The sequence below is a fragment of the Xiphias gladius genome, chromosome 8, assembly GCF_016859285.1.
Source record: "Xiphias gladius isolate SHS-SW01 ecotype Sanya breed wild chromosome 8, ASM1685928v1, whole genome shotgun sequence".
NCBI lineage: Eukaryota > Metazoa > Chordata > Actinopteri > Istiophoriformes > Xiphiidae > Xiphias > Xiphias gladius.
Genome location: NC_053407.1, coordinates 19996945 through 20136268, shown reverse-complemented (window position 1 = coordinate 20136268; position 139324 = coordinate 19996945). Strand labels below are relative to the sequence as shown.

At 39.8% G+C, this 139324-nt stretch overlaps 13 protein-coding genes across 22 annotated transcripts; 4 read left to right on the top strand and 9 right to left on the bottom strand.

Annotated features, from left to right (window-relative positions):
• Nucleotides 1-19706: 19706 nt before the first annotated feature.
• lmo2 (LIM domain only 2 (rhombotin-like 1)) lies at nt 19707-25548 on the bottom strand. Of its 3 annotated transcripts, none has more exons than XM_040132758.1 (3): nt 25418-25548; nt 21995-22210; nt 19707-21004 (listed from the first exon to the last, which is right to left on the bottom strand). In XM_040132758.1, the coding sequence occupies exons 1-3, from the start codon at nt 25453-25455 to the stop codon at nt 20752-20754; spliced, it is 507 nt and encodes a 168-aa protein (XP_039988692.1). In that variant the 5' UTR covers nt 25456-25548; the 3' UTR covers nt 19707-20751. The 3 variants fall into 3 exon arrangements, with proteins under 3 accessions (XP_039988692.1, XP_039988690.1, XP_039988693.1); XM_040132756.1 differs by lacking the exon at nt 25418-25548 and adding an exon at nt 23292-23897; XM_040132759.1 differs by lacking the exon at nt 25418-25548 and adding an exon at nt 23292-23897 and having other exon boundaries at nt 19707-20974.
• Nucleotides 25549-30766: 5218 nt separating this feature from the next.
• caprin1b (cell cycle associated protein 1b) lies at nt 30767-42415 on the top strand. Of its 4 annotated transcripts, none has more exons than XM_040132753.1 (18): nt 30767-30929; nt 32470-32634; nt 32785-32847; nt 32989-33075; nt 33176-33420; nt 33521-33603; nt 35486-35680; nt 35796-35848; nt 35953-36036; nt 38611-38844; nt 38918-39026; nt 39130-39191; nt 39292-39384; nt 39659-39805; nt 40180-40333; nt 40533-40709; nt 41622-41728; nt 41863-42415. In XM_040132753.1, the coding sequence occupies exons 2-18, from the start codon at nt 32470-32472 to the stop codon at nt 41947-41949; spliced, it is 2145 nt and encodes a 714-aa protein (XP_039988687.1). In that variant the 5' UTR covers nt 30767-30929; the 3' UTR covers nt 41950-42415. The 4 variants fall into 4 exon arrangements, with proteins under 4 accessions (XP_039988687.1, XP_039988689.1, XP_039988686.1 ...); XM_040132755.1 differs by having other exon boundaries at nt 30768-30929; nt 33176-33414; XM_040132752.1 differs by having other exon boundaries at nt 30768-30929; nt 40530-40709.
• A 2265-nt stretch (nt 42416-44680) lies between these two features.
• Nucleotides 44681-53937, top strand: nat10 (N-acetyltransferase 10). Of its 2 annotated transcripts, none has more exons than XM_040132087.1 (29): nt 44681-44799; nt 45141-45267; nt 45394-45485; nt 45578-45749; nt 46096-46218; nt 46308-46369; nt 46470-46584; nt 47486-47593; nt 47794-47927; nt 48026-48119; nt 48209-48307; nt 48403-48539; nt 48794-48918; nt 49012-49162; nt 50222-50318; nt 50439-50555; nt 50856-50957; nt 51045-51119; nt 51225-51341; nt 51473-51606; nt 51698-51746; nt 51850-51946; nt 52031-52138; nt 52220-52392; nt 52493-52612; nt 52735-52833; nt 53230-53303; nt 53408-53488; nt 53578-53722. In XM_040132087.1, the coding sequence occupies exons 2-29, from the start codon at nt 45154-45156 to the stop codon at nt 53720-53722; spliced, it is 3114 nt and encodes a 1037-aa protein (XP_039988021.1). In that variant the 5' UTR covers nt 44681-44799; nt 45141-45153. The 2 variants fall into 2 exon arrangements, with proteins under 2 accessions (XP_039988021.1, XP_039988020.1); XM_040132086.1 differs by having other exon boundaries at nt 44699-44900; nt 53578-53937.
• Nucleotides 53938-54151: 214 nt separating this feature from the next.
• Nucleotides 54152-57562, bottom strand: adal (adenosine deaminase-like). The gene is made up of 10 exons (XM_040132091.1): nt 57393-57562; nt 57128-57258; nt 56775-56835; nt 56580-56667; nt 56044-56125; nt 55705-55831; nt 55154-55234; nt 54931-55069; nt 54743-54843; nt 54152-54362 (listed from the first exon to the last, which is right to left on the bottom strand). The coding sequence occupies exons 1-10, from the start codon at nt 57435-57437 to the stop codon at nt 54171-54173; spliced, it is 1047 nt and encodes a 348-aa protein (XP_039988025.1). The 5' UTR covers nt 57438-57562; the 3' UTR covers nt 54152-54170.
• A 2971-nt stretch (nt 57563-60533) lies between these two features.
• LOC120792765 (tyrosine-protein kinase CSK-like) lies at nt 60534-74228 on the bottom strand. 2 transcript variants are annotated; one of them, XM_040132089.1, is made up of 13 exons: nt 73738-74228; nt 67981-68076; nt 67763-67876; nt 67448-67560; nt 64695-64914; nt 63535-63628; nt 63340-63405; nt 62852-62951; nt 62667-62757; nt 62508-62581; nt 61472-61667; nt 61278-61364; nt 60534-60834 (listed from the first exon to the last, which is right to left on the bottom strand). In XM_040132089.1, exons 2-13 carry the CDS (start codon nt 67993-67995, stop codon nt 60649-60651), a joined length of 1356 nt encoding a protein of 451 aa, XP_039988023.1. In that variant the 5' UTR covers nt 67996-68076; nt 73738-74228; the 3' UTR covers nt 60534-60648. The 2 variants fall into 2 exon arrangements, with proteins under 2 accessions (XP_039988023.1, XP_039988024.1); XM_040132090.1 differs by lacking the exon at nt 73738-74228 and adding an exon at nt 72916-73670.
• Nucleotides 74229-74509: 281 nt separating this feature from the next.
• edc3 (enhancer of mRNA decapping 3 homolog (S. cerevisiae)) lies at nt 74510-80551 on the bottom strand. Of its 2 annotated transcripts, none has more exons than XM_040133989.1 (7): nt 80425-80551; nt 79441-79606; nt 79096-79322; nt 78660-78998; nt 78421-78574; nt 77692-77909; nt 74510-77555 (listed from the first exon to the last, which is right to left on the bottom strand). In XM_040133989.1, the coding sequence occupies exons 1-7, from the start codon at nt 80447-80449 to the stop codon at nt 77221-77223; spliced, it is 1464 nt and encodes a 487-aa protein (XP_039989923.1). In that variant the 5' UTR covers nt 80450-80551; the 3' UTR covers nt 74510-77220. The 2 variants fall into 2 exon arrangements, with proteins under 2 accessions (XP_039989923.1, XP_039989924.1); XM_040133990.1 differs by lacking the exon at nt 80425-80551 and adding an exon at nt 79848-80009.
• A 203-nt stretch (nt 80552-80754) lies between these two features.
• On the top strand, nt 80755-89123 carry LOC120792884 (protein Hook homolog 3-like). The gene is made up of 21 exons (XM_040132269.1): nt 80755-81233; nt 81317-81381; nt 81466-81745; nt 81925-82022; nt 82108-82243; nt 82336-82461; nt 82620-82745; nt 82845-82949; nt 83073-83246; nt 83336-83553; nt 83645-83909; nt 84620-84725; nt 84887-84929; nt 85037-85106; nt 85208-85281; nt 85384-85468; nt 85616-85703; nt 85796-85878; nt 85963-86061; nt 88385-88445; nt 88825-89123. The coding sequence occupies exons 1-21, from the start codon at nt 81072-81074 to the stop codon at nt 89040-89042; spliced, it is 2682 nt and encodes an 893-aa protein (XP_039988203.1). The 5' UTR covers nt 80755-81071; the 3' UTR covers nt 89043-89123.
• A 137-nt stretch (nt 89124-89260) lies between these two features.
• Nucleotides 89261-93741, bottom strand: syt18b (synaptotagmin XVIIIb). Its single transcript, XM_040132268.1, has 5 exons — nt 93597-93741; nt 91957-92975; nt 91209-91365; nt 90073-90233; nt 89261-89953 (listed from the first exon to the last, which is right to left on the bottom strand). The coding sequence occupies exons 1-5, from the start codon at nt 93739-93741 to the stop codon at nt 89807-89809; spliced, it is 1629 nt and encodes a 542-aa protein (XP_039988202.1). The 3' UTR covers nt 89261-89806.
• A 1827-nt stretch (nt 93742-95568) lies between these two features.
• LOC120792672 (AT-rich interactive domain-containing protein 3A-like) lies at nt 95569-108781 on the bottom strand. Its single transcript, XM_040131904.1, has 9 exons — nt 108494-108781; nt 107141-107737; nt 101016-101090; nt 100828-100900; nt 99759-99942; nt 98929-99179; nt 98153-98428; nt 97972-98061; nt 95569-96922 (listed from the first exon to the last, which is right to left on the bottom strand). Exons 1-9 carry the CDS (start codon nt 108518-108520, stop codon nt 96783-96785), a joined length of 1713 nt encoding a protein of 570 aa, XP_039987838.1. The 5' UTR covers nt 108521-108781; the 3' UTR covers nt 95569-96782.
• Nucleotides 108782-110998: 2217 nt separating this feature from the next.
• Nucleotides 110999-114995, bottom strand: LOC120793685 (cytochrome c oxidase subunit 5A, mitochondrial-like). The gene is made up of 5 exons (XM_040133966.1): nt 114831-114995; nt 113898-114014; nt 111485-111606; nt 111250-111367; nt 110999-111145 (listed from the first exon to the last, which is right to left on the bottom strand). Exons 1-4 carry the CDS (start codon nt 114901-114903, stop codon nt 111254-111256), a joined length of 426 nt encoding a protein of 141 aa, XP_039989900.1. The 5' UTR covers nt 114904-114995; the 3' UTR covers nt 110999-111145; nt 111250-111253.
• A 2256-nt stretch (nt 114996-117251) lies between these two features.
• LOC120792882 (ribonuclease P protein subunit p25-like protein) lies at nt 117252-117923 on the bottom strand. The gene has a single exon (XM_040132267.1). The coding sequence runs from the start codon at nt 117921-117923 to the stop codon at nt 117252-117254; it is 672 nt and encodes a 223-aa protein (XP_039988201.1).
• A 2112-nt stretch (nt 117924-120035) lies between these two features.
• On the bottom strand, nt 120036-129165 carry LOC120793684 (protein mono-ADP-ribosyltransferase PARP6-like). Its single transcript, XM_040133964.1, has 23 exons — nt 129093-129165; nt 126422-126483; nt 125689-125766; nt 125189-125283; nt 125028-125088; nt 123836-123926; nt 123688-123754; nt 123403-123552; nt 123150-123291; nt 122845-122976; nt 122589-122684; nt 122377-122469; nt 122163-122288; nt 121904-121969; nt 121713-121780; nt 121546-121594; nt 121243-121355; nt 121091-121163; nt 120863-120932; nt 120677-120756; nt 120506-120569; nt 120319-120403; nt 120036-120194 (listed from the first exon to the last, which is right to left on the bottom strand). The coding sequence occupies exons 2-23, from the start codon at nt 126449-126451 to the stop codon at nt 120098-120100; spliced, it is 1926 nt and encodes a 641-aa protein (XP_039989898.1). The 5' UTR covers nt 126452-126483; nt 129093-129165; the 3' UTR covers nt 120036-120097.
• A 2252-nt stretch (nt 129166-131417) lies between these two features.
• On the top strand, nt 131418-139067 carry LOC120793800 (pyruvate kinase PKM-like). 2 transcript variants are annotated; one of them, XM_040134204.1, is made up of 11 exons: nt 131418-131519; nt 132843-133021; nt 133181-133272; nt 134634-134765; nt 134896-135082; nt 135174-135444; nt 135534-135684; nt 135793-135945; nt 137123-137289; nt 137790-137971; nt 138093-139066. In XM_040134204.1, the coding sequence occupies exons 2-11, from the start codon at nt 132871-132873 to the stop codon at nt 138197-138199; spliced, it is 1593 nt and encodes a 530-aa protein (XP_039990138.1). In that variant the 5' UTR covers nt 131418-131519; nt 132843-132870; the 3' UTR covers nt 138200-139066. The 2 variants fall into 2 exon arrangements, with proteins under 2 accessions (XP_039990138.1, XP_039990139.1); XM_040134205.1 differs by having other exon boundaries at nt 131503-131515; nt 138093-139067.
• The last annotated feature ends 257 nt before the right edge of the window (nt 139068-139324 follow it).

Genomic DNA, 139324 nt, shown 5'->3' with positions numbered 1-139324 from the left:
TAAATCAATAATGAAAATGCATACACTACATTGTTATAACTGTAGTGGCAGGCGAATTTGGATTGTCTTTTATTAAAAAAAGAAAACAATTAATGCATTTTGGAAAGGGTTTAGGTTTTTGTGGTGGTAGTTTATCCTCCCGTATTATTCGCTTGCTGAAATTTGTAATGAACCATTTCTTCAGCTCTGCATTGCTAGGTGCCTTGGGATCAAGGTCAGGATTAATCATTACTGCTGCTTTTCATTCATAATGTAGGTCCTAAATGATTAGTTCATTAATTGATGCCGCTGCAACGTGATGATATGCTGTTGTTCCTTGTCATGTATGACAGTAAACTGAATATTTTTGGGTTTTACTGTCGGTCAGACAAAACAAGACATTTGAAGACGTCACTAAGGGCTGTGGGATTTATAATGGGCACTTTTGCCTGTTTTCTGACATTTTATTTGCAAGATGGTTACACATTCAATTCAGAAAATAATTGTCAGCTGCAGCCTTAAATCACAATTGCAACTTTAGATTTTGCATTTTTAAAAAGAAGCAATTAACTCATTTTGAAAAGAGCTTGTTTTGTGGCAGTGGTTTATCATTTTGAAGTGCTCTGTTGAAATTTAACTGTTGAACTTTACATTAACGGAAGGTTTAGCATCAAGGTTAGGATACTGATACTGAATTAATTGTTTCAGTTATTTTTCGAGATAAAATGCCAAACATTCACTGCTTCCAGCTGCTCAGAAGTGACGATTTGCTGCTTTTCTTTGTCATATACGATAATTAACTGAATGTTTTTGAGTTTTAAAATGTTGGTCGGACAAAAAAAGCAATTCGAAAAGATATCACCTTGTGCTCTCGGCAATTATATAGGTAATTTTCCTCTATTTTCTGACATTTTATAGACAAAACAATTCATCAGTTAATCAAGAACCAAAATCAACGTAAAGTTTTTCAAATTACAGTTCTGTAAGAAAATAATCTGCAGATTAATTGTAATGAAAATAATTAAATGCGGTTTTATCATTGTTACGGAAACAAAGACAGAGAATTGGATTAAGGTAGATCAAACCAGATTCACTGTCTCCCTGAGATGTAACGTTGATCTACGTGCAAGAGAAAAAGAGAAAACATTTCAGTACAAAGAAACAACAAGGCGATCAAATCTAGGCTTATATCACCTGAGTGGAACATATAATTAATGCATCTTACAAACAGATTGTGCTAACAATAGATCAAACATCGTAGATTTTGAAGCTTGAATGTGGAATATATTCATTATTCCACAGTGTTAATATATTCATGGAGGTGCCTCGCTCTAATAGTGTAAAAACTGAAGCAGCATTCATGATTGTTCAAACACAGGACATGTGGAAGAGTTCAGAGGACGAGGTTTAACAGTTGTGGACACATGCTGCAAATATCAACAGAGATCAGAGATCTCACACACACACACACACAAGCACCACACACACACACGCACACGCACACGCACACACACACATGTACACACAATAGTAATGTATTCCAAGGGAAGAAACATCTCTGTGCTGGTGTTAAATGTTTTTATATTGAGCACTAGTTGTTGACAGCTAGAGGGCATCTTTGGTGTGAGCTTGTAGAAGTTCAGTCGCTGCAAACAAACACGGGAAATAATGAAGATAATGAGTCTCTCTGTTAATGTTTTGCAAATTGACTGCAGACAGAAATTTTGCCATGTGCCAAGCATTCTGAAAAGATTACACTAATATCCTGTAATTTTGATGGTAGCTTTAATATTGCTGGAAAAAGCCAGATGTTCTTTGTTCCTAAATCATCATGAAAAGCAACAACGAAGGCACCATACACCACAATTTTATAATTCTACTACTGAAATGATTGTATTCTAATATCTTCCTCCTCTTGCTATTAGTCAAATGCAATTGCAAACTATTTCTAGACACATATTTCCCAGTGGTTTTTCGCTGCTGCAATGCACCTCCTGAGAAATTACATACAAGACTTAAATTCAAGGCCAGCCTAATTCAAATCAAATGCTCTCAGGTTGAAAATAGCACTTGTTGCATTTCCACGTACTTATGTTTATTGTTTACCCTACAACTAATTTAGAATAACTACTCTTGAACAAACAGACCATATTTTGTCTTTTTTCAACAAGTCCAAATTACCTGGAGTATTGATTAAACTTCAAACTCATGAACTTCAGATCATGATAAAATAAGCTGCCGACGATGGCAGGCCTTTCTGTGGGTATCTGTGTACTGAAGTCCAAATTATCATAATTGAGCCTAACAAGAGTATCTATTTGGTGCACATGTTGGTCCAGTATTTCTGCAGGGAAAATGGCTGAGTTCATTTAATTAGACATAACACGGCTTGCATTGTATCTAAACAGTGTAATTGCTCAGTTACATTTAACTTGGTTTTGTGGAGGCATACGGCTAAATAAATAAATAATTAAGCTTTGAATTACACTCCAACCTGAGCTTTAGTTTCTCCTACTCACAATATGCTCGTGGGCAGTATATGTTAGTCATCTGTGTTCAAAATATATCTTCATAGATGTTTTAAATATAGCATGTGAATCTACGTATATTAGCCACTGCGGTCATCTCAAGACCACGAAAGATAATAGCCAAAAATACTGCAACGTTATTGTTTTACCCAGGTCTCCTCTATCTGCCCGTTTGATACAGTTTTAGTATGTGTTTGGATTGTAACAGAACACCATGTGTGTGCTGACCCAGCCTGATCTTCCCACAGCAGTGTCTGGACCAGGCGATGCGATGTGCACAGAGACGCAGGACCAAAACAAAACAAACGGGTCTGAGGGAACATGTCTGTCGATCAAGGGTTCAGCGCAGCCACACAGGGCTCAAGGAGAACTCCTATCTAGATGGGGAAAGAGCCACATTCCCCTGAAATGAGCTTCTCTGGGATGAAAGCCTTGTGTGAGCTCCCCAGATGACCCACGACCCCGTCTGTATTTGTGCAGGGGGAGCCCTGATCCTGGGTTCTCTGCCTCCCTACCAGGATCCTGGGGAGTCGGGTTGGGGTGGCCAGACAAGCCCACCACTCTGCCCTCGGGTGTTTTGCTTTTGGGGTAAAGAGAGACCCTCAGATGAGCCGGCACTGTCACAGCAGTAACCTTTCACCCCAGGAGTTTCAGAGGTGGGCCATAGGAGGCTGTTCCTCGTGTACTATGCTATCCCGTGTCAGAGTTTGCAACACACTAATATTTCAGCAAACCTTCAGATCTGTTGTGAGTGTTTTACTTCAAAACACAGTTTGAGATTTTAATATTGGCCGAAAATAATATAGTATGTGAGTTCACACTGCAGTCATGTGATTTTAGCATATTGCACAGGCAGCATGATGTCCACATTTTACTTGCCAGTAGCTGAGAAGATCCTGGCAATCAGCGATCTGGAGTCCAGCTCCAGAAAATCGGATCTCTGTGAGGAGGCAAGGAGAGATGCTGTCATCAGAAACCTGTTTGCTCCTTTTATCTCAGCCAGCGATGGAGCCCTGACATGATCACACCAAACGGGCTCTGATAACTCGCTCAAGGGATGAGGAGAGAGAGATGCGGGTTCACAGGTCAGCAGAAATCAATTTATACGCAAACCTGATGGAGATATACAACAATAGTGGGGGGTGCTCAAAGTTCAACAGCAGCAGTGCGCAATGTGTAGATTTTAGGTGCGAGCCCCATCCATATGCAGCTACGATGACTAACCTCTGCCCTACCCCTTAGGCTTTGCAGGATGTCAGAGTCAGCCCCAAACACACCCAATTACAAACAAACACAGATCTCCCAAATTCCACTTTCACTTGAAACAGTTGGCTGACCCCCCTTTCCCCTCTGTTCAGGTTACCTCTACCCACTCTCACCCTCGGGCCAACGTTAATCCAATATGTTGAGGGTGAACAGGAAGACACTGTGATCGACTGGTTGACTAACCCAGCCTCCTTTTCATCCCCCCACCAGCCTGCGTATGCTCAAGGAGGGGCACGAGGACAGAGTGCATCTTGACCCGATCATTATCGTTACCCACTCCAGGTCCCCTACACTTCCTTCCAGATCTGCTACAAGATAGTTGGACGTGAAGTTTTCCCCTCATAATCACTTCTATATCTTTCCCTGTGACTGTTTTGTTCAGCAGTGTTTCTCCTACGTATTCATCAAAAAGTTGCAAAGTACAACCATAAAATGAGTCATGATAGAGAAAATTTGAAATTAAGATTTCAATTTCCATCTTTAACTATAACACCTCATATTATTCATAGTTTTTCCATGATGTAAAGTACCTTAAATACCCAAGTAACAATGAAACAAAAGCACACAGGGGAAGTGGTTTATGAAATAAAATGCAGACTGTTATTCATTATGACAATAAAACAAGTCTAAGAGTTTACAGTCATGATAGCAGCTCTGTGAGGCTGTACTTAGCAACAGTGGTGCTTTGAGTTAAATGACAATTTCAGCGTGCTTACATGCTCACAATGACAATGATGAAGAAAAAAAAAAACAACTCAACAACACTTGCTGAGTAACTGGAAGAATCTTCTTTATCTTAACAATGCGTTTTGGTGCAGGGCCTTCAACAGGGTGATTTGCAGAATGTGTAGAAAACACAGCCTATATATATATACTCTACAAGAAGGCTTAATCCTTATCAGTTATCCAATGAGAGCTAAACACATTGATGGACAGCCTCCAAAGGATGCTTAACCTCCAGCACAGAAACTTCAAATTTAAAAGTACTGAATAAAACATGAGCAGCAAAAAACATCTCACAGTCACAAAATGCCATCACAAAAATAAGATGTGGTTAAGGTGAATGTTTGAAACTGCTAATACAATTAAAAACAACTAAAACCTTTATAAAATCTTTGTAAAAGTGATTATAAAACTCTCTCTTCCTCTTGGATGTAAGTTCCTCCAGCTGTAGCCAATCCATAAAGACACTTGTCTTCCATAATGAAAATGTTAACATGCTGATAATTTTCAGGTGTAATGTTTACCATGTTCACCATCTTATCTTAGCATGTTAGTATGCTAACTTTTACTAATTAGTACTAAATACAGAGTACAGGTGAGGCTGATGGGAATGCCATTGGTTTTGCAGGTATTTGGCCATTAACTGAAGTATTGAACAAATGAAGAAGTTGACGATGGCACTAGATGAAAAAGTCAGGAGCTCACCAAAGTTCTTGCTATTCATCCTGAGGGGGACATGAAATTGTGTACCAAATTTCATGGCAATCCATTCAGTAGTTGTTCATATATTTCAGTCTGTATCAAAGTAATGGAGAGAAATACTGACATTGCCTTTCCTACAGCCATGTCACTTGCATGGCTAAACAGGAGATGTGGGACTTTTTTTCTAAAGAGAATTGGATGGCTTGCTGTGCTTCTGCCTGGCCGGTATGATGGACTGCCCTTGTGTACTTCTAGTAGGTAGAGATGAAGCCGAAAAGTCACCAGGTGATCATCATTGTTTCACATGGTCAGTTGCTTTTGCACACCTGAGGGTTGGACCCACAACATTTTGGGATGTTTATGTTTCAGACAGCAAACTTTCATTCAGCTGCTTCCCTTGTTTTTGCCTCTTTGCTCAAACTCTATTTCTCCTCTCCTTTTCCGTCTGTGAAGAAACAAACATTCCTCCACTCATGCCATTTTTATTATCTCTGTCTGTTTTCCTTTGTCGCTCCATCGCTCAAATTCTTTCTCCCGCATCTGGTGCCAGAGTTTGGCGTTTTTGAATGCTCAGCGTCCTAGCAGGCAAAATCCGGATTTGGTTTTTCTGGTTGCACCATAAAATATCCTGACGAAGTGACATTCCCATTAATGCTTTTGGTTGGCTGTGCAGCTGAGCACTAAGCTCCCAACTGCAGTCATATAAGAGGCTACATTTTCCCACTAAACATGTCCGTCATGAGGCAGCAAAAGATGAAAATCCAGAAAGTTTCTCTTTGTAAACCAATCTTATCTGTTTTACTTTTTTTGCTGCTTGTCATCTATAACTGAGCAATAACAATGGCATTAACTACAATTTCTGTAATTTTAACACTCTTATGATTTGTAATCCTTCTTAATAGAGAATGACTCTTCACCTGCTGTTTGTTAATGGTGGTACTGCATTCAGATAAATCACATGGTTCCTGAGCATCTCAGACTCCCAGGTTGTCACTGACCCAAAAGACAAAGTAGCATCCGAGAGACAAACAGAGCTGTACTCATCCTGCTAATTGTCAGGAATGTCCTTATTGAGACAAGAAAGAATCTCATTCACATGGCGCTTAATCAGAGTCATGCTCCCTGCACTTAATTTTGGAGGAAACTTGTTGAACAACTGCCTTGTCCTCTTTCGAAATGGCTGCAGGGACTCAGTGTCTGACACACCCCTGCAGAACAACCACAGGGCAGCCTCGCCCATCTCACCATCTCTATAATGCCACATCCATTCGCTGCCACTTCAACGTGTCACCTTTTACTCTTGTCTAGTGTTGCCTTGATTTTTCTGTTTTGTCATGATGTGAACTTCAGGAAAAACACTAAAAGAGAAGTTACAGATCTCACAGCATAAGTTAATCAGGGTCGTGTTAGGGTTGAAACCAAGGGCACATGTTGGCAAACAGATTCAAACGGCTCTAGTGACTATCTTTGAAGGCCAGAGCCACACAACTACAGCTCTATGCAGTTTGTAATATTTAAAAAAGCCATTAGCCATTAGTTATTACGATACATCCTCTGGGGACCATGAATGTCTGTAAAGAAATTTCTCGGCAGTCCATCTAAAGTTGTTGAGATCATTTCCATCTGGAGCAAAGTGGTGAACTGACCTAGGATCGCGCTTCTAGTTAGCATGGCTCAAAAATTGTAACTACCATAACGTTAAACCTGCATAAATCTTATCTCTTTATTTATTTGGCTATCTGGGGGCCGCACAGCAAACTGTAAACACAATATTAACATAATTTTATCACTGTGTAAAGTTGGTACGCTGAACATGTTAGCAAACATTTGCTAGTTACATATTTGGCATACATCGAGCCATAACAACATTGATTTGTAGTTGGGTTTCTTTGCACCTTGCTAATGTAAGTCCAATTTTCTTTTAGCTCTGTTTTTGGACTCCAACAACTCCTGAGGGAAAAATCTGGCTATCTGGCTGCTAAATGCTCCACTGTTTTCACCAGCTAGTCGCTAATTTGTTTGTCTGTTGTTTGTTGCTTTGCAAGTGGTGTACAGTGGGATAATCAGAGCTTTTTTTGCTGAAAACAGCTGCCCTTTGTTGTCAAAAATGATGCTATGAGAGCGGTGAAACTGAACCGGAACGGTACTGTTGTGAGTCGTAAAACCAACACAACGACTTGGAAGATGCTAACGTGCTCTGTGTAACTGAGGGAAACGATGGAGTCAAGTGATTCTCTGTGCTTATCACTACAAGAGACTTTCATATTACACAGTCATTTTATTTATTGTTAACATAAAAATTTTGATTAGTGCAGCTTTAAAAAGAAGGCCAATTTATGGTTGGTGGCAAAAAGTGTTAGCTTAATACAGTTTAATACAATTTGTATTAAATTCTTGTTATTTGAGATTTAGTGTATTTATTGTGATTTGGTGACTTTCATGTTTCTTTGCATATTTCCTGCGTACAGTAAATACTTTTATTGCTGAAATACTGCTGTTTTAATATGAATTTCAGATACAGAGACCCTTAAATTTACAAGCTCACTTAACAAAAAGATCTGATGCCAGGCACTGAGAATCATTTTGTGAATGTTAAACGCTTTGCAGTACGAATAATGTAGTTATTATTGGAATAAAGAAGTTCATTCTTTATTGAACAAGAGAATGGCTGTATTAGATATTACAACTGACTATGTCAGTCTTAAGTAGGATGTTGATATGTGAGCATCAATTTCAACCCATTTTGCTGATACAAACACATTGCATGTGATACTGTCTTAACTGTGATTTGTGGGTTCAGATGTGATCTGAGTCAGCTGCAGTAGTCATCACTGCATCCAGGAGTCTGTAACAATTATGGTAACAAAGCTTTACAACATATAACTTTAGAATAGGGCCTCTGGCTGCCCCGCAGGCCTCTGCTCTAACTATTGTGCACCAGGGTATTACTGTAAATCTATGGGCCTTTTTGGCACAAGCCAGGAGGGTGTAGTCTATCTCAATATGACAGTTGGCAAGTGGGCTGACCAAACATTAAAGACACATGTTGGATGATGCACTTGTCTACCAACACATTTGCCAAGATTGCTTCCACAAGTTAGCTCCTCAAATGGTTGCGAGAATTTTCTGACATTTCTACCATCCTGGATTTAACATGAATTTAAAATTTCTTTCATTTTTTTTTAACCAGCTTTGACTTTCTAATCCCACTGAGGGCTCGTGTCCCTTTGGTTTAGTAATGAGCCATATTTTACAGACTTTGATTTACTCTGAGAATTAGCAGACTTGAAGTAATTTATGGAACTATTTCACTGCATCATGGTAAAGCTATGGAGCAAACAATTTTCATTCTCTTTATTATAATGCCAGCCTTATCTTGCCAAATTTGCATGAGCTGCGGCCGATTGACAGTAAACAGCTGTGTGAATTGGGGGCTAATGGGTCCACATGCCGGGGTAATATTTCAGGCTGGGATATGTTGTGTCACAATTCAGAATAATTTCACAATCTTGTATCACTGATGTTTTTTTTAATTTGAAGCTTCTTTCAATTTTTGAAAACAGTCAAGTTGATGTGCTTGGCCTATCAGAGTTGGCTGAAGGCAAACATCCCTGAAACTTGATATATCACAACAAATGGATTTGTGGAAATTCTGCTCACAGACAATAATAATTGGGATGTTTTTGTGTGGTTGATCCCAGTCTAAAGATAGTGAGTCACATGGCAAACACAAGACATGCCAAGCCTGAGCACTAGACCTGTAAACTGCGTGGTTCCTGAAATTACTGGGCTATACAATTAGAGTGGAGGGGTCCACACAAGGGTGCTGGCAAGAGGCTGATCAGGCTTCGTGATTTAGCCTGAAAGGTAGCAGCGAAGATGGAAGGTCACAAACAAAGGCTCCACTCACCGCTGCTCTTTTGCTTTACACCTCAAAGTCACGCGCATTGCCCTTCGATTGCTTATTGAATTACATCTAGTTACCCAATTAGAGTCACATGGAGGAGCAGCATACGTTGTCTCAAGCAAGCCACTGGATGCTGGATAAGGGGCGCTGTGTTGTTGTTCGTGGGAAGTTTCAAAACAAGATGTCTGAAATGTTAGCACTATGACAGGCGTCTCATTCGCTGGCTGCAATCGGTTTTGTTTGACGACAGCTTAGGAAAGTGCCATCATGAGCTCAAACGTTGGCATTTTTCTGCAACTTCATACCAGTAATACAAAAACTTAGTTCATATAATATAAATTGACATGGTGAGATGATTACATATTTCTTTAATTTATAAAACATTTGCCAAAATGTCTTTCATTTAGACAATTATTCAAATTTATTTTTTAAAGTTGAAATAGATCTTCTGCCGATGTGCTATTTTCAGGTTTCCTAAGAAACAGTTTACAAAGAATGATGTGAAGGAAAGTATCCTGTGGATGAAAACATTGGCGATGAAAGTGGTCGAACTAGAACTACGAGACTCATTCAGCCTACACCTAACTCAGTACAAAAATGGTGTCCATTGTGTCTGGGCTAAAACTACAGAAAACCCTGTCTACTGTCTGCTAAGAACAAGAAGATGAGGTGACACTGAGCAAGTGCATAGCAACACTAAATCCTTGAAGAAAGTGAAAATAATGTGGTGTCTACTGGATCATGTTTCTGTCGTAAGATATAGATCACAAGTATCAGACGTAGGCATAAACAGCATGAATCTATGGATTCCTCCCAGTGTCAGCAGTATCGGTTGCAATAATAATTAAGCACAATGCTTCTCAGCATCTTGTTGAACCCATTTCACAGAGAGTTCTGTCCGTTTTGAAATTAACAGGTTCCCTGTTATGATCTACGGTATAAACTTACATGTACTGAGTAGTACATGTAAGAGAGTATGAGAAAGCATAGTTATGAGAAAGACATTCAAATAAATGTGTTTGTTTACATTAAGGCTCAATTTAAAGAGTATTTTCATTATTGTTTTCTGTTAATCAATTAATTATTTAGTCTATAGAATATCAAAAAATTGTGAAAAATACCCATTGCAGTTTACCATAGCACAAGTTGACATATTCATATTGCTTTCTTTGTCCAACCGAAGTTGCAAACCCAAAATATTCTTTTTGCTCTCGTAGAAAACAAGACAAAACAGGAAATCACGAAACAGGAATCAGTGAATTTCGGTCATGCTTGCTTGAACATTACTAAAAGACAAAATGATCAAAACTAGTCAAAAATGTTTTTGTTGGTCAACGAACTGATTAATCGACCAATTATTTAAACTGTAGTTTACATTATTAAATGCTATTTTGGGCATTTTTTGCATATATCCAAGAATCGTAAAACATTATGAAGCATGTAAAAGTACTTTTCCTGTTGAATTATGAGCAGGATCTGGTAGGACCATGTATCTGTATTTATTTTCAAATGTTAAATTTGCAACTATGTAAATTATTCAATGTTTGGGAGAAATGGCTAATTTATTGGCACAGTTCTCCATGAATGTCTAAGACCTTATGCAGGGTCACTTCTGAGCTTTTTAAAATCTACACAAGTTCCATGTGGAGATCTACTGTGGCTGCAGCCGGTTGTGTGTTGAGAGGCTGCAGTGAGTGAGGAGGAAATGGGGTCTGGCATGTTGACTCAGGAGTAAATCCCCCTGGACTTCTCAAAAGGCTGCTATTAGAGTTTAATCACCCTGCGATCCTGGACACACTCTGAAGCTGAGAGGGATGACTGATGAGCAAGCAGCATACAAACTGTAAGCATCAACTCATCCAGAAGGTGCAATCAACACTTTGGATGGATGAGTGCAATCCAATGATGAGGAAACAGAATAAGCTTTGAAAAAGTAATGTTAAACTCTTCTTTCCACTTTCACGCCTCTTATTTGATTAAAAACTGGCTCTCGCTTGCTTTTGAACAATTGGTTTGTGCCACCAAATTACACTTGTAAATGATACTTGAATGGCCAGTGCAAGTTATTTGTTATCCGAGTAATATTTTATTGCCTCGAATTTCTCAAGGCCTTTGCCACAGTGTTCTCAGTTTCTCATCAAGTGAGGCTCTTAGTTTTCATTATGCACAGCTTATTTTTAGACAAAGGACCCATTCTGTTGTCTGCAAAAGCAAAAGGCAGAGCACCAGTGAATTGTTTCAAGGAAATTTGCATAATGCTTAGTGACTTACTCTCTGTTTTAAGCCGAATTTTTTCCAGACGTGGCTGAGCTACCAGAGAAAAGAGAAAAGAACAAGTTGGGAGAGAAATGGACTATCAAAGGAAGGAACAGAGCTTTCATGTTAGGACACTTTGATTGTGTTACAGATTGGTTCCAGGTGAGGCAACTATGAAAGAGAGGAAATCCACGGGAAGAGAGAAATCCTTAACCAAGGATGGCATTGCTAGGATTTAAGCATTAAGAGAAGATTTAGACTAGCAGGTGTAGAGAATCGATGAGGCTCATCTTATTGTGGTGGGTGGCATCACCATGGTGTACTTAAGCAGTTTTGGATAGTGCCTTTGTTTGATCATAGACAATGGACAATGGATACAACTGGCAACATCTCGACCAGCTACAAGAAAATTGTACTACTTCCTCTACTTAAGCAAAATTTTGAATGCAGGACTGTTAATTTTAGTAGACCATTTTTATTTCCTCCACCGCGGGTGAAAGCAGTACAAAGCCTTTAAATGTGCATTTTAAACACCGTGCACAGTCAATTTTCTGTCCTGAAGATCTTCACAATCTGTCCAACTGTGGTCCACCATCCTGCCAGTGTGCCTGCCTGTGCTGGCTCTCTGCAATGATTGGAAGCAGGCATTGCGTGGGAAGTCCAATTAGAGACGGAAATTGCACTGAGCTTGGCGCTGTGCAGCCAAGGTTTGCCACATGGTCACTTACCTGCACATCTGCACTGATTTTTTTTAAAAGCAGTAGCCACCTTTTTCCAATACCTTAACTGGAGTTTCCATCGCTGATTGCTTGAAAGAGAAATACACTGCCACGGTCTGCTTCCTGGTAACGGTCTGGTTTTACACTGATGTCTGATGAGAAGGAGGTGGGAGTCAAGTTTAGATTTATACCAGGAGGTCCTTTTTATGCTCATCTAAACAGAGCAGTCTAAACGTCTGAGGTCCCCATGACGTGTGGAGCATGAGGTCATCCACTGTCACTGGAGTAATGTTTCTAGATAAAATATTACCTACATGATGGTGTTGTGTTTTATGAGCAAACGGAGGTAGTCTGGCTTAACAAAAAGAAACCAACGAAATCAATCACTGACTTGTTAATAACCGTGAAATTGCCTAAGTATTCACATGTAGAAGAGAATAAATCACAAACATTATGTAAGACTCTCAGTTATGAAAATCATTTTTCTGCTTTAATGGACAGAATAACTCTTAATAATGTGCAGCTCTTTCTCCTTGCAGCACAGGCAAAGGTTCACCTTTGACCTGTAACACCATATCCACTCACTCATGGTCACACTGAACCTTCAAGAATGTTTTCATAAGTCATGTTGGCTCATTTTCTGGACTATTCAGCTATGAAAGCGAAACAGGTCAATGGTTTTTGTTATAAAGCACATAATTCCCATGATTGTACTTTCTAATCCATATCCTGTGGTCTCAATATTTATTGTTCTACAATACTGCTGCTTGCATCTGTCAGTCTAAGAGGAAGAATGGTACACCTAGCACCCCAGCAATCCCACAAAGGCTGAACTTTCTCCCCAGCATGTTTTATGCAGGTCTTGGGACTGAGCCTCTGGTGCAATGTGTAGATGGTTCATCAGAAGCCAGCAGTACTGCTCAACATATGGGGATCATTTTAGTGGGAAAAATGACTTATGGCCAAGGAAACATATGTAAAAAACATAGTGTAGATGGGCTCCAAACAGATTTACAGCACATGCATCACATATCTCTGCACATATAAAGAATTTCCTCCATGATAAACTTCAAACTGACTCTGTAGGATCTCGAAGTCAAATCAATACAAAGATAGTACGTAGAATATTCAGGTTTGGAAAAGAAAAGTGGAAAAAGAAAAATGTGTAATGCAAATGAGCGCCAAAAATTCCCAGAATTTGATCTGGGATGTATCACAGAAAAAAATCCATCAGAAGTCAGGAACACTTACTAGAAAATGCCAAAGTGTGTCACTATATGCATGTGTTTAGACAAACTGCTTCAACAGTGGTGTAATGTACACAAGGTCATTTAGTCAAGTAGCATACTTAGATCGCTCGACATTTTGGGAAATTTGTTAGATGAGAAGATGGATACCACTGTCATGCCTGTGCCGTAAAAATGAAGCTACAGCCAGCAGCTGGTTAGCTTAATTTAGCTTAGCAAGAAGACTGGAAAAGGGAAAACAGCAAGCCAAAACTGTGGGCACATTTGGCTGCTCAGGGCAGCTTATTATTTACTGTACAGACACAAGTGCCTTGTGTCAAATCTTCTCATCTAACTCTTGGTTAGAAAGCAGATAAGTGCATTTACCATAATGTTGAACTATTCCTTTGTATAAATTTGAGGTACTTCTACTTAAATTGAGTATTTCCATTTTGTGCTACTTGCTACGCCAATGTAATTCAGAGGGAAGATATTGTGCTTTTTACTCCAGTACATTTATCTGATAGCTATAGTTACCTTTCAAATTAACATTTGACATACAAGACACATGATCATCTGGTTAAATGTGATAAATTTTCAAAGATAAAACTACCAAACAGTAGGGGAAAAAAGTTATAATTAGTTCCCTATTGATCAGCTACAAAAGTAAATTGCTACTTAAGCATTGATTCATCGGGAATAATAACTAACACTTAAAGGGATCATTTTTCTGCATATATATATGTGTGTGTGTGTGTGTGTGTGTGTGTGTGTGTGTGTGTGTGTGTGTGTGTGTGTGTGTGTGTGTGTGTGTGTGTGTGTAACATTTAAGTGCTGGACTTTTAGTTGTATTGGAGTTTGTTTGTTTTTTACATTATGATATTGCTACTTTTACTTAAGTAAAGGATCTGAATACTTCTTCCACCCCTGTGCTCCAATCCCTTGGAAAAATAGGTGAGCAAGATTGTGTGAGGTAGAAAGAGAGAAAATATAAGGTGGAGATGGAGACAGCTCAGTCCTGGAGTTTTTCTGGAGCCCCAGAGATCTTCTACCTAATAAATCCTAAGCACATATTTAATCCAGTCTGAGGGACATGCCAGGCGAGAGTTAAAGGATGCATGCTTATTACTCACCTATCCACCGCTGGATGTGCTGCCGTGCCCCAAACCCGCACCCCCCGAACTCTACTCCCACAGCCTTTCCTCCATCCAGACTGCAGGCGCTACGGGCTATCAGAGAATCGAAGCAGGAATGTGACTCCTGACAGACACATCTCTCAGGACCACAGACTGAATATGTTCCCAATTAGCTCCATCTGATAAAGTGTGAGTGCAAGTGAAACCCAAGGCAGCCATGATCAATAGCATTTGACTCATTTTGTCAGATGGGTTTGACATTGAGAGGCTGCACCATGATTAATTGCAGTGGTGCTGCAGATAATTGTCCAACCACATCTTCCTTTGGAGGTGTCGTTGAACTCTCATTGCCATGTCTGTACTGCTTTGAATATGGCTTGTCACTTTCAATTCAGGAATAATTCGTCTTTTCTGGAACTGGAATTTGTACAAAAAACAGCTTTTCCTTCATCTGCCTGTCAGTTATTTCACACATGCATACTTATAGACACTTATATACACACACACACACACATAGCCTTTTCTCTTATGTATTACCCCAAGATGCATCTACCTGGACCAGAACTGCCATCTGCTGTTCACACCGCACACTGCACCAGAGTGAGGTTGCTGCATGGTGGTTGTTTCAGTGGGGTGAGCTGTTTGATAAAAACAAGCTGCAGCCCATTGCGGTTTCATCCTCAGAAGGTCTCCTTGGTTTCCATGCACACAGCTGGATGTTTTTACCCATTCGAGACTGCTGTGACATGGGCACTGGAGATGAAACAGGCCTCCCTCAGCACACAAACACAGCACTACACTCCCGGCCTTGTGTAAAGCTGGTGGGGATGACACAAGAGGCACAGGGCTTTATTGAGTCCTGCTGAGGCTGCTGTGCAAGTCAGGGCAGTGCTCTGGCAAAGCTCAGCCTGCAGGGCAACAGAGGAGAGCCAGCCGATGGAATACAGGCCGCTTGGCCGATGCTGAGGGTCTCTGTAGGCCGGTGTGTTGTCCTCTCAGCTCCAGTCTCATTAAACTCAGTGAACTCTCTTTAGCAAGGGAGGTACAGATGAAGATAAAGAAACACCTTCCTCTAACCTTAAAGTTCTGGTGGTGTCCTCAAGAACCTGCACCATCTCTAATGGCTCTAAAAACATACTTAACATTGTTTTGTCAGCTTGATGCTTCATGACTTTAATTTAACATATGAGAATTACTAAACATGATGAACATGATTTTGATGACAAACAGGATTTTGGACTGAATACATGTTTCAGAAGTCTACTACAGAAAATGACACATTACCTCTGTTTGAGGTCTCAGATCGCACAACTGTAAAGAAGAGTCTACGGCAATGCTAGTGGCTCTGTGAGGCTGTAGATAGGCACAGTGGTGCTTTGAGCTAAATGCCAACACAACTCAGTTTAGCATGTTACCGTGCTAACATTTGTTAATTATCTGAAACAAGAACTACAGCTCAGGCTGATTTGAATGTAAGTAGTTGTACTGAAGGCATTAGGTCATGAACGAAAGTATAGGACAAATTAATTTAACCTCATGATGGGGCTGGATAAAAAGTTAAGGGATCACCAAAGTTATTACAATTCATCCCGAGGGGACATAAATGTCTGTACCAAATTTCATGGCAATCCATCCAACGTATCCAACCGATATGTCACTAAAAGTCAAAAAAACAGCTGTTGGTGTCAGGAGATCACCAAAGTCATTAGGATTCACCATGTGGGGTTTATGAATGCCTGTGCAAAATTTCATCTCAGTTTAGCCGAAAGTTGTTGAGATATTTCAGTGTGGACCAAAATGGTTGATCGACTAACCAACAGACACTGGCTTTCCTTTAGCTCCACCACTAGTATTGCTAAAAAGGCTTAAATACAAGTTTATTTGGATATCTGTCATTGTAGTTTTATAACAGGGAGTTTATAACATAAAGTTACTTTATGCTTCTTTGTCAGTAGATGACTTTTTGGCAAAGACAATGAACATATATTTGTTCATGTGTTGTATAACACACCATCTCCTTATTTGGAGACTATGCTTTCTACTTTTACACACACAGCTTTGAGGTTTGCGAGACTCCAAACAATGAAGAAGGAAAGCCAATGTCAACAAAACACAAGACAAGTGTCCTGTGTCACCACTGAGCTGCTGCCAAATTCTATTTATTTATGTTGTTAACATGTTATTCATCCAGCATATATAAGGCGTGGTGTTCAGTATGGAGCTGATTTGTTTTTGAGACCACCGCGTAGTATATTTTTTTTCTGTGCAGCCACTCCTCGAGCGTTGCTTATTGCCACAGTAATGATTCTTCAATCTACAGACGTCAAAATGAGCAAAGGCCCAGTATCCCTCTGTGTGCCTATACAGTATACCCCCATCACTATTGTGGCAAAACTCGTTAGTTTGCCTGTAAGTATCTCTTTCAGCAAGAGCGTCATCTCTGCCTGGGTGGGTTTTTAACTCTGTTCCTTCGTTCCTCCCTCATCTATGAATAAACTACTATCAGAGCCAGCTAAACACATCATCTTGGAGCTTCTGTGCTCTGCCTTCTCTCTTTACCCTCTCCTCCTTTTTTTCTTTCTCCTTTGTCGTCGTCGCAAATTGTTTCCCGATCACATTTTTTCAACCACTTTTTAACGTCACTTAAGGCTAAGGCTGCTTCTCTCAACCGCTAATATGCTGCAGTCAGACGCCTTTGTTCCTGACCTCACACGCAAGAGCAGTTCATGAACTCAACTATTGATGTAATGCCTGTAAAGATAACTGGGGATGGCAGGAGACGGAGGGGTGGCACTGGAGGAGCACACCTCGTGGCCAGTTCAGAGTGAGTTTACAGCTGGCAGACATGAAGAAGAGAGGAAAACCACTCTGAAGAGCCACAGGCTTTCAAGACAGACAGCATGGAGAAAATTTTAGAGACTGTGAATGCTACAGCCCAAAACATCATGACTTCGTTAAAATCAGTTTCTTTTGTGTCTCTCTCTAGGATTCAGTCTCTTATTTTGCCCTGCTAGAAGAATTTATTATAACCGAAAAAAACTGTGTCCCATAACAGAATTGCAATGATAAGTGTCTTATCCAGCCAGCTCTCCTTATGTTTCTTATGAGACCTGGCAGAAGACCTCACACCTGACTGAGCTGTCAGCCACTGGACTGTTGAAATTCATGAATCTTTTAGTGACCTCTTGTGGCTAAAAACTGGTGTAAAGAGCAAGGACCATATTTATCAAACTGCTAAAAATCCTCAAATTTACCCCCAAGTTTAAGAATAAAAGCTATCTATCAATTTCCTTATGACAAGGTCCCTTAAGTTGATTAAGAGTAGACCCTATGGGACAGTGAGCACATCGATTGGTCATGAGAGGGGATACGTTAGCTGAAGTAATATGTTAAATTCTGAAAAAAGGGAGTTTGACCCTTGTTTGAATTTGATTTGAACATCTGAATGGATGTTTGACACAGTTTTTTTTCTTTTGCATTTATCATGGGCTTAACAACACAATTACTGCTGATTTGTTTTGCACACTGACACATTTGAACAAACTTACTCTAGTCATTTTTCCAGTATGAATACACTACAGATATAAAATCACCAATCACTTAGCTAAACTTCCAGCTTGCCTTAAGGACATAAAGATGTAGACGACCAACAACGTTCTGCTGTCAAAGTAAGACAAAAATGAAGTTATTGTACTTGGCCCTCAACATCTCAGGAACACATTATCTAATGATATAGTTACTCTAGACCGCATTGCTCAGGCTTCCAGCACCAATGTTAGAAATCTTGGAGTTCTCTTTGATCAGGATATGTCTTTTAACTCTCACCTAAAACAAACTTCAAGGACTGCCTTTTTTCACCTAAGTAACATTACAAAAATCAGGCACATCCTCTCTCAAAAAGACGCTGAAAAACTAGTTCATGCCTTTGTTACCTCTAGGCTGGATTATTGTAATTCCATATTATCGGGCTATCCCAAATCTTTAAATACTCTGCAGTTGATCCAGAATCCTGCAGCGCGAGTACTAACAGGAACTAGGAAAAGAGATCCCATTTCTCCTGTGTTAGCTTCTCTGCATCCCTGTAAAATTCAGCCTTCAGTTACCAGGCTCCTCTACTGTGGAACCATCTTCCAGTTTTGGTCCAGGAGGCAGACACCCTCTCCAGATTTAAGAGTAGGCTTAAAACCTTCCTTTTTGATGAAGCTTATAGTTAAGGCTGGTTCAGGCTTGGCTTGTACCATCCCCTAGTTATGCTGCTATAGGCCTAGACACCCTAGACTGCCGGGTGACTTCCCATTATGCACCAAGCTCCTCTCTCATCCTCTTCCTCTCCATCTGCATACATTCATATGACATCAATGCTCGTTACTAACTTGACTTCTTCTCTCTCCCGTAGTTTTGCGCTTTCTTGTACCTCTCCTCTCTCTTCCTGTCGCTTTCTGGAGGTATTTCTGCCCCTGGTGCTGCAGAGTCTGGATCTGTGACTGCAAACCACCTACTGCCTCCATGATCCTGCTCAACACCCACTGCTTCAATTATTATGATTATCATTACTATTATTATATTTAGTACTATTATTAACCCTATTATTATAATTATTATTTTATTATTAGTCTCATTATTGTTACGCATCTTTATGTTATACGTCTACTGTGCTATGTCGCCCCCCCCCCCCTTTTTCTCCCTCTCTCTCTCTCTTTCTCTCTCAACCCAACTGCTTGCTCATGGAGGAATGTTGGGTCTCTGTAAATATAATTATAAAGTCTAGACCTGCTCTGTATGAAAAGTAGCCTGAGATAACCTCTGTTATGATTTGGCACTATATAAATAAAATTGAAATGAATAAAACCTACTTAGAATGAATGTTAAGTATGGAATTAGGATACAGCTTATGCTGACTTGTGACTAATCATGTGATCACTTGAGAATTGCTCTTAAAGGGTAGCTCTACACTTTGGTGTAAGTGAGAGTAAGTAAATGTGTTTTAATACTCACACTGAGCAAAGGACTTTTTTACCCCTAGGTTGGCTCTTTAGAGCTTTCTGTCTTAAAAGTCTGATAAGTAAGGGCCTAGAACACTACATATAAAGTACTTACTTACTAAAAATATGAATGACTTCAGCACTGTTAATCTGTTAATTACATGTAAATGTCCCTTTATGTAAATTCCTGTATGTAAATGTCCCTTTAATTTCTTTGAGACTCCCAGGAAGACAATCGTGCCAAAAATGATCAGTCTTTTTCTGAATTGTAATTCATTTAATAAATTGACAAGTAAATATCCAAAAAAGTCTAGGGTGCATGTCCAGAGAGTTGTTACAATTACAAAAAAGAGACACTGTAAACACATCCAAAGTCAATAAAATTAGTATTGCATGGGTTCCCTCGATGACTAGAGGGTGTCACCAGTTCAACCTGGCAATACAGTACAATCATTCTGATCAGGACTTTTCAAAATGAATATTTTTATTCCATTTCCTGTGTAAAAATCTGGAAACGTTTTATTTTACCAGTCTATAAGTTCCTAATAAAGTCTTTTCCTAATAAAGTAATTTTCTTGGCAAGTTTCCTGGAGAGAACTGTGTAGTTTTGTACAAATAATATATAAAATAGAGACGGTGCTCAATTGGTACACTTCCAATTCATTGTTTCCAAATAACTGCTAATGTAACACCGACAGTCTTTCAGTCAGTGCAGCAGGTCAGCTCAACATGCAAACAATTCAACATATATGGAGAACTATGTTTCCAATAATTAATTAATAATTTGGGTTTAAATGAAGCAGTTCCTTTACCAACAGTCTAATTTTGCCAATAATTAGTACTAAATTAATTCACTCTACGGAAATTGGCCAATCCATAAAATAAAATGTTACTGAAATTCTTATTGAATTTTTCGGGCCAGACTGATGTGATGTAACAGTGTTTGACTACAAGCGACTTCACAAAGATTTTTTTTTTTGTTCATTGCTAAAATTCTTAAATTCCAGTGTCTATGACAAACAATTATTATTGCATGTTTCAGTATTTTTACTATTTAAGTGTTTTTTTTTGTTTTGTTGTTTTTTTCTTTGCATTTAAGGATGAAGCCTAAGAAGACAAACTGTTATTGCTGGTGCAGTCTTCATAAATCTCCAGCAGGGAGCAATGCAGAAATGTAGCCTCTCCTTACTGTGTTAAAAAAAATTCCATATGAATGTCAGATGCATGATAAAGCCTGTACAGGCTATAGAAAGTTTATTTATCAATGGTTCATTCCCTTTAAAGCCAGTGGGAAAAGGCAAAGTATAGTTCTGAGCGAGAGATTCTCCTAAACCATGTTATTGTTGAGTTTGGTCCACTCAAAGATGTCCTGCTCGCACACAATGTCTGAGTTGATGAGCAAGTAGCGGTCACCGACACAGAAGTGTTTCTGGCAGGCAGCACACTTGAAGCACTCTAGATGGTAAACCTTGTCCCGCACACGCATGGTCATCTCAAATGCTCGGATCCTCTTCTCACAGGAAGCACAGAGACCGTCCTGACCAAAAAGCCTGGGTGAATGAGGAGATGTCACCATGTTACTGAGAGGAACATGAAAAACATCCAATCAACCCTGATAACATGAATCTGTACCAAGATTTCCCAGGTAAGATTAGTAGTAGTAGTAGTAGTAGTAGTAGTAGTCGTTTACATTAACTATTGTGGGTCTGAAATTCAGCAAAAGTGGGACCTTTGGGGTCTTGAGTTGGTAATCCAGCATTGCCCTGACTCAAACAAACTGTTCACCAAAAATCTATTCATAGCAAAATTCCTGTTCCTCCACTACTGATCTGCCTCTCCACTTTCCCACTTATTATGAACTAAAAATGTCCAGCAACAAGGAAAAAAAAATTTAGATGAAGGGCCAAACTCTCTTCCCCTTTGAGTATAAAAATGCACTCACTTGTTAACCAATTAATCAACATTCCCTTGTGTCATAAAGTGGCTAGTTAAAAAAAAAATATATATATATATAAATATATATGCATATATATATGAGAGATTATGATTCTTTCCAACACTTCTTGAAAGGATAATTGTTATGTTAATGTTATGTCAGAAAATCCCATGAAAAGACCAAAACACAGAATGTTTTAGTCCGACTATCAATACCGTCCAACTTCTCTACCCTGTCTGTGGTGTTCCGCCCATTGGTTCCTACAGGGGAAATGTCAGTTTTTTAAAAACAGGTCAGGAACATATAGTTTAATTTAAAAAGACAAACATAAAAAGGCTAAATAAGATTCATAATACAGCTGGGCACTGTAGCTATTAGCAGATGTTACTCAAACAGGAGGAAACAGTTCATTTGTTGGGGACTATTTTCAGCTGCGGACTAATAAACATGTGGTGCTGTAGTGTACGTTTATAGCAGCAGGACAGTGTATGTAGGTGTGACTCAGGATAAACTACGGTGCCCCATGTTCATCGTAAAAGTGACACTTTATTGTCAACCAGTGTCTTGGGATGAAACAAATCCACAAATTGCTTCGTTACGTCATGATGTTATAACATCACACCACCAGACCAACCTGAGGTAGTCTCTCCGACATAATTTTCTTCCCAGCTTGTAGTAGAGCCGTCGGCCCACCTCCCCCAGCCGACAGCCGCACAGGTCGCAGCTCAGGCAGTCCTCGTGCCAGTACTGCTCTATGGCCTTTAGGAAGAACCGGTCACCGATGCTCTGCTGACACCCGCCGCATGTCAGCAGAGAAGGTGGCATCTGGAGGACCTCATCCACCGGCTCCCTGGAGAAGAGAGACGACTGGTTAGAGAATCAAACCTTCTAGGGCAACAAGTGATTGTTTTCTCGATTACTCAATTAATCAGCTGGTCCCTAAAATGTCAGAAAATAGTGAAAAATGCATAGCAGAGTTTCCTGAAGCCCAGGGTGACGTCATCATATTGTGCGTTTTTTCCAACCAACACTTGAAAAAAAAAAAACTGACCTAAATGATTCATCTGTTACTATATTTGTGAATTAATTTTCTGTCGCTCGACTAATCAACTAACTGACTTATTGTTTCAGTGCTAAAATATTTTTGTTAGTACCCTGTTATGTATGATAGTTAATAAAAGAGTTCGGATTTTGAGATTGCATAAACAACAGAGCAAAAAGCCTAGATTTCCTAAATGATCCTACACTGACATTTGTTGATCTGAATGTCTAGCTGGTCCGCTACATTTTTAAAAATTCCTATTTCTTGCATCTGTCTATTTATAATTAGTTTGCCTATTCTGCGAAACACGTAGTATTGCTGCAAATTTTTATAGGAAATCTGCTAAATAAATAAAGTTTTTTTTTTTTTTTTTACTTATTCATTTGTATTTTTTTAGGATCTGTCCATCTTAAGTTACTTTGACACCTTGTACACATGCTGTCCACCTGAGGGAGCCATTGGATTCTGTTTAATACAGTAGAGAAGCCACAAAGCCGTAAGTAAGGCTACTTTAGTAAAGGAAAGAGTCTTCTGCATATGACACGTGAAGCCTACAACACTATAAACCGTAAAAATAAACCGTAAAAAGGATTTACGCTTGGACAGCGTACCTTCAGGTCACTTCCCTTCCTCTGGGCAACACTGAACTTTTTCTTGCCAAGAGCTATTTTCTACTCCTTTTTACCCCACACACGTAACAACCTGCTCTTGGACATGAAGTTTTTGTTTTTTTTTTTCTTGCCTAACAGCAGGAGACTCCTGATCTGATGCCCCCGGCCACCTGCCGTTACTGTACGTGGGTTAGTTTAGCGCACTGACGATGCCTCCTTGACTGTCTTCTCTTGATCCGAGACAACGTATTATTTCAATGTATACCTCGGCTACTTACTCATTGGCTTCTAGTGTCTTCCTCTCGATGGTGGATGTCATTCCTAAAATACGATGTCCAGCCCGATCCAGATTGAGGCTTCGGGGTCCGCGGCCAGCTCGGCGGCTACCTGCGAGGCTGCCTGCGGGCAGACCGAAGCCAAGACGCGCTGCACCTGCTCCCACAGCCGCAGTTACGCCGCACTTGGAGCTTTTTTTTTTTTTTTTTTTTCCCGTGTCCAATTAACAGGCAATCGCGTCCAGTCGTAATGGCCGCAAGACGCGACAATTTTTCGCTCCCGGCAGCTAAACGACGATGGAGGACACTGTCATCATTTCCTGAGGCAGTAACCCGAGGTGACACTTCGTGTCTCCCGAGAGTATCTCGTCGTCCCGCGGCGACTTCGAGCCCTGTCCGCGCCTCGTCAAAATCGAACCATTCTCGCTCCGATCAGAAGGTCGCTCGCGTGGATCCCCGCGTCCGTGCGTCTGTTTGGTTGGGCGCGGGCTGCGGACGCGCTCCCCCACACGACGCCGCCTTCACCGTTATTGGGCAGCAGCATCGTGCTTAAATACGTCGGGCCCCCACGGTCTTTGCTTTCGTTTCCCTCTTCCTGCTCACGACTGTTTGACAATGGGGGGAAATCGGTCTTAAAGCGACAGCTGAACACTCGCTCAGTCTGCTCCGTCGTGCGTGCAGCTGGGGTCGCGATCGTGACTGGGACTAACGAGTCCATTATACGCTCTGCTGTGCCGATAGGAGAAAAGATAAAGAGTGGCGTGAAGAATTATACGGGCCGTGTGTCTAATTCTCTGTCAACTGCAGCTCGCCTCATCACTTCCCTCAAGAAAAAAAGGGGATGTATGAAATACGGTGAAAAATCATTTACAGGGAGTTTTTTTTTAGTGTCTTTTTTTTTTTTTAGAAACGCTCTCTAACAAGACGAACTTTCTAAAGTGTTTTGCAAGTTGTGACTAGTGGCAGTCGATGGTTAATAAATCGTTCAGTGTATTATAGATCAGTTATAAGCCATTAATTGGAATTGGGTCGACAAGTTGTGAAATATCTCCCCTGGCCTGCGAGTCATTAACAGTGGTGGAAAATAACGAAGTACATTACTCATACGTACTGGACTGTACCTAGGTACAGTTTTGAGGAACTTGTACTTGAGCATTTCCAGTTTATGCGGCCTTATACTCCACTACATTTATTTGAAAGTTGTAATTGGTAGTTACTTTGATTTTACGAACAAAGCATATGATTAAGCCTACTAATCAGAATGATAAGGCTGTAACTTTTCTCACAGTAAAACTAACAGGAAAGCCCCTGAAATCCCAAAACGCTGTGTATGTTCTATGTTGTTGTATAAGATAATTACTCGTGTGCACGAGTTATCATCTTGTCCACAAAAGGTTAAAGAAATATCATCCTTTGGGACCTTGAGCACACCATAATTTAACATTCTGATGGGGCTATTGTTCATAATGAGTACCTTTACTTTTGATACTTTGAATACATTCTGGTGGTACTCAATTAGAATTTTGAATGCAGGACTTTTACTTGTAACAGAGTATTTTTAAATTGTGGTGGTGTTACTTTTACTTACGTAAAGATCTCAGCACATCTTCCAACACTGGTCACTGGAAGTCATTGAAAAGGGGCAAGTATTTAAAGTACAAATATTCATAATGCAGAAAGGTCTCATTATATTTATTTCATTTATGCATGTCATGTATATTAAAGTATTATTATTACTGATCCCTTAATGTGTTAGCAACATTTAAATGTTGCAGCTGGTTGGGCGGTGTTCCTTTTAACTACTGTGTTGTGGTAGTTTAAGGTATAGTCTAACATTGCATCATATTTCCTAAATCGGCAATGTTACAAGGCACTTCAGGTTTTAGATTAATGTAGAGTAAGTAAAAAGGAAATACTTTAAGTTGAGGTAGCTGTTACATGTATTTAGACGGTTCTTGAGAAAATTTACTTAGTTACTTTCCACCACTGTTGAAATAATATAAGGTAAAATACAAACATTGTGTCGACACACATACCTAATAAATTGCACAGTATTCAATATATAAATGATGAGATTGTGAGGTTGTATTCTATACAAAGATCTTGGATTAAATCATTTGCCTACTAACTTGTAAACTGGTAGAAGAGAGGAGATGACTAATGCCATGAAATATCCCAAAAATAAGGTCTTTTGAAGGTTGTCTCTGTGAGAACAGCAGTGAGTGGTATTTTTACATAGCTGGTGTCCTCACACACAGCTTTTCCTTTTCACACCAGAGCTGCTGAGGGCCCTTCCTCTTATCTACTGCCAGTGCCTCGGGGCTGCCTGCAGGAGGGAGGGACAAAGAAAGCAGTTGGACTGGGCAGGGAGATAAAGCACCTCAACTCCAGCAGCCAGAGTCAGCTCCTCGGCCAGATGCAACGGAGGAAGATCGCAGACAAACTGCAAATGTGGGCTGAAATCATCCCTGGGCTAGACAGTTGTTGGACTGTGTAGGCCCGCTGGATAGATACCAAGCTGAGAAGGCCCATGAGCGAGGGGAGCATGGTACTGTTGTGTGCCAGCCACACAGGAAGCAGGGCACCTTTACAGAGATAAAACTCAAAATACATATCCTTCAAATGAAAAACGTTTTCAGGACAAGATTTCCACCCAGTGCATTTCTACAACACACAGTGCAAGGGTTATGGTGGCTTTATTAGTCTTCATTAAATAAAAATGCCTCACATTTGACCAACGATATCCCCCTTTAACTTCCATTTGGTAGTTGATAAAAACCAGTCGCCTCAAGGTCTACTCAATAGCTGTTCTGGAGCTTTCATGAAATCCCATGCTCTTCCTCAGAAGAGATTGCCCAGTTTCCATGGAAGTGTAGATGTTCAAATTTTCATTTTTTATGAGCACTTGAAGGGCTTCTTCTTCTTCCAGCTGTTCTGGAGCTTTCGCTCACATCAAACAGTCTCCCTCAGTCTCCACTTTTAGGGCAACATGGACGAAAAGTACATGTGATCGGAAAAAAATGACAAATTTTGTCTGCTGAGGATGATTGTGTGATATGATCAAAATCTCCAGAAAAATGACCGAGTGGACCATGTGGTGATATTATTTTGGAAACTACCGAAGGGATAATTTAATGAGAATATTCAGATTTAAGAGTTTTTATTAGCTGCTGTTTCCAAGGTCAAAATTGAACTTTCAAATTTTTTTTCAAAGTGAATAAAACAACAACTAACTGATCACATCTCATATTGTGTACTCTGTATCTGCTTTTTCCAGCACTGCATTTAAACTATTTCAAACTATTACATTATCAGAATATTCAATGCCAAGATAATTTTTATGGTTTGCACATTACATCAAATGCCTTGTGTATAATCTTTTGTTGGAATTCAGTCTAACATATTTGCTACAATTCTTTCGCATCTTAACATTAAAACACAACAGAAAATATAAAGCTCTGAAGGATCTGGTGGGTTTGAAGAATTTGATCAATTCTACGCATTAGTACTGTGCAGTCTTAACCCTCCAAAATGTCACGTTGCACCCACATCGAGCTCAAGAGCCAGTGTATTATAGACGAGAAACAAGAGAAGAGAAAGTCGGTACTGATATGACACCCAAGTCATCCACTACTTCCTGTCGATTTGACTGAGAAAGCCCAAAGGATGTACAACTAGCACACAGAGATGAAGCTTTCCTGTGGGGTTGGTTCACACTGCGTTCACTTCCTACCCCTCCATACATGATGGCACCCCACTCATGGCTTCCCAGATAGACGGGTCGACTCCAGATGGTTCAGCATGATAGGAGAAACAAGTCCTACAGTGCACCGTAAACACTCTAGCCTCTGGTTGGCGCAAAACTCTTATCTGCGTCTTTAGGCTTCCTAAATGCCACCAGAAAGGAGGTGCACTTTACTGCAGACTTGACATTAATGTGTCACCCCTCCTCTACACCAGAAATGCTCAAGGGTGTAAGGGTTGTTGCAAGCGTCATTTCTCAATTTCAATTTTTAAAATTAGATTTGTACATATTTTATCATTTATATTATGGTATGGGCTACACGAGCAATCTTTTCCAGCTTTTATTCCTGCCTAGGATAGAACTTGGGGAGCAAACAGTTAAGAATGTCGACAACCTTTTGGGAAGTGGTGTCACTCATGTCCAGCTTCCTGTTTTGCCTGTTTGGTACTGAGAGCATTATGGAGTTGAAAGCTGTGTGGAATTTGAGGGCAGCTGGAAAATGAGCTTCAGCACTAAACCAAAAGTAAAATGATATTACAAAGCTAGTGCTCCTTCCTCTTATTATTCACCAAATAATGTGAATATTACAAGTTACATGTTCCTCTACTAAATAGCTAACTAGAGCAACTACAGTTGTAGGATATACGACTAATATGCCATTTAAACACCATCTAGTTAAATCATTAGAGACTTCCCATTAAATAGATCTCTTAATTAAATAGTGACACAAAGATGGTTATCTATACATCGTGGAGTATAGGCTCAAGCTTGCCGGCCTGTTTCCTGAAATAAGAGGACATTGTACTGACTCGTTGATAGCACAAACTCTAGAACAGCAATAGCACAACTGACCACTTCCTGTCCAATCTGAAGCGAAGTGATAAGTGGCCTCAGTTTCCAAGCCTTCCTCCTGAACTGTCACAGGTCTACAAAGGTAGGAATGTTTAATTGTTCACTGTTACCACATGGGGTTAAACTGACGAGCTGTCAGATTGACTGTTAGCTCGAAAATGTCAAAGTGCAAAGGTCAGAGGTCAGACGAGGAACCACCCTGGAATTCTTTCAGAAAATGGCTGGTGTTCAGTGTTGTTGTTTGATTGAAATACAGCAGGCTGCGGAAATGAGTCACTTGTTGAAAGGGAGCTTCACTTACCCTCGGGATACTCCCATAATCAGTATTATCCCTAAAAGAAAACACTTTCAGTGGAACAGTGCAATCAAAAAGCTGTGCAGCCATGTTAACTGCTTCCTGTATTTGGCAAAACAAAAGAAGGCTGACTTCACATTCTTTTAGACTAATGGTCAGTTTGGTCCACTTGAGATACTGATGCAAACTGGGGTCGAAGGTGAAGTAAAACCATTGAATATATTTAAGCAGTTCCAAAGATACCTGAAAAAGATTAATACTCAAATTGTCCAGATGTATTCAAACTGAGTTCTGCCTTTTAATTGGATAAGTTATGATATTTTTCTAATGGTAAATGTTTCAGTTAAATTATTAAAAATGGATGGTGGGTCTACATTGTTGAGAATTAGTGGACACTTCTAAACTGAACACTCTCTTCAACCCCAGTTTTACTTTATCAGTGTTTTGTTGTTGATCACACTGCAAAGCTTTACTGCCACCTGCTGATGTAAGTAAGGTCTCATGAAACAGTTTTGAGTTTGCAAATGTGAAACTCTCCATTTACTTAAGTGCCTGCAAGCATCACTTGTTATTTGATGTAATTATTTAATGAATTCTCAAATTGGGAAACACTGGAGTTGTGTGTTTAAATTTACATTTATTTCTAGTATAAAAAAGTGAAAGTGTATTGCAGAGTTTCTCAATTTTGGAGTCAGGACAGCAGAAATGCATGGGATACAGGTGGGTTTGTGGTTGTAAAAACATATTTGTTTGATATGTTCTAAATGTGAAGATTAGATTACGAAATACTGTGTATTATTATTTCTGTTAAATAGCGTGGGAGCTATCTATGTCATTTTGAAAATACACCCAAAAGAATTTCATACTCAAATTTACACGATAAGTGGGCAACTTGCAGCAAGCTGGACTCACAACTTTAGGGCCAGAAAAGGTTATGAAAACCCTGTATCACTGAGTATTTCAAGCACACGAGCCCTCCCTGCCTAAACTCGGTGTGTATGTGACTGTCTTACTGCAATGATTCCAGATGCTGTCAGTGTAGAGTACAGAGCCTTTATATGTATAATAATTTATTATTCAGACTAATGAAAAAATATGTGCACTTTCACATATGGTTTGACAGGTGGGCCTGCCATTTCTCTGTTATTTCAAACTGGCAACTTTCCAACAATCTCACATCCTTCTTTTTCTTTACTCAGACTACATGAATGCATTTCTCCAGAAGGGGCAAACCGTGTCAGCAACACAGTTCAACAAGGAGGGTTCAGTAATGCTCCTACTGACGAAGATAGTGGTTAACTTGTTATTTTTCTTGCAAACTGAATTTTTTCAAGAGTCAAAACAGATAGGTAAAGCAGACAGACAATTTCTGAACAGATTTAAACTAAATATGATTATTCCAAGGGACAGATGCATAAGAAATTGTGCATGTGCATGATGTTTTAACTTGCCCAAATACTCTGGAAATGTAGATAGTGGATGCCAGATTTTGCTCTAATTGTTTTCTAAAAAAAAAAAAAAATCTTCAAATGATATTTAAGACAAAAGAGTTAAATCTAGACATATACTAATATAGTAGTATTAGTACATTATTATAGTACAGTCATATGTTGTCATGAGTAGGATGTCTATTCTTCCAATTTCTTTGGATTAGAAAAATTATTTGTTTTTTTCATTGCATTTACAGAAAAATATTCTAGACGGACATTGAACAAAGAAGTGAACTGACCCTTTTGTCATGTATATATATATATATATATATATATGCTGCTTTATTTGCATCGACTGGCTATATAACTGGTACATTCAGTTTTCTTGTACATGTCCTTTTTGTGTATTCTTTTCCTAGCAAGTAAAATTAGTGATAAGTATGGAGTACTTATGAAGGAGAAAAACTACTTAAGGAGGTAAACACTTTTATTCATAGATGTAAATAATTAAAGGTTAAGCCACTTATGAACAGTTGGAAGAATTAACTAAAATCTCTTCAGTGTATGAAGGACAAAAACTTTTTTCTTTACTAGACTTGTTTATGCTGCTTGAATAGGACCCTCACATGTTAACTTGCTCTTTTTTGTTTGTTTTCTCTTCTTGTTTGTTTATTTGTTCATTTTTGCTGCCTCTAACACTGCTCACCATGAATGTAAGCTGAAAATGTACACTTGGACTATGCTTTAAAAGTTTGTATTTGAATTTTGTGCAATTTAAAACAAAAGTATTATGATGACTGATGGGTTGTGTAGTGAGACAGCTGTGTACCAACACAGTGCTTGAGGCAGAATGGACAGCTATTGCAGAAAGACACTGTATAAGGCACAGGGATGGAGAAAGCATAACCTAATCAAAGCTAATGATTGTGCAGATTTTCTGCCAAGAGGCTGTGGACTAATTTGCCTAACCACAAATAGAAACATTAGACTATTTAATTGTCGCAAGATTGATCGGGTATTAAATAGTTGAATTAATATTTCTGTGTTGTATATGGGAATATTGTTATTAATAAATCGATGCTTTACTAAGGTTGTTTTGTAGTTTATGTAGTCAGGCATATACCTGACAGCTAAAAACGGACCTCCGCCTTTATAAAGAGTTTCTCCGTCTTTCGAACCGTCTCAGTTGTCGGTGAGGCCGGCGGGGCGGATCCCACACTAGAGTGAAAGAGAAAATAAAGCAACACAACAATAATAACAACTTGGCCGTTTCGTACATTTCGCTAGCAAGCTCCCCTGTGGATATATAAAACATCAAGGTGGGTGAATGACGAGTCGCGCCGCCGAGGGAACGAGGCTCCCGGCCGGCTGCTGGGTAGCACGCCTTGCTGCCTGGAGCTAGCAGTGCGTGAGGATGCTAAGTCAGTGGTGTGTGCTAACGGACAGGGCCGTTTACCAAACAACGAGAGCTGACCGCACTGCACGGGCAACACTGGGCCACAGAGCCGTCAGCCGAGGACACAGCTTTGTAGCCCATGCTAGAGAGAGCATATAATGATAAGGAGATACTACAGAGTTAAACAAAAAAATGTCCTCCCTCTTGTTCACACAGTTTGGACTAAAGTTAGCCAGCTGCTATGATGAAATGCTTGGGGATATGGTCTTAGTGGTACATTTATTTTGTTACTAAGGTAAACCTCACGTTTATATATCCTTTACATCTAGATAATACTGATAATGTAGCACCTGTAGCACATTGTTGCACTGTTCTGCTTGAGCTATTACATCCCACCTTTCGTTATTCCCCATATTATATTTCCCTTTTGACAATACAGAGTTAACTTCTCTGTGACATTTGATTCCTGTGACATCTACGGTATCAGTTAAATCTATTTTTGAGCTGCAACAAACGATCATTTTCGTCATTGATTAATCTTCCGATCGCTTAATGGACGCTGTCTATTAAAAATCATAAAATGTCCATTTCAATATCCTAGAGCACAGGGTGATGTCATTAAAATACATTTTTTTTTGTAGCACCGACATACCAGAAACCCAAAAATACGTAATTAACTATGATTTAAGACCAAGAAAAGCAGCGAGTTGCCACATTTGAGACCCTGGGCCCATCAAATGTTTGGCATTTTTGCAATTAGTAATTATCATTATAGTTGCAGATTAATTTTTTTGATCAATTAATATCCACTGTATCATGCAATCAGATGATATCTCATGTAGAGCTGACACAACTTTAAATCATTAGTCTGACAGAAAATTAATCAGCAACAAATAGTAAACTGGTGTTTTGATTTTTGGGACTTTTGTCAGATATAAACAAGCAATTTGAATATGTCAATTTGAGCTCTAGGAAACTGATGGATATTTTTTACTGTTTTCTGAGGAGGCACTGATCCAGCCTTTTCTCTCCTGATATCGGCATTGTTACATTAACTTATGGTATCTTGTGTTACCGGTTACCGGTCAAATACCAGTGCTTTCTCTTACTCAGATTTAAAATCTGTATACTTTGCTGCATGAGATTCATTGGAATCATTTTTATGCGAGGTAACATTAGGCCAGGGATTGCTGTGGCACTAAAAGCTGAGTCAGGGGCCTGCTTTCAATGAATTCATTTAATGTCATGGTATGTATTATGGCACTGTTTTTAAAAAAAAAAAAAAAAAAAGGTATCTGCACTGATACCAATCTGGAGTATCTAATCAGTGCATCTTTACTATTTTCTGACAGTTAACAGACCAAATGATTTAATTTAACTGAGAAAGCAATTGGCAGAGTACAAAGAGGCAAAGTCCCCCTTTACTGCCATTGAAAGTTAACCTTGCATACTTCCATTTCTAGATGCCCTCAGCGATGAATGCAAACAGGACAGTGCAGTCTGCCAGCCCAGATGTGGGATCCGCTCCAGGGTCAATGGGCAGTTTTGCACTCGGTGGACAGTCTGAAGTATTGAAGCAAGTGCTTTGTGTCATCGACAAGAAGGTGCGCAACATGGAGAAGAAAAAGGTGAGGACTATGAAAAAGTCATTTGTTCCAGATCCTTCCTGATAATAACATGTAGCGACATCTCTCACTCAGAGTCAACAAGAATTTCTCCACTCAATGTGTGATTTAAATTTCTCAACTGTTTGCTGCATTTTGGATGGTCTTCCACAGAGCAAATTGGATGATTATCAAGTCAGGAAGAATAAAGGGGAGCGACTCAATCAGGACCAGCTGGTGGGTACACTGAGCCGTCATCATTCTGTACATAAACACAAATAATCCTGGTATTTTTACAAAGAATTTACAACTTAGCAATGTGTGAAATGTCTATTTCCCCTTGTTTTTTTGTTTTTGTTTGTTTGTTTGTTTTTTTAGGAGGCCCTCTCCAAATACCAGGAAGTCATGAACAACTTGGAATTCGCCCGAGAGTTGCAGAAGACGTTCATTGCATTGGGACAAGATGTAAGGCTGACTCTGGTTTTCTAATAATGTTCCCTCAGAATGGTGTCTGTCCTGAGTGGTAAAAACTGGGCTTTATGTGGCTAATGTTTGTTATCATCAGATCCAGAAGGTGGTGAAGAAGTCTGCGCGGCGCGAGCAGCTGCAGCGGGAGGAGGCAGAGCAGAGGAGGCTGAAGACAATTCTGGAGTTGCAGTTCCTCCTAGACCGGCTGGGAGAAGAGACTGTGCGGCAGGACCTGAAACAGGGAGTTGGTGGTTCACCACTGCTGACAGATGCGGATCTCACAGCTTTTGATGAGTTTTACAAATTAGTGGGGCCAGACCGTGACCGAAACGTCAGGTTGGTGTAAGGCATTTATATCTAGATTAATTTGATATGCAAAACACTTTTTTTTTCTTTTTTTTTTTAACAAGATGATCCATGCAACTTATCTCTACACCCACAGGTTGGCCGACCAGTATGAAGAAGCATCTGTGCACCTCTGGGACCTGCTGGAAGGGAAGGACAAGGCTGTGGTTGGAACAACATGTAAGTCAAATGTTAGTCAATGAATTGATTAGTCACTTGACAGTTACCCAATTACCCTATTTGATTATCACTTTATTGTATAGGTCAGTTTTATAAGAAAAGGGTTCCAGAAATTTCCTCGTTACCACTTGTCACACGTGAAAAAATTTGCTGCTTTTCTGATGATAGTAAACTTGGGGTTTTGGATTGTTGGCTGGACAAAATAAACAATCTGATCGTAGCTTGTTTGTTTGTTTGTTTGTTTGTTTATGATGGCCATTTTTCGCAATTTAACAACATTTCGTAGACCATGAATTAATCAATTCACAGAGAAAATAGCTGGCAGATTAATCAGCATTGAAAATATTTTTTAATTGTACCCTTTCTGTAATTTATTGCAAAATAAAATTTAAATAAAAGTAGTTTCATTATTCAAGAGAAACTGGCTTAATTTAGATGCTCAGCTGGTGGTGAAAATTGTTGGCAGGACAATTTATCAGATGGTTGGTGACAAAGCAGTCAGCCGGCTTTTGATAAAAAGCCGGCCATAAGTAATCTATCACATACTTTTGAGTAATCCAAAGGCAAGGTAGATGCAGATGGCAAAAGCTCTAAACAATATCTTCTTGTCATAAGGTACTGTAGCCTATAAACCAGTCTTAATATGTTAATGTAGCATGTGCATTGTGTTTTGTTAATGCAGCATGTATGCAGGGCTGTGATGTGAATAATCAGGGTTTGGGCATATTGGCGTACTGCATTCTCAGCGGTCTGGCCTAGGGACTCGCACTGCTGCATTCTGCTCTGGGGCTGAGTCCGCTATGGGCTTATCCTGACTCAGCAGCGGGGCATGGTGCCAGCGTCCCTGTCGCCTGTGGTTCCACTGGTCAGATCTGTGGAGCCACATTAGGATACTGGTGACCCAGTTCACTGTAGTGACACCAGCCAACCCTTTCACCTCAGTAAGGAGGTCTCACTTGGTGACTCAGGGTGATATTTATTCAGGCAGCAGCAGACTTGTTGGCCTCAGGCACTAGGCAGTAAAGGAAATGACACTGACCTGCTTTGCCTGAAGGGGCCAAAAGTGGAAATGCCTGAGCTAGCTTTGAGCTTTTCTAGTGTGTTCTAGTAAATAGCAAGTCATGATTGTTATAGTAGCATATTTCTGATCCAGTCAGTCACCAGTTTAAGAACCATTAGCCACTATCAGGGTAAATTAGGAATTAATCTTGATGTGCCATAGTTTTCAGTTTATCCTGTGACTGTTTCATCTTGATGAAAATTTTGTGTTAAATGTTTTTTACTGAGATTAGTTTCTTGTTGCTTATTTAATCATTTTGAATGTTACGGAGAAATACGAACATTTGAAACTATGTTTTTAGGGACTTAAAGTTGGATATTTAAATTTGGTGTGTGTCACGGGGCACAGTGTTGAGTTTGGGACCAAATAAAAGCACCATGTTTGGCTTTGATTGCTGTAGTGTGTGCAGTCTGGGTGGCTGAACATTTAAAATGATCACGTAACCTCATGTATTTCCCTTCTCCCCAGTACCATCATCCAGATCTGGTCGATAGAGTCATCTGAATTTTAACGTTTTCCCTTCACTTAGATTCATAATTGTCATCTTAGTGACTGGTTGAATGTTGCTAAGTAGTTTTAAGGTCTCTAGAAAGAGAGGATCGTCACTTGTGAAAGTACAGATCTATTTTGCAAGCAGAGTTGTGAAATCTGTGTTCAACAGCTTAGAACATTACCCCACCATGATTGATCCCACCCTGATTCTCACTGGAGCTCACAAAATATTAGTTTGATAATTGTGACATGGTGAATATGCTGATTGGATGTCTGCTTTCATGACTTGACTCTCCAATTAAATGCTGACTATTTTTTTTCCTCCGCTAGACAAGGCACTGAAAGAGACTTTGGACCAGGTTTTGCTGAGCGGGTATTTTGACCAGGTTCCATCTCACCAAAACGGAGTGTGTGAGGAGGAAGAGGAGGAAGAGGCGGCGGCGGGAGCGGCGGCGGCGGCGGCAGCAGAAGCAGCAGCAGCAGCAGCTGAATCGTCAGAAGCAGAAGAGCAGGCTGTTGATCCTGGTCAGGGCCACTCTGAAGTCATTCTGCAACAAACTTGACTATTTTTAAAACTTTAATGTAATCAAGTAATAAAGAGAGCAGCATTGTATTCTCTAAATTGTTTTTCTCTTTACAGAAACTGAAATAATTGAGGAGTTCACAGAGCCCATTGCAGTGGAAACGACAGAGGTGAGATTAATGTTCCTTTCACCAGTGAAGTCTTGGGGTTGATTTCATTATTTTTTTTTAGCATTGTGCTGACGTTTTCTTTCTTTTCTTTTTTCCACCTCCAGTTTGTAAATAGACAGTTCATTCCAGACGGCACATACAGTAGCAGTGAGAAGGAGCAGGGGGATGAGTGGACCACGGAAACAGAGGTATGCTGAAGGGATGTTGTTTTTAGGGAACTGAAGTTTTACTTTTTCCCTTTTTTGTGTTGGTGATCTTTTGCCTAGTTTTTTCTGATTTGAATTTTTATTGCATCCTAAAAACAATCTAACTTTGAATTACTTCCATTTAAAGAAGGAAGTTCCATTTTGATAAGTCTGGTTTTAGCTAACCCTATTCTTACAGGCATATCTCGAAAGCAATAAATGAAGTTAATATCACAACAAACTAGGCAGCAATTCAAGTGATGTCAAACTTGGCATGACCTGTAGGACTTGGTCACATAAACAATTTGTTTCATATGACGACATTTTATTTTAAGTTAAACTATTTGCAACTTGAACGCAGAATGTCAATCTTTAGCTAATATTGGGACTATGTGAAATATTTTTGCTACTGTAGATGCAGCCACAAAAATAGTAAAATGTTTCATTAAACAACAAGCTGTAAACACTTTGGTGGATGCACTTAGCATGAGTAAGCAATGTATTGCTGAGTTGCCACTAGTGTTGGTATGTGACACCTGCATTTTCCTCTCTCCATGTCATGTTCAACCTGGTTATGTGATATTCAGGTTAGATTTGTCAGTGAATCATATCAGTTTTTGATCATATCAGATCGTTTGTTGTGAAAGTTTTTTAAATTTTGTCTTTGATGGCGACAGTGCAAGTATTTGTCGTCCATGTTTGCAATCTCGCTGACAATTGGATCACAATCAATCCTGCAATTGATAGTTGTAATGGCAGCAGCCACATGGTCAGAAAGCTGATCATGCCATGGTGTCGGTAGAAAAAATGAACTGAACCCTGTACACACAATATGCAGCTAACTATAGATATAGTCGTGAACATTTGTTTGCAAAATTGACACACTGCATGATCAATGCTTAAGTTGATCTCATTTATCACCGAGTTACGCTTCTGTGTCGATGCTCATGGTGGAGCCAGTAACTCTATATCTTCAATTTTTTACAATTCTTTTTTACCTCAATGTTGTGATAAGTGTCAACATTATTTTTCTGTTGTGCATTGTTAAAGAATATGAATTAACCTTCTATCATTCATAGTTATTTAAAAATAAAACATTAAAAGTTCCTTCAGGGAGTGGTGAATGATTTTTACAGGCAGTATACACTCACTGAGCACTTTATTAGGAACACCATACTAATACTGGGTAGGGCCTCCCTTGCCTCTTAAAACAGCCTCAGTTTTTTGTGGCCTGGATTCCACAAGGTGTTGGAGAGACTCCTCTGAGATTCTGGTCTATGTCGACATGATTGCATCACATCATTTCTGCAACTTTGTCAGCTGCACATTCATGCTGCCAATCTGCCATTCTACCACATCCAGAAGGTATTCTGGATTGGATTCAGATCTGGAGAATGGGGAGATCAATAAAGTTCACTGAACTCATTTTCATGTTCATGAAACCAGTTTGAGACAACTTTTGATTTGTGACATGGTGCATTATCATGCTGGAAGTAGCCATTGGAAGGGGGGAAATTGTAGCCATAAAGGGATGCACATGGCCAGCAACAATACTCAAATAGGCTGAGGCCTTCAGACCATGATGGATTGGTATTAAGGGGCCTAAAGTTTGGCAAGAAAACATTCCCCACACCATTACACCTCCACCATCCTAGACTGTTGACACAAGGCAGGTTGGGTTCATGGATTCATGCTGTTCACACCAAATTCTGACTTTACTATCTGTGTGCCTCAGCAGAAATCCAGATTCATCAGATCAGGCCACATTTGTCCAGTCTTCAACTGTCCATTTTCTGCTGAACCTGTGCCCACTGCAGCCTCAGATTTCTGTTCCTGGCTGACAGGAGTGGAACCTGATGTGGTCCTCTGCTGTTGTAGCCCATCTGGCTCAAGGTTCAATGTGTTGTTGATTCTGAGATGCTTTTCTGTTCACCACAGTTGTAAAGAGTGGTGCCAGTAGAGTTTGGCACCAACAGTCATGCCACTGTCAAAGTCACTGAGATCACATTTGTTTTCCCAATCTGATGTTTGATGTGAACATTAACTGAAGCTCCTTACCTGTGTCTTCAGGATTTTATGCATTGCACTCCTGCCACACGATTACCTGGCTAGATAATTTAATGGATAAGCAGGTGTACAGGTGTTCCTAATAAAGTGCTTGGTGAGTGTATAGTATATACAGGCAGATCCCTTTCTCGAATGAAAGCTGTGGGGCGGGTTTCTGAGCGCCACCTAGTGATGGTATGATCCCCTGAAATAAGTCTGCAGCTTGTGATTGACTAGTTGAGGTTTTAATGTGCAGGATGTTGCCTCTCAGATTGGTCAGATTGTTACTCGTGTGTAAGTACAGTTTCATACTCTGACTTATGGGCACATACAGAATAAATTCAGTGAAAATATTTCTACACTGAGATACTCATATTACAGATTTAGTCATCGGCACTTGTGCTTCAACTGTTTATCTGAACTTAAACCCGCAGGTATTACCTAATGTGTACTGAGCCACTTTTCCTTTGTCCTCCTTTTTATTTTTTTTATGTTCATCTTTCACCTGTTCTGTCTGTCTTGCACTCTCAGGCAGTTAGTGCCATGCAGCAGCAGCAGCAGCAGCAGCAGCAGCAGCAGCAACAGCAGCAACAGCAGCAGCCTGTGCAGCCCGTGCAGCCTGTGCAGCCCGCGGCTCCCCCAGTTGCCCTGGAGACCCACCCCATGAACTTAGCGTCTCCTGTGCCACCTACTGACCCCATGGTCAGGAAGCAGGTGGTGCAGGACTTAATGGCACAGATGCAGGGAACGTACAACTTTATGCAGGTGAGGAGTTGGGGCTAGGAATGATTGTTTACTAGATGTTTTAGTATTATGCTGATTACTTCTCCGTTTTCAGGACTCCATGCTGGAGTTTGATGGACAGCCCATTGACCCAGCTATTGTATCAGCGCAGCCCATGAAACCCGCTCAGAACATGGACTTACCACAGATGGTGTGTCCTCCCGGTGGGTTTTACGAAGAAGAACTCAGTTATAATATCATGTGATGTGCAAATATTTCATGTGAAAGTTTCTCTTTGACTAAAATGCAATGCTCAAATGTTCTTAGTTCATCCAGAGTCCCGACTGTCGCAACCTAACACTGTTCCTGTCCAGCCTGAGCCCACACAAGTAAGTAACCAAACATGAGAAGACAATACTGGTCGGGTACACGCCAGGAAGAAATCTTAAAATGGAGAACATGTTTAATTTCTGCTCTTCCTATTTACAGGTCCCCATTGTCTCTCCAACACCGCCCCCCATGTATCAGACCTCACACACACCAGATCCTCGACCCTCATCAGAATCTATCGACCCCATCCAGGTACACCATGCTCTACTTTCCTTTTTTTTTCTTTTTTTTTTTCTTTTTCTTTTTTTTTTTTTTAAACAACTTTTTTTTAGTTTTAACACTGTGCTTTTTTGAATTAAACTTATATTTCTTCCACAATCAAGAGTCACAAACTGTGTTATACGTGGAATTTAGTTGTATTGGAAAAATCTAATATTTTACTGATGATGAAAGTTGAGAAAAGGGAGAAATACATGAAATCATCTTTCAATCCATCAACTTGTATTGTGTCTCCCCTCTTCAACAGACATCAATGTCCTTGTCGTCGGAGCAGCCTCCCCCTTCTACAGCTCTCCCCCCTGCCTCTCAAACGCAGGTTTTCCAGCCTGTTTCCAAAGCTCCTCACAGCGGTGGCATCAATGTCAATGCAGCACCATTCCAGTCAATGCAGACAGTAAGACTGTGATGGCACTATTCCCTATTTTATATTTAAACCTACGGAACAGTTACCCATATTACCCATATAACAGTATCTATATTAAAACCATTTAAAGATCAAGTTTCTGCAGAGACTGGAGTATCTGGCCTGTCGTAAAGCTAAAGCAGCTGTTTGCAGCACTTTGTGTCGAAATAGAAATGCTATAGTGACTTCCAGTAGGAATTGCTTTTGAAGTCCTTAAGTGCCCTCTCATCATTGCAGTTTTATGGCTTTGTAGTCATGCAGCTAGATCCAGGAAATAGTGAGTAATGGACTTTACTCCCAATGAGCCTGTGACCTTTCCTCTGGTTTTGGCTTCACCACAATGTGGCCCTTTTTTTTACCCTAAGGTGTTCAACCTCAATGCCCCAGTCCCGCCAGCTAATGAGACAGAGGCTTTGAACCAGGCCAGCCAGTACCAGAACAGCTACAACCAGGCCTTCAGCAGCCAGTCGCAGCATCCTGTGGAGCAGGCGGACATGCAGTCAGAACAGCTGCAGTCTGGTGGGCAGATTCCCCCCCCCTTTTTATTTACTCACTGGATTGATTGTGCCACACTTGTCTTCCTGAGATTACACTGAAGTTAAACTGCTCTTTATTTAAATACTGTATGTTCAACTAGGACTGGAGATTGACTCACATCTGTTTTTGCAGCAACCAACTCCCATGTTGTTGTTTTTTTTTGTTTTGTTTTTTTTAGTAGTTGGTGCCTTCCATTCCCAAGACCAGTCAGGAGGCCATCAGCAGCCTACCCAGCAGGGCCCAGGCTTCGGCAGGCAGGCTCAGTCCTTCTACAATAGCAGAGGCATGTCTCGTGGTGGACCCCGCAATGCCAGGGGCATGATCAATGGCTACAGGGGCTCATCAAATGGATTCCGAGGTAAGCTCAGGATCTACAGCCAAAAGTTAATCAGTTATCGGCAATTAAGCCCTTTTCAGACAAGGACTATGTGCCATCACTGTCTTAATCTGTCAGTTAAAGAAATTAATTTTTGGCAGTTTTTTTTCAGTTATGTCTCCGCTTTATTCAGACAGGACAGGACCTTTTAACAGAAAGAGCCATAAGGTTTGTGTAGAGCTGTGGCTGCACTGAGTCTGAAAGTATTTGATATAGAGGAAGAAAAGTGTTTGTTCTCTTACAGGGTGAATCTATGATGGATTTTGAAACGCATTTTCCCCTGAGGCCTTAATTGACAATTGTGAGCACAAGGAAGACCAGCCCTAAAAATTTCTCAGCAGTTTCATCACTTATTGGATAATCTAGTTTCTTATTTTATCATGTAGAACTGCACAAGCAAAAGCAAAGTTTGGAATCCTTTTTTAATTCATATTTGCTTGTGCGCTGGATATTCATAATTTCAGATGGCATGAATGAAAGTTTAAGAAAAAGGGGAAAAAATATATAAACATAAATAAATAAATATATAGATAAATAAAAAAACTCTTATTATTGTGGTTGTACTTTTTTTTTTTCCCCCCCAACCTCTCTATGAGGGGAAATACATTTTTTGTTATAGAGAATCTGCTCCACTAGTAATTTTATGAAAGATTTTTTTCTTTGCATTAGTGATGATACGTTTATTATAGTGATGTTAAGCAGGTGGAACGTTTAAATCTCTTTGAGTATTTCATCCTATGTTGCTGCAGCCTTTATGTTAATCTGACAGCATTTAATTCAGATTTCTGCCATATGAAATGTTACAGAAACGTTACCAAGCCCGACCTAAAGTCTGAGATTATTTTATTAATCTCAGTAGGAACATTGTAAATTAGAAGTCTTGTTGTTTTCCAGGTGGCTATGATGGTTATCGTCCTCCTTTCGCCAACACTCCAAACTCTGGTTATGGACAGACTCAGTTCAACACACCTCGGGATTACTCAAATGGGAATTATCAGAGGGTATGAAAGAAGCATTCAGAGTTCACACTGGCTTTGTTTATGTGATCTTTGCTGCCTGTTGGAGTAGTTTCTAAAATGTCATTTTTTAAATTTTTTTATTTATTTATTTATTTTTTTCTTCCCTGTTGCTCAAGGACGGTTACCAACAGAACTATAAGCGTGGAGCTGGTCAGGGACCCAGAGGAGTGTCAAGAGGCAGCACTCAGGCAATGCGATCCTGAAAAGGCCTTTCATAATGACTGTGACTGATTTAACTTGCACCACACTGAAAATTCAAATTTCAAGAATGCATTTGCCCCAGCTCATTCATGTTCTCTTTTGTTTGTTCTTCATCAGTGGTATTCTCCTGTCTCTTCAATCAAAGTAATGCCTGCTTTGATATTTGGAAATATTAAATCATATAAAGTCTAAAACACATGGTAAGCTGTAAATCCAATCATCGATTTACACGCGCCATGTGTTACAATATTCCTGTAAACTTGAAAGATTTCATAAGTTATTTTTTTGTATAAAAAAAATGCACCTGCCACTGCTGGTCCAATCCTTGGGAGTTGATCCCCTTTCTCAGTTTTTCTGTCATTTTGGTTCTAAAAAAAAAAGCGTTTTGTGTTCAATGAGCTCCCATTTCCTTGTTTGTAAGTTGATGTTGCTTCAAGAGTTTCAATAAAGTTGTGTTGCATACCCATGGTTCAGCCTTGAGTTTCTGCTCTCTATAGTTGTCATTTCTCACTCACAAAAGAGACAGTTTTTAATGCTGCAGTGGACATTTTTCTTTTCTATTATTTAAATTGCAGAATTCAGGGCTGTCATGGTATACGTTTTATCATTTTATTTACAGTTCTAGCATTGTATTTTTTAGTTAGACTGAAAAATAATCAGGCGCATGACTTTACAAATATTACCCTGGTTTGTCAGATGTTTTCAACCACGTCAGCAGCATTTGTTGTGTAAATGTGTGAACTAGACTTAAATCCATGTATTCAACGGTTTGATAAGTAGCACCCTTATTGGTCCAAATAAGGCATTTGCTCTTATCTGAAACAGAACCACAATCTAAATATCTCCTAACAGAACTTCAGCTTTGCCTCAACCATGATATCAACCACCACTCCATGGCTACCGGAGCAAGGCTACTAAAATGGAATTAATAAATACAGTATTCTGCTTAAACCTTTCACTAAAGACTTCCTGACATGGCGGTAAAAAACTCCCGGGGGGGCTCTGGGGCACGCATTTGTCGGACTTCTATTGACCCCCAGTAAACATAGCAATGTCAATATTCCTAAAACGCCCAGGAACCAACCAGTACTCTAGAGTACTCAATTAGCTGATTAACAAATAATTAATCGACAGCCATCTTTAACTGATTAATAGTTTGTCGATATTTTATTTTTTTTCACGATTTTTGACTGTTGCTAAGGCAGAAAGCCCTATTTAAATACATTAACTTGAGCTTCAGGGAATGATGAAGGGTGTTTTTCTCTATTTTCTGGCATTTTATACACCCAGACAATCAACCGATTGCTTTAGAAAATAAGAGGTCCCATTTATTGATAATGCCGATAATGTTGGTGGCAGATTTAAATTTCTCCTGTGATTGAACAGTACGACCCTGCCCGATGTTTTCTGTGATTTAAATAACGTCACAAACTGAAAGACTTCAAGCAGTTTGGTAAAACACTACTCTACGACAAATCAGCTAAATTTAAACCACAGCAGTTAAGGTTTTAAAATGAGATTTTGATACCTCTATAAAACCGAGGCAACATGGTCCTGGATGAATGGAGTATTTCAGTGGTGCATATTTCTAACAAATTTTAGATTAATCACATTTGTAGACCCAGATGATATGGAGTAAACATTAGGCTTTTTGGACCCCTGGGGGTCAGGGGCCCAAATGCACTGATTATGCTCGCTTTGCCTGGTTCATAATCCAGCCTTGCTTCCTGATATTCACGTGTCAATTTCAGTTTGAGTTTTGTTTTTCCTTTAGTGTGTTATTTGTCGTTTTTTCACTACGACTCCTTTGCAGTGTAACTTCAATGTTGCAAGAATGCCCTTTTTTAACAGTGTCAACAACAGCCTGGCGAACTGCTCTGAAAGATGTTAAATTACATGAAGTTTGTACTTTGAAATTCATCGTGAAAGTTGGTTTGTACTTTCCCACAGACAAGTGGGTGCTCGAGTGGTGCTGAGAAATTTTTTTTGCCCCTGACCTGATCTTCCCAGGCAGACTTTACCATTGGGATCATTTATTCTTAACCTAAAACATTGAAACTGGACCCTGACCTCAACCACTAACCGTAACCATCATCTCCATTAGTTTACCTGGACAGGTCTAACCAACTTACGGTAATTTTCTATATAACCGAATATGTTGATTATTTTCATGATTAATTATTGGTCTACAAAATGTTATAAAATAGTGAAAAATGCCAATCACAGTTTCCCAGAGCCCAAATTAGGGTCTTCATTGCTTTGTCCATCCTGCAATCTCAAACCAAATGATACTCAATTTACTATAATAGAGGATCAAGAAAATCAGCAAATATTCATATTTGAGTAGGGCTGAAATTAATGATTATTTTCATTATTGATTAATCTGCTGATGATTTTCTTGATTAATCGATTAGTTGTTTGGTCTGTAAAATGTCAGAATGGCAAAAACTGTCCATCACAGATGTCTTTATCAATAGTTCAAACACCCACAGTATTCAGTTTGCAATTACAGAAAACAGGAAATCCTTTTGGATTTGGGCATTTCCGCTTGAAATGACTCCAATAATGAATCAATTAACAAAATAGTTGCTGATTAATTTTGTCATCCGAAAAAATCGATCAATCGACTTGTCGTTTCAACTCTGCACAACAGAATTCATAACCAGTGAAATTTTAACCATCTTGCCTAAAAAAATGACTTTTACGATTAAACTGCAAGGGAAATAGTTGTCAATCGAATACTCCAATAATCAGCCCGACAGACCAAACTCAGTGAACAGACTGTTGACTGCAAGGAATGTCGCGCATGTTTGACGTCACACCGGGGGTCCTCCATGAACGGGTGTCTCCACGTGAGTGTATCAACAACGTGATGGCCGGCGTATAACTTCAGCTTTCCACTTATTGGGCTTTGGTGAAGATTAAACAACGACCAGTTTGTCTGCAGCAGAAGGTAAAATTGGAGACGCTGCGTGTTTAAAATGGCGCGTTGATTTCTCGGTCTTTCTTCCTCGCTTCGTGGCAGGTTTTAGATGAACTCGCGTTTGTTTTGGCTGGATCCTGCCCTCCACCTCAAGCTTAGCTGACAAGCACCTCATTGGCCCAACTTCACCGCTCATTTCGCAGTGTATATTACTCACACTCTGTTCATTGTCTTTACGTAATTGTGGTTGATTTCTCTGATTTCTCTCAGGAGCAGGAAGACGATGGCAACGGTCCGCAAGAAGGTAGACAACCGGATCCGGGTCCAGATAGAGAATGGAATCGCTCTGCACCATCGCACCATGTTTGTGGTGGTGGGAGATCGTGGCAGAGATCAGGTGAAATTCCACCCCTGTTCTCCTCTGCAAATGTATCCGTCTCAGATTCTTTTTTATCGATTTAAGTCAGTCACATGAGTCTGTTTGCATTCAGCATCGAACCAGTTACATCTGTCTCTGATCCAGGTCGTCATCCTGCACCACATGCTGTCTAAAGCCACCGTCAGAGCTCGACCCTCTGTGCTCTGGTGCTACAAGAAAGACCTAGGATTCAGCAGGTGAGCCTAAAGTCCTCACAGAGTTGGACATTTGACATTTGTTGCATGAAAAAGGAGAAGTGGGTTTGATTTGTCGGACATGTCCGAAACAGCAATCGCAAGAAGCGCATGAGACAGCTGCAGAAGAAGATCAAGACAGGCACGCTGAACCTGAATCAGGATGACCCGTTTGAGCTCTTCGTCGCCGCAACCAACATCCGCTACTGTTACTACAACGAGACCCACAAGATCCTGGGAAACACCTACGGCATGTGTGTCTTACAGGTGAGTCTCAATACTCTGGGGCCCTGGACGGGTGGTCTCACAACAGGGCGTTGTGCGATGATTGACAGGATGCAAAAGTGAAAAAGGTCAACTATTTTTTTTTTTTTTTTCAAACCTGTCTTTGATTTTCATTATTTCCTCTGAGAACTCAGCCTTTGGTTGACCGGCTCACAGCTCACATGCAGCCTGAGAAGACGGGTCGCAAGAAGCATTAGTTCATTTCATGGGGTCACAATTTTGGGGGAAAAAAGTTTGGGAACCACGGCTGGAGATTAAGATCAAGTCGATGTGCTCACTATATCAGGTGTGGTCATGCTTTATTTCTGTCGTTTTACTTGTCACACAGGACTTTGAAGCTCTTACTCCCAACCTCTTGGCGAGAACTATGGAGACGGTAGAAGGGGGTGGGATAGTGGTCATACTGCTGAGGACAATGAACTCTCTCAAGCAGCTGTACACGATGACCATGGTAAGTCTCCACCATGTTTTACCCCCACACATGTCAGACTCTCTCTTCTAGTCAGATAGCTGAGGATTGCTGCGGCTTGTTTTCCTCAGGATGTACACGCTCGATACAGGACTGAGGCTCATCAGGACGTGGTGGGGCGGTTCAATGAGAGGTAGTTGCTCCTCAGGATTTTATGGGATGTGGAAGATTTTTGGTCAGTGGGATGACAATCGAGCAATATTGTTCATTTTGCTCTGCGACTTTTTTTCCAGGTTCATTCTGTCTCTTGCATCCTGCAAGAACTGCGTTGTCATTGACGACCAACTCAACATCCTGCCAGTCTCCAGCAGCGTGGCAAACATCAAGCCAGTTCCTCCAAAGACTCAGGTACCTTTTTATTAGAGTAAAAACAATTAGTCGTTTCGAAAACAAGGAATTAATCTACAATAAGTTTGATAATTGATTATTTGTTTAACTCACTCGTGAAGCAAAAATCAAGAAGATTTACTGGTTACAGCGTCTCCAGTGTGATGATTTTCTGCTTTTCTCTCTTTTGTATCATTGTCAATGAAATCTCACTGGGTTTTGGGTTTTTGGTTAAACAAAACAAGCAAGTTGATGAGGTTGTCTCTGGGCTCTGGGAAATTGCAAAAGACGTTTTCACTTAAAAAAAAAAAAAAAAAGTCATAGATTATTGATAAGAAAAGTACTTAATACTTGCATCCCTAATCTATATGCACAGTAGAGATCTACACCCATTTAAGCAAAAAGCATCATTCACTGCTTGTTTGTACAAAGTGTAGATCACACTTTGCACCAGTTTTAGCTCCTTTCCTCTGGCTCTCTTTCTCTTTTAATATTAATATTAAAGCATTACTCTTGACATACATGACGACACTTTACATGTTCGAGCGTCTTTTTAAATGAGTTGTTACCACTTAAAGGAGGTTCAGGTCTTGGAAGCAGGGACCTCTGGCTGTTTCAAAGGTGATTCCTGTTGATGCTTATTGACTTTGGAACAGCCCTCTGAAGCTAAACCAGTTCATTTTTTTAAAAATGTCATAAAACTCTACTTTCAGTGGATTTTTACCTGATTTCATGACTTGATATTTTGTGGTTTGAACAATTTGAATCCTTGTTTTTATTTTGTCTTGTCTTTTTTTAATTCTCTGTCTGTTCTCTCTTCTATCAAGTAGACTGTGACCACTATTTTTGAAAAGTGCCAAATGAATAAAGTTTGTTTGATACGGGCTCCCTGTTTCATGACGAGTTGTCTCATCCCTCTCAGGAGGACGGTTTGTCTCCACGAGAACAGGAGCTGAAGGATCTGAAAGAGTCCCTTCAGGACACTCAGCCTGTGGGTGTGTTGGTGGATTGTTGCAGGACCATGGACCAGGTCAGGACCTCTCGTTTAAAAGCCACTTTACACATTTACCAAGTATAATATAATTGATGACTGCACCGCTAAGATTCATAGAACTTTGTGATTTCAAGTAACCGGCACTTTGGAGTGCAGTTATCGTGAAAGTGTTCCTGAAGAATGACATGCTAATGGGTGTCCCAGTTGTCATCTTCAAGGTCTGTCTTGCCCTCTAGGCCAAGGCAATGCTGAAGTTCATTGAGGCAATCTCAGAGAAGACCCTGAGGAGCACGGTGGCTCTGACTGCTGCCCGTGGTCGAGGCAAGTCTGCAGCTCTGGGGCTGGCTGTTGCTGGAGCTGTAGCTTTTGGGTACAGATTAATTATATAATATTCCCATACTGTATATATCAGTTTTGTCTATTATATTGTCTTCAGTCATAGTCAGTTATTGCCTGACTTTTTTACAGCTACTCCAATATCTTCGTAACCTCACCGAGCCCCGACAACCTCCACACCATGTTTGAGTTCATCTTCAAAGGATTTGATGCTCTTCAGTACCAGGTAGGCTGCCTGAGCTGCTTCTCTATATCGCTGACCGTATTTTGATGCTCTGAGCACAGACCACTCCGTATCCTTCTTTGCATTTGTAGGAGCATCTTGACTACGAAATTATCCAGTCTTTGAATCCAGAGTTCAACAAAGCAGTGGTGCGGGTGAACGTCTTCAAAGAGCATCGGCAGACGATTCAGGTGAACGAGACCCAGACCAGTCGTCTCAATTTCCTGTCATTTACAATAGTAGATAAAATACACTTATCTAATGTTCCTCTTCCTGTGACCAACAGTACATCCACCCAGGTGATGCAGTGAAACTGGGCCAGGCTGAGCTGCTTGTCATTGATGAGGCTGCAGCCATCCCGCTTCCTTTGGTTAAGAACCTGCTAGGGCCTTATCTGGTTTTCATGGCCTCCACCATCAACGGGTCAGTAATAGAGCTGGATTACATTTATAAAACCAAGTACAGAGTGACATGGATTTAAAGACAAACGAAATAAAGGCGATCAGTAACGGTTATATGTTGAACTGCGAGAATTGCTGATTTTCATTATCGATTGATCTGCAGAGTATTTTTTTCGATTAACAGTTCAGTGTATTAAATGTCAGAAAATTAATGAAAAAATGTGCATCACAATTTTCCTAAACCCAAGGTTACATATTAATTTCTGGTCTCTGCAGGTACGAAGGCACCGGACGTTCGCTCTCACTCAAACTGATTCAGCAGTTGAGGCAGCAGAGTGCAGACAGTCAGCAGAGCATGTCAGCAGAGAACAGGACCGTCAACACAGCGAGGCTAGCAGCAGGTAAATACTGTGTCTCAGTGTTTTTACTATGTGTGCGTGTCCAGTGTGTCTCTATCATCTGACTGACTGCTGTTTAATTCCTTCCCTGCACAGCTCGCTCTCTCCATGAGGTTTCTCTTCACGAGTCCATTCGGTACGCTCCAGGAGACGCTGTGGAGAAGTGGCTGAATGATCTGCTCTGTCTGGACTGTCTCAGCATTCCCAGGCTCATTTCTGGCTGCCCACTTCCACAGACCTGTGACCTGTATCCTTGATTATTGTAAAAGACTCAAAGTTGCCCCTGGTCTAGACCCACCTGTTTCACCCGATCCACAGAAGTAATACAACGAAAACATTTTTTGCACATAACTTGAAAAAACGAGCCTAATATTAACCCAGGCTACAGTGCTACATTTTTGATAGAGCTGGAGGTTGAGCCTGTATTTAGCTGGAGCAAACAACAGTGCTGGTTAAAATGAAAATGTTTATGTTGGCACATTTTATTAAACACAAGCATTTAGAGTAGGGCTGCAACTAATGATTATTTTCATTATGGATTAATCTGCCAAGTATTTTCTTAATTAATCATTTGATCTGTAAAATGTCAGAAAATACTGGAAAAAAAAGGTCTTTTTTACAAATTCCTAAGGTCCAAGTTGAGGTTTTCAGATTGATTGGTTGGGCCGACCAACGGTCCAAGACCTAAAAATATTCAATTCGCTATCAAATAAGACAAAGAAAAAGCAGCAGATCCTCACATTTGAGAAGCCGGAACTAGAGAATATCTGGTGTTTTTGCTTGAAAGTTGCCTTAAATAATTCGTTGATTATGATCATTGATGATGATTGATGCTGGTTAAGATCAACCAGTAGGTATTTGAACACTTATACAAGCCAGAGTTAGAGTTCCATCGGTTCAAGCATCAGCTCACAGCTGTCAAAAAACAAGTTTGGGCAGGTTTCAGATAATCAGTCTCCGTGTTCCCGTTAAGTCACATATCCACCTCACACATTTATAAAGATATTACTAACCTCGGGGAATGCCCAAAATGTTTCCCTGCTTTTTCTTAAATTTATTTTACGGCCGCCAGTCAGAACCGTTCAGACCAATTAATGCAGCATTAAAAATATCAAATTTGATCATAACTTAGCTGAATTGAATCGCAAATAAATCTAAAAACTTCAAATCAGGTTTGAATTGCAGCATATTGGATGGTTACAGATTTACCTGCAGAGTTTGACACACTCCTCCAGCCTGTACTTGAGTCTGGAACGGAAAAAATTTGTCGATTTTCCTGCTTTGGTCCTTATCCCACACCGTGCAGATATTATGTGAACAGAGACACGCTATTCTGTTACCACAAGGCATCTGAGGCGTTCCTGCAGAGGCTGATGGCTCTCTATGTGGCATCGCACTACAAGGTGAGATAGTTAACTTGTAATAAAATAATTCTGATTTATCCAGTGAGCATAGTGTCTTACACACAGCATTGTGTCATCCTTGTGTTTAATTTGCTGACTCATTGTTTCTTCCGGCTCCAGAATTCCCCCAACGACCTGCAGATGTTGTCCGACGCTCCGGCCCATCACCTCTTCTGCCTCCTGCCGCCTGTTCCTCCCACACAGAACTCACTACCTGAGGTCCTCGCCGTGGTGCAGGTAAGACACTCAGGACCCCTCGTGAAATTATGTGTTTTATAACGGCTGCCGTGCGTTTGAAAGCAAAAAGTTGGGAGTAGGAGACTTTCTTTTACTTTTTTTTTTTTTAATGAGATCAGACTCCAACAATCTGAGACCGACCTTTTTATGTATGGCATCTTACAGCCAAAATCACAAACACACATGAGCTCCAGCCTAATTTCTTAAGACTTTGCTTGTGTTTTTGTGACAAAACTGTTTTGTTTTGTTTTTTTAATTTATTTGAGTCACCCGTGCATTTGTTCGTCTGTGGTCCCTCAGGTGTGTCTGGAGGGAGAAATATCTCGGCAGTCCATCCTAAACAGCCTCTCCAGAGGGAAGAAGGCCTCTGGTGATCTCATTCCATGGACTGTGTCGGAACAAGTACATACCAGTCACTAAGTTTCAGAAAATCATCACAGCACATGTTCCCACAGTGCAAACATGAATCGTTCCCTCTTTTCTTTGTAGTTCCAAGACCCGGAGTTCGGCGGCCTCTCTGGAGGAAGAGTGGTGCGAATCGCTGTCAATCCAGACTACCAGGGGGTAAGAACTTTCAAAGGCCTCGGCTGTTTATCCAGTTTTTTTTGTGTTTTTTTTTTCTTTTAATTAACTTTCATGTGTGTAACGGGGTCTCCACCTGTCCAACAGATGGGTTATGGCTCCAGAGCTCTCCAACTGCTGCAGATGTACTATGAGGGCAAGTTTCCCACCATGGATGAGAGCACACACTCGAACCACAATGAGATCACCTCCGTCAGCAGTGAGGTAATACAATTAAAACCAGAAAACGTATTGAGCAACATTTGAGACAGATAAATTCCCTACATGAAGTGTAAAAAATACAATTTAGACGAGGCGGATTAAAAGGACACATCTGTGACACAAACTCTGTCCAGGCTGTCAGTCTTCTGGAGGAGGTTATCACACCACGGAGGGAGCTCCCCCCTCTGCTGCTGAAGCTGAGTGAGAGGAGAGCAGAGAGACTGGACTATTTGGGAGTTTCCTATGGCCTTACCACACAGCTGCTCAAGTGAGTGCCCTTAAATATGGAGAGGGGAGGTGGGTGGTAATATTTTTTGACGATTTTGGAAATGTTGAAAACCTTTTGTTCAACCTGACAGGTTCTGGAAGAAAGCAGGTTATACTCCAGTCTACTTAAGACAAACCCCTGTAAGTATTTATTTTTTTTAAATGTTGTCTTAGTGTTTTAATGTTTCTGTACATTGCGCTGTTGTCACATGCTGTAATTTTTGGTGCGTGTGGTTGTATCTAGAACGACCTGACAGGAGAGCACTCTTGTGTGATGCTGAAGGAGCTGAATACAGATGAAGCCCCAGAGCAGAGCCAGTGGCTGTCTGCCTTCTGGAAAGGTGAACCTTCCTGCACGATCTCAGGAGACCTGGGTTGTTGTAAAACTTACTATGGTCCTCCATAACAGTAATCGTTTTCCTTAGATTTCCGCCGGCGCTTCCTGTCCCTCCTCTCCTACCAATTCAGCAGCTTCCACCCAAGCCTGGCACTCAGCATCCTGCAGAATAAGAAGTCCAAGGAGGAGACGAGCAGTAAGACCCTTCTACCTGTACACTGATCAGATTTCCTCAGCGTCTCACATTCCTGATCTGCCACGTCTCTGGTCTCCGCAGCACTCAGTAGCACCGAGCTGGCAGCCCAATTCAGCCCTTACGACCTCAAACGTCTGGAGTTGTATTCCAGGAGCATGGTGGACTACCACCTCATCATGGACCTGATCCCAGCTGTGGCACGCATGTTCTTCCTCAAGCAGCTCGGTGACCTCTCCCTCTCAGTAGCACAATGTGTAAGCATCCCCGCTGGTTTGGAAACCCCAGTTGTCCCTTTCCCGTGACCAAAATCATGTTTTTGTAGATGTTGATTGGCTGTTGACTGTTCTTCTCCAGGCGTTACTGCTGGGTATAGGGTTGCAGCACAAGTCGGTGGACGAGCTAGAAAAGGAAATTGAGCTCCCAAGCTCGCAGCTCATGGGCCTCTTCAACCGTCTCATCCGTAAAATTGTGCAAGTGAGTTGACATAAAATGGTGGAAGTTATATTGAAAATGTAGTGTTAATTTTAATAATACTCGTCTTTATACAACTGCAATGATGTTAGTACTTTCTGTTGTTCTCACCTTTACTATTCTAGGCCTTCACCAGCATCCAAGAAAATGCAATTGAGGCAGAGATGGTGACCACTAAAGATGTTACCATGGAGCCAACTGTCAGAAGCCTTAATGATGATCTGGTATGTGTCAGCACTCAGTTATATGCGATACATCATTAGTGCAGAAATAATTAGTGATCGAATAAGCAATTAATAGGCTGGCATGCCAAACATTTGCTAGTTTCAGCCTCTCAGATGTGAAGATTTGCCAATCTTCTCTGTTTTATATCATCTTAAATTTAATATCTTTGTGTTTAGGATTGTCGGTCAGTAAAGTAAGCAATTCAAACACAACCTTGAGTTTCAGGACATTCTGATGGGCATTTTTCACTATTTTCTGACATTTTATAGACTTAACGCTTCTTAAAAAATATTAGCAGATTAATTACTTAAAATACTATGTTGCAACCCTAAACCTAGAATGTATCTGTTTTGAAAGAAACTTAAAAAAGGAAATGGTTTTCCCTCCATTAATAGAAAGAAGCGGCTAAGGAGTTTGAGGAGCGACACAAGCAGGATATAGAGAAAGTGAAGGAAATGGACTTGGAAGAGTGAGTATAAAGTCAGGAGTGTGGTCTTGGTCATTATTTGTCAAGGCGTGTTTGAATCACGGCAATATTCACTGAAGCTGTAATAATGTCTTTTGTATTTGCAGGTACAGGATCCGTGGAGATGATGAGGAGTGGGACCAGGTGTTGAAGAAAGCAGGGAACACGGCTGTCATCAGCATAAAGAGGTGAATGTGACATTCAGGATCTTAGGAAATACTGTGCGGTTGTTTGGTTGTTGTAGAAACGTTTTGTAATGATGTCTTACTCCCAACAGTGACAAGAAGAGGAAGTTGGATGGGGGAAACGCGACAGCAAGCAATGGGGGTCCCCAGCACGGGAAACTGAAAAAGAAGGAAATGCAACACGGCAAATTCAAGAAGAACAAGGACAAGCATGGCAAATTCGGAAAGAAGGCGTGACCATAAACGGTGCTGCATTGACAGGACAGTGGGTACAAAGCAACAGCAACATGGGCTGTAATTTAGAGAACTTTGGATGGACTTGGAGATACTGAAGAGCATCCGAAAGACTGGATATACATTAAAAAATTTTTTTTTTTTTTAAATTAAATCCCTGGCAATTTCTTTGAATTCAGCTCATCCATCTACATTATGTCATAACAAGTTTGTTGTTTTTGATGTATTTTGTGTGCAACAAAGACAATTTATAGCAGCAAGAAATAACACACTTCACACTTGTACTAAACAAGTATCATTTATTTTCACTTATTTCAAACATTACCTGTAACTTTTACTACCCTTTTAGTAAACGACATGATTTTTACAAAGACTTGTACAAAGTTAATGAAAACTTTCTTTAAAACTGAAACCTGAGCTATATGACTGGCTTTAGGCTCCACAGAACGGGTCACTGGAACACCTGAGGCTGTAAATCAGTCCACTTCTGTTTGAGCTGCTGTTTCACGGTCTGCGGTGCGAAGATACAATCTATGGCCTGCTGGGAGAGCTTCCAGACGGCTTCACGACTGAGACCAAACGTGGAAGCTGCCAGCTGATACTCCCGAGACAAGTCTGTACAGAACACCCCTTTATCATCAGTCTGTAATGTGACAAAGAATAAAAATCATTCATGTTGAACTTTGTTTTTCTTCCCAGCCATCAAGTGCCATTTCAGGTTCTACATAAATTCTTTTTTTTCTTTTTAAAAAAAAAAATAAATCAGAATCAAGACTGAGTATTGAATGGAATTGTGTCCATAGCGCCATGTGTTAGAAAAAAAAGTTGGCCCCTATGTTTAGTCATTGTCTTATTTAGTTATTTCTTACATATATTTTATGAATTAAATCAAATAGGTTAATTTTTTTACTGTACTCAGGAAAACACGGATACAATTCATGGATCAGAGACTTTAAAAACGCAGACTAAACAATTCCCAGAGAGCATCACAGATTTCAAAGTGCATACATTGAGGAAACTTACACAAATCACGCTTGGATGTCCCAGCTCGTACCAGTACTTGAAGTGATGTTTGGAGTAACATGACACAGTTTGTGCTTTAATATTTGATGTCAGGCATAGTTCTACAAGTAAAGCAAGTTGGGAGATCAAAAGCCAGGTCAACATACTGTACAATCCACAGAATTTTCATCATTTCATCTCAGTCTTACCCAATGGTATGTTGTTCTTGAGCACTTTGTCAACCAGAGTTTGAGATCCACCCACTTCAGGATGCAAGAAGGTGCCGTGACCGATCCTGTCCGGAGGAAGATTCAACAGCAAGTCTGACTCCTCCAGCTGGGACGGTACCTGCAACATTTTTTGCTGCAGTGTCACCGCACGCACAGATAAGGTGAGGAATGTCAAATGATAAAAAGAATGTGACGGTCATACTTCCAAGAGGTGCAGTGACAACTTCAGCCCACAGTTCTTGGCCCTCTCTAGAGCTGGAAGTAGATATTTTCCATGGCCTACCTTAGAATGAAAATTGCATTAATTAACAAGTATTGACATAATCCAGCAGAGACCCCCCCACCCCACCATACATCCCTCCACCATTCTGGAGGCTGCAGTATGTCGTGTTTGGGTAATAAAAGTAGAAGTAGAAGTACTTATTCTGAGTATGTAGTACCCTGTAAGTGCTTTAATGTTACAGCTGTTACAGCTGTTCTAACTTAGTGGTTTACAAAGTTGCACCCTAATGTGCTATCAACACCTTCGTGAGCTACTTAAAGTGAAAGGGGGAAAAACAGGGTGCCCTGGTTCAAAGAAATTTAAGAACCACTTGTCTAATTTGTTAAATTTTTATTAGTCGTGTTTTGACTCTAGGGATACATCATATTATCATATCATCATATTGAGTTAAACTGAATTTTTTTTTTTAATCACAGGTCAATCTTTTTTGCTACTTTCCACCTCTGCAAGCCTCAAACTGGTTGACTGACCATTGGATCTCCACTCAGGTCGAGTCCCACCACCAGACCATCAGAGGACAGCAGGAACTCCTCAGCCAGTTCCACTGTCTCCATGGCAACTTTTGCCCCATTCCTGCGGTCAATCGCCACCAGAAACCTTCAAGATAAATGGTCACGCTTAGTATCGTGCGCTACTGTGGCCAGCACTCGAGTTGTTGGAATGTCATAGCCAAACATTATGCAGTATTTTGATAGTTTTATCACTAGCCAGTGATGGTGGTGGAAGTGTGTCTAATAGAGCCACACCTCCAACAACCAAGATAAATTTCTGTACTTTTTGTACACTGCAATAATACAGGCTACGCCTACCTGACGTCAATGTCCAATCCTTCATTTTTACACAGCTGGATGGCTCTGATGATAGTTTCAATGTATCTCCTTTTTGTCAATCCTTGGGGAAAAGATAATGAACTTTTTTCAATTATTGATTAACCCACAGATTATTTTTTTGATTATTAGTTTTGTTATATCAAAAAATGTTTTTTAAAAAAGCCCTATACATTCCCATAGCCCAACATGATATCTCCAGATGTCTTGTTTTGCCTGACAAAGAGTCAAAAATCCAAAAATATTAAGTTTACTGTCATGTATGACAAAGTGAAGCACCCACTCCCCACATCTGAGAAGCAGGAAACAGCAAATTTGTGACATTTTCTTCCCCTTAGAAAAAAAAAAAAAAAAACCTGATTATTCAGTAATCAAAAGAAATGACTTTCCTGCTGATCGACCAATCAATTACCGGGCTAATCACCGCAACTGTATTTGTAATTTTGAAAATTTGGTAAAACAATCGTGACAGTAGATCATACAATCAAAATATTAGGCTCCGTGTTAAGTATCGTTACCCGTTCTTTTCTGCTCCCTTGGTGTACTTCTGAGCTCTAAATATTTGACAGAATCAGCTGCAAACTCCCTGATTACATCTGTGGCCACCTGGAAAGAAAAAAAACAAAACATCTGTTGCTTATATTCTGGGCAAACGATTGGATAAAAGAAAGAGCAATACATGAGTTAATTTATAACTGAGGGCCAGTCGTCACCATCAGGATGTCCTCCTCTGTGTCCACCAGCTGATGGATGACCTTGAAGACCTGAAAACAGCTGCGGACATGCGCGCCATGTTGTTTAAATGTTGACCCGCTTAACAAAGACAACCCTTTCCTATTGCCTGTACTAATGTCTACGTGAATACAGATCATTTGCTCCACACTGAGCCTACAGAAACGATTTTCTACTTATCATTTTTCTTAAAAACGATTCTGCACAATTAAGTGAATTAAAAAGAATGAATGAAATTACGAGTCAAGTTACATCAGTTACACCCGTTTGATGCCAGACAGCCCCTCTAGCTCTCGTGTTAAACTTTGAACTACAGACATCACGCTATACGCACTCATCCAGTGTCCTCCGCTGGCCTTTGCCGATAGCAGTCATGCCGTGGTCAATGTCGAGATGAGGTTTTCGGTCGATGAGTTTCTTGATGGTCTCGGAGCTGACAGACCCGTTGAGGTGCGCGTGAAGCTCCTGGTGACCGTTAAAACCCCGATATTAGCATGTAGCCATCACAAACGTTAACCACATTCGGTTACTCTTTTCTAAACACTAAGTTATGTTCGTCCTTCCCGTCAAACTTCCTTCAGTACATTTTTCTGACTTACCACTTTTGGCAGCTGCCGATAGAAGACATCAGCCTCATTATCCATCACAAAATACAACAAAGAAAGAGCCAGCTAGTGTGCGAGTCCCCGAGCTATTTACTGTCACATAACGCGGACAAACCGCCTCTGTTTTCAGGCTGCATTTTCCTGTTGCACCACCAAGTGTATCAGAGAAATAAGCCCGGCCAAGTTGTAGTGGATCCCCTCGTCAAGGTTCCGCTACTTCCGCCGTCCTAACAACGCTGTCGTTTCGGTTTCTTTGTACAAGATAAAGACAATGACTCTTATTTCCTTATTGATTTTTATTCCTTTCCTATATTCACGAATGTAAATTTACTAACACAAAACTATTGTTTGCTGTATATTTGAAGGAAACTGAGCATTACACAGCCACTATCTCACCCTCCTTAAATAACAAAGTGTTTTTATTTTTGTTTTTTTTAAATCAATTTTCTAGCGTTACTACTTGATGGTACTGTTACCTTCATTCTATACTGCACTTGATAAATTTGATTAACTTAAAAGGTTCCACAGTCTGTTATGGCACTATTTATAGTTTTAGTTTTATGAGCTGTTTGTAATGCGTTTTACTAATGTAATTAATGGCTCTATTACCGGTTAATAAATACTTTACTAATGCTTTATAGATCACTAATTGAAACAACTTTTGGGTCGCCGGGTTCGCTTGACCTCTCACCTTTTTGAAAAGGGCTGTAGGGAATCTGGACCAAAGTCCATTTATAACCAGCTCATTAACATTTATAAATGCAGACTTGATGATTTGGAGAGTTCTCCCCGAGAGTAAGTGTCATGCTGAAGGAGGATTTTCCACAACCCGGAAAGCCAAAAGTGACTATTATTAATGGCTTATCTGTAAAGCAAAAGTGATTTATTGACCATTAATCACATTTTATGAAGCCTTTATAAATGATGTCTGATCAGAAATTGGTACCAAATAGATAAATAAGTAAAAGCATTGCAATGCTGAGCAGCCCACCTCGTAAGTTACAGTTTCAAAAATATTGGCATTTCGACTACATCTACTATGTGAGACTTAACTATTTTATTTTTCCAAATTCTACAGAAAATATTACGCTTTTTTGACTTAACCACATTTATTGAATGGCTGTAATTATCTGGTTACTTTGCGTTTTTTTTGTAACGATTTTTATTTAAAACACCATCAAATATCAGCAGTGGAAGAAGTATTCATATCCTTTACATAAGTAAAAGCAGCAATACTGCACTATATAAATGAAAGTAAAAGTCCTGCATTCAGACTTTTACTTTAAAGCATCGGCAGAATATACTTGAAGTATCAAAAGTAAAAGTAATTATTATCTAGAATGGCCCATTTTTGAATGTTAAATTACATATATTACATAACTGCATTATTAATACTGATGCATTAGTACATAGGCAGCATTTTAATGTAACTGGTCAATGTGGAGCAAATTTCAACTACTTTGTATGCTACTATGTAGTTTTATCTATAATTATGGCTGGTCATAGTTTATAGGATGACATGTTTAATTTGTAAAATCTTTATCACCAAAATAACTAACTGGCAGCTCTCAAACACATAAAATGTAGTGGAAGGTAGAAAATCCAAATATCTCTCAAAATTGTTCTGGTACCATTTGTGAGTAGAGTATTTGAGTAATATTAAAGCACACTTTTACACACTGAGTTTAAACTGCCATTTACTTGTACAATATTAAATATTGTTCAATTTTCATAAAAAAATATGTAAAGAAAAATCCCAAAACAATCTGCAAAAAAAAGAATTATTTTTTATTGTTGAAAATGGCATCATGGTAAATTTATTAAAATGTTCTTTTTCCTCATAACATACAAAAAACCAGATATTTTGATTAAATCATTAGATTCACAAAATATGTCAAATATGTCAGATGGAAAATTCTGTACATGTGAATGATGACTACATGACTGAGCTGAATGGTTTTCTTATATCAGTAGTGAATGTGACATTTGTCCAAACTTGTGCTTCTTTTTTTGTGACGTACAGAGGGATCCAAAAGTATGCATTTTAAAAATTGCACAACCACGAACTAATAAAGCTGCTTAATTATAGTTATTTTAACTTAGTCCTTTCAACAAAATAATTCAACATTTACCAGTTCATGCAAAAAAGGTGTACCTGGAAACTGTAAAAGAAAAATAATACAGCCAGTAATGATGTATCAAGGTTGCATTCCTATTTTTGAAGCGTCTTTCCTCTTTAAACGGATACCATTAGTCAAATGATGTTCACAAGTTCATAAAATGAAATGATGCTGCCACCGACATGACCAAGGATAGCAGAGGAAAGGACACAAAAGATATAAAAAAAAAAAAAGGTCAAGGAACTGTGGCTCTGAGGCAGCACTCGTTGATATGACAGTTAATCATTCACTCTTGATAACAGAGCACAGGAAGACTTACTAGAACAACTGAGCCAGTAACTAAGAGTCACTGCAGTTTAAACAACCTGAGACACTATGAAACCTACATTTTGACAGTCGTAATTAACAGTTAATGAAAAGTGTTTGTCGTGAACTTTGCCAAATAATACAGTCCATGAGATACATTTTTTCGTCCCCGGTTATGGTCCAAGTGGTCAAAATGAAGGAAGAGAAAAGTCACTTTTCGCCTCTCTTCTGTCAGATCTAGGGTTGCAGCGGTATTAGATTTTCACAGTGCGATAACCATCTCAGAAAATATCACAGTTTCACTGTCTCGCGGTTTTTAACAATTACTGTCATTATCAGTTACAATGACCCTTAAAGGCATGAAAGCATATTAATTTGCACGTTAGAACCAGCGGTGGAGGAAGTATGGACATCCTTAACTTAAGTATATGTGATCTTGAAGATGGGTGAATAAATCAATTTAAATTTGAAAACTGGATATCTGTCCTCTGAGGACAAGCCCACGTTCATTTTTGGAATATCCAAAGTAATCCCACGCTGCTGATTTGAATTTCTTTTTCAAGGAATGGAGATTGGTGATACCAGTGTCGCTTCTCGCTGCCACTTTTCTACGCTGCGTTTGTGTGCGTGGCGCCAGTTGCCGAGTCTGACAGGCAGTCAAGGAGGAAAGGAGATGCGCTTGTGCAGGTGAGATTCTCCTTTCGGTTGCTTTTTTTTTTTTTTAATAGCAGTAATAAGCAAATGTACATGGTTTGATAACCATCAATTTTCATACTATGGTATACGGTGAAACCGGTATACCACTGCAACCCTAAGCAGTTCTCTCATTGTTTTTTTCCCATCCCTTGGCTGATATGTTGTAGCCACTCCTTCAGCATTTGAAAGCTTGGTCGAGCAGCAGGATCCAGGTTCCAGCACTGTTTCATGATGTTATACACCACCTCAGGACAACCATCTGGACAGTCCATTTTGTATCCCTTCTCCACTCTAGGCACTACATCTTTTAATGGCTACAGAAAAAAAGTAAAAGTTGTTGTTAGAAAGTGTGTCACTGGCAGCAGAAAATATAACTTCTGTGTCACACAATTTGCAATCTCAAGCAAAGCAAAGTTACTGGTGAAAATTGCATTCAACACATTAAAGAACACAGTAGATACAGGTTTTTTTCTTTTAAATCAAAATCTTGTATGAAACCAGGAATTTTGTTCCAACATTTCTTTTCTTTACCAGTTATTGATTTTCATTTATGTACTTAAATGAAACATTTCAATTTTTTATAGAAGTCAGAAAGCATATCACCAGTGTGCCTATAAGCATAATAAAAAATATATTCTCAAGCATTAATGCCACAAAAAATAGTCTAGACTGTAAACTCATTGCTGATTAATTAATCTATGGATTAATTCCTGTTTAATATTTTCTGTATGCCTCACAAAAAGATATTGATACTTACAATTCTTGGATAAGGCACACGGCCAAAGGAGTAAATCTCCCAAAGCAAAATACCGTAGCTCCAAACGTCTGATTTGGTGGAAAATTTCTATCGATTAAGAGAAAAAAAACATTTTCAGAGTTTCTTGTGGTGGGTACACATGGCAAAGCACACCACTCGGCATGGTCAGCACTCCAATCTAAATAACAGTGTACCTTTTCTCTGAGGGCCTCTGGGGATGTCCACTTCACAGGCAGCTTAGCAGTATCCTGAGTGGAAGAGGCCTCCTTGGTCAGACCGAAGTCGCTGACTTTGGCGATGTTGTCCTCTGACACAAGAACGTTTCGGGCTGCTAAGTCTCGGTGGACAAAGTTATTTGTTTCCAGGTACGCCATGGCTTCACAGACGTCTCTGTGCAGGTACAGAAAAGTCAAAAACCCGAAGGATGTTTCCATTTTAACTCTTAAACCTGGGCTCAAGTATATGCTGAACACATTTTCTGATGATACTACAAGGTACAGTGTGGAGTATTCTTCTAAACAAACATGGTTTATTTTACCTTCAGTATTTCTCATCTAAAATGTGTCCACCTGACAAACAGGCCCAATAAATTTACAATTTCATGAAACATTTGTGAAGCTGATTTCTCTTCATCTTCTCCTTGTTTGCTCATGCATTGCTTCCTTTTACATTGGATTATCGCCACCAACTGTTGATTTGTGTAACTGCCTGAAGGTATTTGGTAATAATGGTTCATTTTTGATGTAGGCCCACATGCAAGTCTAAAGTACAAAGACATGAAGCAAGAGTAAATCCAGTTTCCAACCTTAGTAAGATTTTCCTAAAATCATTAAACCATAGTAGCATTATTAGTAAATATTTTAAGATCTAAGTGTGAAAAAAAACTGATAGTGGACAAAGCATTATGGTAGATGCATACTCAAACTTTAATGTAAGCGATTGCTCAGTAAACCCACAAGACAAATTCTCAAATCAAAATGCATAGCGCTAATCTTGTTTCCCGTCCTGGCGCAATATGCCCCCCCACCACATATTTGCATTTTGAACTTCTACAGTTGCCAGAGTATCACATCCACCTGCATGCTCACGTGGGCGAGCCGAACGACAAACAAATCTGCGACCTGCTCATCACAACAGTGCTCCACAGTGCCTCTAGTGCTCCGAAACTCCACAGTCTACCTTTAATACAGTATATTTCTAGATATTGTAGACATCTGCTGAAATACGCACAGTGCAAAATTAAGGAGAGCTTCACCACCAAGTACTGTCCGGCCTCTGGAACGTAAGAAATCAACCAAACAGCCCTGAAAAGAACAAACACACGTGCGACATGTTCATAACTATCTTCTGGATGTTGACAGATTATCAGACAGTCAGTCAACCACCCACCTTGGCCATGTACTCAGTAACTATGAACAGACTCCCGTTTTCCTCTACAATCACTCCAAGCAGCTGCACCAGGTTATCGTGCCGTAGTTGTCTGAGGGAGAAGAGGAGCACATGGACATGTTATTTTTGGCTTTATTTGTGTGTCTGAAAAAAGAAAGCAAGACAACATATTTAACGATCCTTACGTCATGACAGAAGCCTCGGCGATAAAAGCCTGTGCTGTAGCATCATTTTTTATGCACTTCACAGCTACTTTAGTCCCTCTGTAGTCTCCCACCATGACATCTGGAACAATCACAAGCAATAACAATGCACTATCAGTCAGGGAAACTGCGTTTCTCTGACCCTAAGCTGAAGAAAAGATACAAGTGTAGCAGGAAAAACGCATGTGATGTTGAAATTTTATCCTGATACAACACCTACAAAAAAAAGTTAACCTGGATTCAAACTGTACAAGAGATAGGGAATATGTTTTATAGTTAAAATTTATTAATCTGTTATTTAAATGTGCTTTATCCAAACATTTTACTAAATTAACAATCTTCATGACTATGAAAATTACATATATCTTTGAAATACATATCTGATCTCTACTACATGTAAGCAATAAAATAAAATTGGGTCACTTGTACTACGCAGTGTAAACTTAGCCAAGGTTTAAATGTGAACTTGCCTCCAAACTCTCCTTTTCCGATAACCTGCTGCAGTTTGAGGTCCTTTCTGTTCATTGACCAGCCACCTGTTGGCCATTTAAAGAGAGAACAACATGCAGCTGAGACATAACAGGCTCATACATGCTTCTCGTAAACATAAAGGCTGCAATGTCATAGTAGCATGAATTGTAAAAGACTGACAAACTGAGCCTTACTCCTGGAAAATTCATCCTGAGCGGCCACCGTCCCCTCCTCCACTTTTGGTTTGATTAGTCTGGTGCACAGGCCATCTGCATCTTTGGTGTAGTGCTAGATACCAACGGAGAAAAAAATTAAAAACTAACCAGGAGAAACCAGGAGTAAAATGGACATAAAGTGAAAAAAAAAAAAAGCATTACACCACTTTGCAGTTCCCCAGAAGAGTGTCTGCTGCTCATGGCCGTATATAGTCAAAGAAAATTTCACTAGGGCACAGGAAAACACCAGAACCACCTTCATTACAGTATTGGTTTAATTACTTGTCAAGCTTGCCACACGCTCAGGTTTGCTCTGAGGGACAAAGTTACGGACTTTAGGGAAAAGGTGGTCCCCCTTCATGCTTTTCTGTAAAAAAGTAAATTTTGACCAATTTGAAATGATAACTCCCAGTCCTTATCAGACATCTGTTAGACCAGTAGCCAGTAGTGGCTAGCAGTGGCTACTGGTCTAGAGTGGCTTTCTTCTTGATGTATTTAATTTCTCTCCTTTCCTTTAGATTTTCTGCTTGTTTTGTCAGCCCGCCCACTCTTCACCACGTTAACTGTTTTGTGGCTTCACTGTGTTCTGATGTAGCGGCAACTTGCTTAACACTAACGGAGCTTCAATGAAGATACATATGACCAAAAAAAAACAAAAAAAAAACCCTCCAGCATTACAGTTTAGAGGCAATAAAGCTAACTGAGCAGTGCTCCACAATGACCAATAGGGGGCTGTCTGGTCAAATGAGAAAAGACAGAATGGCCAACTGACAAGGTTTTCCCTTAAATAGGTCGTACTGAACTTACGCATCTACTTTACTCTGTGGAATATATAGTATGCTGCCGTTCAAAATAGGCAGTTCTCACAGAAGAAAGTGTCGAGTAAAATGCCTGGTGTCTTTTTGAGGTTAGAACTCTGAACCTCAGCTTTCTGTTCACTCTTCCTCTTTGACACTTCCTGTTCATTATTTGTTCCAGGAACTGTATGTGGTCTATGAGGTAGCACAGAGACATAGGGACTGTAAAACAGGAAAGTTAGCTATACATACAGTAGTGTAATGCTCAATATAGCACCAGAGCAAACAACAAACAAAATCTTGTTTTTATTTATAAAAACAAAACCCAATTTTGTGTCTTACCTCTACCAGCTGCATGAGGTTCTCAAAATAGCCCTCATCATCAATAGTGAGCTTGCCGTTGTGGTAGATGATGTGGTAGTGCTCCACCTTGCCATCACAGCTCACGCACAGGGTGTAGTCGCCGGGGAAGTTGGTGCTCTCTCGCACTAAGAACATGCCCGTTTCAGGCGGGTGAAGCAACTGCTCTGCCTGATCCCGTGTTATCTTCCCGTGGAACCAACTGGGAGTGGAAGAGCCAGAGAGGCATCAGCACACCCATGACACAGACCACCACAACTCCATCACCAAAACTAATAATTACATAAAAGAAGATGAATTAAATAAATAGAAACTCAATGTTATGAAAATGTAGTACAAAAATCCTATAAATGATGATATGTATAGACTTCATAAAACCAAATGATTGAAATCTACTTGGATCCTTTCTGCTGACGTCCTTCTGTCTGCATCAATCAATACAACGCATACAGTATTTCACATATTTTACTCATTTCTACCCAGTAGTTTTTCTCTGCAGTATTTTAAAGCATGGCTTAGTTTATTTTGTATTTGATTTTACTCTTGTCTCTTTTTCTCTTTTTTTATGTTGTAATGCACTTTGCAACTTTTGTTTTAAAAGTACCGTATAAGTAATAATTGCTATTATTGCATATACATTTAACCTTTCCATTACATTTCTGGATAGTGCCTCACATGCAGGAACTGGCTCATGTGGTCCCCCTGCAAAAAGGAGGAGATGGCGGTGACCTTAACATCCCATTTCCAAGCTGTCCCTTTTCTATTTTTCTCTCTTCCTTTTCTTACAATTTGTTCTAGATGGCTCATGTACTGAACTTTTGCCCTTTTTGTCATTTTAAGAATTGATGTTTCTATGAGACTTTGTGGGTTTCAGTGTAATATTTCACTGGTTTGTACTTCTGATAATTTACAATGTTTCCTATTCAGTAAGTTGACGAGGGAATTAGCTTTAATTAGCCGCAATATTTTATTTTCTTCCTGAGTGTGTTTGCTGATGGGTTTGTTGATTATTTGGTCCCTAGGAAAGGCTGAATGTTCTGTGTGCGTATGTATGTATGTGCAGTGTTGACAGCGTGCAGGAGCTGACTTTTTGTTTTGAATAAGTTCTCCTGCTTGTCATAAATCCTGGCAGCACTTGTGAATTATCAGCTGAAAATATTATTTTTCCTTTTTCTACATCAATCTGGTTTAATACCCATCATTGAACCATATCAGCTTTTAGTTTTAAACAATCGGATTAACAATTTTGACAACATAAAACGCTGTACCTTCATATCTATAGATTTGTCAAAAGCATTTGACACAGTGGGCCTTTCCTTATTTTTACAAAGATTATCCTTTGTCAGCATTGGAACGGATGGCTTTAACTGTTTTAAGAGCTGTTCATCAGTGTGTAAAAGCAGAGATGACCAAATCTAAATTCCTGCCAGTCAATAAGGGAATACTGCAGGGGTTCACTTTGGGCCTTTGTTGCTGATTATCTTCCATTAGCCCTTGCAAAATGTTCATCTGTCTTTGTTTAATACACTTCAATAACAGTTATTTACCCTAAATGGGTCCTAAATGCAAATAGAATAAATACTGTTATCAGTCAGAGGTATAGATTACAGTATTTTGCATATGCACTGTGACCAGCTTTATTACTGAGAGAGTCACAGAACGTACAGTAACTTCATTTGCATCTGGCTCCATGAGAAAGTTGCATTTAACTATCACATAAAAAATCTTGTTGGAAAGCTGAGACAAAAGCTTTTTTCACTGAAATAGAAGCAGCTTCTCCCTGGGTTGTAGGAGGAGGTTTGCTTGAGCAGTTTTGCTTTTCAGTTCTGTAGTTTTATTGGCATATTACCTTGTCCAATTAGAGGCCGACAGATCCCCTGTACCATTTTGCTTACAGATTAATTACTGGTGATATTTACAATAAATAGAAATGCATTTTATAGGAGGAGGCCAATTGTTCCTTGACGTGTGTCTGTTCTTTTAACCTTTTTTTTCACTGTACTTGTAAAAAGATGTGTCTGTACAAGATGGGATGTTCAGACACATTAGACATGAGACATTACATGTGTATGAACATGCAGACACATAGTAACTGAGGATTTATGGTCATTGCTGGGAAGACTAGACAAAGGGAAGCTCAAGTACGGCTGGTATGTCTTCTTAATGGCCATATTTTGTACATTATGTTTCATATTGTCTTTCTTTGTTGTTTTTTTTGGCCCTGGTTGTTGGACTAGGTAGATTTGCCTTCACAATGTCTTGCATGACATCATTTTGTGATCATGTGCACTATAAATAAGCCTGTCATTCACACACATGTGCATGCACATGGAAACCCCTTCATATGAATAAACGAGGAGATTTTTTGCGATTTCACTCTCAGATAGAAAACAAACAACAGGAAACTGTGCAGAGTTCAAGGAAAGCTGAGCTGGAAACAGACACAAGTTAACTGCAATTACAACACAGCCCGACCCAACTGTGGTCTCCATTCACATAACTACAGTGTCACTGCCACGACCAATAAGCCATCTGCGTTCAGCAACCACAAGGCCATAGGAAGAGGGCAAATTCGAGCTATTTTAGCCGTCGTTGCAGCCACTACACAAAGCTGATGTGGTGGCAGCCTTTCAGATATAGACAGCAAATACGTGAACCTAATCCTGTTTGCCTTGAACGTGAAAGATGACATGGGCCATCAGAACTAAATAAGCCACAGAAATCTATGTACTCACGGCATTAGACTCAGCTTGCCTCCAGATTTTACACCTTCCCTTTTCTGAACATAGTTGGCTGGGATTGTTCCCTCACGACCTGCAGAATTTTTGGCTTTGTACCAGTTTGGATCCTGAAACACAAAATGTAAGCAATGGCAAACATTAATAAATATTAATGTGGAGTAGGTAAGATTTAACACAAGTCATTCCACGACTTCTCACTTTTAGAGACCATAAGTGTCACTGTCAAATTCCCATATTGCATTAGAACTAAAAAGCAAAACTCTACCTTTATAGAAACACAAGGCAGACGTGTAGCATTTGAAACATTACCTTCGTGACGACAATGATAGTCAACACATCTCCTTTGTTAAAGGGCAGGTCCTGTTCTGATGTGCCTTTGAAGCTGTACCTGGCCACACACTCTGTGCCCTGCGGCCATGGAGTCTATGGGAACATGGGCAGATCGCTAATTAGTAAACAAATTACATTTTTGTTTGTGTATCTATGTTTTGACACGCACCCGTTTGTACGCTAGAGGCCTGTCTTACCTGGACCTCGGTCATGATGAGGCGGTTCGATCCTCTCACAGGTGAGGTTTTCTAGCTGCTACCATTAGAGCTGGTAAACACACACACCTACAGTACCTATGAAGAAAAACAAAGTTTATTTATGACAAAGCCGCTTCAAAAGTATTCACTTAACCACAGACAAATTCTCAGGCTTTTGCTGTGCAGGGGCACATGGTAATTCACTGCAAACAAGTCAGCTATTATCAGAACACACTAGATTAGTGTAAGATCAGGCAGTGTCAGTAGAAAGAACTGGCTCATAAAGAAAGCAGAACTAACAGGTCTCTTTTTTAATCACACTTTCACAACTGGGGCAGAATGTTTCCATGACGCAGAACAATAGTATGAACATAAAGGGACCAGCTTCCAGTGGGTAGATGGACCAGTAACTCACATAAAAAAGACAGAAATATACCATAACATGCATTTTTGAATAATATTAAAGCTGATGAAAAGCAAAACAACTTGATCTACTTTGTACTTTGTATTTCATATGGTGACACTGTCCATTTTGACCTAAAATGGACACACACTGGTTCTAAGCCTCACTGACTGGGCCTTGCAGGAATCAAGATAGCTCTCTTCAGCACTGGAATGCAAACTTGTGGTGAGATCTGACCAGGCCCGAGGGACTCATCCAGCCCAGCGTTTTCTTTATGTCATTAGAGCAGCCACTATGAGAGTAGTCCTAATCACCCGGGGCAGTGTTGGCATCACACCACAACAAATGAGAGCAGAGGCGTTATAATGAAATGATGACCTATGGATAAAGCAATGCTGAACAACCCCACCACACCCCCCCCTCCAAAACCCCACTTCCTCTCTTCCTGTATCAGTTCCCATGGAAAAGTGGCAGGGCTCAATGGTCAGGGAAAATCCTGGTTTTTATAAATCACTTTACATGGGGTCAGATCCTCTGACATGTCCATCACTGTACAGTCAGATTCCTGTATGAGAGCCCAGATTTATAGTACTCCAATATTAGGGTGGGGTTCTTACAAGCATGAAAAAAAAACAACCCATCGTCATCTGCTGATTTCACTGTCTGAACACTTACTTTTAAATGTATGTTTCTTCTCTCACAGACATAATCTGGCACGTCCTTCTATGTCACAGGTTTGAAAAAATAACCTGCCTCTTCGCAGACACCACATGTGAGACTAAAAGCTCCCGTGTGTCCCAGAGAGGACTGTCATCACTTGGTATGATGGGGATGTGGCGGATGTCGTCCTCTATGGAGTGCTGCAGCTGTCTTTTCTGTATCTAGGGACGAAACTATCCAGACACATTTCCCACGCCCATCAACCCCGCACTCTGTCACTGCAAATCCCAACCCATCTTTTCCATGCTAAACTCTGACATTCCACAGTGTGCAGAAGGTCACAACAAGAAAAACAAGAATAAGACTCCACAGCCACGCTCGCAGCTTTGTGGCACTGTAACAATAACCGCAAAGAAAACCAAATTGATAAATGGATACACCAAAATATTTTGTACTGTTTTCACATTGACAGTCCTCTGAGAGACCTCTCATAGCCATTTTAAAATCTTTCACGAGTGACAAGCAGTTCAACCAAAATGATTTTCTCTTCTCAAATTGTTTCGTTGAAATAAGTTTCTTGAGGCCTGGGATGCTAAGTCTACCCACTATTTCACGAGAAAAAAGTGATTATTAGAGAGACTATTTTTAGCCATGGTCGCAATGTGGCTCTATGGATGGCAATGTCGGCCTGTTTTTGATCCAGACTGAAATACCTTAACAACTATCGGATGGATTGTCATGAAATCGTGTATAACCATTCATGGTGCCCAGAGGATGAATTCTGATAAATCTGGTGATCCCCAACCAAAGTTGTAGACTGACTGGCCAGACGACACTGCCATCCCTAGAGCCAAGATAGCTAAAAACTCCTCTAATGTAATCTAATTTAATCTAACATAATCTTTGAAGTACGATTTGATCCATCTCTGTATAAGTTGTAATTTGAAGCAGGAAATACCACTCGTGATGCTCTGAAAATACTAAAGCTTTCAGAATTTTCAATTGCAACAGAATATGCCTGGGCAAAATCCGCGGTGACGGCGCCGAGTGATCTCGCCAAGCGAGGAATGGATTAACGGGGCCAAGGCTGACACACAACGGCACTTTTTTAATTCATCTCTTTTGGGGCGGTAAATGCATCTCAGCAGCAGGCCACCAGCAGCTGACTGAATGGGACAGAAGTCAGTCTGTCATGGAGTCACATTGCCATTTCCAAAGAGCTCTACGTGGAACCCCAGCTTGCTCTTTTCAGGAGGCGCACAAGGCTGTCATTGTGAGTGGGTCGAGTTTCTAATGACCCCTGTCTCATTGAAAAGTCCATCATCATCGGTCTGTCCAGTGAGTCGTTTTTAGGGCAGCAATGCTTCAGTTCTGCAGGCCTGGAAATACAAATTGTTCGTCTTATTTTATTCTGCAATTACAATCAACTTGTGTCTACTGGTGATGTTATCACCGTGTGAATCCTTTAACTTTTAAGATATTTTGAGATGTGTCTTGCCAACACCAACAGCACACAGTGACTGCAAGAAGTGAGTTGGTAAATCTGATTGAAAGATATTGACTTCTACAGGAGAAGTGCATGACGTTAGTTACTGAAACAGGAAACCAGCAAAGCGACTGACAGACTGAACATGAAATGAGTCAAAAAAGAGCACAAACTCTTGGTCGAAATTTAACAAGCAACTAATAAATAGAGGTGTCACATCACTTGAAACAAAGCTCGAATAGATTTATTTGAGGTAAGTACAATTTTGCATATTCTTGACATCCCTAACAATCCTATGGTTCAAACCAGACCGGTTAATCAACATTTGACTCTTGTCTTATGCAAGTCAGCTGTACCCTGAACTGTACAAAGCAAGACAGGACAGGCATGTAGAAATATCTTCTTTGGCCTTGTTTAAATCTGCCACTCCCTCGTCTATCTGCAGACAAAATCCGAGGTGAAAATGCTGATTGCTCTAGGTTTGTGAGGAGGACCAGAAGTGCCGTGGAAGGGTTTGCAAATTTGTCACTTTGTCTGTTAAACGTTACTTTGAAGAAAAACAAGGCAACCTTCAAAGAGTTATCCTCAGTGACCGAACAAAGTACAGTTACTCCAGTACTGTACCTAAGTACAATTTTGAGCTACTTTTACTTTACTTGAGTATTTCCATTTTGTGCTACCGTATGCTTCTACTCCGACACATTTCAGAGGGAAATATTGTACTTTTTCTACACTACATTTATCTGACAGATACGGTTTGTAGCTACATTTCAGATCCAACACTTAACATTAAAAAAACGTAATAATCTCGTAAAATAAAATGTCTTGTTAAAGATTAAATCAGTGGCTCAAATCCTTTTTGGCTTGTGACCCCTTACAAAAAAAACATTGTGGAGTTGGGGCCCCTTGTCACGTTTCAGATGCAGTTCATCAGATTTATCTATCTGGGTTTAGAACCACTGGACTAAACTACCTATCTGTACGTAAAGACGTTAAAGCTAGCTTCACCTCAATATGTAAACAGTTAACTGTTTACATGGTGATGCATTAGTATTAACAACATAATGATGTCATATATCATAATATATCAGTCAAAAGGGCCATTTTTCTATGAAATGAGTACTTTTATTTTTGATACTTTTAGTATAATTGCAGTTACTATTTCTGTACTATTACGTAAATAGGATAGGATAGGATTTTGAATGCAGGTCTTTTACTTAAGATGAAGTATTTCTACATAACAGTATTGGTACATTTACTTAAGGAAAGGCTCTAAATATTCTTCCCCCACTGAATATCCTGTAGTAACAACATCACAATGAGCATTATGACTGTGTTATTAAAGCTCTGTGCTCCCATATGCCTCCTCCGTGTGCCTGACCCTCCAGCCTCAGGATGCTCTGCAGCCGCTTTGATGCCCTGTTATCATCACTCTTACAGCAGCAGGGTGGCAGAGCCGAGTGGAGAGCGAGGGGCAAAAAGATTTTTTTGTCCACATCCACGGAGGCTTCATCTGGCAGGTACACAAACAGAAACACAAGAGTGGTGGGAAAGGGGAAATGTACAAAAATGAGAGGGAAGGAGCACATGCCAACAGTTCACCCAGCCGGGCCTGACAGCTTGCAGATGTTCTCCTCCTCGGAGGAAATCACCTCTGCCTCTGGGACAACAGCTGGATTCTGGTGCAGCAGCACTGCTCACTAAAACAACTGTGGGATCTAAGAGAGGAAGTACGAATCCAGTGGTAGGCCCTGCAGTAAAAGCCATCATTGTATCACTTTAATGACTGACAGTTTTGCCTATGAGGCTCATAGGCTCATACAGAGCCTAAAACTGCACCCTTCTTATCGTAAATAAAAATTAAACTTTACACTGCAAAACAAGGTCGTTTTCAGGGCAACAGGAAGAGAAAAATCAATGACTGTCAGTCAGGGGAGAATCCTCTTTAATTTGGCATCCAAACATTACGGTAAATGTTGCATTTTAATGCAATCCAAAGTTCAAACAACACCCCGAAGGTCTCAACACTTGTGACACTTTGGGTAACTGATGACTTTACCAAGTGAAGATATGACAGAAAAAAAAAAAAAAAACACCCTGCGAGATAAAGCTGCCATGCCTGAGCAGTGGACAGATACTTCCTTGCTACGGTGCCTTGCACACGATGCAGTGCAACGCTGCTCTGCTGATGCAGCCATGCATGACACATTACAGAGTACAGCTATGCTTTGCTGTGGTTTCATGAGCTCTCGTCTTCTCGTTTCGCCAGCTCGGGCCTTCGTTACAGTTCTGTCACACTCTACTAGAAGAATCCTCAGTGGAAATGGCTCTGAGACTGAATGCCGGCGTCGGACTGGCATTCAGTCTTTTTCGCAAAGTTGCTGACCTGTGGAGGGAATTCCTGTCTCAGCTGGAGGGGCATCACCCACGAAATAGACCCAAGAGCTCCGCAGTTACTCTCTCTGACAAATCCTGCTTTCAGTGCGCGTTTGTTTTCTGTTTGGCACTTGCTTTTATTGCACTGGTGGCTTTTTTCCAAATGTCTGATTAATTGTTTCCTGAGGGTGAGAGACTAAATTGTCGAGGAGAAACGTCCAAGCTGACCGGCGTTACAGTTTAATAGTCCACCCCCTGCGAGTCAAACATTTCTGTGAGTGCGGCATTCTTAAGGCGGCCGGTAACAGCTTCAACTGACTGTCAAAAGGTCCCAAGGGCTATGCCAAAAAGTTGAAATGCATGCTCCATATCTTCAGTAAGCAGAATATCACGACCAGTATCAACGCCATCGTGTGCCGTGTTGCAACAGAGCGATGTGGCGAGGTGTGTGATGCAGCTGCTGTACCCCAGGACGCCAGAGGAAGTGGCCTCCGTTTTAAGGAGGAGGATGTTAACAAGGCCACGTCTATCATGAAATCAATACATTTATTGAGCCTATTTGTGTTTCGCTGTGAAGCACAGTGAGCTGCATTTAGTGCATAAAAGTAGGTATCGGTAAAGGCTTGAATGTCGTGTCCTTGTCACTTGACACCTGCAGCCTCCAAACCCCAATGCGTCCTGATAAGCTGCGTTTAAGTGCCATCAGTGCAATTAGTCACCGCACATGAGCATTAAGTGAAGAGGGCAAGCATGTAGGCCTACAGGTTACAGTTAACGCGACAGCTTCACTGTATCCAGAAGGCATGGCCAAATTTCAAAATAAAAATCTTACCTGCCCGCAGGCAAAAACCCGAGAGATTTAAGGCAACGGCAGGTGATCTAGCTACTGCCCGACGTCCGTTTTCATCTGAGCGGCAGCAGCCAAATTCCCATTCACGAGATGAAACACCGACGGCTGACAAAAAAAACACAAACGAAGTCCCTGATGGGGAGGAAGTGAGATTTTTGTCGCAGGTGACCCGAAACTTCAGCAGTCCAGAAGCGAATCAAGAAAACCATTCGGGGCTGTGGTTGCTGCGTCTCCTGTCAACATCATCTGGAAGGGCAGCCTGATATACAGAAAAGAAAAAACAAAAACAAAAACAAAAACAAAACAAAACTTATCGTCCCAGTGTCGACTGTCCCTCTGTGGAAGACGTGGGGCAGAAAAACGTGACAACTCAACTGGCCAGCAACTGCGGCGACGAAGAATGGGCCGCTTCAAACTTCTTTCGGTCTACTTCAGAGAGCCCCACTCCTTTTTCCCCGTCAGAAACATTCAAGTTTTTGCCCCACCTTGGTTTTGCAGTGCACATGCGCGGTAATGATAAACTCGTCTGGCTAAAAATAGGCCCGATCCACTTCACTCAAGTTGGTTATCTGGTTATATTTGAATCTGATCGTCAACGAGGCAATGTTTACAAAAACTCCCACATAAAAAAAAAAACAAGTGGTGATTTTTTTTTCCTTTTTTTATTGTTTCAATCTGCAGATATGACACAAGAGGACTGCACAGTATTTTTTTTTTTTTTTTTTAACACAAGAACCTTGACAATGTATTTCAATCCCAAAAGGAAACACTTATCCTGTCTAGACAAAAAAAAAAAAAAAAAAAAAAAAACCCCACTGGCTATTTAATGGGTGTTTTGCTGAACTGCAAACCGACCTTGCATGGACTACACACCCACTGCAGGTCGGTGAATTTGAAAGATGTAAACTGATTAAATCAATTTAAGGAAGCTTAACCTGCTTTTAAACGATTTCACTTTGAAAACAGGTCTTTCCCTATCAAAAGCCAGATCACCACACGGTTTCTGACCGCTCACAGTTCTTTAAGAAATAACACCTTTCATTGAGGGAATAGTATTATGTTCATAAAACTGCCATTACAGCAAAACAAGGAAGAGCCACGAAAACGTGTGGTTTCATGTCCCCCTGGCGGCCAAAGACAAACAAAACTCATCTTGTGTTCACATTCAGACTCTGGCTGATGTTTCCATGCCAGACTTGTCTCAACAGATGTGACGTAACACATCAGGCTAGAGGAATGTTGGAGAAAGGACAAAACATTTGTGCATGACAGTCATTTTCACTGAATCAGCGCAAAAACCCCGTGCAGACTAGTGTGTACATAGAAAAAGAAACAAATATAACTAGCATTTTTAATCCTCCTGAGATGTTAAACAAGCTAATGTGCGGACATAATACCACACCAAAAACCATGTCCCAAAGAGTGCTTGATTTGTAACCTCCCTGTAGCAAGTGTGGACTGTTTGAAATCAGCCTCTTCTAGATTACACTGACCTCAATGACACAGAACTCACCTCAGAATTAAGCAAATGCTGATGTTTGCAAGATGAATGTCCGAAAGAGGTCTGTTAAATTAACACAGCTGCCCCCATTCTGGACACACATCAAATATCAAATTAATGTGGTCTCGTGAAAGAACCAGCAAAGAGTTTGACTTTCATTGTCGAAAATAACTGGTATTACAGATGGCTCGGACCCCTCTTTCAAGGCCTCAAAAAGCAGCACCTAACAAGCAGCTATTCTCTTAAAGTATTTGAGTATTTCACAGTCTATGATTTAGTTGTACGGTCAATAACAGTAATAGTCGAATACATAAACAGGTATTCTCCAGGTTTAGCTCAAACTGGGGAGGGAAAAAAAAAAAAAAAAAAAAAAAAATTCTCAAAAATTTCTCGTCACAAAGACCCAAACTAATTGGTCCATAGAAGGTACTCGGTGCAGGATGGTGCATCTTGATCATTTTTTATGATTTCAGATCAAGACAATTCACATGAAAAATGCATTTGAATCTGACACACAAAGGATTCTCAATGTTTTGTCAGCCAACACAACTTTCATCAAAAAACTGACATTCTAACCCGACAGGTTAAAACACGTGATCATACGGTTTGAAATTTGAGGGACCATACCAGTGGTTTATTCCAAATCACAAACCAGCTACTGTGCTTTAGAAATTTAGATGTATTCTGTCTACTGTTCCAGGCATCCATTGGCTTCTATTCATTTCTGTAAAATTTGAAAAACTCTTAGCATACTCCCTAAAACATGCTCAAGTTGTGTTATCAACCCACCATCAAGTCTGCTTTCATTCTTGTCAGTAGAATGGGTTGAAAAAAGTTTTGTAATCAATTTGTGCTTCAACTGCATTACCACACAACTATAATACAACACTGACAAACTAACAGGAGACCGACTGTTCGCTGTGGGGGATTACACAATATAACTGAGTTTTAGAGTCCGTTAATTAATTTTTATACAGTACAGTAATGAATGAAAACCAAAAACTAGATGGAATTGGAAAAAAAAAAAAAACCTTGAAAGTTTCCGGTCCTAAACTTTTAATGACACTGGTATGGCCCTTCAGCTAATACCGTTTTACTAAGATTAAGTTACCAGACTTGTTCCCCCAAATCAACACTAAAAGGCAAGATTGCTAGAGGTTTTGCATGCTTTGTAACCTTATCGGAGCCCTTATCACCACAGCCTTATTTACCATGGACAAAAAAAACTGCTGGTGTCTGGATTCTCTCCAGTAGCTGCCCGTTTCAACACTGATTTAGTCCGAAAACACAGCATTACTCACATAAATGTAAAATATTCCACATTTGCTCAGATGAAATTTCTGATTCGAATGAAAATTCTATTCCTAATAAAATATCAGACAACATTTACTGAATGCTGCAAAGTATGTAAGGCTGTAAGCAAAGGCCATCAGCACTTTTAACATCGATGTAAATTGGATTTCGGTTTGCTCATCCAGATTAATGTAATAACATTGTATTTTCATGTATTCTATGGTGGATCTCTGTTTATTCACCACATGGCTTTGGAATGACGGATTACAATGGCATCCGGAAATGTTCCATTTTAAGTCAAAGATTGTCCTATTCAATTTAAAACTGAACATCGAGTGTACTTTTTAATAACCTAAAATATCTTGTAATATCATGTAAATACAGTGATATCTACATAATTGCTGAAGCCTGTAATTTTCATGACAACCTGTTTTTCCAATAACGATTTGAAAGCTTTTTCATTTTGTATCCATATACATTTAGTCCTTGTAGAACTAATGTACCAAACAGTTGTCCTTCTGTGTGAGGGAAAAGTTCCCGTTACATATTGAAGAGTTAGAAACTTAAGTGATAAACTGAAAAACAACTGAAGCTCTCTAATATAAGGCGCCCAAACCCAGACGGTCAAGGATGGTGAAAAATTCAATCTGTCATGCTGGCCTTCAGTCCAATTATGCAGAGTGGAGGGGGATGACAAATTTGCACCCAAAAGGAGAATGGTACTTGATCCCCACTTCCTGGAACACCTGGCGAGGAATACCTATGTCACACAGGTAAACCCTGCCCGCTCCCTCAGCCAGGGGAAGCGGGAGGCAAAGAGAGAGAGACCACTTGGCCTCAACTGCCTGAACCTGTCCACTGACAGGAGGGTCTAAGCTGAGTACTGGCGCTCGATTCTGGTTAGCCCAGTCTGCAGCTGCTCGGTACCAAGGCTGATCCATCAGGAACGTGTTCTCGTGGCAGTCCAGGCAGTTAATGATTAGGTCCACTGGGGTGTCTGGAAGGTCTGTAGAGTCCGAGAGAGAAATTGAAAAATCTCAAGTTATTACTTGACCAACAATACTGCAAAAGGTCAAAAAAAATGCATAAGTCATTTAGACTGCTACAAAAACAGACAGTCAAAATCAATAAAATATGCCTACCTCTGATACTTGACACCTGTTTTCCCCCAGTTTTGTTGAAGAGTGTGAGCTCACTGGTGACAGAGTCAAGCATCTTGACAAAATTTGGCAGAAACAGGATGACCTCCACTTCATGGTTGGCCAGGTGACGACCACAGCTGATGCCTTGAGCCCCCTGAACATGAGGGCCACACAGCAGAGCCACTGTGGGACGCTGGTGTAAATTTTTTGGAGTGAATCTGGAAGAAACATAATAAGACAAAACTATGCTGATTTCCTGATTTTGGTGCTCTCCAAGTACCAAATGCCAGTTAACTCATATTTGCAATATAAAATAATAAGGGTCACCATTAAAGAGTTTTCAAAATCGAAATGAAAGAGAAATAATGTAATAACTGTATGAATGAAAACAGACAAAATATATAAATATAAAAAAATAAGTAATGTACATCTTTAGAAACTCAGCTTAATAGTTTGATATGTTATTTCATTCTGCTTATTTTTCTGATTATTCATTTAATATTATTTATTTAGTTAGTATTGAACACTTGGAGTCTCTATACCACCAGATAACCAACATACACATATCTGATGTTTGGTCTTTACCTTTTTTTCAAACTTTGACCCTGATTGCCACTCTCTGACCATGAGCAAATTTAATAACATATAATGTCAGAGACTTGTATGTTGTTTTTGTTAACGTTGTTTGAATATTTGCCATGTGTGTCTAAGCAATCACTGCACGCTTACCTGTTGGGCCCACCCAGCAATGTCAGTGCCATCTGACTGGCACACACTCCAGTCATTTCAAGTCTTCGATCCAATGAAAGACCATGACGCTCAGCGACCGACAACAGTCGCTTGTGTAGCTCATAGGATATACTGGGTACAACAAGCCCAGAGTCTGTATGGAATAAAAGACACAAGTAGGTTACTTCAGATCATTTGCCCTCACTACCATTTGTTTCATTACAATATGAAACACTTACCAGTGCAGTATTCTTTGGCCCCGGGCTGCGGTACAGTAATCTGTCTATACACAATAGGTTTGGCCTCCAGGATGTTCTCATCGTGACGGTATCGTGAGGGTGTCTGCTCTTGTGGCGTCCCACGTGACCTTGCACCGTTACGGCGCTCTGATATGTCGATCTCTGAGAAAACTGCTGCTTTGTCAAAAAGAGCCAAGTTTCCTTCAAAATCAAAATCTGTGTCGAGGCCATCATCCACGCCATCCCCAAAACACTCATCATCTCTGTGCTTCAGCTGACCGTTCTTCACCCCGTTCTTTTTCGGTGTAACTTGGTTTGCCCCTCGACTACTAGATGACCCTGATGGGACAGTAAATACATAGTAAGTCTCTACACCACAGCAATCAACGGTAATATTTTGTTGTATTCGGATTGAGTTACACAACATTGCACTTACAGGAGTTGTGTCGTCGACGGAATCCTTTAGGCTGGCCAGGAACATCCAGATGACGCTCCCCATAGCTTTTAGAGCAGTGCTGAGGAGAGTTTACCTTCTCCTCAGACCTGGGGTCGCCCTTTGGGACCACAACTGGAGCACTGCTTGCCTTTGTAGATGCAGAAGAGCCGGTCCTAGCGCTGCCATTTCTGATATCTAAAATCTTTAGTTCCTTTATGTCAATAGCACTGCAGAAAAAAAATTGAGAAATTAACTGTAGTTGTGAAACAGATCAATATGCAAAAAAAAAAAAAAAAAAAAAAAAACAGCCCGGGGGGGGGCAAACAATTTGATGCTGAGCTTTACCTGAAAGTGACCTCGGGAACAGGGCACTTGACTCCATTATGGAAAGGCTGTCTTAAGGAGATGGTTTGACTGGACTGATCCACAGACGATACCTCTCCTTGATAGACTCCCAGTGTAGGCCCGCAGTTAATTGACACCAAGCTACCCAACCAATCCGCAGCCATGTCTGCACGATGTTTCAGAACAAAAGTTTTAATCTACCAATCTCTTGTTGAGATATGTAGTAACCACAACCTTTTCTGTTAAATCAATAAGTTAACTTTCTGACAGCAAGACATCGGAAATAGTAACTGCTCGATGCTAACTAATAATTCTGCTAACCGATAGCGCTAGCGTCGGCCTGTTATCCAGTTAAATTAGACGCAAACGCTGTATTTGATTAAAGACCTGGGGTTAAAGGGTTGTACCTTTTCGGAACTGATGCGAAGCAAACTCTTCAAGAACAAACGTGTTCTAAAGTGTAATGTTAAGTGCTGAAAGGTAAATCGATGCTCTCTCCAACTATTAGCTTTTTAGCTTCTTCAATGGCTAAAACCTTTTGGTGCTAGCGTCTGAATGACCACTTCCGGTTTCCGGGAGACGGCATGTTTCAAAATAAGAGCTTAAACTTGTTGTACTATGAACCCTGAAAATTTTAACCTACATGTAAATGAGCGAAAACTGACAAATGGATTAAGTTTTTAGAAGATTTAGCTACTGCTTTTGTTTTGTTCTATTATAAAGGCAGAGTCTTATGTAATGCTTATGACTATATGAGCATTAACTGGGATGTCTAGAACATTTTTGAAAGTTAGAGCAGTGCTTCTGAGTAATGCTCTAACTTGCTTTTGCAAAGAAAAAACTTTGGATTTAGTCAGTAACATGCAATATTTCACACTGATCTGTAGAGTAATAGCAAGCATATAGCCATGATGCTTTCTGACAACTCATGACATGCTTTCTTAACCCTTGGAGCTAAAATAAAAGCTGTTAAAAAACACTTACCTAGGAACATAATCAAATCACGCATTCTTTTCTCCCTCTGGCCCTAAAGGTAATCATAATCAATCATGATGCATTTACTGTCAAAAGTAATTAATCCAAGGAAAGCTATGTGTGTTACGATTACTGTTTGGGAGATGCTCTGAACAACTTATGTCAACAAACAGCCAGTCAGCAGACCAAGTGGGATCATGTGGAGTTACCACATGACCCGCCCACCCAACTGTGTCCTGTGTACACAGGTTACCATGGATACTCAGTTCAAAGGATGTAGCTGAACAGCTTGCAATCAAAGCTGTGTGGGGCTCACAAGCAGAGCAGGTGGGCATTGTCAGTGGACAGGAGAGGGTTTCTCCAGCAAGGTACCGTGTCATTCAGTGCAGACTACAGAAATCAGATTTAGTCGTAAACGGTGATACACTTTGATCAGACATGTTTGTAATTAGATATGGATATGGGTGTAATGAACAAATCTAGGTCAAACCAATAGTTTAGTATTTCACAGACACACTGTAATAACCATGCAGTGTTAAAGCTAGTTATTTACCATCAAACAAGCACTGGAAAAATCAAGACACATTATCCACCAGTTGCCACACACCCGAGCTGCCGCCTTTGTGTGAAAATCTATCCTTGTCACTTGGGCAAACATGTGGGGGGATGAGGATTGTAGCCTCTCCCATACAAAGGGAAGTGATAGTTTGGATCTAGGAAGACACACAAAGATGTTTAGACCCTCATGCAGAAGTTCAAGTCCATTTTCTCTCACGGACCTTGACATGTGGGACACCAAATCTCACTTTACAGCCACGGTAAGACCCAGACATGCTCTTTTTGTGGAAGAACAGGTTAACCAAGTTGCAGCTGTTTTAAAATGTGCATTTTTCTTTCTTAGACCTCAGCATGGAATGGTATGGAAACTGTCTCTGGGTCAGGGTTTCTGGCCAAAGTCAGCACAAGGTGAGGGGAAAAGTTAAAAAAAAACAGAGACACAGTAAAATTCATTTTAAAGTCAGGGCAGCTGATGTACTGTATGTGTTCCAGTACATCAGGCAGCACCAGTGGCTTCAGACAGAATGATCCAGGTCTAAAGAGGTGGCAGTCATTGTCCCATCAGGCACCTGAGGGTGCTACACGGTCTTTTCCTCCATCTCCAGGGGCTGAATTACAAAGTGCCCGAGGTGAAAGTAGCTTGAGACAAGCAGAGCTGGTGCAATGGCTGCAGGATGAGCGCATAGACACTCAGCTGGACCGGCTGAGGGCCAGAGATGCACAGCTGAGCTACAACATAACTACTGCACAGCTACTTGACATGAAATATAAGGTAAGTAAAACAGTATTTGAATGTCTATGGAAACAAATTCTATGGTCTACCTTTTTTTGCATTCTTCTCTCTCATTGCCACTGGTTGCTTTGAGTGGTTTCATAGTTTTTCTGCTTCAGATAGATGTTTGGTATTTGCTACAGTTGCACACAACATCCTTTCACCCGGTACTAACACAGCAGCTGTCAGAAGCAATGAGCACTCTTGAGCAGGAGAAGGAGGCAGTCGAATTATCCCGATTTGACAACAACCAACAGCGTAGAGAGCTCCATGAAAAGTGAGTGCAGCAAAAGATATGGAGAGGAAAATTTGAATGACTGTAGAAAAGATTTGACATTCCTCATGATAAATTCACTCACAAGGGTCCTAAAGCTGGAGAAGGAGCTGCTGCAAATGAGGTCTACTTTGGACAGAGGTGGCATTGATCAACCAACTGAAAGAACTCCTGGTTCACTTAGCAAAACATTACCAGTAAGCCAAGAAGACTTGAACAGACAGGTATGTTATCTTTATGTATTATGTTGTAAATAATGTTTTATTCCGTGTGTTCTGTTAGTCACACATTGCTTTTACATTTGTGTTTAATTAAGGGGAAGCCGGAGGTTGACACAGAGCTGTGCAAGCTGAGAGAGGCTCTGAAAGAGGCTGAGACAAAGGCAAAAACAAAAGAAGAAGAGCGAAACCAGGCACTCCAGCAACTCCAGACTTCAAATGAGGTCAGTTTAAAAATATAAGAGGGAAATATCAAACTCTACTGTCAGATTGTTTTATAAAAACACAAACTTACACTCCAGTAGTATGTTGCACTGCCATTTTTTACTTCTGCCCATATTTATGCCTTTAGGCTGATTGTCTTTTGTTCCTGTGTATCTAGACACAGAGGACACTGTTGAGTCAAATAGAGGAGATGAACCAGAGGCTCAGCCAAGCTGTATCAAATCACTCTGATGTGCAAGAACAGCTGAGTGAAGCTAACAACAAAATCAGCCAAGGCTGCCTGGTGGGTTGTTGTCTCTGATTATGTATTATCTCATCCAACATGATAAAACACTTACATGAACAATTACACCATGAAAAGCATCTTTCTAACTTTGCTCAGGAAAAAGCCATCTTGTCAACTCAAGTGCTAAAGCTGGAGGATAATACAAAAGAGCTGAAAGCCAAACTGACAGTGGCTCTGTCTGACAAAGTTCACCTGATCAAGGTATCAGAAATAATCTCTTCTGAGCCTTAGCTACAATGTAAGAGACATCTGAGATCAAAATGTCATGTTTTGGTAGTATGACTAGGGGTTTGTTTGTCCTTTTTTTGCATGATGCTTGTATAGGAAAGAGCAGATCTGCACCAGAGGGCTCATGTCCTGGAGCTCTATCTGAAGAGGACACAACGAAGTTCAGAGGTCTTTGAGATCCATGACCATCTGGCTAATGAAGAGTCTCACAACTACAAACAGGATCAGGAAAATGTTCTTACAAAGGATGGATCAAAGGCTCTCAGAGAGGTTGAAAGCTTTACTGGTCACTTTTTTTTTTAAAGTTTAATCTTTTCTGAATTCTTTATTAAAGTATCCGTATTGTGTCTTTACACCAGCTAAATGAAAAGCTGACATGTGAGCTTGAAATGATCAAACGGAAGCTAGAGATATCACAGTCTCAGCTACAGCAGCTAACAGCAGAGAGGGCTGTCATCACCAAACAGATCACAGATCTGGAGACAGCACGCTCTGAGTTGATCAGACAAAAAGAGGAACTGCTGAGCAAAATGAAGGAAGGTGGACATGAGATGAAGGAAAAGTGCAGCCAGCTCAGGTGAGATGGTAAACAAATGCTCTTCTTCAGTATACTGAAGATGTAGTACAATTATCCTCTCTTCAATGAAACCCTCAAATTATTCATCCAGGAAATCTGTGGAAGTTTTGGAATTAGAAAAACAGAAGCTGCAAAATCAGTGTCTGTGTTTGGAGGCTGAGGTCCGCGAGAATGAGGAGAAGCTAAACCTGTTGGAGAAGGAGTATCGGAAACAAGATGCAGTTAAAGTCCAAAACATCGAGGAGCTAATAGCTGTGGCCTCACACTGGGCTGAGAAATGGCAAAAGGTGGCTTTGACCCTACAGTCCACACAAGAGGAGCTAGAAGAACTCAAGAAGAACAACTCCGGAAATGAAGTAAGAATATCCCTTTACCACTCCCTTAAACATCCCCTCCAGACATGTATAAATAATCATTTGTGTCTGATATTTTTATTCACGAAAAAGTTTTATTTCATTAAAGGGTTTTAAAACTACATCTCCTTCTTTTCTCTCATTGAAAAATCCAGAATAGATCATCTGTGTTAGACTCAGATTTAAACTCTGCACATACATCCTTCTGCACGGTGAATGTCAAGCATCCAAGTGAAATAACAATGAACCAAACACACACAAACACACACAAAAAAAACTGTCCTGCTGCGTATTAAGATGCATCTAGATTTCAAAATCAAACTATTTAATTTCAGCTCAAAGAGGAAGCTATGCAACTGGCTACTGAGGTTGAAAAATTTAAGACAGAGGACCAGAAAGAGAAGTGAATCAATATGCAGTATATATAGATATTTAAAATCAGTGTATCCAATATAATTAATTGATGCCTAAATCACACATCTTGTTTTGAGTATACATATAATTTCCTACCTAGAGAAGAAATTGAGAATCTGCAAAAAGTACACAGCTAGAATGGAGACAGGGCTGACCAAGAACACGGCAGTATATCCCTGAAAAGATTTTACATGAGCTTTTTTTTCTCAGTGTTAGGGCACTTAGAAGTTGTAATGATTGAAGATGTGGTAGATATAGACGGGTTATAAAACTATACACTTTTTTTTTTTTTCATACAGAGGGAATCTGACTCACTGCTGAGGGTTGAGCTTGACACATGTAAACAGGAGCTGGAGCTGGTCGGGAGCAGGAGTCAGGTGCTGCTTCACAGATATGAGGTTGAAGGTAAAGGCGAATGTATTTGCCGGCAGTCTGTGTCAGCTGCAAATATTCTCAACAAGATTAGTGCTGTGAGTGTTGCAGGCACACAACTCCAGAGAACAGGGTGTTATTTTATTCTTTAAACACAAGGGGGCGTTGACCCTACCGTGACCTTGTCTTTGCAGGTGGTGAAACTGTGCTGAATCGGGATAAAGAGACCTTGACAGAGTGAGTGGATTTTGATGAAATTTTCAATTTCATATGCACTGTCAGCAAATGTTCAAAATCAAATTCTCTGATCTGTCTCTTTATCGCATACTCTATCTGTTTATCAGCTTATCAGAATCCCCTTTGTTATGGGAGCCACCATCAGACTCCTACAGCTGCCAAATCAAATCCCCGCAGGTAACAAGATATTATATATTGATGTGTTTTTCATGCACACATGTATTCAGAGTAAATATTTTGGGCATAAACTAATGACAGTTAACTTTCATGATTAATAGGTGTGTATACAAAGCAGTGAGGTTCAAAGGCTGAAGGAAAAACTGTCAGAAAGAGAGAGGGAACTGAAGGAAAAGTAAGCTTTTTTTAACTTCTTGAACTGAACTCTCCATTAAATGGTTTAAAAGGATGAATGACCAGTTGAGTATGTAACAGGTTTTCATCCATACTGTTTTAGGGAAGATGCTTTGAAGAGTCTAGAGAGGCTGAGAGAGTGGGAAAAAACTGAGGCTCGGATCAAGTTTTCTGCTCTGGAGCTCAAGGTACAGTCACTACAACCTGATCAAACTATATAATCACATACACATATGATATCTTTAACCACCTGTGAACCAGCAGGTGTGTTGAGAGGTGAATTCGCCAGCGCATGTCCTCTCCCTCGCTCTTCACATCTCTGTTTTTCATAAAAGTTCATGAAAAAGGCCTCTGAAGACAGTCAAGATGGTGAGGGCCGATCGAATGTCTCAACCACTGACTCACTGCGGATCCAGCTGGAAGGTATGAGCCTGCTTTTGAAAGGACTTCTGATGATATTGTACTAATTTTCTCATTGGTTCAGCTCCAAAACGTCTTCATACAAATATTTTCAGAGAACAGGAGGAGGGCAAATCAGCTGCAGCAGGAGAAAATGCTGGCAAACCAGAAGCTTCAAACACTAAAGCAGATTTACTCGGTAAAATTCATAAAAGGGACACCTCCAAAGATAGCCTACTGCGGTGGTGATGAATATAATAAATGACAGATGCCTTGTTCGCAGGTTAAAGATGAGAAACCGCCTGTTGATGCCAGGAAGGATAAAACTGTCTGTGCAGTTAATCTAGAGACAGTCCAGCATAGGAGAATGGTCCCTGAGCAGGTATATACTGTATAACACCAACATGATTTCAGTTCGCCTTTTTTTCATCCAGCAGCGTGGCTCTGGATGCCAGTGTCAGTCACTCCGTCCACCGCTTTGGTTCAAACTGAAATATTGCAACAACTTTTAGATGAATTACCCATAAAATTTTATACAGACATTCATGGTCCCCAGAGGATGCATCCTACCGACTTTGCTGATGGCACCAACACAAGGTTGATAGTTGTGGTTTTGAATGAAATGTCTCAACAACCACTGGATGGATTGCCATGACATTCATGTTCCCCTCAGGATAACTTGTATAATAGAATTCATCTTCTATCTTCTATCATGCCATCATCGTCAATTTGTCAAATTTATTGAACAAATTTGGTCATGAAATACCTACGAAACGAATGACATTCCCATTAGCCTCAGCTATACTTTGTGTTCAGTGCGAAAGTGCAATGGTGGAAAAAAAAAGTAAATACATTTTCTCAATTATTGTACTTATGCACAGTTTTGACGTACGTGTAGTTTACTTAAGTAGTTCAATTTTCTGCTATATTATACGTAGTTTTACTCCTCTACAATTCTGAGGCAAATATTGTACTTTCTACTCCACTACATCTTTAGTTACACGTTACTTTGCAGATTCAGATTTATAACACAAATATGATCAACCAATAAACAATGATGTTCTATTATAGCTTAAGACAGGATAATGACTTAATTGGGGAAATTCTCCAGTTTCCTTGCAATAAATAAAGTAATGAATAGTAACCCCACCAAATCGGCTGCAACATTGAAATGATGTTAAGGCAACATTAAGGCATCAACAATTATAATCCAATAATATACATTATTCTGAAATGGGCCATTCTGCATGATTATTTATGCGAGCTAACAGGCTAAACTGCGAGTGACAAAGGTAAACATCACATTCTATACATTTTCATGTTAGCATTGTTATTGTGAGCATGTTAGCAGGCTGACATTAGCATTTAGCTCCACTGTAAACCTCTGTGCTTGAGACCAGCCATGTACGGCTGCCAGTGTGGTTAACTTGTGTCTTGTTCTTTACCTGTTGTAAATCATAATGGGAATATACAACAATATATATATAAAACTGGAACGTCCTCACCTCCAGCCTGGTCTCCCACATCTAAAGTTGTAAGGGTAAGAATTGAAAAATGATATGAATCCTGGCAGCAATGAAATGGACTACACTAACAGCCTCGAAGATTCTACACACAGAACTCAAGTTGTGTGTTAATATTCATTCAGACTGCAGTGGACAGGTGGGGCTGGCAGCAGAGCTCAGGTTTGATGCAAGTGTTGGAGGAGGACGAGGAGGGCAGTGACCTGCCAGGAGTGGAGGAGGGAGGCTCATGCCGAGGAAAACCTCCACAATCAGGGACAGCTGGTTAGGAGTGCGTAGATCACAGAAACTGGAGGTGTTACCAAGTCGAAAAATCAATGAAGAGACCCCCCTTACACAGGCAGTGTATACGTGCATGTGCCCACTTTGTCCATATGTACCTCAAAACTCTGACCCTCGCTTTCAAGAGCACCAGCTAAATGACAAAAACATTAACATAAACCTCCGGCCAACACACCACTCAAAAGATTCCCTATATTTATCCGGCTGCATGCTACTATGTTTCAGAGATGATGTATTAGCATCTGCAACTGTTGCAAATTAATATCATTAATGACATAATAATGGCACACAGATCATGAAATTAACAGAGCTACGCCCACATTCATTCATTACATATACACACACACAAGTACAGACAGCACTAATCCCAGCTTCTGCTTTAATCAAAGAGCATACAATACATGGGGAGGGGTGCGAGCCTCGCTGCAGAACCACTTAAACTCCATGTGAAACTCAGTTCAGTTCTAATCTCACATATGACTCTTTCTACTCGGTAAATAATCGGATTTGAAGCTGAGGAGTGAACCGCTCAACTGGAACACATCTGACTCAATCGTAAGAGGACGGGAAAGAGTTACAGTATGTCAATGTCTTATACTGAAGGCCTGGGACTACCACTGTATGATAACATAGAGGTCATTAGTAACATCCAGACATAGTATGAAAAACACTGCTCCAAAACATTTAAAATCCTGAGTTGTATTATGTATTAATAAATGCAGTCTTTACATTTGAAATTACATGAAAACAGTAACAATTGATGAATTGCAAATTTTGTTTTATAAAAACTACATTGTAAAAGTCCTTTGCACTCTTTTGATCTATTCTAGCTGCTACTAATAAAGGTAGAAGAATTGAACTAAAAAAAAAAAGACCTGAAACCATTCTCTCCTCTGCCAGATGTCAGGTGTGAGTCGCGCAACAAGCAATCTGAAGGCAAGAAATGAGAATCTGCTGCCAGGTGAAAATGTGCATGAATCAGTATAATCAGTAGTGTAGACATGTTTGCTATATTCTGTGTTGTGTTTACAGTTTGAACCCATGGGAGACACTACAGGATTCTTTATTATTCTCAGACAGGGACAGAACCAGAAATGGCCATTACCAAATGGACTAAAAAATATGGAGCATGTTATTTAATAAAGCTACTTTTATCAATACTGATAATCTTCATTGGTGTCCCTGCTGAAGTAATTCAAAGTGCCTGCTTTGAATTAATTTGCCTTCTTTATCGACCTTTGGCTTCTATCTTCTGCATGTGTAGAGTACTTATTAGATTTGACATTCTGAATTACGGATCTTGTTCTAATTATGTTACCCCTGATTTCTTTTGATGTAAGCCGTAAGGTTCAAGCAGCCAATCCAGGATCTTCACACTGCAGCAGAAAAAATTTCAGGCAAATCTTCGGATGCTGAAGTGCCAATCCTAGCTCACTGTTCAGATGAGTGTGACCTGCAGCGGAGGACACCTTCCCTCTATCCTGATGGAATATTCCAGGCAGAGCTTGTAGATATCAGTAGCCCCGATGAAGATGAAGAGGAGGGAGAGGACAAATGAGGTGTTTTCGTGAAAACTTGCATTTGGCAAGACTTGCTATATCCGAGTCTATACATTGACAGGTCATTAGAGGGCGCTGCACCATCCAGCTTTGTACCTTTTAGTTTATACTTTGTTTTTTTTAAAACTCAAATGAAATGTTAATAAAAGCCACCAGGCTACCTCAGGCAAAAGTGTGTTTTTATTTATATGACATGATATGGTTCCTCACATCATTTATACATTCAGAAAATCCTACAGCCAGCAAGATATCTCAAATGTGTCTCAAAAGAACTGTTAAATTACAAATATACTATACATGAGAGTCTTTAAAGTACATTTGTGTGTGTCATGTTACTCACACATCAAATAAATGTTAAAGTGTATTTTAGTCACAGGAAGTGAACACTAGAGTATCCGTATTTCTAGGTTCAATTATCTATATGTTTTTCCTGTGTTTACTGATATAACAGCCTGTTCTAGGTAACATTTTACAAATACATAATTGTATTATAAGCCTACAAACTCTGAACTTACATTGTGTTGTTCCACAAGTCACTTTGTGCACTTACAGTACTGTCCCATAGCAGAATTCACAGGTTGATTCATTGAAATAAGGCCATTTTTAAAGATTTTATTGATTGGTGCTCAGAAATCCATCCATTAGAACTGTAGTGTCAGTAAACACAGTCAACATCAGCTGTGACCACTTCATGTCAAGTTCACACAGTGTGTTAGGTTCCACTGATCACAAAAAAGTTTTCAAGCACATGTGTGTCAAAGCTCTACAGTGGTTCTGGTTGGACATTGTGCCAGCGTGCCTGCTCCACCGGCAAGCTACACATGTCCCTCCAATGAGCACGGCCTGCATCTGCAGCCTCTGCACCGATGAGGACTCGACCAAGAACTTTACCATCTGAATGGACCTGACTCTGTCACATAAGAGAAGAGAAGAAAATGAAATTCACAGGGTGGTTACAATACAAATGAATGCAGTTATTCACATAATACAAATTACTGGAAAACTGTGAGCTCCTGAAGCGATCTTTACCTGCGTGATTATGAACTCGAGCACGAGGGGCAGCTCACCGATGTCTCCATGAGGAAGGTCAAACAGGAATGAAGTATTCCACACAGTACAGGGGCCTCCTTTAGTTTCCCTGCTGCTGATCACAGTTCCCTCATGATGCAGATTGATCACCACCTGGTATTCTGTACACAGAAAGTGTGGAGAAAGAAATCAGTGGTCAAATAAAAAATTAAACATGAAAACTGAGGTCCAAAAGGAATCGGGAAAGAAACAACTTTCTCATTATTTACAAATCAAGAAAATTAGAAACAGTAAACAGTAAGACAATACTATATGATGGTATGACAGGTGTAAAATTCAACAGTAGTCCTTACTTGTGTTGACATACCACAAAGAACAAAAATAAGCTTTTTTCATTTGTGATATTGTCCTGTCTTTTTTCTCTTTTTTTGTTGTTGTCACAGACTAGCACATAGTTTTAATCCATCAGTGTCTCTGTATTAGTTTAGTTCTGTATTTAGATATAAAACACACCATCAAAAGGTGGAAATGTTGAAAAATCCCATCACACACAAAATTCTCCTGTAAATACAATATTAGGTATGATCAAGCAGAACATGGAGCTAGAACTTCTGTCTTTAGTCATAGTAATACAGTCCTGTCTGCTCTATGTTATATAAATATTCATGGGCAAATACTTTCAGGATCTAATGTAAAACAAAAAGAGATTATCTTATATCATACTGCGCATGAAACAGATATCATAAAATCTAATGGCTCTGTGTGCAGGATGTGCTTGTCTGCAGTAAAAATAATGGCTAGACATGCTAATGCAAACAAAGATTAGATCTGTCAGATCAGAGTTCCAGAGGAGATTGGAACATTTTCCTGTGGATTGTGAATAGTGAAGGATTAAACCACAATGTCATTAAAAAAGAGGGATGATCTCCTGCTGCATTTGGATCCTGTAAGACATCATTTAATCCCCTAAACATTAAAAGCAAACATAGGGAATTAGTTTACCTCTGCCCCGAAAGGCAAAAGTTAGTTCTGTCCACGCATGCTTACATAACGCCTCTATGCATGATGTCCTTATGGGCTCTCTAAGTCAAATACAGATTTTGTCAAATTCACGTGACAACAAATGCTAGTTTTACCTGTCGCTGCAGACGTTTGAATGAGTTTGTCGAGGTTATCTGCTCTAAGGACCGTGGTTTTGATGCGGTGGGCCAGAGTCTGATACTGAAGCAAAATGAAGATCTGTGGAGGACAGCTAAGCCCCTTACACACTGGTGCATCCTGGGAGATCAAACTCTGCAGTCAGATGGCAAAAGTTCAAAGAGCAGAGAGTGAACCTCAATCAGGAGGAAATGCAGCATGAGGCTTTTGCTTTGTAGCACACTGAAACCACAAAAATTAACAAAGAAAAAGAATCCATACGTAATCACGTATCTACTACGTAACAATACTGACCACATACATTAAGATGACTTGTCCGCTACACAGCAAAACAAAAAAACAAACAACACAACGCATTACAAAGAAATACTCTAAATTTGCCTCCATTTTGTCACCTTCTAACTTGTTTCAGCAGATCATTTTAACCAGTAACCTTCATGCAAGGCTGGATGACCAACCACAGCAGGCAACTGCCTCAGACCTGCAGGGGCCCCCAAACCCCCAGGTTCACTTTATAATAATAATAATAATCTGTATAGAGCTTGAATTTAAAGCTTGAATGTTAATTTACGCCTAAACTTAAGTTTTAAAAGGGCTCAAAAGGGGGGCCAAAAGAGGCCCAACAATACAGTTTTGGTTCTTGGCTTCCTAACAGATTAATCTGACCATACCTTTGTTTATCCTGAAAATAATGTGCTCACAGATATTATTTCAATACACCACTACCTTTTTTAGTTTCCACATGTTTGGGTTAAGTTCTTTCCTGAAGTGAAACGGATGCTCTGCTCTCCAGTCTTTTCCTCCACATTCAGCCTCCAGTTCACCCAGTGCGGTGCCTCCCAGGCTGTGTGGTTCCCGAGTGTATACAGCTGTTCTGAGAGTACACCTCTGGAGCTCATTCTCAGAGCTCACCTTCAAAAGCAGCGACAGGCTGTGTGGCTCAGTGCTGAGGCGGCTCTGGAAGGAGGCTTGTATAGGAGAGGGGTACAGAGGCGGCAGGCTGCCCAGCACAGTCACGTCCTCCAGTCTGTGAGGTGTCCCACTGAGGCTGAGGACAGTGACTGCCAGGGTTTGCTGCTCTGGAGAGAAGGCCATAGTGAAATGGAGGCAGGGCTTTGGTGATATTGGCTGTTTGCAGCTGGCACTGGAGCCATAGCTCTGTGTAGCTAGTGGTATTGGTTCTTCAGGCATAGAAGTAGAGACACCACTGGGGCTGGTGAGCCGGCTGTGTTCACTATAAGATATACTATGCCCAGTGACGCTGCAGCGCCTCTGCAGAGCCTTACATGTTTTGGAAAATAGTCCCAGTTTGGGAAATGTAGGCAGGGAAGCATGGCTGGGATCTATGGGTTTATAAAGGGGTGACGTTAGCGGTGGTGTGCTGAGACGGCGCAAGGAAAAATAAGGCTTTGGCTGCTCCTTCCGTTCAGAGGCAGCTTGAGCTCGATTAGGAAATGGCAGAGAGGTAAATTCACCCTCTGAAGGCGCAGGGCTAGTGAATGTGGAAGGATATTCCATCATATCTTCATCCAGCTCTTCGTATTGATGCCTGGATGCTGTTGTCACTGCCGAGGGAGGTGGGTTCTGGGCAAAGGTCACAGGTTCAGCAGGAGCCGGTGCTGCGGTCACAGGATTTTTATCTTTCACTGGACAAATCTGACTTTTCCTCCAGCACAGAATACATCCCAGGATCAAACAGAGACAAAAGATGATCAGTCCAACCAAAAGAAGAATTTGGAGGTGAACTGCAGACATAAGAGAGAATAATAAGGCCAGTCAAGTGGCAGCAGTCTAGAAACTGTTTTAATTTACCCTCATGCAATCCCCAGTTTACATAACACACTACATGAACTCTTATACCCCCTGTGCCTGAAAGCACAGACCACGTGCTTTATATTTAAGTACTGTTAAAGGATTGGTTCTCATTTTTTCAAGTCTGTCTTAAAACAATATTCACATGTCACACTGGCCGTAACGAGACCCCTTCCTAGCATGATTACATTTGAAGAGAGATGGGGGACAAAATCCACAATCCTTGATCTGTGTAGAAATGCATCATAGCATAAGGCTTCAGTCATACAAAGTGATTATCTTCCAGAGTGTTTCCCTCTGGATACGCACTTGATTTGTCAGACTGATGATGCCTCATATTAGCTTTGGTTTCATGCATTTTTTTGTAAAGAACGAGGACCATGGATTTTGTCCCCTATCACTTACGCTGGAATCATGTTAGGAAGAGATCTCTTCATAGTCACTATAGACAGGAGGAATGTTTGCAGTGACCAGTAACTCTGTTAATGTACTTATAGGCATATGTGTATTGTTTTAGAATTGGAAAAACATGAACCTGTCCTTTAAGACCATACCTTCTAGTTGTTTGGTAAAGAGAACCTGCACCAGAAGCCAGAAGAAGAGTATGACCATGATGCCCTCGATCATACCCTTACAGCAGAAGAGCAGCACAGACTGCCAGAGAGGCTGACCTGGGTACTCCTCATCATGGTAAGGCATGGTGCCAACAGTGAGCTGAGAGTCTGTAGAAGGCCTTCCTAAAGAAATGTCCACAGAAGCACAGAGAACCCAGTAAAGACGATCATTTGTCTTGGAGATATCTCCCCACGTATTTCTGCTTCAGAGGGTCAATAAGAGCCATTGTTTTGGGGTGCCAGAGTCACAATGGCACAAAAACACCTGTATCCCGTGAAAACATCTTGAACATTTAGAATCAGAAGTTTCAGGTATGGGCAACAAAATATGCAGTAACACCTGCACATTACATGATATCCCCAGATTCCATAAAAACGACCTCTCATTTAGGATGGACCTCCTTCCACAAGTTATAGTCAAGCAGTCCTATACAGCTGTAAGTCTGTTCCCCTGTTCAAAGCTGGAAGGTCATCCTGCTGTCCTAACTTTCTACATGCAGTGCATTCCAGTCTTTATCCTGGGACAGTGATCCCCTCATCTGCAGAGTGACTTGACCAGTATTATTCCTCCCTGGCGGGCGGGGACCGTGGGCGGAGATATCCACTCTCATAATACCTCTCAATTGTGCCTGTAGCATCTTTCTTCTGCACTGTTCCAGATGCTGATCCAGCAGTGTCACTATAGAATAACTATCCCGACAGTAAATCCTGCAACCCATCCCCCGCCCTCATCCTCTGACCTCTTATCTCCATTAGTATAGCCTCTTTCATAGGTCTGCTGCACATTACAGTTCAGGAATTAACTCTCAAAACAGACTTTCTGCACTTCCCATTCCACATAAACAATGTGCAGATTTTAATTTGATAAACTTAATATGTGAAATATACATTTGGTTTTCCACCAACGCAGCAATTACAAATAAAGCATTACTCACAATAAAACGCAGGGGAGGACATGCTTAAAAAGTTAACATCTTAATGGTCCATTGGTTAAGGTTCCAGGTTAATGATAATGAGAAAAGTGGCGTGAAGTGACGATCAACTAGAAATACTAAAAAAATGTGCATGTTTATGGATGCGTAATACCCTCTGAACTTGAAATGGTGTGTGTGTCTTGTACGGAGGAGGAAATGCTACCCCCATCTGGCCGCTCACTTATGTATTCTTTTCATTTTGGTATGCACTATTCAGTGGTGGAGGAACTATTCAGATCCTTTACTTTAACTGAAGTAGCAATACTGCAATATAAAAATACTCCCTTTAAAATCTTAATCTGTACATTAACTAGTAACTAATATTTCCAAATAAAGGTTTAAAAATAATGAAATGGAAATACACAAGTAAAGTACAAGTATGTGACTGAATGTAATTAGTTGCATTCTACCACTGTAACTGTGAAACACTTTGTAAACCAGGGTTTTGACAGGTAGGTCCGATATAGATTTGATCATGGCACTTCATTCTTGACATTAGGATTAGTATATGTGACAAAATAATCTCAACTCAATTACTGATGAAGTCTGTGTGGTGCAGTTGAAAGCTCAAAAAAGTAGCAAGTGGACCTTGGAGATTATTTTGTCACACATGCCTTAAAATTTTGTCTTGCTTACTTATTATGGATTTGTCGAAACAACTATGAAAAAGACACAAATTCATTAAAAAAAAAAACAAAAAACAAAAAAAAAAACACGGTACATGAAAAATTGTAGTAGCTTCAATAACAACAAAATGAAAAACCAAGATCTTTCGACATATCTCTATAAATGTAAAAGCTCATAAACAAAGAACAGCCTTTCTACAGAACACAAGATTGCTTTATTCCTCATGGCCACATGTCCAAGAAATATGTTAATCAAAGACCAAAACAGAGTTTAATATCAACCTTGATTTTTTTTTTTTTTTTTTTTTTTTTAGTTGTCAAGTTCACAGTGACATTTGTTTGCAATATGTCTACCTGATTGTCCACGTATTTCAGCAGATGGCTAAATCAACACATGCTGCATTAAGTATTGCATAGTCCACTAGAAGAGTGAGGTAGACCTGTTTCAGTGTTAACTTGTTAAAAGCTTGAGGAAATTAACGATACATTCTCTGCGTTTATACAAATACAACACAGCAATATATTATTAGATAGAGTATAACAGTGATGAGTCCAGAGGACATTCAGAGGACATTCCTGAAGAAATTCCCAAGAAACTTACCAACATGGGAAGTCAAATGAGGTAAATGTTGTATCACTACTTTCTTACATTTAGCTCCCAGCAGAATTCTTGTTGACCAAATTTTGCCTTTGATTCACAGCTGATATGAAATAACTGTTTTGCACTTTTCAGGCCATGCTATATGATTAAATAAAAATAAAAAAAAAATTTGAGGAAAAAAATAAAACACAATACAAAACATTAAAAAAGATCCAACCAACCTAAAACCAATTTCTTTTAAATTCCATTTGATTCTTCAGGAGACACAATTTCTGGAAAACGATGATGTACATAATCCCTGAAAGCTGCTATGAAAAGTATAAACTATAACATTTCACTCACATTAAACCAAATTTTTACCAGTAGGGATAAAAAAAAAAAAAAAAATGGCTTCAGCAAAACCGTTACAGACAGGAGATACGACACTGAGCTACGGCTTTTTGGTCTTAAATAGCTGCACTTTGGCAACCACACTTTTCTACTCATGACCTTGGAAAAAAAAAGTCAACCACAGACCTGTTTGATAATTAGCTATATATGCAGTTGACACCCAAAAAAGCTTGGCATTGGTTCTCATCGTGCACTTTTCTACTCTAAAGATACTTCTGAACAAACCTTGTAAAGCCCTTTACACGTGAATGCAACTACATTTAAAAAAAGCTTCTGACCAGCACTAAGGTAAACTGAGATCCAAATCTACATTATAGTCAGTCTTGAAGCCTTTGAGGTAAAACAAATGTCCTCTTGACAAGAATCATTTAAAGAACATTACGCCCTCAAAGAAATGGAAAAACAATGCTAGAAAAAACTGAATTAATTCATGTGTTGCAGCCAATTTTCCCTAAAGTTCATATAGTTCTTGTCTGACAAGAGAGGAATACTGTGCAATCATTTGGCTCAGAATAGATTTAAAAGCCAGTGAGCCTTAATTTGGTCCCTTTGAGGAGGTGGAAGATGAAGATGAGGGACTGTGGGAGGAGGAGAGGGCACTGAAACCACTTGTTCCTGCCAGAGTTACAGCCTGTGACGCCACGGGAGCAGCTGACTTCTGAGCAAACAGTGTTCCTAGAGTGCAGAGATCAGAGAAAGGATTAGAATTAAAAGCAATAGCTATTAAAAAACAGGTTTTGTATGACTGGCTTGCTGTTTGCAGAAATTACAACTTTTAAGGTAAAGTTCAGTGTAGAATTTAGTGTCATTCTCTCCATATAAAGTGCTCAGCATACAGATGAATGGAGTTTAACTAATTATAATGCTACAGTGTGCACAACAGAGAAACAAACAGGCACAAAAAACAGATGCAAAAGAAAATAAATTACAGTTGTATTGATATTGCACTGACACTATCTTCATGTCTTTACGCTACTTATAAAGCTACGGGCAACAGGCTTAGCTTAGCAGAAAGACTGGAGACAAGCAGAAAACGGTTAACCTGATTCAGTATCTGACTGCCAGGGCCACTGAAGCTCATTAAAACCACAATGTTTTGTTTTTACCCCTCAGTTTTTTTTCTTACTGATTAAACAAGCAGGAAATAATGTGTTAATTAGTAAGCTTCACAGTTGCTGATAAACTCATTTTTTCTACCCCTTTGGACAGAGCCAGGCTAGCTGTTTCCCCATTTGCAATCTCTATGCTAAGCTAAGCTATCCACCTGCTGGCTCTAGCTGCATACTTTATGCAAAGATATGAAACTGATATCCATTTTCATCTGACTCTTGAAAGAGGAAAGAAAATAAGCATGTTTCCCAAAATGTTAAACAATTCTTTTAAGTTATATAAGGCGGTAAACTGAGAGTCTAGCTGTGCTTATTACATAAAGTGCGATGAATAGTAATGTATAATCTCATATAAAAATGTGCATCATTTTCACAATATGCTACACAATAAAACTGACTAAAATGATAATAAGAAATATATAATTTTTTTTAAATTATAATAATAAAACTATATAATTTAACATTTTTACTCCAACAAATTGAAATGTGGATTTGATAAAAATACATTTTAAAATACATTTTTCTTAACTGCTTCATTTGGAAATTTAAAGAAAAAACAACAACAACAACAACAACAACAACAACCATGTTCCCCTTTAAATCTGAACGACGTACCTGAGTAAATAGTACCATTGACCTCCACAGATACTCTGATACTGGCTGCGCCATTAGTGGAGATACTCAGAGACAAATCCTGTTTGCTCTCTGTGGGAGAACAACAAAAAACTGCACATTAGTGGACTTTCCTATGAACATGTTTAGTAATGATAAGGTCTGTAAATTGAAGGTAACTCACCGTGTCCATTGTTAAGCTTGAGGTTCATTGGGCTGAAGTGAGAAGCCATGGCCAGGAGGTTTTGTTGGAGGGCCTGCTGCATGAGGCGCTGCTGCTCCTCAGCCAGCCGCATCATTTTCTTCTCTGGCCCGTCGACTGCAGCTCCTCCTGCTCCCCGCTCCAGCCTCTCTCTGAGATGCTCTAATGTGGCAGCTTGTGCCAGTTGCTGCTGCTGCTGCTGCCCCAGTGCCATGGCCATGGGCAGCCGGCTGGGTATTAAAGGGGTGGGGATCTCATCTGATTGGAAAAAATGAAAAATAATGTATGTAAATAATTATAAAATGTGTCATAACGAAGAACAACACGGACAAAAAGCAAAGGAAAATGTCAGGTTTCCTTTAGATAAAATGGTAGCAGTTCATGATATACCTGAAAAATAATCCTATTTAGTACTGAAACAAATACCCATTTCATTATCAGTCTGCTAAATGTGTGGGGAAATTTAAGCCCCTCCTGGTTTGCCGCCAAAGTAATGGAGGCAGGGTAACACTCAATATGATGAGGAAAGTATTTAAATAGTAAAATAGTTAAAGCGTTCTTTAAGAGCCCAGTAGGCATCCTTTAATGTATTGGTATAAAACAATATACCATAGAATCTCAGGTGGTTAAAAAGGTGATCGAAGTACCACCTTTTCTTTGAGACAAGAAGAAGAATGACTTTCAAAATAAGGGATATCAAATCAGGGATACCAGTTTTATTACAAATATAACAGCACTCACTCAAAGTAATGTCATACCTGTGTTTCTCTTTAGATTTGGACTAGCGGATGTGTTCAGGCTGTTGTGCGCGGCCGGGGTGGTTTGCATCGTGGGGGAGGAGAGGTGGGCGTGTGGAGCAGAGCTCGGGGAGGGAGAGTAGCGGTACAGGCTGTTGGTGTAGCTGGGACGTCGACCTTCTCGGCGGTTGCTGTCGATGGCGGCCTGCAGCTCACCGGGAGAACTCAGCCCCTTCTTCTCACACTCAAACGGGTACAGGTACTTCATATACCTACAAAGAAAAGTTTCAGCATTTAAGATTTTAACGTTTAACGGATGCTTTTCAAACTAAATTTACTAACTTGCTGCACCTAATACTTTTAGAAATTCTTCAAACTTGGAAGAACAATAAATAAAAAATGTCTTGCACTTGTGTTGTACCAACATGGGGGTCCGAAATATCCTAGTTTTATCCAACAAGGAGGGTGAAATTTGACATTTCTAGATTCCTATCACATGTAGACCTGCAAAGATATAATGAACACAATTCCAAACTAATCCAACAGAATCAGCAAATCTGGTGAGTTTAATTTGTATAAATTAATGGATGTGTATAAATGATTATTGTTGTCTTGCAGAATTTTGGTCATTTTTGATTTAAATGTATTCATTAGTACAATGGTAATATTTTATTTAGAAGATTACACAACTGACAGCAAGTGATACTCTAATAACTACCAGAATATGAAATATCTTCTCTAAGTCTCTCTCTCTCTACTAAAGACAGAACATATAATAATATTATTAAATCTATGAATGTAATATCAATCGTATAGTGAGCTCCTCTGTTACCAATCTGAGAGACACCTACTGGGTGCGGAGGGTGAAAGCTGCGCTTGTGATCGACGTGGGGAGGTTCAGGCCTTTGGTAATTTCCCTCCAGATCTTCTTGTTAATAACCTCCACCAGACCTCCCTTCTCTGTCACAAGCTTATAAAGCCTGTACAGGTCCAGCACCTGCTTCGCCATGATGGGGATGCGGTTCACAGGAGTTCCTGAGTAAAATGGGAGAATATGCGCAATGAAATGCAGTGATGTTCTTTGATATGTACTCCTGTGAGTGGTCTTGTACAGGCACGAGGATGAAATGGAGGACAAATTCTGATCTTCCCACCTGAGAGCCTAAGGTTAATGTTAGGTAATATGGCTTAGCATGTATAATCTGTGTGGTTAGACTAGTCTAATGAAGCTTATTTCAGATGGGTGGGGGTGGGGATAATTCCACAACAGCAGCTTTGTTGCTGCATCGATTTAAGTGCAGGGGGAGGGGGTGATTTTAGAGCCAGCAGTGTCTGTCAATCACCGGGTTGACAGCAAACCCTTCCAATCCTGATTAGGAGAAAAGCCAATTAATGAAGGAGGCAAAAAGTAGTTTTAGAAATAAGATTACTTTGTGCTTAAAACTGAACACAGACCACAGACACACGTGCCGTGTCTTTTGCCTACTTGAGTAAAGATGGCCGACAGCGTCCTGCTGCACCTGGATTTGTTTACATGTTTGAAAAAGCTGGAAATGTTTCATTCAACAATCTTTGCAATACCAAACAACTATAGGATAAACTAGTATACTTAAAACATAAATTGTTTAAAATACAACGTAAATATATTTCTCTAACAAAAGTGAGTGTTTAATGTCAAATGTGGTTTATGTTGGAAAAGGGTCTAGTACTAGCGCGAGATACCATGTTCACTTGCAGTTGAACTTGAATAACAGACGATACAAATTCCTGCTGCTTAAGTGACACCACTTATTTTATTTGATGTTTGGTAGGATACACAAAGACATGGACTTCAAATGTAAGAAAGGAACATTGATAAGAGCCTCCTAGGCAACAGAGAAAAACAAAATAAGAATGTAGGAAATCATTAAGGAGTCTTACCTCGTTTCTGCATAAAGACAAAGAGTTCATCAAGAAACTCCTTCCGTTGTGGGTCATTATCGAGTTCATACAGCTGTATATTTAAAAAAAAAAAAAAAAAAACCCATCAGCAACAAGCTAGTCAACTGTTACTCTGTGATTGTTTCAGGCATTTTTCTTTTTTACGAATATTTACCAAATCTACTGACCTTGGCAAAGTCCCTGGATGGCTCTCCTTTTACTTTTCCTCCTTCATTCTCCTCAGCCCAGATGGCACTTCCTCTCTGTAAATACAATCACAGAGTGAAGCATCAGTCAGCAGTTTGTGCCCCAAATTGTCTCAGGTCTGCTTTATATGATGAATTTAATGAGGATAGTGTGGCAAAATGACTGGCAAGTTCAGAGGTTCACTTCCAATTGCTTATTTCAGACCAAGAATGAATGTACAGATGGTACTGTACTATATATGATGTTACTTTACATACTGACCACAGTGTCCTGCATTAAACAGTTGGGCACAGTAAAACAGAGCTTAATGAAAGGCCCCATGCTCATTAGATAGTTTAATGTGACATGTTATTCCTCTATCACCTCCCCGTTAACATGACAGTTAAAGGTTAAAAATGTGAGTTGAGGGCAGTGTGTGTGCAACTGTGCGGAAAAGCCTGCTGAGAGGTTATTGTCCCACTAATGCCCGCTGAGAGCTGCCTGATGGTGCAAGTTTGAAAATCAAACATGATTTGTATAACAGTTTTAAGAAGGGTCTGTCATTACAATTACATTAAGTGGACGAAGTGTTCTAGTATCGCTTCTATCTTTATTCAAAACTGACACTACAATGAATTCATTTTAGGACTATTGTTGATCTAGCTGCAGCTGATAGTGTTTTTTTTTTCTTCTTGGATATCCAGTGCTAGTTTGCTTTCTCTGAGCACATGGAGGGCATTGCTTATGTGTCATTCAGTTCATGCTTATGTTTTAAGAGAACATGTTTAATATCAAAACAAGTATGTGTATTTTAGACAACAAAACATGTTTTAGTTTTTGATAGAATCAAATGCTTCAATTCTCAAGCTTGTGGTTAATCAAAATAATGGACTCTTTTTGTCTTTCCTTGTGTTCCCTCATAATGATTTCGCTTGATATTTGCATTTTAATCCACCAATTTGTACTTTAACACATTATCACGTTCCCTAAATGTTTGGCATGGCAGCCTGATCCAATCTGGGGTTAATAACGACAGTAATTTCAGTCTTTAAGCTATAAAATACATGGGGACAAATAACCTGTCACCAATAACCTACTTTAATGGTCAGGATGTAGAAATTATTGAGTTCTACAAGTACTTGGGCAATATAATTGATAATAACCTGAGTTTTGATTGTAACACCAGTATGTTCCAGGGGAGCCTTTTTTGTCTGAGGAAGCTGGCTACGTTCAATGTAGACATGTCCCTGATGACCGGGTTTAATAGATCTTTTATCTAGTCTATTTTTTTCTTTTTTCTTTTATCCGTTGATATGCTTCAATCATTCTAAAACAGAAAAATGCATTAACAAAGGTGATCAAGGTCTGTAGCAGTAACACAGGTACTCAACAGAAAAATCTGTCGGAGTTGTAAAACAAACAGTTGTTAAAGAAAGGAGAATCCATTCTGGCAGACAGCACCCAGCCCCCTGCACCTAGAGTTAAAGACCTTGCCTTCGAGTGCCCGTTTTAAGTACCCCCCCTAGCCAAACCCAAAAGATACAAACATTCCTTCCTAACCTTAGCCATTTCATGGTAAACACTAATAGAAAAAGGTAATATCAACTTGAACCGCCAAACCACGCTTGGTAAACATTGCTTTTAACTTTAGTAGTACCTAAACATAGTTTACTTCTGTACTCTGTTTTTTGACCTTCTATTATATTATATTAATGTATTTAATTGCCCTCTGTGTTTTTGATCTTGTCTTATTACTGTCGCAGAACCGATTGCCCCTCTGGGGACGAATTAAGTTCCACTTGACTTGACTTGATTCATGTTTATAGTAAAGACAATTCAAACTGCCAATGCTGACACACAATCAACGGCTGTGTAAAGTGCTTCCCAGCCTTTGTTGTCAACGTTGCCACCACCCTATCAGAGTTCACTGGAACTGGTTTTAAACTGAATGTTATTTAAAACTAATAATTGTATAAAAGTGGATATTGTCCTGGCAACTTTTATCCAGTTTAACCCTCAATGTTTAGGTCTGTTTGGCCAAGTTTGCATGTGTACTACAAGCACCTGTAGTGGCAGAAGCTAGACATTTTAACCATCCATCCTTTGTTTACATTATTTATTTTAACATTTTATCGATATTTTAACTGTTTATCCAGTACCTTTAGATAACTATTTAACCATTTAGCTTTTTGACTTTTAGCTAACTATTTGAACCATTTATCAATTACGTTTAGATAACCATTCATTCATTACGTTTGGCTATTTTAAACATTTATAACTTCTAGCTAGGTATTTAAAACACTTATCCTTTACTTCTTCTGGCTAATTATTTTAACCATTTATCCATTACTTTAAGCAAACTTTTTCAACCTCTCTGCTCGCTAGCTAACTTTCACACGCTAAATTTCAACACAGGTGTTACAGCTGAATAACTATGAAGATGTATTTTTAGAATTACATTTTTTTTTAATTACTTGAGCCACTCCAAGATCTTTCCATGTACTCCTAACTGCAGAAGCAGGGATACAAGTACGGCCTGGTTGGGCATCGCAGTTGTAACGGACGCCTGTAAACAACACTTACCTTGGGGAAATTATTTTCTGTTCCACTGTTTCCAGTTGTTAATCTGGTTAAACAGTATGTAACCACTTTAGAAACAAAATTCTGCTCCTATGGTGGCAGAGTTGTTGACACATTTAATAGCATCAGCTTAGAATTTCTAATAAAGGACTGTTACTCCCGCAGCAGAAAGCCTATTGATGTGAAGGTAGATAAACGTCCCAGTCTTTTCACCATCAAATGGAAATAAAACCCTTCCCCCCTTATTGATGAACAAGGGAGACCAACTGTGGATCTATTAACAAAGAGCTTTCAGTTAATTGCTCACAGAGCTTTCACACATCCAGCCCTGGGAAACCTGATAGTATTCATTATGTAGGTCAGGAAAAGGTTTCTTTTGTTTCGTTAAAAAAGGCTAGTTTTTATTAGGTTTTTAGATGATTTTATGTATCTAAATGACAAATAATCAGGTTCACTGGTATTACTACGTAAAAGTAGGTCTTTAAAGTCTCTGTTCAACCAGTCAAGATAAAAAAAATACAAATAAATCACACTTCATTTGAAATGTCTCATTAAAATACCCAAAACCTTAACTGGAAACTACCTCTTATAATGAGCTTCATTAAAATCCTTCAGCTGTTCCAGTACAGCAACAGTGAAAACATATCCCCCACCAAATTTCAAAGTAACAGCAGGGGAGACCAAAATTTTAATCCAAATCAAATTATTGGGCCTTTAGTCACCCTAACAAGTCAAGATCATTTATCTGGCCCCTTGCTGTGCCGGGAGCTGGGACTGAAAGCAGACATTGGCTCTTTGTCCACACCCATGCTACATGTAAGGGCTTTTACAGTGAGACCGCACACAATGAGTGAACAATGGCTGTCCAGCACGGCGAGGCTTTTCCAGCATACCCACTACTAACTACCGATGTCTGAGTGACAAAATGAGTGGAGGAGAAAGTAAAATGAGCAGGGAAGCAAGAGACAGTTCAGAGAAGGAAATGAGTAAAACATCAAAAAACAACTATTTTAACTTCCCACAATTTAACTCGCAAAAGAACCCATTTCAGACTACTTGTAACAAAGTGAACTTATTTACATGCATGTTACATAAGACAGCTTCATTGTAATCCACTGAAAATGTGCCCTGTTTTGAAATTCAATCTTAAAAAATACAAACATTAATCAAAAGGGTAGGTAAAGTGCAAGCATATTTAAATCGTTTGTCTGGTTATAGGCTGCAAATTTTACTACAGTTTGCTAAACTCAATGATATTGTTCCCTAGTTAGCAGTGATAAAGAAACCCTAGCTGCTTTTAAGTCTATCTTTGATGTAACGGTAAACAGGATTAAGCGAAATACCTTCAGAATCAAAAGATAATCTGTCTACAAGATGTTCATAAATCTTGACACATACAGGTCAGAGCAGAAGCATCAACTGCTATTTGTTCAGATGATAAATTAGCGTTGAAGTAACATCTGAGCTGCTTCTGCTGATTTGGAGAAACAGAACTAAAAACAACTCCAGGCGTATAAATTAAAGCTTCACATCTCATTATCGTGCTTGTCGAAATGTTTTAAATGTATTCAAGGTGCTGCACACAAGAAAAAGAAACACATTCCCACTGCATGTATTGATTACTTGCAGTTGAATTAACCTGCCACTTAGTGTTGCCAAGCGACAGCTAAATTATGCAAAGCTATCCACTGAGCTACATCTACGTCAGGTGTGAGTTTCCTGGCCTTGTTGAGGTTTGAAAAGAGGCTACTAACCACCGAACTTTTTGAATGATCATGGATTGTACATTGATAAAAAGAACCAGTAATTCCATTTTCTAATTTATATTATATATACATATATACACACACACACATATACACATATACACACACACGTATGTACGTATGTATGTATATATATATATATATATATATATATATATATATATATATATATATACACACACATACATACATACACACACACACACACAAATAATATATATATATATATATATATATATATATATATACAAACACACATATATACACACACGTACGTATATATACGTATATATACACGTACGTATATATACACACGTACGTATATATATATATACACACGTATATACACACACACGTACGTATATATACACATATATACACACACGTACGTATATATACACGTATATACACACACGTACGTATATATACGTATACATACACATATACACACACACATATAGATATATACACATGTATATATACACATGTATATATACACACACAACACACACACATATAATATATATATATACACACACAACACATATAATATATATATATACACACACACACACGTATAATATATATATATACACACACACATATAATATAATATAATATAATATAATATATAATATAATATAATATAATATAATATATATATTTCAAGAAACACAAGAAAAGCTAAAGTCTCTAAATAATGACCAAGTGACGTGTAAACTCTTGATAACAAATACCAAAAGCTCATTATGCTCCACTGAAACTACTGTAAGTAAAATTTATGGGTACTTGCTTGCTGGTATGCTGTGAGGCACTAACCCAGCTGTCCCTCTGCCCACGGTCCTCATTAATCATAACGTATTGTATTGAATTGGGGCCTTTTTAAGGGAAACATACACACAGAAGAACCAATCAGATCAGGCCCCATAAAAAAGAAAAAAAACCCATGAGGAGACCCTCTGTTCCCTATAAGTAGTTAAACATATCTGCTGGAAAACATGCTCATAAATACTGTCTTTGGATCTCATGTTTACTACATTCTTTTCACATTTTTAAAGGAGAAGTGGCTGACATGAGGAAAAAGATCCTCCACCCTACCCAGCAATTCCTTACATTAGTTAACCCTCGAAGCAAACCTTGACCATAAAGACGTGCTTGACGCTATTTCATTAATCCTCTGCTCTCATTATAGAGCCATCTCCGTCAGTCCCGAACCAGCTGCTTTAAACAGTTAGGACTGGACCACAGACAAGACCAATTTGCTTGGGCAGTGGCGAGAATGCATTTTCGAAAGTGTGAGACTTAGGTGATGTATGGCAGAAGGAGAGACCCCTGACCTAACCAGTAAATAAACACTATCAGGTTTGGGCATCTTGCCAAAGGGATACGCTCCTTCCTCCACATGTGAGAAAAAAAGCAGGCAGACTGGGCAACGGTGAGCCTGACTCTCAGCAGGAGGAAGTTAACAATTAATAATAAGAGGTGCAACACACACACACACACACACACACACACACACACACACACACACACACACACACACACAGCAAAGAGGAGAGTCACAGGTGTTCATCTTCTCCCTGTAAAAATTAAACGAGGCTCTGGCTACATCAAAATGGAACAATAAGCACGGCAATATATCCAAGAGTGGACTGAGATATTACAATTGATTTATTGTAGCTGCAATTTATGAAAGAAAATATTCTATAATTCATTCTAAAAGATGTAAAAGAAACACAATACAACCCTTGATTTTGGCACTCAAATCTAAGAAAACTTACTTGTTTAAATGGTTCATCGAAGCCCCAGTCAGTGAAGCCACTGGGTGATGTGAAGGCATGGTGACCGGCAGGAGACAGCAGGTCCTTCTCCTCATGCTCCTGTTTTGTTGCTGGAGGTGGAGATTCAGACGTTTGCTTCACAGCAGGTGACGGAGATGTGGAATAAGGAGGAAAGGGGAAGCCGGGAACCTGCTGGAGTCTGGGCTTCTTCGCCTGCTGATGAAGCCCATTCTCCTCGTCCTCCTCTTCATCGTCCACCAACTCATCATTCTCCTGTTCGTCCACATCCGTGTCTTCATCTTCTTCATCTGGATCCATTCTGCTGAGATGGCTGCTCAAAGCTTGTTGGGCTTCCTGATAAGTCTGTCCGTCTGCTTTGCCAAATAATGCAGAGTCTAGCCTGGAGCCAGAGACTCTGGCTGCAGCAGCGTGCTGAGCAAACAGGAGCTGAGCTTGAAGAAGATGTTTCTCTTGCAGGTTCATCTCCAGTTTGGCTTCCTGTTGTCTCTGCAGCTGCTCCATTACCGCCTCCAGCTTCACCCCAGCAGGACTGGACTGAGGACACCCAGCTGAACTGCTCTCCTCGGACAAGTTTGACTATCAACAAAATAAGAAAAATCACAATAGGAAGCATTTCGTGTGGAAAATATCAAATATTACCCCACTGTTCACAATTTGATTGGATGTGTTTGTGTTCATAGGCTGCAGCAAATTATCCAAAGTTATAAATAATGGAAACTGCATTCAACAAGTACAAAAAGGCTAAAGGAGGCCAATTAAACTCTTACCAGATTGTTGTTTAAATGCGTTCTCTGAAAAAGAATATACATATTTGTTTTGGATGGAAACAAATAATCAAGTTAAAGCGAAAAGTTTGCTATGAGAGGCTGCCTCGGCCTGAGAAAGCACATTAATAGTGGATTAAAGTGAAACAAAGCTTTTGGGCTTAAGACAATTATTAACAGAAAATGCATTGATTTACTTGTGAATAAATCAGTAGCAGGATACAAATGTTTCCCACTTGGAGTTTCTGTGTCCTCACTACGTAAAAATCTAGTTAAATAAAAATAAAAAAAGAAAGACGACAAGAAAGAAAGGGCTTGCGATACTAATCGATTCTTCGGGTTTTATGAATGGAAAAATCAACTTTATTTAAAAGTGCAGATAAATGCAATTATAAAGCCTGCATCAACCCATAGGAAAAGAATGATCAAGGGGATCAAAAACTGCGAAGAAAAAAAACTGCATCATAACATTGCAAATGTTCTTAGTAATGATTACATTAATCGTCATTTGCTTTGTTACTGTAAGAAACAGGAGTGGGAGCGTTCCCAAGCAGTCGTCGACACTCACCATTTGCGCCTTTGAGTAATCCATCATCGCCAACAGGTCTTATCTAGTTTCTCCTTCTTTCCTTCGGCGGAAGCAAATCGCATGACCAGTTTTCTCTTTTGGCCAGAAAAGATTTCTTCTGATCAAACGCGATTTAAAAAGCCGTGCAGTGTGGAGGCCGGAGTGATCGGAGCTGGAGGAGGGGTAATAATGCCCTGCGTTTTACCTCCCTGGTCACTGCGCATGGAAACTCAAACATCTTTGATTGTCTTTGACTGAGTGGCCTACTCCCCCCCCAACTTGGATGAATGAAAGGCCCGCCCCGTACGTGAAGCTCGTAAAGTGGGTTTTCATTCCTGCATCTCTCCACAACTACCCGCCCACTTCACAAAGACAACCCACCCTAAACCCTAAACCCTAGACCCGAGGCCAGTGCTACTGTCATAAAACACTGGTTCGGTTATGGAGGTTACACGACTAAAAATATGACAACGCAGATTTTTAGTCTGGAGCTGCTTCATTCACACTGCAAATGGATCTGACCTCTGCATCCAAAGGCTAGTGAGTTTTTGTTTTTTTGTTTTTTTAATTGTTTGCATTTCACAGCATGGGAATTATTTCTGGCTGTAAAGTCAAGCTTCAGGAGTCATTGCTCTTTTATTTTCTTTGGACCAGAACTAAACAATCTAAAACGAAGGTAGGGGAAAAAAAAGTGAATGGCCTGCAGGTGACTCAGGTCATGTTTCATCTCATCTCATATTTTCAGTGAATTCCCCAAAGAGTCCAAGATTTATTTCTGTAATCTAGGTGCCACTATGCTGTAGCCGTGGTGTTTTGCATCACTCAGTACAAACTAGTTTCCAATAGCCACTTCAACACAGTTACCTTATTTGTGAATAGTGCTATGAATTAAGGGAACTCTCAAGCAGTCCAAACAATAGAAACAGGTTTATCCTAACTATTTGTTGGGTAATAAACCAACTTTCTGAGCAGTTACATACTACATATGGTAACAGTGCTTGCTTTTGAATCAGTGACTATAGTTCCTCCCCTCCCTCTATAAAAAGCCCAGGGCAGATACTGTTGACACGACCCGATTGGTTTCTAGAAACGAGCAAAACTAAGAGTCAAGAGAGAGCTTAAGGCAAAACGGTACTTAAATTAAGAGAGGAATTTCAACTCATTCTTACCTGCTAGCAGTCAAACGGAGCAGTTATAGATTTTGATCGATAGATAGATTTTTTAGATTGCAAGGATATAAAAACCTAAACCGTGCTTTACTTTAAAACTTTATAACAAGAACTAAAAGCTTCAAAAGGCTTTCTGGGGTGTTCTTGTTGGTGTTTGGGTCTCCAACACAATAATAAATCCATTTTACTTTTACCTAACATGACAAAAAGTATTGTATTGTGAACCTCAGTCATTCCTCTCAAATATCTAAGTATCTGTTCTTCTCATACAGATATAGTCAGGCCCAGTAAACGTCACCTTGTAGCAGGTACAGGTACAGTTTTTCAATTAACAAGCAAACTGGGAATTTACTTGCACGCTATGGTTTATTCATTTATGAATGTTACACAGTATTAGATATGTGGAAAACATCAAAAAAATCCTATGTAGAATGTTTTGTCATTGATAGATGTGTTTAAATCCTCTCATTCTGTGAGGATGTTTGCACATCAATGTTGTAACCTGTCTCAGGCATCTCAGAAGATTCCAGATAAGACATTACAGCATTTTAACGCTTGATAAATAATATAAAAATCATTTAATACTTTCGGGCGTGACGATACCATTGCACCTCCATTGCGTTAAAGTTTCGATGAATAGCTAAACATACTAGCAAAGGGTGCAGTGAAAAAGAGCTCTGAGATAACTTACATATAATTTAAAAAAAAAAAAAAAAAAAGTAATATTTTCTAAATATTCTGAAATGATACAATCAGAATTTAGATATTTTCCCTTGAGATAAGCAGGTAGGTACAACTTTTTTCAGGTATTGTCTGCTCATAAAGCTAATAATCCAATTTTTATCTTTGACTTTTCGATGATCAGAGTCAAAGATATGAATCTGATTATTAAAAGATTAGCATGTTACACTCATGACTATTATTCAAAGACTTTGAGTGCTGCAAAACTCACGGACTTTGAGAAGCACTTTTCTATTCTGGTCTTTGAAAATAATTTTTGAATTTTTTTTTTTCTGTTTTTGCAATAGTCCAGTCACGTGTTGATAATAAAATTACACCATTTGCCGTTTGAACAAGTTTATTTAATCAGCATGTAAATTTTCCCTGAAATGAAAACAGATGCAATATAGACTGAACACAGTAGAATGATTTTTTTTACATTCATGTGAAAACACTGCTCCCTGGTGGCAAAATGTGAGTCTCACAAGAACGTCTGGACACTCAAACACCGCTGTAAAGTGACGCTCTTCTCTCTATTAAAGCAACTTGTAAAGAAGTATTGCTTTAACATGTACTCAAGCTATTTCAAATATCCAAAAATACTTGTGACACTCAATAAAGATACATTTTCCTTTATTAGGTTCATCAATATTTTACAAGCAAAAGAACGTAATAAAGGCCAAATTAAATATCACATGTATTATATGAGGCAAACATTTAAGTACAAGGGTTCTGTGTGCTGGGGATATCCACTCTCAGATATCTGAAAAAAAAAAAAAAAAAAAATTTCTGTTAGAATGCCATCTTATGACAAACATGGGAGGGGGAAAAAAAATCTATGCCTATTCAGAGACTTGGAATACCTACTCATTTACACTTTGTCAATGCCGAGCTCTTCAGGTGTGGAGATGCCAAGCTCATCTAATATTGGCCGTAGCTCCTGGATCAGGTACGGGTAGATCTCTTTATGAGGTCCTGCTTTGTGCTGAGGAAATAAGCAATGGTAAAACCCATTAATCGTTAACTTATGGCCACCAACTGCAAAGATGCTGGTTGGCAATATTCCCTGAATGATTACCCAGCTGAGAAGCTTTTCTCTCACCTTCACAGCTTCCAAAATTCGGATAGCACTGGCCAAGTCGTTTAATCTCCGACAGGCTCTCAGTGCTGCCTCTAGAATCTTTGGCTCAGGTACCAGATCGTAACCAATCAATGTGTTCATCCCTGAAAGGAGGAATTAACACTTTTTAATTGGAGAACAGAGACAGAAATCAGCACTTTAACTATACACCACAATTCTTTCGTTTCATCTGTTGTTTTAAGGGTATGGCTGATGCTATTCTATATTGTTCCTACGTGAATAGATCCCATGAAACGACCAAAACCAATAATGAACAAATCCCAATAAAAAAGGTATTTTCTGTGTAGTCAAAGTCTGAACCATAGACCTCCGTAAATAAGCTACACAGTTACTAAGTGACATGCCCCTACATTATGATGAACAAGGGCAGTGTAGTTTATTTTAAGTTGATCACACATCCCGTCCTGGAGCTAAAAATACTCAGTAGCACATCAAATTTGAATTAACCTACTGCTGAAAATAATTTCAAAATTCATCTGAGTAATGTTTGCTAAAAACTACAGCACCCTGCTGTTTTAGGAAATTACTTTGCCCCTTTTAAAAATGAAGAAATGATAAATGATAAAATAAAAAAATCAAGATTTACATCGTCAGTAGAAGCCAGTGGGCTTGAGACTGATAGCCACAGACAGGGTAAGGAAGTCAAAAAGTACTGAGAGTAATGAGACTAACGATTTGTTGGTTTTGGTTATTTCATGGGATTTGCTGAAAAAAAAGAAAAATATGGAATAATCTTTTAATGTGGTCTCAATTTTTAAGTTGAAATTGTAAATCAACCACATTTGCAACACTTCTTTGAAAAACAACTTCCTGTTTACATTGTAATGAAAGGTTCAACCACTAAGACTGCCTGCTGAGCCATTTCCTCGAGTTTCTGGTTTTAAAATGTTTCGGCTAAAAAAAAAAAAAAAAAAACAGCCTTTCCCACTCTGTCCTGCAAATCAAAAAAATCTCTTCCATTGTGCTCTTTTCTTTAAAGGAGTGTTCAGACCAAGTACAACCTCGTCATAAAAAATATGCCATGCTTCAGATGCCAGTGAGATGATGAAATATGATTCAGGAAGTGCAGTTTGAATAAAACATGAATGCGTTTGAAGGCTCAGATGCCAAAAAAAGGAGAGAGGATTTTATTTCTCTGGAAACTTATCACACCGTCAATCATGTTATCTTTTTCGTGCGAATAGTCAGGTAGACAGTAGAAATACTGACATTATAAAATATTTATCAGAAATGTGCACTTCAATGTATTTCATTTGCCAGAGCCTTGCTAGATGATGACGTGTTGCAAAAATGTTCAGCCAGGTTCAACTTTTTTTTTGGCCATACCCTGTGTTAGCGCACTTGCTGCATCGATAGAGTGGTCTCACTGAAATGAACGAGGGAGCAGCATTTTTTCACACTGTACCATTTTTCTGTCTGAGCGTGAACTTGACCAATCAGAACTCTACAAACCCACCAACTAAGAGGGTTGTACTGACCATGGCTAGACATCAAATCTAAATAGCTTTCGGTAGATTTACGTTTACCGTCCGAAAAGTGTGTGTAGCATGAAGTATCGAAAACTGTCGAGTACCAAAAACTGGCATTAAATGCTTGTTCAGATTGATAATCTTCTTTACTTATCCTTTGATCAGACAGTTTCTGATGAGAATCATAATTTTGCCATTTTAGACTTTATTTTATTCAGGCAAAGTTCTTGCACGGCTACTTGTCTAATATTTAATGTTTGTGAAGTTTGGAGTGGAGGTGAGTTAAGTAGAAAAAACGTGTACATTCCTCAAAGTAAGATATTGTTTTGGTATCTGTACTGAAACGCAGGTAACGAATTACCATTAGTATTAAAAACATTTCAAAAGATTCCCAGCCTTCATATTTGTTTACCTCAAAATTATACAGAAAAAGTCCCGGCAACACTGGTCACATGTTCAGAGAATCGGGTCTGTCACTCAAAAATAAGTACTAATTTAATGTATATTTTGCATATTTATTAAATCAAATTTTTTAATGTTTCCCTGTTTACATTTCAGTAATCTTACTACAAAACAGTATACTGATAACATATTTTGGTAATATCCATTACAAAAAAAAAAAAAAATCAACTAAATGATTTCATCCCAGTAATGCACTAATCTGATGAAGCCAATCTTGTCATAAAGCATTCATGCTCACTGCTTGCACCAAATCTCAGCGCACAGCAAATCTCCCCCAGTTAACAACTCTGTTGACACGGTAAACACTCCTGTATTGCCAAAACAACTTTCTTGTTCTTATCTCTGCAATAACTGTTGGACACTATGTATTCAGTCTCAGTTTTTAATTTCTCAGGGCTTATATCTTCAGTGATCCAGCCTCACCATCTTTCACGTAAACGTACCTTTTCTCAGCTCCCAAGCGTCAATGTCTGACTTGTTGAAATAGGTGACCCAGCGGGCATCAAACTCCTCGTCTGTCTCCTGCTTCCCATGTGAGTAACACCTTGGGGCCAAAAGAGCTGCACAAGGAAAACTGTTTTTAGTTTAGCAGTCTGTCGTCAATAAAATAAAGCTGTGGTATCTAGTGTCAGGCGGTGCAGAAGGGCAAACAGGGCGCAATCAAGGATATCTACGGGGAGCGAAGTGGGAGAGGGAGAAATGCTATCTAGCGATGTAACGCAGGACTGCGCATACACACTGACAGGAGATTTCTATCTGTACTATGGTGCTAATAATATATTCAAGAAGATGTGGGGACTAGGCGTCTAGTTAACATTCATTGTAACTGTCCTGAATCTACATCTGCCTAATTTAACTTTCCTGACAGATGGAAGCCAAAGCAGCGGAGCTTTTGCCATAACATCACGATACCATTAGAATAAGGTGTGTTTCCCCGATTGCTATAGACTGCGCCAAACCATGGCTTGATGTCAACAATACTAACTCGGCGACTAACTGGGTGATTGAACGCAGCCGTAGTCAACTAACCTAGTTAGCATGTTAGCAACTAGCATCGGCAACCGCAGGGCCCGAGTCTGAGCCTTCCAACTCGGTCACGGCAAGGACACGGACAGCACCAAGCTGGCCACCGGGGCAATCTCAGAGCAGCACACAGTAAGATTATGTGGGTAATGGCTGTGTCAAACGAAAGTCTACATTATTTGACTGACACATTAACACATTAACAGTGTGGCGTGTCGTTAGAAGTGATAGTTACACTGGCTAACTGGCCGACAGCCACGCTTTGGTTTCCACTAGAACTTCGCCCTGACTGTTTCATACGCCACCAAATTATAAAATAAACATTCAGAGGTGATAGCAGAATGAGCAGATACCTTGGCACCCTGGCTGCGTACGGGTTAAGCTCCGGACACCGGAGACAGAGAGTCGGACGGCGGCTCTGAACATTATGCGGGACTGCCAGCTACACCAACCGGTGAGGTTAGACAGGAGGACCCTAGCGCTAACTAGCTTAGCCCGTCACGTACGCGTTCCTATACTGCGCATGTGCGAACTGCAGCTCATTGATATTTTTTTTTTCTGAATTGTTGACCTGCTCGTTCTACTTTTTTTATGCACAGCACTGTCCAAACTATTCATTAAAAGTCAAGTGGGGATGATTTAAAAAATATTGCCATGGATAATTTTTATTTATCAATTAACTTCATACAAAGTGCAGTAAACAGAAAAACCCTAAATCAAATCAGTATTGGATGTGACCACGCTTTGCATGTAAAACAAAAGATGGGTCCACTCTCAGGCACACTTGCCGCTGTTTTTGAAGATACTTGGCAGGCAGGTTGTTTCAATCGTCTTGGAGAACTCGCCACAGTTCCTCTGTGGATTTAGTCTGTCTCAGCGTCTTCTGTCTCTTCATTCAATCCCAGACCGTCTCCCTGATGCTGAGATCAGGGCTCTGGGGGGTCATAGCATCTGTTGCAGCACTCCTCTTTCTTCCTGTCCCTGAAGAAAGTTCTTTTATAAATCTGGCTGTGTGTTTGGACTCGTTCTCCTGCTGCAGAATGAATTTGATACTGATCAGGCGCCTCCCTACTGGAACTGTGTGATAAATAAAAATCTAAATATCTACTGTACCTAAAACCTTTACACAGTATTGTACCCTCTGTTGGCAGTTTATTAGCTACACCTAATTAAAACTGATGCAGTCTAATGGAACGGTAGTGCATTAAATCCTCCTTCATGAAGTTTAAAATGTTCAGGTTTAATTGATACTCTTTTAGAGGGGTTAATTAAATGTTATTATTTTGGAGGATGTTGTTTCTGGTGCTGCTGAACTGCATTACATTATACAGAGGGGTATTTCTGATGTTTAGTCTACCCTCAATGATATGAATGGGGTGGACAAAATAATAGAAACACCTCTCAATATCATGCAATATAGTTTAACAGCACCACAAACTACATTCTCCGAAATGAACATACAGTTTAACACCTCTTTAAAAAAAGTTTCAAGAAAATGTGAACATTATAACCTTCATGAAGGAGGATTTATTGCAGGTCTGTTGTATTAGACTGCTTTAGTTTTAGCTAGGTGTACCTAATAAACTGCCAACTGAATGTATGTGTGTCTTCATTTTAAGATGAGTTGTCCCTTATGGAAAATGGTTCAGCATGTTCATACATACATCATTAATCTCACAGAAATGTTCAGTAATCATGGGAAATATTATAGTGAGACGCTATAAAAACTCCAAGCAGAACTTTAAAATATGATGCATCTGCTAGACAACGCTATGCCGCAACGGTATAAAACACAGTTAATGTCATCGTGACAGTACTTTCAGTTAACCCATGTATGAAACTGTGCTGCACACATAGAGCCTTGCTTTCCCACACACACTCTAGTCCCTACAGCAATATCAGATTTTTTATAAGGGTTGCCTGTCAGCTATATTCTGTCAGGATGAGAATGAGTGTTAAACAGTCCCTAGGCATGTGGTGTTAAATACTGTTTTTTCACTGTGCCACATTCCACTGTAACTCAGAGCACTAACTGACTTGGATCAAAATAAACTGACCACTGACAGTTTCGGGATACAGGTGGGAATGTACATGAAAAAATTGATTTGTCTCTCTGTAAACATCCAGGTTTTGAACTGCTTCTATTTCATAGGGTATTTGTATTTTTATTTAAAAAAAAAAAAAGATGCATATACACTTTCCAACACAGTCTAAAACCTAAGCTGAGATACACTTCCAAACTAGTTCATTTTTTTCAATGACGATATATCCTTAAAGTAAAAGTCAGCCATTAACCAAAACTTTCTTGTCTTATGATCCATTATTATGTAGATGAATTCCTTCTAAAAGTAGAAAACACAATAAAGACTACTGATGCAAACCTTGATGTTTATAATTACAATGACTTTGACCAACTTTGTGCACTTTTAAGGTGCTTTTGTTGACATTTTGCATCAGAATACGATCAGAGATTACTTATATATAACTACTAGCATGACCATTTACATTGCTGCTAATAATAATTTAATCACCTATGTTATTTTTCATTACAAAGTTACTGTGTTGTAAAAGACAGACTTTAAATTTCAACCTGTACATGTAATGCTACAAATCATTCAGAGTATCATGACCTTTTTTTAAATTCTCAGTGAAGCTGCATACTGATGCAAAACAACTTGATGCAGCTGAAAAAAAAAAAAAAATAACCCTCTGATCAAACCTAATAAATGTTATTTTTTCTGATATTTAACATTATGGATTCAGACTTAGGACGTTCAGGGGGAACATACACTCCATTCATCCAGGCAGAGTCTCTTGGCTGTGTGCTGTGAAGAGGGACTGTGAGCCGCCCTGAGCAGAGCTCTGTGTCTCTCTGTGTCCTCTGTGGGAACACTGAGGGATTGTGGAGGTTGGTATCCGGGCTCCTGGGGATCCAGAGGGTCTTTAGAGAGCAGGATACAGATGGCAGGGACTGTCCTCTGCATGGTTTTACCCGGTGCTCCTTGTTGTGGACTCTCCCAAACCTCATTCACTGTCTTGTAGTAGAGTTTGGATACCTGGTGCAGCCCTCCCACTTTACGTTTGAGGATCTCCACACAGGTTATGGTCTTGGTGACTCCCCTGCCTGAGCCAGTGAAGACCACCTGTCTCAGCGATGTCCCGTCGCTGTCTCTTCCCTCCCCTTGCATCCGAGCTGTGACAAACCGCAGTAAATTGCGGATCTTGCTTCCTTCTTTCACACGCATGTGCAGAATGTCTGCTGCTAGGCCAGGGATCGGATAGGGGCTGTTGTCCTCTGTGCGGCTGATTCTCCTGAAGTTGTTTTGGCCAAGTTTTGAAGACACAGATGAAGACGGGGCAGAGGGGTTGAATAAAGCAGACTGTGGTTCCATTACAGTGCTATGTGCAGCATTTGAACTCTTCATCTGACCCCTGGGTTCAGTCATTGCTCAGACAGCAGAAAAATAACAGTGCAGGATGCTGTTTCTGAGCCTGCAGCCTTGGATTATTTGCATACCTCCCTTGAGATCTGAAGCATGTTTCTTGTTCACTTGTACAAGAAACTAAAAACTGAGCAGCTTCGCAATCCAAACTTGTGACTTATCTTGCTCTTCTTTCTGTCTTCTGTCCATGCTGCATTTCCATTTTGTCCTCGGAACACCGAGATGAAAGCCAGCAGAATGAAGAGGGCATTTCTTCCTCTAATCCCATTGACGTGAAGGAAAAGATGTCCTTGCTCTACTCAGCACTGAGGACAGCTGATGCCAACAAACACATATGAGGCTCAGAGAGAGACATGTAGAGTGGGACATAGTGCTCTTAAAGGCACATGCAACATTTAATAATTTCTGTCACATTCTAGTTTGTTGGTTTTGGAGGGAAGCTTTTGTTAAACCCTTAAGGGCTTAGAGATTTTATTTGTCCATATGGTTGCTAGAATTATATGGATGAATAAGCATGCCTTAATGAGATTTAACAAGGCATGCAGTTGAAACAATTCTTTGTTTTAACCGAACTGGTCTTGATTGTCACATTTTATTGACATTCTTAATGTGCATTTTTGTAGATATTGCACAAACCTGCAAAGGGTAAAGATATAGAGAAATATAGAGCAATAGCTGTGGCAACATACAGTATATCACATTTTTCGAGACAGCCTTTCCTCTGCACTATCATCAGAGAGCCATATGGTCCTTGAGAAATGTCTTCCTTTGGGCTATTACAGCAACTTCACAGTTCTCCCTTCAGTCCATTGCCTGCTGGGCTGACCTAGAAAATGCTTGCTACATAATTTTGAACCAATGACATTTATGAGGACAATCATACCTCGGAGCTGCTACTTTTTATGCCAAAATTGCAAAAAATTATAATAATCAGAACTTGTAAGAGAAGATCTCTGTCCAGATGGTAACAGAGGTGTTTTCATAGTTGCTTTCTTTAGAGGAGCTGAGCCATGGAAGGAAGTCGGGAGGCAGCTGTGGGGCTCATATGGTACCATTATACTGTTATAATGGTGCATTTCTGCCTGAAAGGATGGTATGCACCCCCTTGTTATTCACTGACTCAAACAATGAGCACAAAGCTGAGATTCTTACTACTGTCGATATTCAGAGCAAATTGCAGCTGGTTCCCAGGACAATAATCCACTGGCCATAAATAGCAATTAAATTAATCATCCATCAGTGGATATATTCCCATCATAAAAAACTTTTGTATTTTTGATGTGTTTCACCAGAATCATTGCATGTCCCACAAAAAACTCTTTTTTATTTTTCTTAGTATGAGCTTTTTTTTTTAGTACAAAGCTTATTTTTGTGTGTGACTCCTGTGACAAATCTGGTGTGGGTTGTAGTTGTCTATTGTTGTTTTTACTGAAAGAAGAATATGACACAGGCTCGACACCCAAGTTTTGAATCTGCTCACAGTATTACCCAATTTAAACATCTGCAGCAGTTTCCAAATTTTGAATTATGACTGTCATAACATAACAGTTATGGGCTTTTATTGGCTTTGTGTTTTTAATGAGAAGACCAACAGAGGGGCTTGTTATTGGTTACACTTCCATCTTGTGGTACAACAAACATATTACACAAATAACAGGCAACAAATTGAACCTTTGAGTTACGGGCAATCTGCATTAACAAGTAAAAGGAAAACATTTGATCTGTTTAAACATAATTAGCAAATCTTGTAAACTTTCATTTTAAAAATGTGTGGTTAGAAAAATGTACAAAATATGTGCTTACATTACAGACTTATGACACTGGCGGTAGAAACAGATTTAAATTATATCACACTGTAAATTAAGATATAAGGCAAAAATATATCATCTAATATAATTACAGAAGAAAGAAGAGATGCCTCTTTCAGCTTTGTGAAGTATTTTCCTTCCTTCAAGTTGGTGTTTTTTTTATTCAAGTAAAAGCTGGTAAATGTAATATCAGGCAGCTCATTGTTTAATGTTCACTTGTCAAACTCATAAAAAACAAACATTATGAGTTTAGCCACGAACAATCTAAGATCTACTCTCAGTCCATGTTTTTATATGAAATCTACACTCTAATCATAAAGAAATGTGTGGATATAGTATGTGTGCGCATTGTGCATGTATTTGTTTTTCTCAACACGTCTTTGAAGCAATTACTTGTAGAATTTCCCTGTGGATACTGGCTTCCTGAGTGTTGATGTGGACATCTCCCACCTGACCATTTTCATACCTTAGAAAGACAAAAGTGGACTGTTTCAGAAATCTGAAATATAGTCTGGAACTATCTGATTGCACTGAGAGCCAGAAAAGGGTTTTTTCAGACAATTAATTCTGACATTTTGTATTTCACTCACACAAACAGGAAACGCGTGCACACATAGTCGGATATCGGACACACCCAAATGTTCCCATGTTTTTGAAGGTCTTTTGAAGTTATGACTGTGAAGACATACAGGCACCATTTATAAAACAATGTCACAGAATAACACCTTATATTGTTAAATCAAGGCTCTTTGTTACACTATGGCATCTCATATTTACCCTCACAGAGTGCTATGCAGTTGAGGTTCCTGCCCTGCAGAAACCTCGCTCGCCCCGGCTGTTCCTAAAACAAGGTGAGAACACAGGATGAGATACAAAAAACATGAAAGAAGATGTCCTTCTACAAAGAGCATCTAGGCAGAGTCTGAACAAATGTGAATGATAATCTACCTGTGTGATTTTGTGTATTCGCTTGTGTTTCTTTATGAGTTCTTCTTTGGTGGTTACTTCGTGTCGACCTTTACCCATCTCTGAACAAAAACAAAGGATATGTTTCAAAAACGTAAAATCTGTAGAATGATTATGTAGTTTTATACGCACACTATTAGGACCAACATTAAAGTGTGCCTTTCGTACCAGAATATCCAAAAGATATGCTTGAGATAGGACTCAAATAGATGCCTCTCCCATATGCGGCTCCGTGAAGCTTTAATAGAACAGAGATTAAAAAAAAAAAGATGGTTGCTACTGAAAACTTCAGCTTGGTGTCAAATAACTTTCAAAAGTCTGAATGTACACGTAATACTTTTGTGGGTTGAAATCTCTGCTGTGAAATGTATAGACTTTGGTATTTTCATACTCTACCTGTAATTTTGTGTATGAGGCATTAACCAGCCCGTTTCTTAAAATTGAGTGCCAGTTTTCAATGTGGGAACCACTGAGAGATGAGAGAATAAGAGCTGAGCATATGAAGCGGCAAATAATTAAATAAGTGTTGATATGAAGATTACACTCACTGGAAAGCAAAGGTGCTGCCATAAAGTTTTCTGGCAGTTTGGAAACGAGCCTCTTTGGATGGAGGGCTGCTGATCAGCAGGAACTGATAAGGTGTGTGCATGAACTTCAGGTGCTATTGCGGAGCGAGGGATGAAAAAATATGGTGGGGAGAGCAATAAAATAAAATAAATAAAATTGATATAAAGCATAAAGCACAGTATATGATATAATATTTGGCTGCTAATTATTAACTACTACTGCTATAAAACTTTCAGCTACTGTGTTAAGACACTGGATTCTAAGAGTAAACTGCTCTATCGTACCCTGTTCACTGGAAGCTTGACAATGTGTGATCTGTTGCTTGCTAAAATCCTGTTGTCAAACATACAAACACACACCCGGATATGATTCTAAGAAATATTCTGACGTTATCACGTGTTAAATGGAATGAAAATACGAGTGAAAGGCTAGTTTAGATTGTGACACTCACCATTGAAGTAAGGGATAAGCGAGAGGATCGATCTTGTCCATCTGCTTCTTTATTTCAGAGTATGGACCCTGGTGATGAATTGACGTCAGGAAGACAATGAACAGCTTTCAGATTATTCTCTGACAAGTAGTATCAGATGTAAATTGTGTAAACAGTGTCAGGAGTGTGGGGTTTATTTTAAGTTTGGTCACCTGTGCCATCCTCCGGATTAACAAGACACTGTCCAGTGCTTTTTTCAGCCTATCATAGCTCTTTCTCTGCCACAAAAAATAATATGACTGTTTCAGAATCCTCCGGATTAACAAGACACTGTCCAGTGCTTTTTTCAGCCTATCATAGCTCTTTCTCTGCCACAAAAAAATAATATGACTGTTTCAGAATTTTAAAAATGACATACTAAATAGCCCATTTCAGTAAACCAGTAATAAGTTAGATTGGCTCAGCTCGTACCTTGGGACTGAATGCCAGGGCTTTGGGGTTGTATGGATCAACAACAGAAGGGTACGGTTCAAATATGATGCTCTTGCGTGAAGACTGAAGAGCAGCTCTGCACATAGCGACCAACAGGTCAACTACCTACAAGAACAGAGATGACTGGAATACATACATCTACATTATGATCACTCATACTTTATATTAGAGTGTGCCTGTATTGGTTACCAACCTCTGCACCGGTTGCAACCTCCTCTGTAGCTCCAGACATAACCCCCAGCGTATAAAAGGAAAACACACACAGCTCCCTCGTGCAAACTGCAGGCTGCAAACGCACAAAATGTATTAAGAATAGTGACAATGTACTTACAGTCACCTTCATTTTAAGTTTCGCTTCAGTGGGTCGGCCATTGAACCGCCTGCTAATTTCTTGTAGCATTGTACCTTTAACATGGGGCCGTTCTGAAACACGTGTCGCTCATCACAGACCACACAGTATTCATTCAGCGTTGGCAATCTCTGCTCAGCATACCTCATTATCTGTGTACAACAAATGATAATGAATTAAAAAAAAACAAAAACACACTATCCAGTCAGTCTCCTTTGACTTAAAGTAATGGAACTATTCTGGGCCACAAAGATTACTATGTTTGTAATGATGATACGATCTATAATTTATCATATCAGGAAAAGGCTTTACCTGTACTAAGAAGCCATGCTGCAGAGTAGGGGTGGTCTTAGAGTGCCCGATGGCCTGGGAGGAGAAGAGCAGCTCTATCAGCTGTTTGGTACTAAGCTGTGCTGATGATTTGACTGCTGACACCGCCACCCTCTGTGGAAGAAGGTACACAAACACTTTTAATAAACACTGTCAGAACATGAGACGGAGCGGGAGAGTGTATTTGCTGGGAATAACTGATGCAAACACAGCAGCTGTGGCCATAAAATATTTCAGTGAATCTCAAAGAAATGTATTTCTGAATTATCCTAAGCGATGCTCTTCACCTTCCCACTGGATGTGTAGGTGAAGAGCTCTCCTGTGGGATTCTTGATGGTGTAGGAGGTTGTATGATTTGTGAAACGCCTCAGTTTCATTGATGGTAAAATTTTCCTCCCTCTCAAAGTTGGTTCCCGGAGCTCATTTGACCTGAGCTCATAGTGAGGAAGAAGTGAACAGATATTCGAAGACAGACTCAGTCAGAAATAAAACAGAATATATAAAAAAAATAAAAAATGAATGAATGAAATCATCACATACTTTGATAGTGGTAACCAGATGCTCAGTCTTGCTCGAAATTTCTTGATGGTTCCACTTGGCCTGAACCGGCTGTGTCTGCTCTTCTGTTGGACTACGATGTTCTCGTTCGTCAGGTGTTCCCACTCCTGAGCTATGAAGACTGCGAGAATGCTGGGGAACAGAAAGAGTTAGAAGAGCTAGTCTCGATGCAATCGGTAGCGGAACAATGAATAAAAACCTACATCATTACAACATTGTGCTGAGTAATCGCAGCACTGCCATAAAAATTATGATACAAACACTCACTTCTGTAATTGTTTCCCCAGACTGAAATTATCCGTGTTGGATGGCTGAAAGACTTCAACTGAAGGTGCTGCAGTGTGAAAAATCACTTAATCAGCTGTCACACTGATTTACAGTACAGTTATTCTGCAGCAGTGTCGTTGATGCTCACCAGGTCCATCCAGATACTGAGAGAGAGAAAAGTGGAGACGGATAACAATGGGCTCTGATGGATTAATCCTCCAGGCTTTGGCCACCTCCTCCTGTGGACACACACAAACAGTGTCATGATATTAAACACGTCCAGTTGTCATGCCAGCAAACGTGTCAGTATAGTAAATGCATGTACAGTTGTGGTCAAAAGTTTACATACAGTTGTCCGGGCCATTTACGTCACTGGCAGTTTGGAAATTTCAATTATTTCTGCAACTCTTCTTATTCTTTGACAGAATGATTTGGAAATGAACTTCTCTGTCACAAAACAAAACAAATGGGTTTGGTTTCCTTCACAAATTTGTTATGTGTCTCCTCACTCAAAACCTGATGGGTCACTAATATACAGTACAGCAACCTACCATACTATTTATTCTAAATATTGGGGATATAGGAATTTATAAAGATGTCTTAACGTTATGATACTGCCTCTTAACTTCGTGTCAGTTGATTATGATTTAGTACATTTGGTAACTTCTCTGTGCCTGTATAAATAGGGTTTGTTTGGCTGCATGTATAGGCATCATTTTCCCACAGTGAAAAGAAGTTTGTCTGGGGCAGGAAAAGTGAGGCTGGGTCTACTGTCAAGCATGGTGGTGGTAGTATCATGCCCTTAGGCCGTGGAACTGATACATTACACTAAGTGGACAGAATAATGAGGAATGAACATTACCATCAGTTAGAAAGTTAAATCTCGGATGCAACTGGGTGTTCCAACAGAACAATGACCATAAACTCACATCAGAAATGGTTCTGGGATGGTAAAACCAAGCTAAAATTAAGCTTTTGGAATGATCTTCCCAAAGTCCTGACTTTAACCACATTGGAAATATGTGGACTGCCCTGAAAAGATTAATCCAAGCAAGAAAACTAACAAATTTCGTTGAATTCAACCAAGAAGACTAGTCAAACAGAATTCTGCTAGAAGCTGGTTGATGAGGCGGCTCATTGAGCTGAAGAGATGCTTTTGTCTGTTATATTTTCAGAGGATTAGTATGTGAAATGAACCAAATTTGTTTTTTTTGTTTTTTTGTGAAAAGGACGTGCAGAAATAATTATAATCCAAATGCTGCCATAATATATAGGTCCCTCACAAGTATATGTAAACTTCTGGCTGCAACTGTTTTAACAGTGCTGTAGATTTAACTTACATCCAAAAAGCTGGCATTAATGTTTAAGTCAACGTCCACATCATCAATTGAACCATACTCCCTAGCAGAAGAAAAGGAGGAGAAAATTTGACAATGCAGAAAAGCTGCGGGGGTCCCTTCACTTTAAGGCCACCGATAAGAAATGATGTTCAGACGTTCACCTGACAGAGACCGCAGAGTCTGAATACAATCTCCTGACCGCCTCGATGTCTGTCTCCAGCTGGGGGTGGTGATACAGGTCAGTGGCACAGCTCTCCTGCCGAGACAAACGCTAACACACTTACCTTATGGTCCAAACGGCTCAGCACCACAGGGGGCTGAAGGATTAAACCACACAGACTTCTTCAACAAAAGCTGAGAACAATGCTATTATTCCCATCATGACAAGAAGTTTCTTAAGATAGAAAATTTGGATAACACTCTATCTTATCTCCTTTCTCTTTAGAATTTATAAGCAAACTTTATTCCACAATATGCAAACCAAAGGGAGCCGTTTCCACTCGAACACCCAGTAACATTTGATGATTTGTGTTTTTTTAATCATAACTTCACATGCAACAGTTTCTCAAGATAACTTTCTTTACTTAGGTATTTCATAATTATTAGAATTATGCTACAATAATATTCATTTCGCTATGAGGATACTGAGAGGGATGTTTACATGTATTCCATGCAGGGTCTCCTCTATGTCACTGTCCTCGTCAGTTTGGCTGTCGGTCCACTGTAGGCACTCAGTCTCCTGTCGGGTTAATGGGAAAAGCTGTCAATCAGAAGATCCTCTTATTAACGCAGCTGATTAGTTCCTTCTGTCATCCCAAACAAAGTCAACTAATCATACGGCTGAGGCTGCCATTGATTTGCAGGCCACTTAGAGGATATAGAGGATATAGTACTACGGCCTCTTAAGACAATGAGCATTTCAATACAGGATATGTGATACATTTGATGTAATATAACCTCCTCTGTGTGTAACATAGATTGATTGATTGATTTAATTGTCAATCAATCTGCAAATTATGTTTCTGATTAATCAGTTAATTGTTTTGTCGATACAATGACCCAAGATGATTTATTCCAATGTCTTGACAGTTGTCGGACCAACAGTCCCAGACATAAAGATATTCAAATTTATTATAACACAAGACAAAGAAAACCAAAAAATATTCACATTTGGAACCAGAATGAAAACTATTGATCCATTATCAAAATTGTTACAGATTAATTTCCTTTCGACCCACTAATCAATTAACTGATAACTAACAGCTTTGCCTTAAAAAAAAAAAAGAAAGCTCTATTGGCTCTCAGCGCAAACAACTTACTACCCTAAAAACAAATCCAGACTCTGTGATATAAGAATACAACACATGAAAAAGAGAGGAAAAGTGAGGACTCACCATGCATTCAGTTCTTTGGCACTTCTTCATTAACAATCAACAGCCTGTTTACTCCACTGTGACTGACCCAAGGTAACAGAAAAACCTAATTAGTTCAGCTACCTCTGCAATGGACACAAGAACATACTGGCTATGAGGTATTAGTGACACACAAGTCACAAAATAAAATTCTTGCCTTTCCTTGATGAGAAAATCCATTTAATACCTTAAAAAAGTCATAAGTCCATATGTGACCAAAACAAATGAATATTTCTGTTTGATGGCTCGGCTGGCTGTCTGTGTTTGGCTGTCCTCTCCCCCTCTGGTTTTGAACAGCAGGAAGTCCCACATGTTCTGTCTCGGACTTCAGCGTCACATGACTGACTGCAGATACTGACAGCTCGATCAGCTGAACCTGACCCAGAGAGAAAACGTGCGGCCCCAAGGTTCTGATCCCACTCTTACACTACCTTTTGTCCTATTTGACTGATGATGAGTGCCATCCGGCACAATGCCTCTATAGTACATCCCTTTGTAAAAGAGGAGGGGAGAAAAACAAAACAAATCAATGTATCACACCATCCTCCAGCCTCTTGAAAGTCAGGTTCATGAATCAGTTTTAAGCCTGTGATGAGAACAAAGATCCCTGGTGGCAAATTTGAAGCATGGCGATTTGGGTGATGTTTGGCATTTATTAGTCGTCCTGTCTGCCTGCTGCGCTGCAGTCTGACCTTAATCGGCAGTTACCCTTGTTAGCAGTCGCCTGCTGCTCTGCAGTCTGGCCAGATTAAACACTTCTCGGTCTGCACACATCTATGCAAGTCTTTTCTCTACAAGTGCTTTTCTCAGAGTAATCCACTTAGACATGGGTGGGTGTTGGATACGTGGCTGTGTTTATTTATAGTGGGTGGGCACATCATGAATCCTTGTACTTTATACTGCATACTACCATTGTCAAGGATGTCTGTGAACAACTAAGAATCAAATCAAATACAAAGCAAATAAAGTTTCTGCTGAGGAGAGTCAACACATCTCAGACACAGTATGAGAAGAACACCATGAGGTAGTATCTGCTGCAGGGCAGTTGTCTTGTATTATATTATACTGTGTAGTTTTTGTGTGGTTGTATCCACCCACTTCTCATTTTATACACCTACTGTTATATCATAGCTTTAAGGCTTTCTCTGTCAGGCCAGCGAGATAAATGAACAGCAAGTTCACGATGAAGAGCAGCTCTTCCACAGTAACCAGCTCTGCACAGTGTCTACTGCAGCTTTTATTGAGAGCTAACATTTAACGATGAGAATACATCAGGTTGTAAACTCAAATAAATATGTTTGTTAATCCTTTGTTCATCCTTAACAGGTCGTCTCATTGAGATCAAGATCTATTTTTCACAAGAGACTTCATTTACTAGAAAAAAAATAAACATTTCTTATTTCATTAATGTGTATATTTTTGTAGGAACAAGTAAAATAGCATGTCCAGTGTCACAAACCGCAGCATTTATAGTATGAGCTAGTTCACTGTGCCTGACCCTTAATAGGCCTTTATACAAATACACAAAACTCAACAAGAAAGTACATATGAAACAGCACAAAACACAGACATTGATACAATAAAATTGCTTGTAAAACCATTTCAAAATGCAGATAAACACAATTCCATCACACTATTAATATAAACATACATTTCTTTAACATTAAAGAAAAAAATTATATGGAATGATATTTAGATTTTAAAGTTTTCTTGAACGTGCCTATTATATCAAAAAGAATCCATTATGTTATGGTTCATATTGACCTGCGCTGTTTAAATAAACTCACAAACAGGAAAATAATCAGTTTTTAAAAATCAAAAACCTTATTGTGCCTTGCCAGAGAATTTTGAAAGAAGAAATATAAGATCATTTTAATAAATAACCTATATTTAACATATATTTGACAAAAAAAATTTTTTTATATGGAATTTTGACAGTTCATCCATTAACTTAATGAAGGAATTGCCACTTTCTCCAAATAGTCCTTTTCTTATTTACTTTGTTAAGGTGAATATCAACAGCGTGTTTTGTGGTCGTGTGGAGCTGAGTATCAAGCAACCTGATTGGCTGATCGAACTCCTGAATTGAAACAGAAGAAAACAAAAGTAGCTGAGGAAACAAGCTGAGTTTGAACAAAAAAAAAAAAAAGTCTTGTTACTGTGTTTTTGACATGAGCAGAGAGATGAGATAATGAGACAGTAGAGAGAAAAGTAGAGCCTTACGGATACATAATGTACTATAAATAAATACAGTAATCCACCACAGTTAACTGCAGCAGGGTGTCACTGTCACCCAGTGGGAGGGAAAAAAAACCCCCAAAAAAACCAAAAGCTCAAGACAATTCAACCAATCGTCCACAAGAGAGAGCTGTTGTTGAGAGAGAGGAACACTGCTTTCCAGTTCATACCAATGTACAGTCATATGCTAATTGCATATGTACTAATTGTCTACTGCCCTATCTCTTACAATGTCATATGTAAGATCACACAAGACAATTCATACATGTTGATGTCAAATCAACACAGTTACTTATGTGCTACCGTGATGTTGTGAATGTGTCAAAACTACATGAGCACACTTGGAAGGAAGAACTAACAGCTGTGACCATTTCATTGTATATCATTTTTCAAAGCAGAAAAAGGGTGTGCTCACCCAAATCCATTAGATATTTCCTTTTATTTAGTTTAAATTGTCAGACACGAGCACGGGGGGCGAAACGTTTCAGCTATGCCTTCTTCAGTGTGCAGTAACAACAATGACTGTCAGTCAACTTATTACCAACAGGTGTGCCAGATGGCCACGCGTAACCACAGGCGTCCTCGGGTTTGCCTCAGTGAAAACCTCACAACGCCCCTTCCCAACATTAAATCCCACATGTTTAACAACCAAAAACAAAACTATACACACATTCACAGAACCATACACAGATTATACAAGCAAATAATTATTAATGTGAGCCATCTGGGCAGTTCCAAAAAATAATTTCCAACCACTATGGACAACAACAAAAAAAACCCAAACTACATAATGAATACATCTGTGATACACTGCAATTGAAAAAATATATATCAGGGCAACAGTCATAAGTTGCTGTTGTTTAGAACAAAAATTGGTTTAACAAAATGCTCTACGAAGGAGATTCCTAATTTTAATTAGCAGGAGAATGTTTTAAAATAATGATTTATTGTTTTAATCTCAGGCTTTAACCCTTGTTTAGAGTGGAAGTCAGTACTGCAGGCATTTCTCTGCAGCCTGTGGCTCCACGGACTCCAAACCAGCTTTTTAGTACTTTAGGTTGTTCATTTATCCCTACATGGACAGGAGGGGGATGAACAGCATCCACAGCATCCAAACGTTCCAAGAATATTTAGAAGTCATAAATGCCACACAGTCACAGATGAAATGCTGTAAAATGTATTTCTTACCTTGTCAAACTGCTTTGCAGGGCATTAAACACGTACAGACATTATTCCTATCTGTTACAAATTGTTTTGTTGTTTTTAAAAAATTTCAGGACTCACTACATATTTCTGGTCAAGTTAATTAGTGTTTTTAGTCATCAAATTGAGACTCAAGTTTTGCTCTTATCTCAGTGCTTTTTAAAAAAAAAAAAAACTAAAAAAACAACAACACATAACCACAGTAGAAGAGCAAACCTGAGCCTTCTCATCCCATTTATACGCAATATTTTAGACACCTTCTTCTTCTTTTCTACGATAATTGAAATTGATATGGCTGCTAAAACTGAAGTAATATAAAAATAATGTGCAACTGAAAAAGGATTAGACACATTCGGAGTTGTTAAAAAAAATGGAGTACCCCTATCAGTAGATGAAATGATTGCAGAGCAGGGCAGAGACAGCGCGTTTTGACAACACTGAGGAGAGTGCACACATATTTTGAGCATGACACAGAATGGATCTAGTTTTATATTGTGGTAAAACATGTTCCTAATATGTTGGTCATGCTTCATGGAGCCCAATATGGCTCAACTATATATACAATGTACTATAAAATACCTTGAAAGAATTTACAGGGACCAGATGTATGGAGGGGTAGCACATCTATGGTGATTCTGCTGCTGTCTATTTTTGGTAAAAGTGTGACATGTGTTCACTATACCTGACTGAGTTTATTGCATGTATTTGTGTATGCGTGCATTAGTTTTGAGACTCTGTTTGAGCATATGAAGCTCTTAAGTGAATGCATTTGGGCGGTCATACTGCACTGTACAATTCCGCCCCTGCTGATCTCATAAATCAACCTAAAATTACAGTACGATGTGAAGGCTAACAGGGGGGAGGAGCAGTGATTTGTCAGCTTCAAAATGAGAGAACCCATAAAAGCAGAGAAACACTGACAGCATCAAAATAAATAGTGAAAATCAAAATAATTAAGTTGTGACTAGGTGTGCATGTGCGTCTGGAACAATGGAGCATCTTGACAAAAGGTGTTATCAAGGTACGAACACAAACAACCATAAGACATCTGATATTGGTATAAGCCCTAGAATAAGGTAAAGAAAAGGAGAATAATAATATCAATAATAGTCATAGAAGCACATAAGCAGAGAAGATAATGTGTATTTTTTTAAGCAGCTCAAATTACAATCAAAATGTCATTCTGGTTTTCTTTTTGTTGATAAAGGTCTATTTTTTTCCTTAACATTGCTTTATGGTATTAGATATGAACCAATCAGCATGGAGTGACCGTCGCTCCTAGGCGCCTCAGATGGACCAGGCTCACGATGAAGTACCGGCGGAGAGTTCTGCGAATGGCCCGGCGAACAACAACTTGTACCTGTATCCTCCCTCAATATCCCTCCAACTCGTATCTGGGAATTTCATATTGACTTAGTTACGTTAAAAAAAAACAACAACTTCAATGTAAAAAAAAAAAAAAAAAAGGTACATTTAACTCGCCGTACAAATCTGAAATATTGCCTTAACTGTCGCGCTCTATATCCCGTGTCACCGGGTGTCGGTCACACAGGAAAGTAGTCCCGGCTGGCGACGGGAATAAAGTCTGTCGCTCCAGCGGAACCGGTTGCATTTGGTCCCTGCAAAGTTCACCCGGTAGGTGAGTAGTTGCAACTAGATTGAACTGTATGACAAAGGGAGTGAAGAGGAGATTTTGCATGCAATGTCATGAGATGTGTTCATGTTAAAGTAAAATTTTTACTTCCCTTAATGGTGGGGAAAAAAAATTCGTTTCAATCAGATCAAATTTTTCTTCTCCAAACATAATTGGATCATATATTAATATTTTATTCATACGGAATTGTTAAAATTCCATATGATTTTCTACTCATGTGTGATTGTATTTATTCATTGATCATATTCATTTAGCATAAATACATATCCTATATACATGTCATATGTCCTATCTGAATACTGACAATCTTTTCTACTGAAACTGCATACTTCAAGAAAGTTTTCTTTCTTAATGAAACAAATAGCAGCAAAATGCCTGGTGATTAATTTTTCAATAATTAGCTGTTACAATAATGACACAGAGCTTTTGTAAACTGCATTATTCATAAATACTGGGAAGGTGGCTTTTGCCTGGGAGTTGTAATATGTCATGTATGTAAAAACATCACCTTTTATCTTTTAATTATAATAGATTTTATCTTTTTTTTCAACATAATTTTTCTAATGTTTTTTTTTTTTTTTCTGGTGATACGTTTCTACACTCCACAAATGTTCGCAGCTGAACACGATATTTTAGGTGAATGCTGAGGGCTGGAATGGTGTCTGAGCCCACACACACACACACACACACACCGTGTTTCACTGCACTGACATGACAACAGATTTGTAACGCATGCTGCATTCCTCTATGGTAGCAGTACTGTAAGATGAATCCCAATATCTCTGCCTTGTCCTTTTGATGTGCATTGTTTGGATACTCCACAAGCATTTCCCTGCAGGCAGTGTAGATAATGTTTTTCCCTTTCCTCCTGGGGTTATTATTCTTTGCCAGGAACATACTGTTGTTGTTGCTTTTGGACACAGACTGTCTGGTCAGCCAGCACAGCCACTCTTCCCTGGTAAACTTAATATTAATCCATGGAGGAGTCACACCTTATTATAAGTGTTTACCTTTCCATTGAGATCAATACTAGATTCTTATTATATATTCCTTCATAGTGTCTGATTTTTTTTTTCCATATCATTTTTGTGATAATTTCTTGCTTATAGGTAGCTTCTACTACAACTTCTTGGTTTAAAGTGAAGCCACTGTGTCAACATTTAGATGAAAAGTCAAAGTATTCACTTGGACTGTTCTCTGTCTTTGACCCATGAAAAAAATCTTCTCAATAACCTGTAAGAAATGTAACATGTAGAGCCGGCAGATACTAATCAATCACCTCTCTTGTCTCCCTCTCTGTCTCCCCAGGACTTTTCCTGCAGACACAGATCCAATCATGTCGAAGTCAAAGGATTCAGGCGCTTCCCTCATCCACACCCAGCAGCTGCATGCTGCCATGGCGGACACTTACATTGAGCACATGTGTCTGCTGGACATTGACTCCATACCTGCTGTGTCTCGCAACACTGGCATCGTCTGCACAATCGGTCAGACACTTTTCCAAAGCCCATTGATTTATGTCTCCGTACACAAATCATCCAATGATTATCTTAATGTATCTAGGTTTGAAACATCCATATGACCTTGCAAATGCACACACATTTAGTCCTTTGTCTCTTTGTATTCATTCACCTGTCTCGATGTAGGACCTGCCTCCCGATCTGTGGCGATCGCCAAGGAAATGATCAAGTCTGGGATGAACGTTGCAAGAATGAACTTCTCTCATGGCACACATGAGGTGAGTGAAGTGCCTGCCTCTGATTTACTATTTACATCTCTTAAACCTTCTAGGCTGCCGCACTTTCTCAAGTAGTTACAGCAGATGATTTACCAACAGATGTCAAAGGCAAAGCGCCTGCCATGACATCGCAGATTTGGGCATGTCCGACAGTGCAACATGCCTGAGAGCTTTAACTGCAGCAGTATCTCTGCCCTCTGCGAGGGAATCATTGGGGAATTTACTCTTTACAGCTGCAGTAGCGTGACATTACTCTTGTGGCCTGGTGACTGTCTGTGGCTGTAATGCGATCTATGAGCCTGTACTTGCCCCTTCAGTGCTGGCTCTGTGGTGTGGCCTTTGATTCAGCAAGCCAACTGTATCTCATTGGCCGACCTTATGCTGCTGACCCCTCACCTTTAAAAGTCATGCCTCCTTACCTTTTTCACTGTCACCTGAGTGGACGAGCCATCAAGTCTATCATCAGATGTAGTATGAACACCCACAGTTGATATTTGGATCTTTAAAGGTTAACTGCAGTGATTTTCTTTCCACTGTAACTCAATTCTCATAGTGGCTTTTGAATTGCCTGCACAGTGGCGTGTAGTTCAGCACTACTAAATAAAAAAAGAAAAAGAAAAATGTCAACATTTGCCAGCGACAAAAAATAATAAAATGGATAATCATAGCTGCAGAAAAACACAACAAAGTGCATACATGATTTTTTATGAGAAAGGCAAAATAAATTTGACCTGTGTCTCATTGGTGTGTCAGTTGTCAGTGCAGATATAAATAGGTCTCTTCCCTGAGAGTCACACTTGCAGCAACAGTATGAGCAGAAGGCATGTAGAGAGGCCACAGCGAGGCGTTCATTATTAACTAGAAACAGTAGTGTTCAGGTTAGACTATGCTATTCTGTTCTGCTATTCTGGCACATAGTATGCATTTACTAGATCCATAGCTGTAGACAGACAGCGTTGTAGTTGCACATGTCTGTCACATTGAGAAGGAAATTAAATATTTGATTTAATTAGTCAAACATCCTGCTGTTAAGGCTACAGCTTAAATATTTTGGAAAGTATTCCTTTAATACCTGATAGTCTGTGCGCAGCTATTTATGTACAATGAAATGGAACAATGTCATGTCCTAAAAATGTGTGTTGCAGTTGTCAAGACTGAATACATAGTTATGTAACCAGCGCCGTGCTGCCTGTGTTACTGCGTTACCAAGTTTGTCCACCTGCTGTTGTACATACTTCATTTACTTTTTAAGAATTTGACAACTAAATAAAAACATTGTACCGCTTTGTAAAAATGAGCTATTACAAATCACTAGTGTAATATTTTTTCAGTGGTTTTCAATGTCACCCCATATCGTATAGTACCATGCTGAGACCATCAAGAATGTCCGTGAGGCAATTGAGAGCTTCGGGCCAGGATCTGTCGACTACAGACCCGTGGCCATTGCTCTGGACACCAAGGGACCGGAAATCAGGACCGGACTTATCAAGGGCGTGAGTTCTTGCCAAATTACCAGGGCTTAGAGGGGGACAGTTGTGACTTATTGAACAAATAATTAAATTAAGGTTTCCTGCTGTGATGTTCAGCCTGAGAATTAACAAATTTCCCTCTCGCCTTGTTTAGAGTGGCACCGCTGAGGTTGAGCTGAAGAAGGGTGAAACCATCAAACTTACACTCGACGACCACTACATGGAGAAATGTGATGAAAAAGTTCTGTGGCTCGACTACAAGAACATCACCAAGGTTTTGCAGACCGGAAGCCACGTCTACGTTGATGATGGCCTGATTTCCCTCAAAGTCAAAGAAGTTGGTAAGCACACAAATAATCACCTGTTTGTTCCTTTTTTTTTTTTCTGCCTAACTGTGGAAAATAAGTTTGTCTATATTTTGTGTGTCCCAAGGCGCCGACTACTTGAGCTGTGAGATTGAGAATGGTGGTATGCTGGGTAGCAAGAAGGGCGTCAACCTGCCCGGAGCTGCTGTTGATCTCCCTGCTTTGTCTGAGAAGGACATTCAGGACCTGCATTTTGGCGTGGAGCAGGGTGTTGACATGGTCTTCGCCTCCTTCATCCGTAAGGGTGCTGATGTTCACGCTGTCAGGAAAGCACTCGGTGAGAAGGGCAAGCACATCTTGATCATCAGCAAGTTGGAGAACCACGAGGGTGTGCGCAGGTGGGTGGATGATCGGTGGTCACAGTTAGATCTGCACAGGTCTGATTCTTTGGATAATTGTTAAAGTTTTTTGTCTTTTTGTCTGATAGATTTGATGAGATCCTGGAGGCTAGTGATGGCATCATGGTTGCCCGTGGAGACCTGGGCATTGAAATCCCGACAGAGAAGGTCTTCATCGCCCAGAAGATGATGACTGGCAAGTGCAACAGGATCGGCAAGCCCATCATCTGTGCCACACAGGTCTGTGACACAATACCACGCAGATCACGAAAGAATCCTGTTTTCAAAAGAAAAGTGTATCAAAATGTGTGTACAGACATATATGATATGTAATGTTTTCTCCCACAGATGCTGGAGAGCATGACCAAGAAACCTCGCCCTACTCGCGCTGAGGCTAGTGATGTTGCCAACGCCGTGCTGGATGGAAATGACTGCATCATGCTCAGTGGTGAGACCGCTAAGGGAGACTACCCCCTGGAGGCCGTGCGCACACAGCACTTGGTAAGGAGCAGAGCTTCGGGTCCCATTCCCTAAGTACTATGTCATGTTCACTGTATGGGTGCACGACAAAGGAATCTTTCAGTGTTGAAGGACTTGAGTAGTGTTTCAGCACGTTTTAGACAGTTTACTAGATTTGATCTTAAAAAGTGTGCAGATGTGGTTTTTACGCAACTGAAGCAGATATATTCACTCAAAACTGTCAGTGTGAAGAAGCCTGCATTATCAGTATAAAAGCTCCCCTACACTGTACACTGTAGCATGTGATGCATTCACGTGCTCTTGACAAACTTGAACATCTGAGTCTTGAGATTTGTCTGCCAAACAACAATGTTTTTCATGACACAAGCTACAGAAGTTCACATGATCAAGCAAAACATCGATGCTGGTAACTGAATGGCTTTGCACTTTTTTATTTCTTTGTCAGTACCTTACATGCAATATTTTGTGAGACCTAAGCCGCCTGTTGCACCTAAAGGAGAAAGAAAAACTTCTGCAGTGGAATTTTGCTCTTGTCATAGTTATATTATCAGTTAAATTTGGTCATGGATTGACCATGAGAAATACATAGTAATCCACGTTTGAGCTTCTTTTACAAGAACTGTGCAGCTTTAAAATTATTATCATCATCTGACTATAAGTTCCACAATGGTACAACCCCAGTTCAGGGATTATCAAGGTCATGAAGAATAAACAAGTAACCAACACACTGACAAAATTAATGTTTTGTTTTGTGATGTGATCTAGATTTACATTTTCTAGATCATGTAGAATGATGCGGAAAAATAGCTTCCACATTTTGAACACACCAGTGGAATCAGCTTGAGTTTTACTAACAGCTTGTTTAGAATTTGTTCAGCTCACTTTGTGTATCCCTTTTGCAACCACCCCACCCTCCGTCCAACTGCTACCAAACAACATCTTTTCTTGTGACTTTCTATGTGCTTTAACTGTGTGATCATATTGCTCAGTTAGCATGTGTCTGAGGATCTGCAGTGCACAGCAACAGTCCCTGGACGTCATGGCCGCCGCTGTTGTTTAGCTTCATGTCTCAGTGTGCTTTCAGGTATGAAGACTTTTCGATACAAACTAACTCCTGCAGCTGTGTGACTGCAGACTGACATTACTATAATCAGTTGTTTTTTTATTATTATTATAATTTTTGCTCTCACATCTTCAGATTGCCCGTGAAGCTGAGGCAGCCATGTTCCACAGGCAGATCTTCGAGGAGCTGCGTCGCACCTCTCATCTGACCCGTGACCCCACAGAGTCCGTCGCTATCGGTACCGTGGAGGCTTCCTTCAAGTGCTGCGCCAGCGCAATCATCGTGCTCACCAAGACTGGCAGGTGAGAATTCAAGAAGAAGTCCACCCCCTGTAAATCTCCTCTGTAAAGCTCTGAGTCATAATATCTTCGACGGCGTCCACTGTGAACAAAGAAACTGGTGCATTAAAATATTTCTCTGTCCCTCCGCTTCTGCTCCCTCCATCACACAAGCCCACACATGAGGTGTGCCAGCTTTTACTGCTCTCACAATCTGTGCTCCGCTTTTGACCTTTTGAGATCTGAACCCTGACATTTTACAAGTTAATTTTAACTCCCTGTTCATTCCTCTCCATCTCGGAGCTCATCCTCACAGCACATGATACAGAGGACATAACACTGTCAGCTGGGAGGATTTCATAATGATAACGGCATAATCAAAGCAGTCAGAAATAATGTTTCAGTCGTAGGGCTAACAGGTTTGCCGTACGACTTGTTTCCACTGGCACTCATTCAGACCAGTGTTGATGTTGAAATATTTTCAGTGCTACATCTGTGTTATAATTTGTACCTGTTACCTGCAGGTCCGCTCACATGCTGTCAAGGTACAGGCCCCGTGCCCCGATCATTGCCGTGACCCGCTGTGGCCAGACTGCCCGCCAGGCTCACTTGTACCGTGGCGTCTACCCTGTGCTCTACACCAAGCCTGCCAACGACGTCTGGGCTGAGGACGTTGACCTGCGTGTGAACTTTGCCCTGGAAGTTGGTGAGTGTTGTCTTGTGTTGAAAGTTTTAAAGCTATAATAAAATAGTTTGGAAGGAGAGAAAAGCCAATAGGCATTTTGTTCATATCCTTCAACGGCTCTTTTTTTCCCCTCTATCTTTAGGCAAGCACCACAAATTCTTCAAGTCTGGTGATGTGGCCATTGTTGTGACCGGCTGGCGCCCAGGCGCCGGTTACACCAACACCATGAGAGTTGTGCTGGTGCCTTGAAATTCATCAAAGGACATTAGTTAACACTCCCCCTCCCCTTTCCCGTAACCTGCCTCCCTCCCCCGTGTCAGACTTTTCTTGTCTGTCGGTCTTTGTAACCAACACAAAGTCAAAGCCAGGCCGCTCCTTCAAAGGACTTTTGATGGTGTCGTTTGCAAACAGTAACTCCATGATTCCTGTCATCCAAATGTGCAATTTATTGGCTAAATCCTGCTGCCAGAGACTGAACTCAAATCCTTTTAGTGGAAAATCCTCGATCACATGCCAACTCTGTTTACATGGGGAAAAAAGTGGAGATTAATTTTTCTCTGCATGTCCTTAAAACTAAACTAAAGTACCCTTATTGTACTTATTGTCCTTTCCTTAGTTTTTGGTTCTTTCATCGCCCAGGTACTACAAACAGTTGTAGATGTTCACGGTAATTGTCTTCTCCGCTGTTTCATGCAGAACTGACAGTTGGTACAGTGGTACATCATTGTGAATTGATCTGGCATCCATCCATTAAAAGGAATTCTTGGGTCAACTGTGTTTTTTCTCTTCTTGTTAAAACTGTCCAGTGGTGGAAAGTAACTCAATACATTTACTCAAGTACTTAGCTTATTTACAATTTTAGGTACCTTTACTTTACTTGAGTATTTCCATTTTATGCTACTTTATCCTTTTACTTCATAGCATTTCAGAGGGAAATTACTTTTTTTACTCCACATTGATGTAGATTAAGCTACCCAACAGGTTACAACATTAAAATGCCACTTACATGTCAGTGCATCAGTAATTTCAATACTTTAAGTACATTTTGCTGACGGTATGATTTTCAATTCAGACCTTTTACTTGTAATGGAGTATTTCTCCATTGTCGTATTCCTACTTTTACTTCAGTAAAGGATCTAGCTACTTCTTCCATCACTGTCACACTTAACTGTAACTATATTTCAGTGTTTTCCATGCAGAATATTAAAGTGATAATAAACGATTTTAAACATGGCAGGACAGCAACAATGGGGCCAGCCCTATAAAGGCTAATGTCAGTGGTTGACTGAGTGACTGACTGGCTCAGTGAGTGATAAAGTTACACCACTGGTCAGCCGAATGCCGCTATTTCACATGAAATCGTGAAATAGCCCC

What these genes read in the sequence shown, in the direction of transcription:
- lmo2 (XM_040132756.1), bottom strand. Translation starts at nt 23,332, where the DNA reads ATGACATCCACCATCGAGAGGAAGACACTAGAAGCCAATGA. An exon ending in AAGACACTAGAAGCCAATGA is followed by an intron (nt 22,211 to 23,291) that starts GTAAGTAGCCGA and finishes TCTCTTCTCCAG; the next exon opens with GGAGCCGGTGGATGAGGTCC. An exon ending in TGTCGGAGAGACTACCTCAG is followed by an intron (nt 21,005 to 21,994) that starts GTTGGTCTGGTG and finishes TGTTCCTCTCAG; the next exon opens with TAACATGGTGACATCTCCTC.
- caprin1b (XM_040132752.1), top strand. Translation starts at nt 32,470, where the DNA reads ATGCCCTCAGCGATGAATGCAAACAGGACAGTGCAGTCTGCCAGCCCA. An exon ending in GAACGTACAACTTTATGCAG is followed by an intron (nt 38,845 to 38,917) that starts GTGAGGAGTTGG and finishes CTCCGTTTTCAG; the next exon opens with GACTCCATGCTGGAGTTTGA. An exon ending in GTCAGAACAGCTGCAGTCTG is followed by an intron (nt 40,334 to 40,529) that starts GTGGGCAGATTC and finishes TGTTTTTTTTAG; the next exon opens with TAGTTGGTGCCTTCCATTCC.
- nat10 (XM_040132086.1), top strand. Translation starts at nt 45,154, where the DNA reads ATGGCAACGGTCCGCAAGAAGGTAGACAACCGGATCCGGGTCCAGATA. An exon ending in TTGATGCTCTTCAGTACCAG is followed by an intron (nt 48,120 to 48,208) that starts GTAGGCTGCCTG and finishes TTGCATTTGTAG; the next exon opens with GAGCATCTTGACTACGAAAT. An exon ending in ATGGCCTCCACCATCAACGG is followed by an intron (nt 48,540 to 48,793) that starts GTCAGTAATAGA and finishes TGGTCTCTGCAG; the next exon opens with GTACGAAGGCACCGGACGTT.
- adal (XM_040132091.1), bottom strand. Translation starts at nt 57,437, where the DNA reads ATGGATAATGAGGCTGATGTCTTCTATCGGCAGCTGCCAAAAGTG. An exon ending in ATCGGCAGCTGCCAAAAGTG is followed by an intron (nt 57,259 to 57,392) that starts GTAAGTCAGAAA and finishes AACGGTCACCAG; the next exon opens with GAGCTTCACGCGCACCTCAA. An exon ending in CAGAGGAGGACATCCTGATG is followed by an intron (nt 56,668 to 56,774) that starts GTGACGACTGGC and finishes TTTTCTTTCCAG; the next exon opens with GTGGCCACAGATGTAATCAG.
- LOC120792765 (XM_040132089.1), bottom strand. An exon ending in CTATCATTGTCGTCACGAAG is followed by an intron (nt 67,561 to 67,762) that starts GTAATGTTTCAA and finishes TTTGTGTTTCAG; the next exon opens with GATCCAAACTGGTACAAAGC. An exon ending in GCCGAGGCTTCTGTCATGAC is followed by an intron (nt 62,758 to 62,851) that starts GTAAGGATCGTT and finishes CTTCTCCCTCAG; the next exon opens with ACAACTACGGCACGATAACC.
- edc3 (XM_040133989.1), bottom strand. Translation starts at nt 80,449, where the DNA reads ATGCGTGATTTGATTATGTTCCTAG. An exon ending in GGCCAAAGAATACTGCACTG is followed by an intron (nt 78,575 to 78,659) that starts GTAAGTGTTTCA and finishes TATTCCATACAG; the next exon opens with ACTCTGGGCTTGTTGTACCC. An exon ending in ACAGGTGTCAAGTATCAGAG is followed by an intron (nt 77,556 to 77,691) that starts GTAGGCATATTT and finishes CGGACTCTACAG; the next exon opens with ACCTTCCAGACACCCCAGTG.
- LOC120792884 (XM_040132269.1), top strand. Translation starts at nt 81,072, where the DNA reads ATGTGGGGGGATGAGGATTGTAGCCTCTCCCATACAAAGGGAAGTGAT. An exon ending in AATCTCACTTTACAGCCACG is followed by an intron (nt 81,234 to 81,316) that starts GTAAGACCCAGA and finishes TTTCTTTCTTAG; the next exon opens with ACCTCAGCATGGAATGGTAT. An exon ending in GATAAAGAGACCTTGACAGA is followed by an intron (nt 84,930 to 85,036) that starts GTGAGTGGATTT and finishes TCTGTTTATCAG; the next exon opens with CTTATCAGAATCCCCTTTGT.
- syt18b (XM_040132268.1), bottom strand. Translation starts at nt 93,741, where the DNA reads ATGCCTTACCATGATGAGGAGTACCCAGGTCAGCCTCTCTGGCAGTCT. An exon ending in CTTTACCAAACAACTAGAAG is followed by an intron (nt 92,976 to 93,596) that starts GTATGGTCTTAA and finishes TTATGTCTGCAG; the next exon opens with TTCACCTCCAAATTCTTCTT. An exon ending in TCAAACGTCTGCAGCGACAG is followed by an intron (nt 90,234 to 91,208) that starts GTAAAACTAGCA and finishes TTCTGTGTACAG; the next exon opens with AATACCAGGTGGTGATCAAT.
- LOC120792672 (XM_040131904.1), bottom strand. Translation starts at nt 108,520, where the DNA reads ATGATGGATTACTCAAAGGCGCAAATG. An exon ending in TGTCTTTATGCAGAAACGAG is followed by an intron (nt 99,943 to 100,827) that starts GTAAGACTCCTT and finishes CATTTTACTCAG; the next exon opens with GAACTCCTGTGAACCGCATC. An exon ending in GCTTTCACCCTCCGCACCCA is followed by an intron (nt 99,180 to 99,758) that starts GTAGGTGTCTCT and finishes TTTTCTTTGTAG; the next exon opens with GTATATGAAGTACCTGTACC.
- LOC120793685 (XM_040133966.1), bottom strand. Translation starts at nt 114,903, where the DNA reads ATGTTCAGAGCCGCCGTCCGACTCTCTGTCTCCGGTGTCCGGAGCTTA. An exon ending in TACGCAGCCAGGGTGCCAAG is followed by an intron (nt 114,015 to 114,830) that starts GTATCTGCTCAT and finishes TTCCTTGTGCAG; the next exon opens with CTCTTTTGGCCCCAAGGTGT. An exon ending in GAATTTTGGAAGCTGTGAAG is followed by an intron (nt 111,368 to 111,484) that starts GTGAGAGAAAAG and finishes TTATTTCCTCAG; the next exon opens with CACAAAGCAGGACCTCATAA.
- LOC120792882 (XM_040132267.1), bottom strand. Translation starts at nt 117,923, where the DNA reads ATGACTGAACCCAGGGGTCAGATGAAGAGTTCAAATGCTGCACATAGC.
- LOC120793684 (XM_040133964.1), bottom strand. Translation starts at nt 126,451, where the DNA reads ATGAAGAAGTGCCAAAGAACTGAATGCATG. An exon ending in TTAATGCCAGCTTTTTGGAT is followed by an intron (nt 123,927 to 125,027) that starts GTAAGTTAAATC and finishes GTGTGTCCACAG; the next exon opens with GAGGAGGTGGCCAAAGCCTG. An exon ending in CTGGGGAAACAATTACAGAA is followed by an intron (nt 123,553 to 123,687) that starts GTGAGTGTTTGT and finishes TCTGTTCCCCAG; the next exon opens with CATTCTCGCAGTCTTCATAG.
- LOC120793800 (XM_040134205.1), top strand. Translation starts at nt 132,871, where the DNA reads ATGTCGAAGTCAAAGGATTCAGGCGCTTCCCTCATCCACACCCAGCAG. An exon ending in CCGTGCGCACACAGCACTTG is followed by an intron (nt 135,946 to 137,122) that starts GTAAGGAGCAGA and finishes TCACATCTTCAG; the next exon opens with ATTGCCCGTGAAGCTGAGGC. An exon ending in GAACTTTGCCCTGGAAGTTG is followed by an intron (nt 137,972 to 138,092) that starts GTGAGTGTTGTC and finishes CTCTATCTTTAG; the next exon opens with GCAAGCACCACAAATTCTTC.